Source organism: Erithacus rubecula (genome assembly GCF_903797595.1).
Source record: "Erithacus rubecula genome assembly, chromosome: 9".
NCBI lineage: Eukaryota > Metazoa > Chordata > Aves > Passeriformes > Muscicapidae > Erithacus > Erithacus rubecula.
The window spans coordinates 17,801,270-17,945,448 of NC_136660.1; the positions used below are offsets into that span (position 1 = coordinate 17,801,270).

Here is a 144,179-nt window from a genome sequence, read left to right on the forward strand (position 1 = left end):
GTATTTAAAATGTTATTTTAGATACTGAATTTGACATAATGCAATGTATTTCACAATATTATTTAGCAAATAAAACTGCCTTGATTATGCCAAAGAGCAGTGTAGCCTAATAATAATAACTTATTGGTTTTTTAATATCAATAGAAAAAAAAATACTCAAGCATCAAACAGGTAAGTGAGTAGGTTCCAGGATTTTTGTTCAGTGAAGAATGACATGCAGGAATATTAATATCTCCATTCTTTACTCTTCCCTCCTCCCTGAATCTGCATAAAAATGTATGCATGCCTTTTGAAAAGCTTTCATTTTGTTTGAAAGCCAAGTTTGGAATTCCCAGCCTTTATACTGGTGCCTTTATCCAGCCTCACTGTGAGCACATATTGTGGTGCAGTGTTTCCAATCTCCAACTTTTTTTTTTTTTTTAATAGTAAGGCAGGCAAAATGATGGAATAGGTGAGGAGAAAAATCTGACATGGCTGGTCAACATATTAATTCATTTTCCTTCTTTTCTGTCTTTTTTCTGACCTTGTCCTTATACTCTCTGGAAGTTCAGTATATTAGACATACTTCAGAATTTACCTCCACAATCTCCCTTTATGGTAAAAGTGAGTATTTGTATTAAATGAAGGCTGAGACTATACTGTAATAAATTCAAGTGCCATTTGTGTCCCTAGTGGGGATAGAAAAACTGTGAAAAATCAGCCTCTTTAACATTTTAGCATAATTGAAAGGAACTAAATTGATAACTCCCTCTCCCTTCTGCTCCTCCTTGACCTGGTAAAGAGATTGAATATCTTAACTCACATACAGAAGGGCTGAGCAGCCACACAGGCAGAGCAGCGTCCTGAACACAAATCCTGTGTCAGAGATGGGCCAGGAAGAACACAAAGCACATTGTGGGCATGAAGGCTCTTTTTTCCAAACCACCAAACACATCCTTGGGCAGACAGTTCCCTGATTTCCAGTGCACTGGGACTGGACAGCACTGCAGGAGTGCAGCCCCACGTGTGCTGCACATGGGGAGCTGCTGTATGCCAGAATCTTAGTGCTAGAGCTTGCTAGCATCATTAGGAAGAATCTGGAGTAGAACACAGGTTTGTACCAGTCTTCTTTTAATTATATGATCAACTTTTTTCTTCCCATAGGACATTGCTTAGTGAATTACTCTTCTTTTGAATTACGTTGCTGAGTGAGCAAATCTTCCTGTAGCAAACAGCCTCCTTCCCAATAGAGTGCTGAGACATGTCCCCACACAACCTCCTCATGGATCAGCCTGATCTCCATTGTGAGTGAGGTAATTGCCTGTGGAAAATGCAGTAATTAGATGTAAGCTCATGATGCAGGCATACAAGGAAGTCTGCATTATGTCTACACAAATGACCTGCCTGGTCTACCTTTCTGACCTCCAAGTGCAGGACTTGATGAGTCAAATACTAATATTTCTGTGCTCAGGGAAACATACACTGAAAACAGGCTTAGACACACCAATATTCAAATCAAAATATGGAGCAAAGGTGAACTGTGCCTATCTTTATTTTTCCTGAGGACTAGGGAAACGTTAATTGTCAACAAGAGTGACAATTCTTTCCTCTTCCCTCTGCACATTCCTTAGAAATCAGCTGTGATTTGGGTAAGTGGACAGCAAGACTTGGATTCCTGTCAACTGAAAATACAGCTTTGCTGAGCCATGGTAAAGGGGATTAAGAGCTATGAAAGAAGGTCATTACCTGTGTTTTCATTTACCTAGTAAGCATCTTGCGTAGCTTGGAAATTGCCTCCTCCTTCAGCCTTTTCATGCAGCCTGTCTGCCAAGAGCAGATGCTCCCTGTTCTGGCAGTGGCACTCACTGGGCAGCCTGGGCAGCTGCACTAATGCTCCAATACTCCAGACATCAGCCTGGCTGTGTTTGGTACAAGAAGAGGCCAGCTGTAGGCTGGCCATGCATGGATCTGACAGGCTCATCTCCCTGTGCCTAACATCAGTTCCCTTAAATCTTCAGCAGTTGCTTCAGCAACATCTGTTTTCAACCATAAAGAACAGGTCCAGAGTGTGCATGTGTGAATGGAAGTCAGCAGGTTAAGTGTTTTCCCAAGTCAAGCTTCTCCTCATCTTCAAGGAGCTGTAATTTGGGAGAATATAAAATGCAGATGAATAGAAGTGGGTTGCAATTTCATGCTGGTAAAAGTTCTCATTACGAATGATTTGCTGTACAACAATGCTTGGTTAAGAAAATTTTGGGTTCTTCTCTAGCTCCAGAGAATTTTTCCCACATGACAAAAATCATGGGAAGAAACACACACTGTGAGCACCAAAATCATGACCCAGACTGCAGAATTAAGGCACAAATGTCAGCATGCTGCAGTCATCAAATTTTCTAGGCCTGATACAGCCAGTGTGTGTGACAGGGGTACAGTGCTACCAGGTCATTTTTCTACAGGTAAGTCTCTGGGACAGGAAGGTTTTGCTCAAAATTTGTAATAAGTGGTTGAAGGATCCCCTGAAACCAGCATTCCTGCAATCACCTGTTTTAATATTTGTTTTGGTCTCCTGCATATCTGGTAAATTCTGAATGTCCATGAAAATGTCCAGGAAGTTCCATCAGCTCTGGGTGTGGAGGTGGCTTTGACTGATACATAGATAAGACTTGGTGCTAGGTCAGGGGCAGTAGTGGTGTGAATTGTGAGTATCCTGATGTGACACATGCTTGGGATGTTGGGGTAGCAGATCTAGAATATGCTTGAAAAATGAAGTAAAGCAATTCCACAGAAAATACTTTTAGCACAACTCCATTGTTTCTGTCAGTGGAACAGTGTGAACATCAACAGAGTGTTATAATTATCTTAGACCAAACTTTTGCACAGGGTAAGTAGCTCAGGATGAGAATTATCCTTAAAAGAAATCCAATGTCATTAGGATAAGAAATGCAGAAATAAGTTTTAACTCTGTCCTGTAGGGAAATGAAGAAAAGATATGCAGAACAACCAAACCTTTGCGACTTTAAAAACCAGTTTAATTTAATTGAGTACCATAAACCCTAAAATGCCTTAATTACACTTATTTGGTTATTACAAAGACTATCTTGCTTCCCTGTTCAGCAACAGAAGTCTTATAAAAGTATTGTACTGATCATAAAGTAGAGTCTGATCTTTAGCATTCTGCAAGCTAGTTAACACTCATGAAGCAATATTTGCCTTGCACTGCAAGGCCTTTCCATCCTCAAAAAGAGAATTTACTTGAACCTTTTTTGAGAAATCTATGCAAGGCAAGCTGTAAGTCCAACAGGATAATTTTCCCTGTGATTGTCACTATGTGCTAGTCTTCTCAACTCAGGGATCAGTTGTTGCATCATTGGTGTCATGTGTGCATGGTAATTATTGTCACTGAAGTCAGCCAGGCTGATGGGACCTGTGAGAGGGTACAGGATGGTGTAATTCCTGTGGAGGAATGCTAACCCTCTCTACACTTTTTTTGTGACAGTTTGTCATCAGAGCTTTTCCCAAGCGTCAGGAGGCTCATGAAAATTTGCCACATTAAATTTTTTAAAGGGCTCATGTGAAAGCTCTCACTCTTATTCCCTGCACTAGGGCTAAATGTCTTACAGAAATGTGGTCCCCAGAACCAGGCAGCCTTCAGCAGTACATTGGAATATCAGTGACCATGAGTAATATTTGCTGTAATGAGTACAGAGCAGATGTAGCCCTTTTGATGGGGACAGTGGTGCCTCTGTTCAGCAATCACTGGGTGTGTTTCATACTAAGGTGTTGTAACTCTATGCATGTGAAGACTTTGGTGCAGAGCAGCCATGGGGGCAGCAGCAGGATGGGAACGTTCCTTGCTTCAGGTCAGAAATGGTCTCCTTGTTCAGTTTGGACATGAGGCTCTGAGGACTTTGTTTTTCCCTTCCTCATGTGTTCTCTGGCCAAGAGAGACAACAAAACCTCATGTTCCATATCTACTCCAGTTTTGATGGGATGCTCTGCTCTCCTAGGGGAGCACATGAAGTAAGCCACAGGAGAGAATAGTGAGAATGCTCTTTGGCCTCTCCAGTGCTCAGTCCATTCCCTGCCATCTCCTGGCTGTGACATCTCCAGTGAACAAGTGGTGGTAAGGTAAGTTTCCTTGTCCAATGTCCATGTCTTTACACTCCTTATTTTACTGACACTGCTGGACTGACCAAAATCAAATGCAGTAAAGGTGCAGTCATTTAAATTCCCACCTTTGACTGACACAGCTGCAGAATACCAGATCTAGTAAAGGAAGGCATATCTTTGTGTGACAGTGGGACTGTAGATGTTGTAAACAAGAAATTCCAGTAGTTATGGAAATAACCAGAGCTGCTGCCTGACTGTGAGATTATTTGGTTGGGAAGGTGAAATCCTGATTTGCTCCAAAGCCTTTGTCTGCCTGGCAGGCTGGCTTCAGCCAGCATTTGTTGGCTTTGCTGTGTAAGGACTCATCTTCCACCTTGTTGTACAGCAGCCTGTGGTGTTCATGGGGGAAGCTCTTCAGAGCCTGGTTATCAGCTGAATATATACTCCATATCTGGGCTGCACATTACAGGCCCCTCTCTGTGCCATGCTGGGGCTGTGATAAGTGGGAGGAGGCCCACTAGAAATCTACTGAAGCAGCTCTAATTGAACCAAATAGACCAGCTCAGTAGAGTAGAAAATAGTCCTTATATATCTACCCGAAGAAGATAATGACCTTTTAAATAACAGAAGCAATTTTATTTCAATACCCCAATTACTCTGAACTCTCAAATGTCAAAGTGCCAAGCACTTTCAAAATAACTTAATTTAGACATTTATAGCACTTAGACACTGCTAGTTTCTTATCTAACCTAATTATGGGTTGTACAGGAAATTGCGAAGCATCCCAATTAGTGTTATTTTTTATAGTGATAAATAGAAGCGGCCTTTGCCATTTGCTGTAATCATGTGCAAGGTGATTTACTAATTTTGGCTTTTGTGTTAGTTCCTCTTCTATCCTCTGGTTGCTCTTTGAGAGCAGGAAGGAGGAAGTAGAGGTAGAAGCGAGCACAGCTATGTTTGCCTGAGGGATTTGAAGGGCATATTTTCCTCTGGAGCAGAGCACAGTTGCAAAGCCACTTCATTTAAGATGAAGAGGTGCTGTGTAGAAAGTAACAGCTGAATAGTAAAACTGTTGACCTTCCTATGACCTGAGTATTTAGGCCATGATTCCTTTCTTATGCAATGTCCACCTAGATTTAATAATGTCAGATCACATCACTGGAGAAAGAAAAACATAATCTTGTAATTAATTACACATCTATTAAGTATCAAAGCAACCCACTGAAAGACTAGAGAAGAAAATTTCACCGAGTATAAAATGCTTTAGTGTGAGAAATGCAGAACAAATGGATTTAGCTCCTTTTAAGATAAACTGCAAGGCCAAATTAATCCCTGGCCTAACTCTCTGGCTTCAGCCCCACAGGACTAGTTCAGGAGAAAGAGATATGTAAAGCTGCTTAACTGGTTGCCTGAAAAATCCTTTCACAGACAGTGCTGAGCAGTTTTCATTGTAGTTCCTGTGCACAGCAGGCAGAATCAGAGGTGGAGGAAATGCTGCAGGACCACTGAGCAGTACTCAGTGACTTTTATTTGATTTCATGGCAAGGGGAAAACATGCATCCAGTTACTGTTTAACAGTGACAGCTGTTGCCCATCCCCATGTGGTTTTTTGCCCTGTATATTTTATGTGATGTCTTCTGTGCTGTGCTCCTCCACCCTCCCCAGTGTCAGGAGAGAGTTTGTCTTAGCAGTTAGAGAACTTCCTGCAGGCATCTTCATTCCTCAGGATAATCTAAAATTACCAATGGCTAATTTCTCAAGGAAAGATGTGGGGTTATGGCTGGTTATGTACTGCTGTTAATTGTGCCCAAGATGATGCCACCTGGAACAGGAAGGCAAAAGCCCCAGAGGTGATATTGTCTTGTCACAGATCCATGTACAAAGCCCTAAAGCACTCTTGCAGGGAATTTAATTCACTTTCTTATGGCAAAATATCACTACAGACAAATAGACAGGATTTTAACAAAGCTTAACTCAAGTCCATGAGGGAAAGCTTGCATTTGACCAGACCAGTCCCTTTCCCCTGAGTTTTTCTCCAGCCAGGACCACAACCCAAGTGATTGGGATTATGTACTAAAATGAAAAGCTGAGCAGGTCTCAGCAGGAGGCTCACAAAGGGCTGCCAGAACATTTCTGACCATAGTGGTGGAAGACTGAAAAGCCTTTTGTGGGGTTTGGAAACAGCCAAGCAATGTTGGTAAGGAACAAGAGAGATGCAAGGTGCCAAGACAGGGAGGATTCCTGAAATACCTATTGCTATGCAGGAGTCTTCCACTGACATGCAGTCTTTTGATCTGCCCAACCAAGGCAGTAAAATTGAATCCAAACTGCTGGTGGAGCAAAGCACATGGAATGAGCACATTTCCATCAGTGCAGAAAACTCAGATGACCACTTAATATGCAGTAAAATTTAGGACTTTCATCTTTTATTCTGGCAGGTTAGACTGAAACCAAAAAGGAACTTTGTACCTGGATGCCACTCACCAGAGATATTTTGGAGAAGTCCTCTAAAAGCAGAACTTAACCTATATATTAAACATTAAATGCAATCTTTTCTGCCTTGAGTCCTTCTTTACCAGCAGCATCTGGCCAAACCCTGGCTAAGGACACAGGTTTATTGAACTTTTTAATGAAGAGAACCCCACAATTATGTTACAGTTATACTAAAACAAATAATTTGCTTGCAATTGCAGAGATAATGACATGCTGACCACACCTACCAATTAGAAAGTTGTAATAAAGAGTAATAAAATACCTTTTCCTTGGGCTGCAGATTCAACCCCCACACCTCCTGCAACACTAATATGATTTACTCCTATTTGCTGATGGAGGATTCCAGTAATAAAATTTAATGTGGAGGAACAAGGTGCATTTAACCAAAGCTGTAAACATATCTAATTCTATTTAAAGCTATAGGGTGCAGTACATTAACAATCTGATATTAAATTGATATGAACCTAATAGAGCTGTATTTGTTAAGATTTCAGCACAAAGCCATGTTTTACCAATGACAACAGAAGGAGTAACCAAAATAGTGTGACTCAGCAGATTCCAACTTGATAAGGTACTTATTGAGGTACTTATAAGAGTACCTTAATAAAGAGTACCAGCTTAATAAGGTACTAAGAGTCTTCATGGGAACTCCTGTCATAAAAGAACTATGGGCCACCTTCAGCTCTGCTGCTGTTCTGCTAAGCCAAAGAGAGTTAGGCCAGGAATTAATTTGGCCTTGCAATTCCTCTTAAAAGGAGCTAAATCTATTCTGCATTTCTCACACTAAAGCATATTACACTCAATGAATTTTTCTTCTCTATAGTCTTTAGGTGGGTTGCTTTGACACTTAGAGATGTGCAATTAATTACAACATGGTGTTTTCCTTTCCCCAGTAATATGATCTGATATTATTAAATCTAGATGGACATTGCATAAGATACAGGAAATGTCTGCTTGGGAAGATGGGTGCTCTCCCAGGTAGTATTTCTGGCCTTGTTCCACTCAGCTGGTCTGCTGCCTTTCAGGATTCTGCTGCCATTTGAAGTAAGTTCCAAATAGAAAACATCTGAAAAGCCTGGAAATTTCTGCAGAATGAAGAATTCAATTCCAAATACTGTGACTTTCTAAATGCTGTGTAAGAGATAAACACATGGCCTTCAATCTCGGAAGCAACAATCTTCTCTAGGAAGCAATAAATCCTACAAAGACAACAAGTCTTACAAAAAAGAGTAATTTATTCAGTTCAATTAACTATTATTTTGGGGAATTAGATATCAAACATAAACAAGAATATATAGGATATTAATACATAAAGAATGGTATTCATTAACATGCTGGGCATAAACATACAGTAGAGGATTCTTCTGAATAATGGGCACAATGGCCAGTTCTATGCAAAGAAATGTTTGTAACTAAACCTGAACATTTTCACAGCTAAGTGGTCAAATCATTAATGTGTTAGGATTTAAAATTCCAAAGTAGCAACTAATAAATTTTATATTTTTCTAAGGCCTTTTGAACAGCTGTCTGCATTACAGATGTCCTCTCTGAACAGTCAGTTAAACTGGCTGTTCCAAAATTGATCCCTGAATGTTGAGTCACTCATTAGCACCAGTTTGGTTTTAGTCAATGAGTGGATTGCTGTTGTCACTGAAAGTCCAATGCCTGATCAGAGAACAAGGAAAGATACCATGCCCTTTTGGTGGGTGATTAAATCCTGGGATAATGCAAAGGTGAAACAAACATCTTTTTTGACAGTTCACAAACAAAACATTAAAAATGCAAATAATTACCAGCAAATTATTGATGAAAGCTGGCCTTAGTTTGGAAAGTTTTCATGAAGGAATAGAATTGGAATTAGTACTGTACACAATGGTCAGCCTAGTAAGATTTTCTTAAATTCATTTTTATAGAAGTGATTTTTATCCAATGTGGAAGAAGATGACTGCATTTTGTATTTACAAATCCTGGCTAGACAGTAACAGATTATGTGTGCTGCCTAATCTCTACCACTGTTCAAAAAAGTTAAAAAACAATTTATATAGACTTGCTTATCTGGTGAACCCCTCCAAAATGCAGTGATGTGCTCTGCTGCCCTTGGATGTGTGTCCCCATCCTTGATTGTCCCCCCATCCTTCTCTCCTGCACTCCCATGCAGTAATAGGAACAAGGGCATGAGTGTTCCTGTGATGATTCCCAGCTCTGAGCCCTGGTGAGAAGTTGTTCTATCACCAAAAAAGTGTCACCTGTAAAGGAAGAACCAACTTGGACCATCTTAATTCTGACTCCAAAACCCAAAGAGTGCTACTCCAAAATCCCCATTAAATACTGCTGAATGAGCAGCCTGTCACAGACCTGGAGAAGACCTGGCACGTGCCAGGTATTGTCTCTCCATGACCTGATGGTGACCTGAAGAGCCCATACTTTTACATCTCCATCAACTGCACAGTTACTCAAGGGTTAAAGCCTCCCAAGACAGGAGAGATGCTGGGTACTGAACTCCCCCTGAGCTTTGGGGAAATTTAGACATTGCAGAGCTTAAGAACATCAGCCCAGCTCTTCTTCATAACTGAAATGCCTGGGATGGCACAGAATAGCTCATTTTCCATGAACGTGTATCAAAGGAAAAGGAAGAATGCCTTCTCAGTTATCAAGAGAAAGAGGAATGTGATTTTGTGTCCTCACATCAGGCTCATTTCCCTATCTCCTGAGCCCTGGTCTTTCCAAAGAAATAACTCCAAAATCAGCAGGGCTTTAGAGTCTGCTCCATACTGAAGGAGAAGCTGTGTAATTTTTTCCTCTAGATCAGCAGCTCATTAGTGCAGGCTACAGGAGGAAACTTTTGCAGGTTTGGAAACACCACACTAAACCAAGACCAAAAGCAGTGTCCTAGTTCTCTCAGTTTTTCACTCTCTATCAAGTTTTTCCTATTCCCAATCATAATTTTAAAAAGCAAATCCTGGGAGATGCTCCTATGCTATGAATACTCTTCCTTAAATCATGGGGGTTTAACTATAAATGTTTTTTCAGATTATTTTGAAATATTTTATTTCAAACACAGTAATAAAAGTAATTAAAGTTTTTAAAGACAATGTCATTTAAAAAGGGAATTTGAAAACATAGAGCACAAACTTTTTTAACTATTTCTGGAGAAGGGAGGGAAAAAGCAGAGAGAGTAATTTTAGCTTTTCCTTGGCTGTAGAAAAAAAGTTTCAGCTTTACTGGGTTAATATTTTTCTGATGGACCATTTTCCTGCTCAGTGGTCTTCTCCTTCAGTGGTAAGTTGATGGGCATGGATCCTGCTGTTAGTCCTCCTGAGGCTTGCTAAGATACTGATGTTTGCAGCTGGTCTCATCACATTAACATTAAAGAAGGAATAATGTTTAGTGGTAGAAATGCCCCTGGTGGACCTTGAGTCCATTTCCAACAGGAGTACAGAACACTACAAAGGATATCACTGGGATGTCACTTGTTGACCAGCTGCTGTTTCTATGATTACTTTCAACTACATCGTGTCTCATAGAAAGATATAAGTGCATGAATGGAAATAAAAAAATAAGGACATTTGTATGGTTTTTATAAATAAACAGCACAGCAAGAATTAAATAGAACACAGACAAAGGACATTTGTACAGGCATGAACTATTACAGCTTGTTCTCCTCAAAGAGTATCTGTGCATAGACTGTCATACTGGAAATGCCTTTGGCCTCCTGAATTGGCTTCATCAGTTCAAGCTCAGCATATGTTAAATTCTCCTCTGCAATTTTTGGCTGCAAAACAGAACAAACAAATTCATTATAATGTCATTACCACTAAATGTAGATATTTTATAACATTCATAGCAGTTCTTCTCCCACCCATTCTAATGTTGTTAATCACTTTACTCTGCATTAGAGCTAGTTCATAAAAGAGGAAATAAAAATAATATTAAAAATAGGAAACAAGGCTAAGTAGGATTTTCAGGTTTGCTTCTAATTTCACAAACACAGAACATTTTCACAATTCAAATATTACAGATTTGAAAGATGTATGTAAGCAAAATGTTCAGCCCCCTTAATACTAAATTCCCAATTTTATTTATTGCAGATTTCAAAATTTGAAAGATATATGCCAGATTTGCTTTCCAGCTGTAAACCTTGGACCAGTTACATCTCTAATCATGGCCACTCACAGAGCCTCTCAGTATATTTCTTAACAGAACCAAAAAATGTTAAAAATACACAGAAGGCAGAAAAAACTGGATAGAATTACTGCCATTCCAGTGGAATTTCACCACATTTGCCAAGCAATAGATGAGCTCAGAGTTTAGAATAAAGGCCATACCACCAAAGCTGTCTGCTGTATTACAGTGATTGAATTTGACAACTATAAAATTTAGCTAAGGGAGATGGTCAATAAAATTATTGAACAAATTTCTTGTGTGTGGCAGAAGCTGCCTAATGATACTGGCAGCTTCTTCCAGACTCAGGTGGCTTAGAGGAGGAAGATCTTGTATTGTGCTCCTGTGTGTGTTTTGCTCAAGGCTGGGAGTGGATTGTTCATGTTTAATTCACTTCAGAAAATGTAGGAACAAATAAGAGTTGCTGTGGAATTATGAGACCCCCAGAATTTGAAATGGATTTCAGTTCACCTGTAGAAGATTGAGGTCTGTGCTCCCTGAAAAATGGGTAAAGTTCTACAGACCTAGGCAAGTGAAGACCTGGAGAATTTGTTCTTTATCTTCTTGAGTACTCTGTTCTACCTGAATAACTGGTGTCCTCAAGTTGAAGTTCAGAAGACAATTTAAAAACCAAAACATTTCAGCCATGCAAATTTTTGCAGTCACAAGAAGTAACCATGAAAATGTTGCATCTCTCAGACTAGGAAATACTTTGGTAGTTGTAAACTTAAAACTGGCAAAAAGTTCATAAATCAAGGTTTTCCACACACTCCTTAAATGTTAGGAAGAAATTGTAAATATCTGCCAAGGCCAAAAGTTTCACATTTTATTTATTGCTTACTTATTTCTGATTCAACACAAATTATTCCTGTTTCCTTGAGATGTGTTTGAATAATTATTGTATTGTCTTCTGCCTAAAAAGATAAGCATCTCTGAAATCAGTCCCTGTGCTGCCCTGCTTCCTGCCCTTTGCACTGCTCTGGAATCCTCTCCTTTTGCCTTGGCAATTTCTCACACTCAGCATTTCAGGTTGTTTCCATCAGGGTGAAAATATTTACATTTTGCCAGAATTAGTTGGATCTTATTTCTTCCCTGCATATCAAATCCCTGAAAATTTGTGTAGCTGCAGGTGGTATCACTGAAGTCAGCTGAGGTGTGCAATGTGAGTACAAGCCCTTTGCAGGGCACTGCCTGCAGGACTGGCACCTCTGCATTTCACTGTTCTCACTGCCTTCCCTCCCTCCCCCACTTCCATGTGCTGCCCTATTTCATCTCAACTTCTGGCCCTCATTCACCATCAACTGCTCTGCTGTTGACAACACAGAAAATTTCCTGCTTTCCCTGAATTCTCTGGTGTAATGAAAAAAAGGAATTCCTGCGGATCCAGACTGTAAGAGAAATCAAACATTTATTTTCTTTGTTAATATATTAGGATGAACTGAACCTCAATGTTTAGAAAGACATCTCCTATCCTGGCCTTGGCTTAAAGACTTAGAAAAAACTCTTGGTCAACTGCTGTGATGCCTGGAAAAGTTTTATAGTGCCCTTTTCTTTCTATCCTGAAAATACTAACTTCAGTTCCTAGGTAGTTCAGTTGTTTTTTGCTTTTAAGTTACAGATTTCTTTTGAGACTTCAAATGACTTGTGCCTGTCTATTCAGTTATGTAGTACAGAAGCTAAATACAGGAGGGTGGACACCACAGGAACACCAACAAGTGCTGAAGATTTTATTTTAGTGTATGACAGTACATTCAGTCTGTTTGAAGTTATTGGGAATTTTGCTTCAAGCTTTAGTGTCACATCAGACATTCAATGCATAATGACACACTGCACATAAAAAGCCTCCTGAAAATAAATCTGATACAACTTTTGAAACAAAGCTGTTGGTCCCTGCCAGAGTAAAACTCTACATTTCCTAAGTCTGATGCAATACATCTTTGAGGTAGAAATATTCTCATTGTTGTGTAGGAACCAGTTGTTCAGGACAAGCTAAATCTGTATATGTTTTCCCCTTTATTGTTTAATCATATTTCTTGTTTTGTTTCCATTTAGAAAATGCCGCATGTCCTAAAATAGCCACCCTAATGCCCAGCTCATGTAAATTTTAGAAGTAAGATTTATGAAATCATATTGTCCAGGTGTTTTATTATATTATCTCAAAATTGCATTGTTTTCCAGTGTAGATTATCTCTTTATTCTTACCTTATTCTATTATGTTTGGATATGAAAAATAACACTAGATTCCCCAAAATAAGTCATTGGGCAGTAGTGGCTGATGTGTTGCTTTCATACATTTTTATGATGTTCCTATAGTAAACATAATTTAATAAAGCCAAAACACACTAAATAAATAATTGCATCTAGAAAAGCAATAAAACCAAATAAAATTAGTACTTTCATAAGTGGAAAAGGTACTTCAATTACTGCTACAAGCAACAGCACACCATAAAATGTGTAGAATAATTTCCCTTATGCATATTTTTAGTATGTAATAATTTGATTGAAAATATGAGGAAACACACAGGAGGTTCAAAATTGTGAAAGGTATACAGTTTTCAGCAAAAGATGTGTAATAACAGTGCATGGGAGCCAACAGTACTTTAAGTACCTGTGGTAGCCAGGTTTTTATTCCATACACTCTTCTGCACTTCATTTATCAACCACATGTTAAATTTAATTTTTCTGGTTTGTTTGTCCAAAACTAACTTTTTTGAGCAGACAGGGGAAAGAAAAAAAAAACCCTCTAATTCTACAATTTCATCTCTCATTAGGGTTGCATATTGTCTTGGCAGTGTCAACCTGGAACTCTGCCACCACCTCCTTTCTGGAACAATTGTGTGACTTTAAGAACTGATGTTATAGGTGGGATGGAGGGTAGGGCAGAAGAGGAAGAGACAATGAATGACTGGCCACTCACCCCTCTCTTTCTGTCCTGACTCTTCCTCTAGGAGGTCACTGGGCTCTCTAGGGTTACAATATCCTTTTCTAAAAAACTGCATCATTGTTCTAAAATAATATTGAAATTATTTCTTCAAGTAGGATTCTATTCCAATGTGGCATTCTTAGATACAGTATTTATCTTGTATGTCTGTTTTCTCATCTTGGGATCATTTACTTTGCCAAAATATAAATTAGAGAGAGTTACGATTTTCCAGTGTATCTTCTGGCAAATACAAGATGATTCCTCTTCCAGGTTTCTTCCAGTTTAATTTTAGTTTCTTCCAGTCACAGGACTTCCCACTGGCAACTATTCAAAAGAGTTCACTTATAGGAACATTTTTCTTATTAAGCAATCTGCAAGGTCTATCATGTGAACATGTAAAATAAATTAAAGTATGTGTATATAAAGCTGTGGTTTTATTTGGTTTGTCTAGTATATATAAATGTGTTAGAAATTAACTAGAAGGGTTGGGGTTTTAATCAAAATTATTCTGAATTTTATTTCATAATTACCAGGAATGTCCATTTTGCTCTTGCCAGGCTTAGCTAGTTTGTTTGATTCTTGGCAGCCTCAAGGATGTTTATTGTGAGCAATGTCAGAATTGAAAGTTTTTGAAGTTTTAACTAAAACTTCTCTTATCCAAATTTGTAATTAGGTATGAATGAAACAAGCAAATGATAATCTCGTAAATTTAAATACTCTGGAAAAACAATTGATGCCAACTTGCTCTTAGAGACTTCTGCAATCTCCTTGTTCCATGACCTCACATGTTATCATAAAGATGACAAACCCAATGTGAATTTTTAGTTTACTATCAAAAATGAGAAGAAAAGGCCTGACTTCCCAGTTCATTTCAGTCTTCAATATTTTAGGGACTATTGCTGCATTGCCCCTTTGAATTCAGTGTCTAGATAATCACGTGTAATGTAGTTTTTGTTTGAGATAGAATACAGAAATACTTTTACAGAGGAGAAAAAAACCTATAGATGAAATTGAATTTTCAGCTCTGAGTTTTCTGGATTTATCAAGTGTATGTGCACAGGGTAGTAGGGTTAGAACTAGATGATCTTTAAGGTCCCTTCTAAAGCCATTCTATGATTCTGAAATTATGAAATTCCAGTCAGAGCTTCACAATATTTTTGGTAACTGGTTTCCTGCAGGAACACTTGAAAATGAAACTCCACCCTGACTGGCATGCCCTGTACTCATGGGTGAATGGATCATGTCAGTGAGGATAGAACCCTGCCCATTCTGCAGATGTTTGCCGGTGTGACAAACTGCCACCTGTGCCCCAGCCCTGCCTGCTGTTGGGTGGACACGTGGTGCCCAGGGATGCTTCAGAAGGGCAGAAGGGAAAGGGACAGAGTCAAGAGTGCTGCTGATGTTTGTTTGATCCAGTCTCTAGGAACTTCTCATCAGGTCACTCCAGCAAGCAGCCTTACCCCACTGCCATGAAGGAGCTCTTTTTAGCAAGCACACTCTGGAACTACCACTTTTTATTCTCTCCTTTTCTCTTCCAAAAGCCAAACTTGACTCTTTGGCCTTTTCCTTCAATGTTTGAGAAACATCCTGTTTTGTAGTCACAGTCGGTAAAAAGCTCCACAGAAAAAATGCAGATAGTGTCCAGATGGCACAGCCCAGGAGCATCCAGTGTCACTGCTGAGCACACTCCATCAGAAAGTGTCCAGACAGGACTTCCCAGGCCAGCTGGTTGGGCTGTGCTACCACAGCAAGAGACTGTTGGCTGGCTCTGCATGCATGCCCAGAAGGGTGGAAACTGCACACTGAGTGCAGCCTAAGGGAAAGGGGGTAGCCCATCATCTCCTCTGCATATCTCCTTTTCAAAGCACCTGGTTTTTACAGCACTGAAGGCTCAGTGATGGAGGTGAAAGTGAGAATGGGCTGAAGCAAAGATCCAGCAGGTCTGGTGGAAGGGCTGCAACTCCCTCGTCTGAGCCACCAGGGACACTGGAGAAAGCACATGCTGGCAGTGGGGTCAGGCAGAAGAAAACTCACTGTAGCTTCAGAGAGAAAAGGATTAACCTTTGGCAGTCCTGTTTTTAAATCTACATTGGAAAATCCCTCCCTTTACAGTATGTGCTGAAATCAATAGTGTTCCTGATGGCCACAGATAAACTTAATGCTTAAACCCTATGAACTTCAGTGAGATGACTCCTTTATTAAGACAGTACCATAACTCAGAAGTCAGAAAAAAAGTTATTTTTTAAGACCTACAAGCGTTTATCAATGTCATTGTTTTGATTGCTAGCAGAAAGCCAGAGATTCTCCTGGAACAGAAGAGCTTCAGAAATTACTTCTGCAGAAGTTCTGAAGCAAGACTTGCAAAATTACTTATCCTCTAGAAATCCATCTACCGGGCAATAAGAGTGCTGAAGTATCAAGAGACAAATATTCAGTGCCAAAGCTAAGAAATATTATATTGAAAAATATTGAGAGTAGTAATTATGTATTTTAGGGGCATTATCAGTTAAAAATGGCAGGTATTTTCCCATTAAAATGCCTATTTTTTACTCCCTATAGCATAAAATGTTTCCTATACTCCCTGAGAACAATGTCTACAACAATTTGTGAGGACTCTTTCACCACTGCATCTAAATTTCGTTATTGAATCCCACAGAAGTTATAATTACAGAGTCAGGGATGAAGATGATTTGGTAAGTCCCACTGAATGAGTTTTGGGGAAAGAGCATCCTCAGCTTTGCTAATGCTCTATTGCTTTTACAATTGCAGTTATTCCTAGATTCTAAACCAGCATTGCTGGAAATCTGGCTGATTCCTTCTTATCACTCAAAAAAAGCCAACAAAATAATTAAAAGTTTTCAGTTCACTGGTGACATTTCTGTCACTCCAAATCTGTCATCACACAAAAAATTTCTTCTACTGTGGGATTTTGTAAATACACAAGTCTCAACCCAGATCCAAAAAATTTTATGTATTTATACAAATTATTCCTTCTAGGGGCAAAGACAGTAACTGCAATCTGAATGGGGAAGCAAGCATAACTCAGTAGCTTTGAGTATTTTGAATTCCAAGTGTCAACCTGAATGTGCAAGTGATATTCACGTCCTACGGAGAAAATGAAAATAAAAAGGATTATTCATCTTACAGAAAAAGGAATTATGAGGACTAAATGGAAATAATAAAGAATAACAGGGAGTCAAGGGAAAAACTCTTCACCACTCCTTTGTATATCATATGCATGGTCTTACTGGAAACCTGTGGAGATCAATGATGCCCATCAATAATTAAGAAATCAGGAGTTTAAATCATCGCTCATTGTTGCATGCTGTGGAGGAAACAACTCTTCTAACAGAGGGTGGCACAGCTTTTAATTTGTCATCCAACAGAAGGGAAGACCTGATTGCTCCCAGCTTCAGAATTCACAAATTACTGAGCAGATGTACTTCACTTCCTTTTTCTTTCTCAAGGAAAGGGCCAATGGTACCTACAGTTAAGACTACTGAGAAATTCTACCAGTTGTGCAAAATACTGACTGCTAGAAATTTCCTTCCACCTTAGATAACCATAATCCCCTCCTGTTTCTCAAGTAACTTTTACATCATCATCATCAAAAGCAGATCTCAGTAACCATGTTGTGCTGAGCCACTGGTGATCCAATCCATGCTGAAATAAACAAAGCTGTCTATGCTGTATGAGCTGAAGGCAGAAAGATTCTTCTCTTAATAGCTCAGTACCACGGTCCCTGAGAGGACTCTGCTTCAGAAATCCCACAGGAACAAGAGGAGCTAAATATACTTTATTCAATAGAGGTTATTCAAGAGGTTAGTCAGTGTTGGAACAGCAGAAGCCAGCTCTTGTGGACTGTGACAATTATGTGGGTGAGTTTGAAGAACTAAGCCCAAGGGGATAATTTTTAATACAGGAGATATTTACCTGATTTCAAAGTGTGATATATCTATGATACAGCAGAGTGCACATGCCAGTGGCAGAATCAGAAGGTTCTCTATAAGCCTGTATTATCTGGGCAGGTATTCCTCCCCTTAAAACTGAGTCTGAAAATGATGAAGTCAACAAAAATTTTGCATAAGTAAAGATTTGAAGATTTTTTCCAACCTGAAGTCACATCCTTTCCATTGGTTGTAGTGAATCAATAGGAGCTCCTAAGATTGATGGTTTAAACCTTCATGAAAAGACAGTAAAGCCTTTTCATTTAGATGATATTCTGCAACTGACACTCTTGGGCTATGACAGCTAATCTCTAGGAGGCAATGAAAGGCTTGGCAGAAAATTTGGTTGAGGAAGCAGAAGATTTATCTCTACCAACTCAAAGGGCTAAATACTTAAGGAAAGAACAGAACAGCCCATAGAGAGAAGAGTTTGTAGGCCCCCAGAATTTTCTTCTTCATAATGACTCTCTGTGCTTCTTGTATGCTATAAAAAACATCCCTTTCTGCATTTCAGCATCTCTATTTCCTTTGATCTGTACACATTTCTCATTGATACTAATAGAGAATGACACTGATGGGGAATATTTTTGCAACAGGGGGAGCATAGAATTGTTATTCTGGCTAAAGCAAAAGCAATATGACTTAAACAGAGTATTTAAAAGGCTTTACTCAAAACTGTGCAATTGAACTTGGTATTAGGCTTTCTCTCTCTCACTCTCTTTTTTTTTTTTAATTTTCATTGAGATTATGTCCATATTTTATCCAGGTTATTGTGTTCTTTTAAAATTATACTGCAACCCACTCTAGCACGTTAACAACAAAAGAAATTCTCTAGCTTATTATAAACATCTTTCAAGAAACCAAAAGCATATGTCCTCTGGAAATAATTTTGCTGGTATTTAGGCTATTACAAAAAAATTTCCCAAAACACTGGAATTATTTTGTAATGTTCCTTTACACTCTATCTTGTTAGCTTAGGTTTTCTAGAATATTCTCCTGGTGCCCCAGTATAATCCCTTCCTTGGGTTGCACAGGGAAACTGCAGAAGTAGCCCAGAAACTCAGCAATTTGTGTCTGTCTTTGCAGTAGTGATTACGTGGTTAAGTGTGTGCCATCAGTGAAAAAATACCTAGTACAGACACCAGCTGTGCAATCATTATAGCTGGAAAGAAAAGGTTATTTTAGCCTGCAGAGTTTTGGCAGGATGCTGATACTTTTTTTTGCCCCAAAGCAGATGAAAAATTTAAAATCTGAGAATTTTTTGAGAATTAAAATGGGGAGACAAGTTTGCTAAAATAATAAAAAAAGTTTCATTTAGATGTATTTGACATGTCTTTTTCTCTGTATTTTCTAAATTTTTCATCTTTCTTTTTCATTTAAAGAATCTTTCTTTAACTTACTTTTACTTCAATTAGTTTAATTTTCGTCACTGAAAAAAAAAAAAAAAGTAGTTTAAAAGCAAAATGTATGTTATATTTTTTCCTGAGAATACAAAAACATAGACAACTATGTTGTAAAAGGAGGCAAGAGGAATGGAATTGGGAAACTGCTCTGGGAAGTGCCCTACTCAGCTTCTGAATGTGCCTTATAGACTGACCTTGGTTTAGTTTACTTTGTCCCTTAATGCACTTTATTGCTAGGTGAGTCCATTTGTTGGATCACTTTTCAACTTAAAACCAACTCATGTCCATAGATTGTGTACTTTCTGTGGGCTGGTACATCTCTCCAGGTGCACTCTGAGGTGAAACATGAAAGGGAAGAGAACAACATATGGAAACAGCTGCCAGACTCAAATCCAACAGCAAGGCATCAAAACAGAGTTTGCAGTGTGCATGCAGCATGTGGATCCTCAGCTGTGCTAGGAGAGACAAAGCTGATTTTTTGTTTGCAAAGGCTTTATTCCTGCTCACCTCCAGTGTTTGGACCTTGACTGGTGTTGTGTAGCAGGAAGGAAAGAGTCAACAGCTATTTGAGGGCTAACCTTGGAATTATTCCAGAAAGAAGAAGTATCTGGAAACAGATTTCCTTCAAGTTCAGCATGAGTAGATGTGCTTTATTGACCTGCAGGAAGGGTCTGAGTGCTTTAACTGGTGAGAGCTTTTCCTAAGAGGGCTGCAGACTGCCTGATTACTGATGTGCCCAGTATTTACACTGTGCACAGCAAAGGGTGGCTGTCACCCGTGGTGCCAAATATTCTCATCTGGTCTTTGCCCTCTTTGCATAGCTCCAGCCTGCCACAATTACCTATGTCAACATAAGGCCTTTTACATGGAGTTTTAAAACTCTGCCTCTTCCTCTACCAAAGCCTGACCTGTATGAGCAGAGTCTGGCCAAGGGGAATCCCAGCAGGACCAGCAGAGGAATGATGAGCTCCATATCCAAGCAGTAAAATTGCCTAAGATTTTTGCTGAACTGTTCTCAAGTCACCTGGCATTATGCCCAGGTACTCAGGATGGTAAAAAGTAGGGGTTATTTACTGACAATTGATGGGAAGGTTCCCAATTCTAAGCCCCATCTGAAAGTGAAACCATCACACAGCACTTGAGTTATTCCAGTGGCATAATTTTAGGCACCCACCTTCACCCAATACAGCAAGTTGGTCTTTCTAGGATCTCTATTGCCAGAGAAGGAAGAAAGGATTCCCAAAAGGCAACTCAGAGCAGTAGTCTGAACTACCAGGAGCATCAGGGTCTGACTCTAACTCATCTCTTTTTCTATTGCCTAGACAGGGAGCATAGCAGACCACTGCAGCTACAGGCATCTGATGTGAGCTGGTATAAAACTCTGTCACTCTATTACCACTTTGTTACAAAAGCAGAGAAACATCTCCCCATCCGACTGATTTGTCTGACATCTTGTACTGTATCTTGTATCTGCAAGGAAATTTTTTCAAACAGAAACTCATTCCCTAGAGAAACTGTTATATGAAGGGTTTTTTCCTTAGTATGAACTATATATATATCCATCTTATTCCTGAAATTCAAGGCATTTCTGACTTACACCAGAGAAGTGCAGAATAAGGCTCCCCATTTCTCACTTGAAAAGTCCAAAAGAAGTGCGAACAGTACAGTTATGATTCAGTCAATAACTGGTATTTTTTTCCAAAATACCAGCTGCCAGGAGCACATGAGAATGAATACCAGGTTTCATTTAAGGACAGGCCAAGTTTGTAGACATGACAACTGTTAGAAAGTTGAAAAACATAATCCAGTGTAACATAATGCTCAAAATGAAAAGAACCAAGATAATTCATCATTTGAAAAATTATTATTTAAAAAAAAAAAAAAAAGAACCTGTATGATTTTTTTAGGCAATTTATAATATCTGAACCTAGAGTTCTGGCAACATAACAGCATTTGTATTGAGAGAGAAGAATATGCAGAAAATTATGTCATAGAAAATTACTCACCAGGATCAATTTTCTTTGAGGTTTCAAGAGCTTGGGCTTCGGGAAATTATTGGCAATTGGAGCTACAAAAATAAATATTAAGGGATCATTCCATATTATAATCATCCACTTTTAGTTTATGTATTAGCAATTTACAAATTATATATTAATAGCAAATTAGAAGCAAATGCATGTACTTATTTATCTGAATTTAACCATATTTCAGGTACTTTATGAGGAAACATAATGAACATTTTGAATTAGAAAAACTCGTAAAATTAAAGAATCAGATATGCAAGACATGCTGTTTGTATGCAAATGCTAGAGCAAGAATACCCCCTGAGAACTCTCCATTTGTCACCTAACCCACAGCAAATCTTCAGGTCCTTTCCCTCCTCTCTCTCACTGGCTCAGCACAAGCAGCATTGCTCAGAAGGTTCACCCAAGAGTTTGTGAGAGTGACCTGGAGCTGCACATCCTCCTGGAAAATGAAGTCCCCAAGAGGCTGGTCTTTATCTGCTCAGTTTGCTTGAATTCCCAAATGCAGCCGAAGTTTTAAAGGATGCAATGTGCTGGGTTCCCTCAGAATACCCCCAACAGGTAATTTTAATTTGCCTAACCTTAATCTTCTCTGTGAGCAGAGTGAATATTGCTGCAGAGGCTCCTCTCTCTCCTCAGTTAGTGGGAGCTGAGACCTCCTGCTTGGACTCACTGAGTAGCATCTCAGAATGTCTAAAGCTGCAGGGAGAGGACAGTCTGTCCCAGCAGCAAGTACAGGGCATTCCTTCCCTCCTAGATAGGAGCAAGAACAGGCCACCTCACAGGAGAAACAAAGTGCAGGATTCCTGACATCCCACACTCTGCTGTCCCTCCAGGGCTGTGCTCAGGATCTGAAATATCTCTGTGCCTCTGTTTTCATACCTTTTGCTGGGATGGCTGGTGGCTGCTCCAGTTTCTCCTTCTCTTTCTTTTTCTTTACCTTCTTAGGCTGTAGAGGAGACATGCTTGTCACACTGGTAACTGTCTCCCCAGAGCTGCAAAGCATAAGCCCAAAAATGAGGGAAAAATTAAGGCAATGGAGGGAAAAAAAGTTTGTCCCTGTCAGTTCATGAAAAGACATCACCTTCCACCTGTCTGTGCCCAACAACCTGCATTGTGATCTGGGTATACAATGAGAAACCTCTTAGGTTGAAAAAAAAACTAAAAGGGGTTATAAATGCTCTGGGATTTGCACCTCTTTCAGCCATATAGTATGGCTGAGAAACTCAGTCTCATTCATCCTGGCATAGAAAATGCAAACTGTCAGGTTTAAACAAGACCCATTTCATAGCACCTATTCCTTAAAAGCATGCATGACCCCACTGCTGCACCCAGGATGAACTTCTGCCCACCTGCCCTCGAGGGTCAGAGACTCAGACAGATTATAATAGTTGCATAAGCTTCCATGGGAAAAGCAAAATCTTTGATGCAGATTCTGGGCTAAGACTGGTTGAGAGACTAAGAGAGCATGCAGCATGTCTTCAGGCAGCTCACAAACCCACAGCTGCAAAATCTGGCTTCTTCAAGGGGGCCAGTGTGCCCAGAGAATACAAAAAGCTGTGCTCCACTGTACAACTCAGGCATTCTCCAGTACATCTGTGCTGAAAAGGTGCTCTTAGCTATGAGGGAAGAATACAAGTTATGCTGTAAACAGACTCCTGTCTGTTTGGATTATTAGAGTTTAATTTTAAGGCCAGTTCCCCTAAAGCTATTCCCCTTGCTGCTAAAGGGGAATAAAATTGTACTGGCTTAAGTGGGAATGAAAGGAATCTTAACTTACAGCTGGGCTGGGGGGAGAGTGCAAACCATTCAGTTAAGAGGCTGCAGTGGTGGAGGTGGCTTGGTAAGCAGGCACTGCTCAGCTGTGTCTGCCCTGGGCTCACCCTGAGGAAGGCTGGGGCAGGTGGTTGTGGTTTCTCTTCTGTGCTGTGAGCTCCACCACACCATGAACACAACCAGGGTCTCCACAGTCAACACTTATTTCACTGAATTTTAAATCATCTGTCCCAAGCTCCTGCTCCTCTCCAGATTCTTTTGCATAATGAAACATTCTCTTTGTATTAATAGAATAAAATATTCAGACTGGGCCAAAGACTTAATGAAAGTTAAGATGTCACAGCTATTGCCCACACAAGAACAACAAAATTGCAGACATTACCATTCTACACAGTTGTAAATCCAAATGAATGTCACTACCATTGGCAAAATCACTCTGGATTTACACTTGTGTGGATTGTGTACAAAAAGACTCTGGTTTGCTGGTTTTCCTGAGTTCTGTTTTGTGTACTCATTCAAAAACGTAGGTTTGCTGCCGAACTTTCTAAAAAGTGTTGAAAAAATAAAATATGTTCATGATTTACAAATTAATCACATCTTATGTAAACTGAGGGTTAGATTGAAACAATTTTTAAGTCTGCCTTCTCTACTATGAACCTATCCCAAAACAACCATTTGTCTCCATACTAAAATCAAGACGAACTGGTTTAAAACCAGCAGAAAATGAAATTTTCTGCCTGGCTTCTTTGTACAAACAGTACACTACCAAGAAGAAAGACTATCAAAAAGGAGATGAGAATGATTTTTTAAATTCTTTTTTGTTTTAATAATCCAAGGTCATAAAGGCAGATGTGCAGCTTAAAGATGCTGTTGTTCCAAGACAACTTCTTTAAGCACAATACATGAAAAGGCTTAGTGTCAATTCATTGCATTAGTTATTCCTGCTTTGCCAGGAAAAGTGAAGCTACAAAGAAATGCATTTGAGACTTGCAGGTTTCTTTTAAATGCCAGGGCCACACAGGGTTAACTAATTCTGGGAGATACAATAACTATACTTGCTGTCTTAGAACTGAGCTCCTCAAACCAAACAAGGAGGCTCAGAAAAGACTCCTTGGCTCTGAAACACTGCTTCTTTGTGAGCTTGTCTCGTTCTATGTCTAAAGGAAAGTTAGTTTTTTATCTCCATCCCCTTCTGCAGCCCCCTGGCTTCTATTTCAACGATGTCACACTGTGCATTTCTTGAAGGACCTAATGAGTTTTAGAGACTAAGAAAAATACAGGGGTTTGGGGAAGTCACCTGTGGAAGGTGTGCAATAATCATGGATCCAGGGCAGCAGTTTCCCTGGAGGTCATGGCTGTGCAAGACCTAGGAAATGACTAGAATTCTGGCTTTGCTATCCTTATTAGAGTCTAGGATGTGGAACTTTTCCTGTTGCCATCTAAGTCAGCTATTTTCTCTTGTCAAAGGTCTGCAGGGGTATGACAAAAATTCACCTGAGTGAAGTGGGAGTCAGTTGGGTATTTTCCAGATAGGAGAGCTGTGTGAAAAGGTGCCAGCCAGATTCTTGTTTCTGGTTCTGTATGGCAGAACCAAGGTGTCAAGATGGACACCTTTCTGAGGCAAACACTTTATTTACTTCCAATCACTTATCTCCAGAGGAACAGTCACTGAAGGACTAGAGAGTTCAGGCCAACACAAATACACAAGACAGAGAAAAATGTTCCTATTTTCAAAGCTTCACCTCCTGGGGGTTTCTGGATCTGAAAACTGGCAAAATGATCCAATAACAAAGAAAATAATATGAGGAAGCTTATTTAAAGAAAAGAAAACACCAGAAAATGGAATTAGGTGGTCTGGAAAACCAAAAATAACTGTACTATTTTATTTAGGTAGTTATTTTTAAAATGTGGTAAAGAAATGGGTTTTGGTCAACTCTTTTTTTTTTCCCCTTAATTTGTTATTGGTCAAGTAGCAAACCAAAACCTAAACATTTGCTTTGTTACACTCAGGAAATCTGGATTTAATTTTCTTTTCTACCACAGCCATTTTGTGAGACCTGGGGCAAATCACTTAGCCTGTTGTGTTTTAGATTCCAATTAAAAGTAAAAACATCATTCTGATGTCAAGACATAAAATATTTTAAGATGCTTAGGTATTATTGCAGTGGGAATACAGACATTTCTTAGACACCAGACTATTAATGTAATTTTGAAACTGGATTCTACTCTGTGTTTGAAATATCACTAAGGGAGCTGGAATTGAGCTTCTCCAATGAAGGCTGAATTTTGCACAGCAGTAATTTTAAATGGCAAGAATCTCATGCAAATTAGTTAATCACTTTGGCCTAATGGATATTTAGACAGTAGGTTTTGGGTCTAAATGTGTTAAATTAAGTTCCAAGACAAGGAATTTGCAGGTGAAGAGCAATCGGTTCACAGGAAGTGATGGTTTGTGCTTTGAGCAGAGGGTGGAAAATAAATGGTACCAAGTGTGAAACATAAAAATTATGATGCTGGTAACACTTTCATAGCTATTTAATTTTAAAGCCCTAAAGTCAATGCACTTTAAGCATGCATTTGTGTGATGGAGGATTTCATTAGCATTAGCATAACTTGTCACACTGAAATACATTAAACTGTGTTTTTATCCATACAGAGTCATGCATTTCTTGCACTTCTAGAGACTACTTTATGGTGCAGAAATCATATTTGCTTGTTTTCTCCCCTCTATTCAGCCTCCTAAGTTCAGTGTTTGCAGCAGTATCAGCATCATCTAGCAGTATGCTATCATCTATTCCCAGAGAGTCAGTGTGTGTAGTATGAGTTTTTATCTGACTGCCTTGCTCCATTATTTCTTCTCTTCTTATGTTCCCTACCAATATACTCTGATTTCCTCCCCATTCTTTTTTGTTTGTTTGTTTGTTTTTTGTAATTCCAACTTTGCCCCAGCAGTTAATAAAGAAGGGGGAAAGCGAAAACATCCAGAAAAAAATGGAAATTACTGAGCAGTCTCTGAATTTTTGGGTAGTGTGCTGGCTGGTCAAGGTCACAGAACAAAGATGAATAATCATGAATAACATGAAAGTTTTGGTTTGTATTGGTCTGTCCTGAACACTGTGCTGCTTTGTTTGGATTTCACTTCATCTGAGTGCCAGCTAGATTGAATACCATGATAATCCCATGAGAATGCACTAAAAATCACGCTGCTGGAGGATCTAGGGTGTGCTATACTTGGCATTGAGTCCCATAGTGCCTAAAGAGACTATGAGAAACAGTATGTGATACCAAGAGGTTGGATTTAAACTGCAAGGCTACAACCACATGGTTTCTGTCACTGAGAACTGGGTAACAGCTGTGCTCCTGTGTTGTTATGAGGCAACCCTCCTTCCTAATTTCTGTTTGTAAAATATTTGTCATTTATTTTTACTGCAGTTCCAGCCCAATACACATATCAGGAAAATCATACAATGGAAATCAGTTTTATAGCCACACCATCAAAAAACTTTTGGCAGACAGTGGTATTTAAAGGGACAGTGATTTACACTGCAGCAGCAGCAGAATTCTTCCCATCACTTGGAGTCTTCAGCTGGAAACAGACTGTGGGCCTCAAAAATCTGCTTTTGAGACCCACTCCATTCCTGGGTGTGGGAATCCCTGGGTAACATTATGATTTGTTCTATGTGTATGGACAGTTTAAGTCGTTCCTATCCCATGAGGTGTTGGAGAACCCTAGAAACCCACACAGAATGAAAGCAGGCTTCTTCAGAAAGCAATTCAGAGCATCAAGGAGAGGCTTGTCACTGGAACACCTGCAGGACCTACAGCCAGCCCAGGAAGATCTCCTTTTCCATGTACAGCAGGCACATTCATGAGTCAGGGATCTGATATTACTTATGTTCCCATAAGCATTTTGAAAACATTACTCCTATTCTTCAACATACATATAGCAAAAAAAAAAAAAAAAAAAAAAAAAAAATCCAGAACTGCTACCTTGGTTTAGAGTAAAGAGATGTGTAATCTCCTACCTGTTCTGTGGGCATTTCACCAGGTAATGCTTCACTGTTAAAGAAAAGAAACAAAGAAAATGTGGCTTCACACCAACACTTTATGAGTTTTAAATGAGCATTGAAGACAGACCTGTGTTGCTGAGATGGTGGAGCTGCCAGGTTGTTACACTGAGAGAGCTAATGATAGTCAGCATACATTGTGTATTATGCTATAAAATGCAGTCTGACTCAAAGACATAGCTAGTCTTGGGAAAGGAGAATGTGTTAAACAACACCAAAAATCTGCTGTGGAAATGCTAGGCAACACACATTCCAGTGGTCAGCCCAACCAAAAGATAGCTTGCTAAGGAAAAGCACAGCAGGCCAGTAATTTTACTTTGAAGACTTTTATTTCCCTTGTGGTGTCCGTATTTATTTCCAGAAGCTTGAAATAAACCATTCACCCACAGGAGCCACGGCTGGTCCTAATCTAAGTCAGATTGTGGCATAAAGGGATCCCTTCTGGGAGCAGATCAGAGGTCTAGTCCAGCCACCATCCTGTCTCTGACAGCTGTGTGTGTGAGCTGTGTAAATCCTTCTACTTTGTATTCCTCTGAGTCAGTAGTCCTGCAAGGGCAGCTGCCCCCACTGCAGCCTTTCAGGAGCCAGGGTTATTAAGATGCTCTTTTGTGGCTTTGTGGCTTCCATGCCTCTCTTAAAGGGCAGACACTGGCTCTTCTGGTCAACCTATTGCCAATTTATATTGCAGAAGGATGAGAGAGTGCATCCCTGGGTCTTGAGGTGAAGTTGAATGCAACACAGACATGCCCCTCCCTTCTCATTCTCTGTTCTTTAAATGACCATGAAAACCAAACAGGGCACTCACATGATTATTCCCCTCTCTATGGGAAAAGTTTTCATATTTGGACTTAGCAAATTTCTCCCATTCTAAGGGAGCTATACAGCTCCCAGGAGGTGCATTTTGGTCCTAAGGAAATGGGTGCTGAGAGAACCAGTGACACAGGGACAATGTTTAAGCCAGTCAAGGCAGTGCTTCCATCTACCTGTCAGGTCTTTCTTAAATAGGAGAACAGTAATCCTCTGGGAGTAAGGGGATGCTCATGTACACTGCTGGCACGTTTTTGAGCATGCAAATATTCAGATATTTGGGTAGTGAATAAAGGTTTTAGCAGCTCAGAAGAACCTACTTTTCCCCTTTTGTATATCTTTATTCTATATTGTATATTAGTTCGGTATTTTGCTGGTGCTGGTTCAATGTAAAAAGACATTTCCTTGAAGCTGCTTGTATGCTCACAGCAGTAAATTGACAAAACCAAGCAAATTCTAACTCAATGTCTGCTCAAGAAAAACTGAGAAACATCAATCTACTGCTTGTGGCTTCAGGGTAACTCATCATGACCAACATACTTAAGTGTGGGCACTCCCTTGGCACAAAACCTTTGTCATCACTTAACAGGCTAGGAAGAGTAACATCAATCTCACTCCTTCCTCTTGGCAAGCAGAGCTGTTGGGTTCAGTCAGAATCAGAGTTACTCTGCTAAGTGCACTACCAGGAAGACGGAACCACAGCCTGAAATGTGTTTGTGGTCAGGCAAGGGCTTCTCCATACATCTATCTCTGGCTTTACACATCTTCTCACTTGTGTATCTGAGTCACTCATTCCTTCGTGGGGTCTGTGTAGGCTGCAGAGGCAGCAAAGCCATGATTCTCTCCTGTCATTAACAAAGCAAGTCATTAACCAAACTCCTTCTGAAAGCTTCTGTTCAGAGGTGGTCCTTACACTCTCCCCTGACATGGTGGCTGCTAAGTGTGCTGGTATCTCATCCTTGCAGCTTGTGTGAGGTCCCCAAATAAACCACTCTTAAACTGAAATGGAAGCAGAGCCTGCACTGATTACTCCACAGATCTCAAATAGCACTTCTGTTTACAACACTGCTTTGATGCAGCCTCTTTGAGAAACCCTCTCTGAGGCAAAGAATGAAACAGTAACCCTTGATCTTGAAATATTATTATGAAATGATAGATTTGAATGTTGAAATAATGCTTTAGTTTCAGAAAATACTGCAAGTGAGAGACTGCTAATAAAATCTCTCCAATTCCCAAGAATACTGACAGCTACTCAAGAAAGGAGAATAAAATAGAACAGAGTAAAGATTGTTTTGAAACCCCTCTACATCTGGAGAAACATGACTCATGCAAAATTTTAGCTTCTGGTCAGAATGCCACTTAATGATTCAGCACTTGGTCTCCCCTGAAAGAAGCTCCAACTACCTTCAACTTATGTTTGTGCAAAGGCAAAAGATTTTTGAGAAGTCCAAAGCAAATTTAAAGCTTTATTTCCTCTCTACCTAAAAGAAAGAAAATGCCTTTGTTCAAATTTGGCTTTCAGAATTTTTTTCTTCCTACTAATTTTATTTAGAATTACAATCAAGGCAAGGAAATATTTATTTTTCCTGCTTTCTCTGCATTCTCTTCTCCCCATCCCCTGCCCCCTTTTTGGGAAGGGCTTTGCAGTTATCAAAAATGGCAAAAATGCTCACCTGTGGATCTCCTCCTGTTCAGAAGTGACTGACAGAGAATGACAAGTGTAAAAAGGAGGACACTGATGATTCCTATGGAACACACAAACACTGCGTACACGTACAGATCTGAAACCCAAGCAGATGATGGTCAGTGTTGCAGCTGATGCTCCATGATGACAGGACAGAAAAAAGTTACATTTACAAGATCTAAATAGACTCTGGCCCAGACAATTTAGGGTAACAGTTCAGAAGTAGTTTAACCCTCTTGAAACTTTCCTATAGTTTAAAATTTGGTTGAAGTCTGCATAAATGCAAACAGATATAACTGCACTTATGAGTTGTGACTTTCAGGAGCAAACAAAGGACTGGTTTGGGTTTTGGGGATTTTTTGAGCAGTAACTCAAAACCCAAAAGAACTTCAGTTGGGTTATTTTGCTACTCAAACAGCTGTACTTTTTTTTTGTAACAGAAGTAGAAAACAAACAAACAGACAAACAATGAAACAAGGAAAGTGGCAGTGGGGAGAGTGCTGAGTGGCTGGAGAAGAAGGACAAAAGTCTGCAATTGCTTCTTCTGCTGGCAGACTGGCTTGAAATTTTTGTATGATTATTTTTTCTTTTTCAAACTGCAGCCTTCGTGTACAGTCTCCCTTCATAGCTTTTATCCAGGTGTTGTAATTTACTTCCAGTGGTTATTCTCTTATTGGCCATAACAGATAAAAGAAAGTGAAGTGGACCCTTCCATTTTCTTTTATCTCCCCTTTTTGACTTCCATTCTCTTTGACCCCTTGTACTTTGTGGGATGATTTCTCAAGCAAGGCTGGGTTTGCACAAGAACTAGCACAAGAACAAGTGCCCCCTGATTTGGGGCACTTTAGTTGTCCTGTCCATTGGACTAAACTAACATCATGCATAAAAACAGCAGAAGTAAGATGTATCTTTACCTTCAAAGAATTTCCAAGCTTCATGGTTTCTCTTGAAAGTAGGATGATCAGAAGATTTTGATGAAATCACTGAAAAAAACCAAAGAAGATATGACAAAAATTTTAAAATGGCTGGCGTAAAAAGTTTGAATCTCTTGAAGTAAATGCATTCTGTCTTAGACTTCAGTGCCCCCAGATCTTGTTTTGTGTAATTGCCCTTTGATGGAACAGTTCAGCTGCACAGAATTGTCCTCTCTGTTTCAGAAGGATGGATGACTGTCAATATCACAACAGCTGTACAGCCTAGAACCAGAATCCAAATGCTGACTGCTGAAACATTATTCAAAACCCTCTCTGCTCTCCTCAGCCAGATTGTTTATGCATGCTGGTATTTTTTATGACATCACATTAGATAATGTCACTTATGCCAATTCCATGATTTTTCTTCCTCTAGCAATGACTGCAATGGGAATCTGGTAATGTCCTCCAGATTGCCAGTGAGGTCTGAACCTCCAAGAGAGCTTCATGTGGCAAATCATTAGAGAACAAGCATCTTACTGGCAAGGGAATTCATTAAGGAGTGCCCTGCAGGAATGTGAAGTGTGGGGCTAGATCAATGTATATACAACTTTCAGGACTTATGAAATGTCTCTTCAGTTGTGATGGGAAACTCATCCTGAATATTTTAACAAATTACTCATTTGTTACATGAAAGGATCAAATGTGTAGATTTTTGGCAAGTGTTTCAGGATAACTTCCCTGAAAAAAGGGGTTTTGTTCATTTTGGGAAAAAAATAATCTTGCATTCCTGTATCTTGCAACATTTTTACTGTTAGAAAATGCCACGTGCAACTAATTTAAGAATTCAGACTTTCTTCTATGGGAAATTCTGATAAATAAACTTCCCAACAAGACAGATTGTTGTGATCATCGACTTGTTTTTGTTGTCCATGCCAGCAGGATTATAGCTGGACTGCCTAATTTTCTACATTTGTCCTCCTACAAGAAGTCTCTTCTTTTGGACTGGAAACCATTTGGAATATGTATTGCTCTTCCTAAGAGATGTGCAGAATCATGAGGGATTGCCTGATTGCAAATAATGTTTTTGGGATAGTGAATACTGTTCTGAGAAGAATATTGATTCTTTTGAGCTTTCTTATAGGAAGGGAGTAGAACCATTTTTCATCTTAGACAGAAGACATTGCGTGGCTGGATGAGAATACACTTCTTGGCAACATTGGCATGTGGATTTCTCTTGGTTTTACTAACAAGATTTAACAGCAGCCTTCTTACAAATGCTATCTGATGTCTTGTATTCACAACACTGAAAGGGGCAAATTGCAACAGGTCAAATTTCAGGTGGACCTTCTGAAAACACTACAGAGTTGCTGCAGTTGACATGAGCACAGGAACAGAAATTGTAAAGACTCCATCTCCACAACAAGGCTTCTTTTCCAAAGAAATGTATTCTGCCCCTAAAGTAGAAGCTAGCTAAAATTTAACTGTCATCATTACTGAGTAAGGAATTGTAGCCTGTAACTCAACTGTTGTTTTTCTGTAAGTCCAATATGTGTATTTGTACAAACTTATGTGTTACAACAAAATGTATTTGCAACTTCTTAATGGTCTATGCAAATTTACACAAGCAAACTTGCTAGCAAATAATAAAATCTGAGTATAAATTAATAGATTAATCTGTAGATACAATCGATCCAGCTGTCAATTTGCTTCAAGAGCAAGTTACATTTTGAAGAAGCAGAATTATCCTTTTCTCCTTGGAAATCTGTGTCTTGTACAGTAACCTCTTCCTGTTTGAATGAATTAAAAAAAAAAAAAAAAAAAAAAAAGGGACTGTTCTATTTCTGGCTCTGCTTGATGGGCAAGGTTTTAAGAAATTAGCCTGATGCTTTAGCATAAAGATACTATTTTGAATTTGGGCATAACTGTAGATGCATTACTGGAACAAAATGTTAGGCAACACAGAAACTGTGATGTGGTGGAACACTGCTACCTTATTTAATAAAGCCCAAGCAGTACAACTTAAGTATCTAAATGCTTCAGGCAATTTGTATTGCTCCTTTTGCTGCATCCTGGGTCTAACTGTAATACAAGTAAATCCCTTTGCAATATAAAGTGTAACTGATCATAATATAAAATACAAAATGTGTTTGGAATAAAATCTCCTTGAAAAGCCCAAGTGTTACTGTTGGGAAAACTGGAAACTTTATCAGTACTTGGAAAAGAGTTACCTTCCCTCTCAAGTGCAGCAAGTACCATACACTCAGGATGCATTAGCCAAATGCTAGCAAAGGTGCTCCCTTGTTTCCAGGTAAGTGGTAAAACAGTTGCTATGACATTTAAAGATATGCAATATTTCAGGTAACTTCTGGTACCTTTTATCTGGATTTAGAGTTAGAATAAATTTGCTTTTAAGGGGACAGGGTGGTTGTGGTGTTTGCCTCAGATCCCCATGGGGTGTCCACAACTCTCTACAGGCTGGCCAGTCTTCCTCCCTCATCTCACGTTTTCTGTTCTGCTTTGGATCATTTGAAGTGGAGAGCAGCTGAGCAGATAGTGTGAAAATTATGAAGTCATGAGGTCTCAAATCCCTATTCTGATTACATATTCATGACTCATACTAAAAATCAGGGGGAAATATTACTCAAGGACTGGACTGAAAAATTACAGATTTTTTTCTTTCTTTTCAGTAACTTCATTGATCTGAATGCCATAGTTGAGCTATGAAAAGTAATGAGAGGTTTCAGTGTTATAATTAGCAATACCTGAGAAGCTATGAAAGATGTGGAGCATCTCTTTGTGAGGAGGGTATGACAGGTGGTGTGACAATATTTTCTATTGGTTTTTCTTCTGCTGCCACTCACTTGGAACATGCCATTCCCTCCCTGAGAACTCCTGACAAATCCATGTTTCACTACAGGCATTTGGGAACTTACATCACTCAGTGAATGAGAAAACACTCTACACTGCTTTCTGGCATTATTTTTAGAGTTGTCCCAATGAGAAATCAACTCATCTGTTTATGAAGACACAAACAGAGGGGTAGTTTGCAACCTAACACTGATGGCACGGATGCTAAGCAAAACAACCTCTTCAAAGGAGTCTGCTCTCAAAATCCAACTTCACCCATCTCTGAAAGTGTGGGTGTGGTGGCATAATATTTGAGCTAATCCATCCCAAAGAGATGGCTTGTTTTCAACTTGGTTTACATCTGCCACTGTTGCTGGTCGTTTTATCCAGAGTTCAATACCAGCAGGCTTGCCATTGCTTTTCTAGTTCTGCTGTCTGGCTGCAAGTGATATAGACAATAGCACTGAAGTGATGGCAAAAGTGCTACTTACCAACTGCTGCTAGACTAGAATGAAGAGCAAAGGAAACACCAAGAGACAGGCAAAATATAAGCTGAGTATTATTTTTTCTTATTCTATTCACAAATTACACTCAAAAATAATATAAGTTCAAATGTCTTATGGATGAAATTACAAGGAAAAAAAAAAGGAGATCACAGGACAAGAAGCAATTATAGACTTGATATCAGTAATCTCTCACCTCTTATTTCAGTAGCTGCTGTACCATTTGACCATGCTGTCCATTTATTTCTGTGTTTGCCAATTTCCTGTACTTTGCATATATAATGTCCTTGATCTGTTTGCTGGAGGCTTAAAATAAGAAATTTGTACATAGTTCCATGTTTCTCTTTAAGAAGATGAAGTCTTTGCTTGTGAAAACGATGAGTGTAATTTCCATAGTACTGGACAGACCCAAACTTTGTCATTTTGATCATCAGATGCTCCTGGGTAGGTGATGCAGCGAAGACCCACCGCACAGCCAGCAAATTGTCTGTCTTCCTCTTTTGAGAAATGTGGCAGTAAAGGGTAGCATTATCCCCCTCAGAGTATTGCACTGTTGGTCCAGGAGAGACTGTCACATTTAAAGCCTCACAAACATCTGTAAAGGGAAGAAAGGATGGTGAGAATCCTCCACACTGGCACAACAGCACCATAATCTGTCCCAGCATGCAAGCCCAGAGCAGGCAAACCGACGGTGTCTGCTCAGTGTGCAGCAATCTACGACCTTGGAGAACCTGACATCATCTGCCTCTCTGTCAACTGAAGGATGGCACAGGCCCTCCTTCAGTGAGTCTGCTTGAGCCTTTTTCTGTCATTAATCAATATCCTAGAGCTGACATGGAGACCTTGCTACTGTCACAGGACCAATCTTTCATCAGTCTGAAAAGTTTTGGAAAGCTGTTCTGTGACCAGCTCTTCTGACAGCTTTCATCCTACTTAGGATTTCCAGGCTAAATGGTTTCAATAGCCAGTTTATGCTCATTTGTTCCTGTCCCAGCTTTAAGCCTAAAATAGCATTTTCTTCTCTAGAGCTTACTTCCTGACTCCTTATACAAAGCAATTATCTGGCCTCAGCCTTTTCTTTGTTGAGCTAAAGAAGACAAGCTCCTTTAGTCTTCTCTAGTAAAGTAGTGTCTTCTCTATTCACCCTAACAGCCCTTCTCTGCATTGGTTAGTTTAGATTTTGGATTTGATTGCAATTAATTTTTTTAATGGAATTGACTGCAGTTATAGGCACTGTCTGGAAAGAAGTTCTCCAGTGATCTATGGAATACTCACAGTACTTCCCAAATCTGACTGTGATATACCTTGCCTGGTATATCCCTGAATTATCTTGTCCTTTTTCACGATACTTTCATGTGTGATTATATGTCAGGTTATAAATAAATAGCATACTTGGGTGTTTTCCCTTGTCATTTGCAGTTCAGTTATCAAGGTGCTGAAGAAATTCTTACTAATCCTCAAGTATGTGACTTTGCTGTACTAACTTCTCTCCACTTCTGTTACCCCATCCTCAGTTTTTCCCATGTCCTGTCCTCGTCTTCTGCTGATTTGACAAGGTCACAATTTCAATGTGCATGCTTCTGTCTAATTCTTTCAGACATCATTTGTGCAGACCTTACATCATACTGTTCCCTAGATTATCACAGGCAGACCACTGAATTCTCTATATCCTACAGTTTCCCATGTCCTCTGTTTAAGTAATGTTCTCCTTTTCATAATCAAATGGTCATCTCAAACCTGGGTTAAATTCATCAGACTATTTTTTCTGACTACAAATTCAAACAGATCTGACATTATTAGTATGAAAAATATGACATGAGATCAAATGATTATTCCATTGTTCCATTAATTTCTGATTGTCTTTAATGTTCTTCATCCTAAACCATCACTTAGACCAGCTCTTTGTCTCTCTGCTTTACTTCCAATAATAGCCAGTATAGGTGAAGGCTGAAAAAAGTGTCCACAGCTGTTCATTAGAGGAAGATTTCCCTTTCCTGACCTAACTGATTTATACCGGACTGATTTTCAGAGGCGTGGGAATCAACACTCATTTTATTTCCTTCCCAATGCACATTAAGAATGTCCTGATTAGTCACATCAGAGAGTGATCTATTTTTGACCAATGGTGTATTGTGGCAATGTGCTCCCTAAATGACTTGTGATGTGTAATCTACCGGTGTGAGGGCATCCACTGGAGAGAGAACCATATTCCAGCAGTGAGCAAGCACTCCCTGCAAAGCACTCTGCAAAGCATGAAATGTCCTCTAAACTGTGAACTTCCTGTTATGTGAGCACTGCACTGTACTCAAACACTAATGAGAATTGCAACTCTGGGAGAATGATTTTTTCATTTCTGGACACTTTTCTAGCACATCAGCAAGGAACATTTTAACAAAGGGGATGAGCGTTTTGGCAGAGACTATTGTCTGACATCAGCTCCTGAAACACAAACATATATTTATCTTCAAAACAAGCAAGTAAAGTATTTCCATTCTATTTCTGAAGGAGTTTTGGAGACAAAGACACTGGTTTTATGGTCCCAGTGAAGCAGTGAAATGAAGCAGTGAATTATATTACCTTACTTACAGTAAATCCACTAAATTAAAGAAGTTGCATTGCAAATAGTTGAGAAGAATTCAGAAAATTAATAGTATGATAATTATTTTGTGCCACTTCAGTCAAAATCTCTACTGAATGGTATGTTTATTCCAAGTAGGCATTTTTTTTGTCATAAAGAAAATATTTTGTATAAGGAACAGTTTGGCTTTTTCAGAAAAAATTTCTTGCAGAAACTGCAGCTAAACTTGGAAGAGGTTATTGATAAAATTATTAGTGCATTATGTTTGTGTCTGCATTCATGTAAATGCCAAAGAAAGAGGTTATTTTAGATTGTAGAAAGCACAGAAGTAGAACAGGACATTGAAATTCAAAATCAAGGCTATCCTACCAAAATCTTTCCAAATCCTACCAAAAAGCTTTCCAGGCATGAAACTTCAGTTATTACTCTGTGGACTTACAGGCCTTGGTGCCTAACCAGCAGAGGGGAAGCCAGTAAATGGCTGTCTCTGCCATCAAAATAAGATTAAATTTTGAAGGTTGTGCTGCTTAGTATATAAGAAATAATCTTGACATTTTCAACACTTTTTGGGATCCTCAAACACACTTAGGCAACAAATGTTTAATAGATCATTTAAAAAATTATGGTTTGGGTAAATGAAAAACACAGACATTTTTTCTACTGAGATTATGAACATGTCGTGAAAACTGTAAAGAAAAACAATTATGTCATTTTCCTGATATGTGAATTTCTTTTTTGAAAAAGCTGGCTAGGAGTAATTGTGAAACAGTCTCAAAATAAAAGGCAAAAGAGCTCATTGCTTAATTCCAAACGAGGCAAAACATAGTGCCAAGATGTACCCAAGAGAAAATACAGAGGAAGTCAGATATGGTGATGATGGAAACCTCTGTGAGAAGATAAAGCAGCATTGTACATAGAGACTCTGATCCCTTCCTAGCTGTTTACACTCATACAAACATTGGTATTTTATACCTAAGGCTTCTACTTTTCCTCTGGGGACATGCCCTTTTATAGGGGCATATCAAATTTTGCATCCTTCATCTTTCTGATCAGTGGAAACCTATCTCCTTATGTTCCCTCTGTGGCTCCCACTGGTGCAGCTGCACAAGTACAGCAATGGGGAGAGTTTTGGAAATCTCACATTGCTTTTACCATGGCATCAGCTCATGCTCAACAGGGTGGGGAGATCCTTTATATAAAGCAGAAAAACAGTATCCATTTGACTTTATCCTCCTACTGCCATTGGAGGAGGAACAGTGGATTCTGAAGGAGAGTTTATTTACCTCCTTTGTGGAAAGGAAAACCCTCATTCAAGGCTCCCAGACACTAGTGGACATGTTCCTCCTGTCTTTAGCAGGCACTGGTCAGCCCCAACATGAGGTTTACCCTTGTAATGGGCTCCTTGCCAAGAGCAGGAGACTTCACAACTTAAGAGCAGGCTTGTGTGCCAACACAGCACTGAATTTCTAGACTTCAGATTGCTGTTTCAAGCAAGGAATTACTGTTTTCTTCTTCTGCCTTCCCAGCACAGTACGATGTAGCCGTTCAGGTGGAGCTCACCACAAAAGTTTCAGTCTTGTTTCTGCTTGGAAAGGGAAATTATTTATAGAAAGGGGGAGGAGAAAGAGTCAGAGATGGTGATTTCTTTGCAGTGTGCTTAACCATCAAACTTCTCTCCTTTCTGTAATGAGCTTGCTTAGTTGCTCCCATCCCAACATTTCAGCTGTTTGCTTCTCTGGTATGTTTCACCAGCATTTCTCAGTAGCCTGTGGGGAGTCAGGAAAGGTGACTGTTGCCCAAGCTCTGTTATAAAAAATCCCACTTTGAAAACAGTCCACTTAAGCTTACACAAATAAGTCCAAGAATTAGCTAGATTTGGACTTTGCTGTCTGCCATGTTACATAGCAAAATACTTTAACATCACTGTCAGGAGTACCAAACTACACTTCTAGCACCCAGAAACTTGTTTATGCCAGGGCCTCTCCCTTGTGAGTACTGGAACAGTGCAAAAGGACTTACAGTGGCTATTGGGTCATTACATGTGGTGAGCAATTTCAGCATAGCTGTGGTTTTGGGGGAGAGCCCCAATTACTTCGGCTGAGATAAGAGTGGAGTTGTTCCTGTGCACAACTGCTCACAATCCAGGTTTAGTGTTGCACACTAACTCATAGTGTTGTATACTAATAGTCTTGTAAATGGCCTATCTTCCTTCCTCCATGGATAATCTACACCCCAGCCTCCAGGGCTGCAAGGACACATCTGGGGGACTAGAGGGGCAGGCGACCTTCTGATCTCAGCTTTGCACGACCAGAAGCTATGGGATGGCTTTTATGTGTGTTGTAGTTTGTTCAGTGAAGCTCTGCTACTGTCAAAGCCTGCTCTAGTTTGGTTTCTTTACAATTAAAAAGAGCAGATGAGCCAGGAAGAAGCAAAACTCTTTGTTTAAATGAAAATAATTAGGAGCTGGCAAGCAAGAGCACCAAAAATCAAGCAGCTGTTTTCAGTTGAACAGATCTGTCTGCAAGTTTCACAAGTCAGAGGCTCTCCCTCAGAGAAAGCTTCTGCATTGACTGAAGATGGACTTGAACCAAACCTCTGCCTCCACCACCTCCAGCCCTTCTGCAGCGGAGCTCAAACTCAGCTCTTTCATTAGCCTTGAAGGAGCCAGGCTTCCCCACGCCTGTAAGCTCGCTGCACCTGAAGTTCAGATCCAGACTGCGTCTGTTCTGCAGCTTCAGGACACACAATGCCGTCCAACACACCTGTGTTTTTGGAGCTGTAAAGATCTTAAAGAGAGGACGCTTTTTACAAGATACCTACAGGTTCCATTTCCACCTGATGCCAACGGCACCTGTGGGAAAAAAAATGCCAAATCTCCCTTTGCGCCAGCTTTGCCTGGCACACAAGACGGCCCCGGACCTATCTCCATGAAATCGCATGGAAAGGGGTTTCTTTTCTAAAGAGGATCCGATCGCTGCGAAGGAGCGCTGCTGCCGGGAGCCGGGGGGGAGCGGGGCAGGGCCGGCGGGCTGAGGGGAGCCCCGGGTGGGGACCCAGCTCCGGCCCCGACCCCGGCTCTGGCTACAGCCCGGTGCTGCCCCGACCCCGGCTCTGGCCCCAGCCCGGCTGTGGCTCCAGCCCGGCTGTGGCTCCAGCCCCGTGCTGCCCCGGCCCGGTGCAGGGTCCCGGGCCCGCTCCGCGGCGGCGGGCCGGGCTGCCTGAGGCGGGGCCGGGGTCCCGGCGGGCCGAGGGAGGGTCGGTGCCGCTTACCTGGGGCCGAGGCCGTGGCCAGGAGGGCGGCCAGCGCCGTAGCCAGGAGGCGCATGGCCCGCGGGGCGCCGGTCCCGTCCCGTCCCCTCTGCCGAGCTGCCTCCCTCCTCTCCTCCCCGGCCTCTCGCCTCCTCCCCGCCCGGTCCTCCCTTCTCCCCTTGCTTTTCATCTCCTCCCCTTTCTCCTCCTTTTTTTTTTTTTTTTTTTTTTTTTTTTTTTTTTTTTTTTTTACGCTTTCTTCCTTCCCTCCCTACTCCTTTGCGCTTCGCGGCGTCCTGCTGCCCTTCAACTCCTCCGCTTTTTGTCGCCCCCTTTCCCTGTCCGCACCATTGTGGGGTGGCATTAGGGATGCTCCATCTCTAGCCTCCGGGATCCTCTCTGCACATACACAGACACCTTGCCCAAAGGACACGGATCTGTGCCGATGGGAAATGAGAAACTCCCTCTCTCCCCGAGTACATAAAACCTCTGTAGCAGCAGGTGAGGCAGCCCGGCAGCTGGATGCTGTGGGATGGGGAAGGCATCCTCTCAGGTTTCCTGGACGTGTTGGTAATTCTGCAGGCCCTCCTGCCCATTCCACTCATCCCATTCATAAGTGGATCACGAGCATCATTCCCTGGCAGTTCTAGTTAAGATTATCTCCCATTCCGTGGGTTCAGGTGGTGGTTGCCTGGTGCAAGGTTTGGCAGGCAGGAGCAGCCCATCGGCAGGCATGGGGATGAACGCTGCAGGCATTTAGGATACCTGTGCCAGGACATTGCATACAGTGCTCTGGTGCTTGCCCTCTGCTGTGACAGCACCTACTGACCACTGACAATCAACCTCTAAAACCATCCTGAATTAATTGATGTAGTAGCTTAAGGTGCACCACCCCAAGGTTACTATCCTTGTCTTCACAAATGGTACTACAGCACTAGGTCAGAATGGGAAGTTGCACCCTTGCAGTCCGTTCCCATCTTTCCCCTGTGCTCCTTTTGAAATGTTTATCACTTGAAAGCCTACAAATCTCCCAGAAATGGATTTAATACTTCTGCCAGCAGGTATGATGGGTTATATATTCAGGTTGCATGAAGCATGGATGATACAAACACATTGGTATTCCCTGGATAGGGCAATTAGTACAGATTTAGCTACTCCACCCCCCTCCTAATAATCACTTCGACAGGATAATACATGTCTGCTTGTAAGCATTGCAGATAATTTAGTGGGTGCTAAATCTGGTCCATATGAGACTGAAAAGTGCCTTTAAAATCTTATAATTTGTTTCCTCCAGGGAGAGATTTTTGTGTCCATACAGCAAACACTTCTCACAAGAGAGTGGCAGGTCTGGATTATGCACAGAACAATCAGCAGACTTGAGGAAGCAGAAGCAATTTTTGAGATTTACACTGCCTGGGGAGGTGATTAAAATTTGTAGATTCAAATCTACTCCTTTAACACAGCAAAAGGAAATGCTATCAGAGATAAGCTAATTCAAAAACAAACAGACAAATTGACAAAAATATTCTACCATCAGCAATTATGTAGTTTGATTGTCCTAATGGAAACTCCATTTCAGGAAGTCCTTGGACTGCCAATAGAGAGGAAACCAAGGATGACTGATTTTGGATACCCTTCCAAAGCATCTACTCCTTGCCATTGCTTGAGAGATAATATTAGGCTCGATGGACATCTTAAACCTTCTTATATAGACCTGCTAGGCTCATTCATGCCTCACTCCATGTGTCTCATAAATTCCTTTAGCCCACTAATCTTTTAAAGTTGTGTACAAAATACTGGTGTAAAGACATCAGTAAGGGCTACCTAAGGTCTCACGTGAGTGCTTGGTCCTTTTAGAGCTGAAAGATGCACTGTGAGAATCAGTATCAGTGTTTGTTGTTTGCCAACAATCCCCATTCCTGTTTGCACCAACAGCTTTAATTGCATCAAGAGCCCTAACAAGCTTTGGGACAGAACTAGAGCATTTAACTGGGGAGAAGGCATTATATTTGCCTATGGTAGAAGACAGAAGAGTCAAAGGCACATCTGGACTTCTGAAATTTCTCGTGTCTGACAGTTTACTGAAAACATACTTTTTCTGGTTTGAGCTTGTGATCTCTGTACTTTTGACAATTCCCTCTGTGTTGTGGGTTCTGTCTGTTGTGTAAAATCACTTTTACTGCTCTGTCTTTAGACTTCTTCAACGACATAAAAACATGGGAAGTGATTCTTATTCTTAAAAGGATATATATTCTAAAGTTTCAAAGGTACTTCTAAAAGTGATCTAGGCTGACTTTTTACAAATCAGTTTCCACCTCTGGGCTGCAGGTGGGTGAAATGCAACCTTCCTTTGTTGCTCTGTTGGAAGGGTTGCTATTGGAACTGGGGCAAGCATGAAAGCTGACAAGTGTATGATTTGCTTTTCTTCACTGTAAAAATCTTATATCCCTTCCAACACTTGTTGCTGCTGAGATGTTTCTGCTTTTGTAAAATGTTTTTTCAAGATTTTTTATGTCTCTTACCTGATACCATCACAGTTTCCCCAAGCACCAAAAATCCCAAAGGCCGAGGGAAGATGCAGTCAATTCCCTGTTTCTCCCCCAGGCTGGGGGCACAGCTCTCTCTGTGAGACAGTGCAGGTCCCTGTGCTGCTCTGGCAGTGTGCTGACACACGCGAGCAGAGCCTCTGACCCGCAGGATACAGCTTTCTCAGCTCTGGCAGCACGTATGTGGCCTCGTTTCCTGCTGAACGGGTCTGCTCTGAGGAGAAAAGTGCCTACTCAGCACTCCAGTGCAGCTGACAGAGCGCAGACTGACTGTTTGCAGAGCCTGGAGCCCCTCTCTCCCTGGGGCACTGTTATTGAAATCATCAGCTTTAGTCGCTCGGGGTGAGACCTGCTGTGCAAATCCCCTTTGCCTCTCTGCAAAGTCACGTCTGTCAGGAGAGGTAACCACAAAAATCTCTTGGCTTTTGCTGTCCTGTTCTCCCTCTCTGGCTGCTCTTAACCTGCCTTCTTTCTTTGGAAGGTGTTACTTTTATTCCCAAATCTGTCTCCAGAATCTGCTGCCGGATTCCTGTGAGCAGGATTGTGGCTTGTCCTTACAGTACTGTTGCAGTGTGGCAGAGGGACAGTGGCATCCACTGCAATCACACTGGGTGCTTTGGCTGGGCTCTAGCTTGCAAAAACGGTTTTCTCAAGGCTGCAGCTCTCACCTTGTGTTGATGGGCTGGGGTGGGCTCCTGCTTTCATACCTGATATGCTGTTAAGGAGAGCTACGCTTGTTCTGAGTGATATATGGGAGTTTGCTCCCCACCTGCAGCAATAAATTGTCTCTCTGAACTTTTCATCTTTCACCTGGACATCATCTTTCAGGGCAATTAAAGCTTATCACCGTTTCACACCTCATGCAGAAGTGTGCAAAGATGCTCTCTGCCTGCCTGGAACCTCCCATCAGAGACATGGGCACATCTTTTTCAGAATCCATGGTAGCACCCATGGCCCAAGGAATCCTAATTAAAAATGAATGTTCAGTGATTAGTGATGGATAAAATCCAAACTGATTCAATGTTTCCAAGCATGGAGGGTGTCTGGATCTGCATCCAAACTTTCCTATACCTTTAATGGGCCAAGTTACCTTTGAACTGTAGCAATCCAGAACTGAGCAATGTAGTTCTGCCCCTGGTATTTTTCTGTGGCTATTTGGTGGACCAGCATGAGGAAAATACTGGTTTGTGAACCCAACTCCTTGTCAACAGAAAAAACACTATGTAAGAGTTTCCAAATTGCAAACATCATACATTTTAGGTCTCTGAACATCATGCAGTGTTTGATCATATTTTTCTTGTGGTCATTTATTTCTGACTGATTGGAAAATGTCTAGATAGATAGAGTGATGATGTTAACTGAAGATTTCCTTTCCCCCTTCTTCCATTCCCTTTTCCTTTTTTTCTTTCAGGGTTGTGAAGGAATGATACTGATGTATCTGGGTAGGGTCTGAGGTTTTGTGCAGCCATACTTTCATGGAGAAGTGAAATCCTTACTATTGAGGCCGTAATGTATTTTTCATTTTTTCTTTCTTCAAATAAAAGCACATTTTGTTTTGGTACAGGAAACTTGCTTTTGTTATTACTTTTATGATTATGTTTGGGACTGCACAAAAGCACAGGGGATTTAGTGTGTTTTTCTTAGCTTTTGCTTCAAGTTTGATCATTCCAATTTTCAGGGCACTGCTAATCCTGAGAAAATAAATGAGACCTGTGGGTGTTTTGCAAGAGTGTTTAGAGAGATTGTCAGGTGTACTTCCTGCATAGTTAGGTGTGTGCAAGAGTTGAACAGTCTTACTGTGATTGTTGTGTACAAAGACACAGTTCCAGCTTTGTGTAGTTGTATATAGCAGTGTCAGCTTCATAGAGGTAGGTGGCAGTGTCATTTGGGAACCACTAAAAAGTCCATTGCTGCTCTAGTTCTGTTCTCCAAAAATATTGAAATGTCACTTCTAGCTGGCCTTTTTTCTGACAGTAGATGGGCAAATGTCATGCTAAGGTGGATTTCAAAGGCTTTTCAGTGCATTGGTATGTTCTGTCTATGCATTCTCGTTAGGACCTGTTCCAGTTAAAACATTACTGACAGGACTTCAAGCTACCCCCTGTGAGCTTGCTGATCCCACTCTGCTCAGCTCAGAGAGGGCACAGGCCAGAACCACAGAGCCAGTGAGAGCTGTCCTGGCAATGCACTGTGCTATCACCTGTTCTGCTTGCCTTCCTCCCCAGATAAGTATTGCAGACAGGTTTGGGGAAGGACAAGTCTCTCTGAAAGGCTGCAGGATATGGTTTATCTGTGAAGTCTCATGTTTCATGAAATTCAGTCTGTGCTTTCCATACAACCTGTGTTAGCACCGTATTTTATATGGATTTTGTGTCCATAATTTTTCTCTGGACCTTTTTTCTGAGAGACTGACTGATACAAGGATGACTCTACTGAGACAAAGCAATGATCCTTCTGGCTCAGTGCCCTTTTTCTGACTGTGGCTGGAATAAACAAATACTTAAGGGCAGGGCAAACACACAGTACTGTGTTCCCAGGAGACTTTTCCAGCTCTGTATGGTTTGCAGCATGTGCTGTCTCAGCAAGATGTGTCTCAGAGCCTCACTGATCTCACCCAACCACTCAATGTGCTCCTTTGTCACTTAGTTCTGGGTGAGGAGACAGAAGTTTCCCAGTGCATCCCTTCTCTGACAGGGTGGCAGTGTGGCATCCATGGTGCCAGATGTGATTTCTGATGGAATAAAGCTTGGTGGGAGGGAGAACATTTTAAGGTGAAGCTGATCATTAAACAATCACTGTAGCCACACAGGGATGGTCAAACAGCTGCTACATGGCTCTTGGAAAGTCACACTACAAAAGCAGTGAGCTAAAGTCAGAAGGGGTAGTGTACTTGTCTCAGGTTTGTTGGGTTATGCTTGGATTTATTGTCCTAAGTTTTCAAACATCTCTTCAACAAATATTCCAAAGTAGCACAGTTAGCCTTGATGTATCTTAAGAATAAATGCTTCCACATAAATTCTTTTTACCTACCTGCTTCTCTTCAAAAACAAGAAATATTACATGAAATGCACCCCTTCCCCCTTCCTGATATTTCTGATCTGCCCTTACCCAGTCACCTGGCTTGAGAAAGATTTAAGTAGTGTCCAAGCAAAGAATTGAATGGCTGTGGAATGCAAGGTTTGGGTGAAGGTGAATTAAAGGGAAGAAAGTTGGCCTAAATGAGATCTAAAGAGCTCTTCTAGCCTTGGTGGTTTTGTTTGGTTTTTTTGTTTGTTTTTTGGGTTGTTTTTGTTTTTGTTTTTTTGGGGTTTTTTTTAGACTGCTTTATGCTTTCTGTATGTTTTCTCCTTTAGAAGAAATACTAAATCTTTGAACACACCACAGAACAAAAACATTTAAAGTCTTCATATCCCAAGGAATAACAACATTTTGTCTCTGACCTGCTTTGTCCTTCTTGGAGATAGATAGACTCTTGCCCTCTGATTTCCATTTTCTACCATTTTCCACCAAGAGTTTCTTCTGTTTCTTCTTTGCTTAAGGATAATAAATCCTTGATCAAATTTCTTATTTGGACAGTAAATGCTGTGACTCTGAGTTTTGAGTTTTTTAAAGCACTCCAGGCTGAAAACAAAATACCCACGCACATCCTCACAGTGCAGAGTTTGTTGTCAGAAAAGCAGGGAATCCTTCCCTAACCTCAGGAATGTCCCTGGAAGATGTGCTGCACTTTTGCTCTGTTGTCAGGAATGGTGTCGCTACGCTTTGGCAGCTGCTAATTTTAAACCAGATCCTTTAAACTTAAAAACAGAAGTAAAAGCCTGCTGTTTCTTAGGAATTCTTCCAGTAAATACCTTTGTAAGAGACAGTTTAATCAGAAACTCAGTCGAATTTTGTGTGCTATATGGGTTTGAGTAGTGTCGAACTTCGACCTATGAGCCTTAGGAGGAGTTATGGATGAGATAAGTGGTTATGTTTCCTGCTGAGCAAGGAAATAATGAAAAAGTATTTATCCAAATATCCACTTGTGTTTCTAAGATGATCTCTCTGAAGAATTTTTGACTCAGCTTTGAATAAACAAAATATTTGTTTTCTGTCCTTCAAATACTGGCTATTTTAGAGTAGATTGTCTTTCATGTTGTAGATGAGGACATATGTTTCTCAATGCTGCATCTAAGTGAAAAAGAGGGAGATGCTGTAGCACATTAAAGATATCTCTTTCATGTAGCTCTCAGGTACTGAATATTGTGTTCTTCCTTTTCTTTCATTTGAAGATAAAAATAAGGAACAAAAGAAAATGTTATCTGTTCTTTTTCAAAGTACAGAAGTTCAGGTGCCATTTGTTGAATGATTCTTTGCAGAGAAAGAAGCCACATCTCACATACTGCACATACCATAAGCTTGAATGCATCCCTTAACCAAAAATATATATTTTTCTTAGCATTGTTGGGGCCACGTGGAAAAGATGTAGGGATGTCATATCATCATATAAGCTTGTATTTCTTCTGTCTGCAAAGTTGTTTTGCACTACCTGTTAAAAAAAGAATCTGATTTTTTTCCTATGTTCCTCTCCTTACATGAGAAGGAAATAGACAAAATTTGTCTCCTAAAAGAGGAAGAAAATACCTGTTTCAACAGCAGGCTCCAAAAGGAGCCAAATTATTTCCATTGTTTGATGGAAGAGAAGAGGTCCTGACCCATTAAAAACTAGTGATTTTGATGTGGTGAAGTAGCAGCCAGATCCCTTTTGACTGTGTCTGGTCTGATTTGCTGGCTCCATGGCTATGTGGAACAATAGTCTGTGCAGGGCAGCTGGGACGTGGGCAGAATTACAAGTGAGCTTCCATCAAATTCCTCTGTACAACACTAAGAGGGCTTTTCCTCTGCACTTTCTAAGTGACAGAAAACCTGTGTGAATGATTCGCTATGGCTTGGGGTAGGCAGCTTTGAACTCTGGATTGTACCCTGGAAAAATGAAAAAATAATTTTTGTCGCCCACTAAGGTATTCAAAGTGTACTCTGTTGATGTTAAGTCAGATATTGGCAAAGCTCTGGTGCTGGGCTGGCTGGTTTGTTTGTTTTAATATTTTCACAGTTTGAAAAAACATAACTTCTCTTTGTGGAGAGCCTATGCATAGATTATTTTGATTCTGATGGTTAAAGTCTGTCAAAACTTATTATTAATGGCAATGGAAGTTTCTGATGGGGATTGTTGATGAGGAAAGCCAATAAGCAGTGCTGACTTGCTTTTCATGGGTTTATGAGATAATATCTACAAAAACAGAGCAGTTTCTTGGAGCTGCAATTTTATCAAAATGTATGTTGTCCACAGCAAACATTGAGCAAAGTCTTCCAGCTGGGGAGTTACAGCTGAAGGGTGTCCCACACCTGAGACTGACTTCACCAGCTGCCAGGTTTGTGTGTGTCTGAATGGCTGTGGAGAGACACAGATGGGAAAAAGGAGAACTCACCTCCTTCTCTGGGACTCACAACAGACATCATGCTGGTCTTTAATGGAAGTCTGTGTTTGAATCTAGGAAACCTCTAAAGTTAAATCAGATGGGTGAGTGAGAGCATCTAAATTCTGCTCGACTGGCACATAAGGTATGTTGTACCTTGTAGTATTGTGTTAAATGTCTGCTGGTGATTCTGCTCTTGAAGTCTGATTTCTTTATTTGTTTTTGTTATTCAGACTCCTCAGTGCAAAGGCAGTCAACACTCTGAAAAGCTAGTCAGAGAGTGAATGATCACAGTGCTAAATGACCATAATATGACCCACAGCAAAGGCAAGTAATTTTCCAAAATGAGTGTTTCGAACACTGCTCTGAAAAAAAAAAAAAAAAAAAAAAAAAAAAAAAAAAAAATTACAGGGAAAAAAAGGAAGCAGGATACTATCTTTTGAAAGTAATAGCACACAGTGCAGGCTCCAAAATGTTCCATAATTGTTTGTGGTATAGCCTCAGAGTAAGGAAGTATTATCATTAAAAAGAAGTAATTTGAGTGAAGCTGGAGATCATAACATTCCACTCACCAGTTGAAAATGCCTACTGTCAAAACACGGGTTTCTGATAATACCCAGAGACTTTCTCTGCTTCTTTTGATCTGTTAGCCTGGAACAAATATACTTTCCTTCTCTGACACTGAACTTAGGGAAGTAAACAAAATCAAAACCATATTTAAAGCACTGACTCACAGAAAATATTATGCTTACATATATATATATATATATATGTCACAGGCCTATGTTATATTAGTCATTGTAGAGTAATACTCACATCTGTTTTACACTGAAATGTGAGTAATGTGTCACTAATTATTAGCATCTGTAGTTCTTTCTAGCAATGATATTTCCATTTTTAAATGCTGCACAGTCTCTGGATTAATAAGATATGCAAAAGCAGATTTGAAGTTTAAATTTAAAAATTATAATGCCCTGAGTTTTACTTTGATTTTGCTCATATCAGTATTTGTCTTTAGGGATATTCTGGCTTTCCATGAACTGTCTGTTTTGCCCCTTTCAGCAACCAGAACAAATGTTCAAAAACTGGACTGTTATTTCTTCTCTGCCTTCCAGACAAATGTGCCTAAGCTTGCCCTCTCTTTACAAAAGTAACTTTCCTGGGAGCCTGTGTGTTAAAGCAATATTCTTTTCAGCACTGCTCAGCTCTCTTTGAGAGCATCCTGATTTTCCAAAAGTGTCACTAAGGCTTTTTTTAGTTGTTTTGGTCACTCCTTCTCCGATGAGTGTCTTGACCAGACTTAGAATGTTGAAACCTGCCATAAGATTTTCCTTCTTCACTAAATCTTAGAACACAGAATATTATTGAGCAGCCCACAGCTGCAGCCAAATCACGTTTTATAGCCATGCTGTCCAGATATCCCCAGAAGCAGCAGTGTTGATGTTGTCATCATTGGACTTGCCAGGCCTTCCTTGCCATCTCATCCAGAATTATGGCTCTAATCTAGTTTTAAGCTCTGGGCATGGTTTTGGCTTGTGTGCCTAGTCACTGTTGTTTTGGACTCTGAATGCCATGAGCAGGTCCTGTCTTTATTTCTTTACTTATGGTGTATTTGTCTGCTATCATGGCCACAGTATCATAGCAGCCTGCACTCTGGAAGCTTCAGTTAAGTCTGGGTGACTTCCTTTGCTTGTCAAATTCCAGATGCTTTGCCAGAGTTTATTTCTGGGTCTTTCATGATCCTCTCTCTGGCTTCTCTGTGTATGTATGTCTTCACATCAGTGGTGAACTCTGCTCTTATCAGGGTTAGTCAATTACCATGCTCCCTCAACCCCCTCCCTTCCCACTCCAGCAGAAAAAATGTTCATCTATCAAGTCTTAGATCTGTTACAAGCTCCCTTAATACTTTCCATTCCCCTTGCATTAAAAAAATCTTGCTCCATTTTTGCACAGAATGCAGTCCCTCCTTAAGGTTCTGCAATCCATTTTCATTGTGAGCCTCTTGGCTGTCTTAATTGAAAACTAATAAAAACTTCAAGTGACTGAGAACCAACTTTTATCAGAAATAAATTGACTTTCTGCCCAGTATCCTTCTGAGAGCATTCATTGTGGCTGTAGAAACTGTGCAGGTCTTCTCTGAGGGTTTTTTTTCACTAGTAGAGAGTTTCCCCCTTTCCATTATTCATTCCTGCAGAATAGTTTGATTCTCCCTGATACTGTACTTTGTCCTGAGCTAAGGCCAAGCCTGTGAGCCTGACAGGCTGTAAATGTGATCTCTGAATGTGTCAGCATTGTTCTGCATGGAGCACCACTGAACTGAGCATTTCCTTCTACACGTCTCATACCAGCAGCTTTTAAAGGCACAGCTGCACACATGCTGTGAGCACGTTTTCCCCAGGACTTTTACCTTTCCACCCCTCACTTTTATGCCCTGCAGTGGCAGTGTGGAGGAGGAAAATTAAGTGTTTAAGGCACCCTGCAGCCCAGGGCTGTGAATTCATCTCAGCTGCTTGCAGAGTGTTAATGGACACCGTGCAGGCCAAAAAGGCACAGAGGGAATCTGTCCCAATAGTTTTTAAAGCTTCACCTCTGTTAGTAATGTCACCTTTGAGAGCTAATGAAACAGTTCTCAGATGTGGGTCTGGTCTCTGCTAAAGCTTATGATTGTGAGCATACAAAGAGTATTGCATACTCCAATGGGAAGTTTACTTGGGCAAAATTCCCACTGAGGTCAGCTGGGCTTCAATTCTTGCCTAAGAAATCCCTTAACAGCAAGAAGAATTGAGTTTGGAACTGTAGTTAAATATAGGAATATTTTAAATTAAAAAATACATGGGCTGAAGTCTCCTCCTGTCTGTACTGCTCTTTCCTGCAGTAAATCCATCAAGTTACTCCCAGTCTTTGCTGGTGTACAACTGAGTGCAGAATCATGCCTCCTATTACCACATGAAATAACTCATGAAAAAGCTTCAGTTTTATACTATTTATTTCAAATATGAATTTAGGGCTTTAAACTAGTGAACAGCACGACATCTGGTGAGTCCTGCAGTATCTTAAATCTAAAATAAAATTGAGGAAAATTCTTATTTTTCTCTAAATGAAGGTGTGGTGGCAGAGTGGTTACAACATAAGGCATTTTGACCGAGCTATAAGCTCCCTTTTATGACAGTGGTGAGTGTTTTCAAGGCAGGTAGAGAATCAGATTGTGCTGCTTTAAGGCTTTTCTTGGACAACTTGGCTGTAAACAGGTACCAATTATTTCAGTTGAGAATCAGAAAGGTTGTGATAAAAAGGTCTGTGATAACCACCTTAGTGTTTTTATCAATGTGGTTTACCACAGAGTTGTCATGTGCCAGTCTGATGGGCTGGACTGCCTTGGTGTCACTTGTGGCCATTTTCTGACTACTTCTGCTGGGAGATGTGTGTTTTCAGTGTAAGCAGATTTGTCCTGTGAGGGAAAGAAACAGAACTAATGAAGTCAGCTTCCCAACAGGTTTGGTTATGTGCTTGGTTGATGTTTGCTAAAAAAGGCCATGGATCTTAGTAGGCATCAGGTAACCTGCAAAGAGAGATCTAGAGAGGGTCCCAGTCTGGGAAAAACCTTGAAACAGGGTTTTGCATCCTCTTTTTCTAGCTGCTTGCCTTCATGAAGCATGCTGGAATGTAAATGCTTTGGAGGCTTCTGATCTTTTATCAAGTTCTGATAGAAATTGGCAAATCTGTTTGCATGGTGGGAGGAGACTGCCTTGGCCTGAGCTCCAAAATTCTCTGAAAGAAGAGATTCTCCAAATCATAAGGCTTTTTGGTGGATCCAAACAGTCAAACATGAGCTCTGTAAGGACATGCCATGGGCAGGTTACTAGTCTATACTGGGAAATACCCTGAGCTCAGCTGTTCCAGTGAGCAGCCAGGAAGCTCTGGATCTATATGTGCAGCCAGCAGTGTGTGGGGATCAGCCTGCTTTAACCCTTCATTTCCAGCTCAGGCAAAGTCTGGCTGACCCTGCTGTGGTAGAGCAATTAACATTGCTTTAAAATCTGCTTCTCCATTATGTCTTTTAACATTCATACAGCTCAATTGCTTTGATTTTCTCTTGATTTTTTTCTCCAACATGAAAGACGCTGATTTTTACTCTCAGCGTGTAGTTGCATCGACTTCTTTAATGCCATTACATTAGTATCAATTGGCAATGTCCAAAAGGACTAAAAGGCCTGTTTCCAGAATGAAACAGAAGAAATTCTCATCAGACAGGCCACAGTTGGGTACTACAGTTAGATACTGGGATTTTCCCAGCAAATTGCAGGATGGGAAACAGGAACTTCGAGAACTGTGAAGAGGGTTAAATCCAAGTTAAATCCATACATTTCTGTTGTGTGTAGAAATTCTGCAAATAACTATGTGAATATTTATCTTTTACACTTCATTCTTGGAGTTCTTATCCAAGTCAGAGAAAGCCTCCTATTCTCCAGAGTCCTTAAGCATGTGCTTAACTAAAAGAAGGGATTTGAAGGAGAATTTCTGTGGAGCTCTATGCATTTCCTATCAGCTGCTTCCATGTGGGAATCAAGCCATTTATGTATACAGTTCCTGACTCTGGGGCAATTAAAATCTCAGCCATAATGTTATATTAACACAAAATTCAGTGTGCCTAATGACATATTAAATCTTCCTAAATTATAGCTAAATTACAAAAAGGACTAATTTACCAAAACCAGTTACTAAATGTTTAGAAAAGGAAGCTAATTGAATTATCCCTTGTTTGTCAGAGACAGATAATCTCCTTGTGAGAAATCTCATTTTTTCTGAAGCATGATTAATTGGCCTGACGAGTCAGAGATTATGACAAATTATGCAGGAGAAGATAATAGATAATAGTAGGAAGGCTTGGGAGCAGAGAACTACAGCTCTTACTTGTTTTGGGGCTAGGTACCACTTCTGGATTCTCCCTGATCCTTGTATGGTCTCTTTGCTGCTGGAGATGAGCCTTGCTGCTCTCACAGCTGCCCTGCACTCCTTTCCCCAACATGCTCAAAGCCTCAGCCTGATTCTGATCAATAACATCACCTCCCCAAGAAGGACGCTTGAAAAACCATGTGCTTTTAGGTCAATGAATGGTTTCTACTGAATAATCAACAACACGAGATGTAATTTTAATTTTCCTTGAGTCATGGTAGGAAGGCATTTATGACTCACACAGAAGGTCTAATCACAGCTTCATAATCTTGTTTGAAAAGCCTGGCAGCTGTTGGATCTGAATCAAAAATTTATTGGTTCTGTTAATGTTACATCACAGGGTTTGGGATTAACTTTCCATTTGCACCGTCTTGTATGTGTAGATCATGCTGTAATAGGAACTAGATTTGAGTTATTGTCTTGTTAACATTATTTGGAAAATGTTATTAATTAGATCTGCATTATAATGTGCTCAAAAGTAAGGTATATTTAAAATTATAGTGTGTGTTGCCACAGCCATATGATTTGAAGACTTAGCATCTCGCGTAGCAGATAGTGCAAAACTCCCAAATTAAATGACTGTTGGTACCACTCTGCTTTTTCTGCTGTTCTGACAGTTAAAACAGTGATTTGACACAAGTATAAGTTCACATGTTCTGCCTTTTCCTCTGCAATCACTTTTTAACCCTTACCAACATCAGTTAGTTCTCTCATATTTTATTCTTTTTATCATCAGTTTGCTTATAAGAAGAAGCAATTTCCCTAGCATCCCCAGCCAAGTCTCTGTGAACCCACCACTGTCCACAGTCCCATACCACACACATCCAGTCATCTCCTCACACCAGGACCCCTGAGGTACCTGAGAGCCATTCCAGCCCTTCTTTGGGCACTGCATCCCTTTGGCAGGAAGGAGCACACAGTGGCCTTTTCTTCTGAGTAGCTATTTTGTGTTTTGTATGCATGTCAAGGTAGCAGCTCCTTTGAAGAGGTTTCTTCAGGAGCCCTTGGGCACTCAGCACAGCTTTCTGTTGCTTCCCTGGTGTCACTCTAATGAGTTTAAATATGAAACAGCTTAAAACATGCAGGGGTTGTTCCCAAAACAGGTGAATAGTCAGTGGTTTATATTCATTGGAGCATTTCAGTCAGTTTTAATCAAAACAGAATATGTTTGCATCTGGTCTCAGCCCTCCGAGTCCTCCCTCAGTACTGTGGAGTAATTGAAGAATATGATTAAAGGTAATTATTTTAATTGCCCATTAACTGAAGAAGATTTCTGATAGTTCTGGATAGCATCTGATCTGTAAAGGAAAGGTCTTGTGGATTTTCTGCATCAGGACAGATTCCCATCAGCAGTGGTGTGGGGGGTGCAAGCAGCCTGTGGATTCTGGCATGGAGCAGGGAACATGAGACATACTTTTTGTCTGAATGCACAAGACAGAATGTATGCACTGTGCCACTTTGCTCATGATGCATTTGGGATTGTTATTAGCTCACACAGTATTCCAGCCCAGTGTAACTTTGCTGGAGCTACCTTTGGTGCAGAGATCAGTGAAAGCACAAGGTTTGTCCAGGGATTAAAGCCAAAAATAAGAGAATTGAAACCATATATATTCAATAAGGTGAAATACTTAACACCTAACCATTCCAAAAGCAGCATTTTTGTTGGAGGCAGTAGTAGAGAAGAATGATGGTCTACTATGTAGCTCACCCATGTTGAGCTTGGAAAACTTTTTATTCTTTGCTCTGCTGATCCTGCACTGGCCTTTGCTGCAACACTTAGGCTGCTCCATGTCTCATTTCCCCTCTCAGTTCAGAGTGAACATGCCTTCTTAGGACTATGTGAATTGCCTTCATGATGTGTTAGCATGAAAATTCATACAAATTCTCTGATGTAGTAATAGGGAGGGCAAAGACCTTTGTGATTTTTTTATGTGTAACTATGTAGTATCAATGGAATTAACCACTTCTGACAATGGAAGAAAAATACACCAGAAAACAATAAATTCAATACTTTTGGCTTAGTGACACTGAGCAGAAGTTTACTGTAGGGAAGTAGGGTCTTTTAGGAGAGCACTGGAACATGCTTGCAATGCCCTTAGGCTTCATCTAGATGTTTGCTGTGGTGAAGAGGCTATCACAGAAGATGGACTTCTGTCAGACCTAGGCTGGCTATTGTAATATTCCATGTGTAATGAGGGCAGTTTTCAGAAGTCTGAATTCTCTATAGATCCTATTTGTATGGTGCAAATATCTTTTCTGTATCAGGTCTGCTAGTTAGGCACTTTCTTTGTTTGTGTTTTACCATATTTGCTTGGTGAGTTAAAGAATTTTAATAATCTTTTTTATATGATTAAGTGCAGTTGTGGGAAACAGAAAAAATATTCTTGACAAAAATGATCTGAGTTTTCATTTACAAGCACGAGTGAAGCCAAGAAAAAATCATATTGCAAATGTTTTGACTATTGACATTTGCCATCCTTTCTGTTTGGGAGGAGTTGAATCAGACTCTCCTCTTTCTCATACTGTCAGAGTGGATTTATACCACTGGGGTCTGATTTCCAGGACTCCACCCACAGGCACATTTTTATTACCCATGCAGCTGTAATGAGTGGGTTTTTGCCTGATTTATTATCATGTGAACAAGGGCCACACCAAGCTGTGTGACTCCTGCAGCTAGTTTTGATCTGCACTGATGCATCTGACAGAAGGAATTGACTGGAATGATCTCACTATTGCTGTGGCACTTGCATTGTAATTAAAGGCAATGCTGTGTCGTTATCTCTTTAGAAATGCATGCTGTGCCTGCACCTCTTAGCTCACTTCTTGTGCCCACAACTGACTGCTCTTCTGAATAACTCTATTCACAGCATCATTTTGTTGCTGGGCATCTGCTATGAGGGGATGAGGTCCAGCATGACGTGCTGGGGCATGTGTCCAAACCCAAGGAGCTTCCCACTGTTCCCCATTCAGGGGAATGCCCATGAGCTCAGGGAGAGCGCGGGGTGCTTGGCATGGACAGCACAACCTGTGCTGGACAGCAAACAGGAGAGTGCACAGCTTCCAGCCTGTTGTGCTGGATGTGGACTGCCTGGGCTGAATCACTGAGCAAAAATTCGTGGAGCAACAATGTCTTTTGTTCAGTCTTTTGACTGAATGCCTCCCAGAAGTTCCTCTTTCATCTAGTTTTTCCTTCACTGATTATTTCCAAGCACTGCTGTGCAGCTTGGCCTGAGTTTAGGAGCTGCTGATGCTCCAAGTGGTGCTGGTAAAGCTGGTTGTAGGAATGGGCAAAAGAGCAACTCCCTGAGGTGGCAAAAGACTGCAGCCCCGTGTAAGTGTGTCCAAACCTCTCAGTGGCAGCAGAAGCAGTAGCTCTGAGGGTCTCTTGTGCCCAGCTATCTTCTCCCAGTATTACTCATCCTTCTCCCATTCCCAGACAGCCAAGGCACACATCAAAACAGAAAACATAATGTATTCACCACCCCAGCACATTTGCCTGATCAAGATTACCAACCTTAATTCTCCAGGCCTTTCTCCTCTACTGCTTGTAACTTAGCATTTCTTGTTTAATTTCATCTTTATTTCCCATAGTGTACTGGAATGATGCGTACTCAAGCATTTGTTCACACAAATAAGGGAAGGTGATAGCTTTCCTCCCTTACCACATGCTCTCTCTTCTGTTCCAAGTCTTAATTAAAATGATACTACAGGAAGCAAATCAATTAACAGATACCTTACAAGATGCTTTATTCACTTACTCATGTACACACAATTACTTACAAGTATCACATTACTGCTTTAGTTAATCTGTTAGCAAATGCTGCTAATGAACTGCAGTGTTACTGACATGGGTAACAGACACCTAGGAAACCAGGGAAAGTATTCCAATATACCACTCTTCTGTCAAAATAAATTTTACACTTTGTTGTTCAATATGTATGGAAAAATTACTATCCAGTTTCCTTTGAACATTTGACAAATGATGTACTTTGTGAAAGTCAAAGAATGCCCATATTGAAATCCCTTTAGTTACAGTTACAAGTATAACAGTAGCTTATTCTTTATAAAAACAAAATTGTGATATATCCGCTCTAATGCTCTAACAGCGTGTTTCCTCAAAGTCCCTGACCCAGCACATCAGCTCTGCCTGATCTGAAAGTTGATTAGTGGATAGGAAGCCCTGGTGTCCATGATTTTTCTGAGTGATATTTCTTAATAACACTCAGAATTTCTAGGTTGGACTTCAGTTTTACAATTGTTCGGTTTTTTTTTGAAGTTGGATTAAATGTCTTATATTAGTGGAGAGCTGGAAAGAACTTACTTTATTATGATCTGCCACACTGAGAGCAGAAACAGGTATAAAAGTGAACTTTAGGAATGTATGTAAGATGAGAGATTTAAAAAACCCATATGTCTATAGACATTTGGCTTAAGCTAAAAGATTATGAATATCCTACTTATTTACAGTTTGTGGTCTTTGGATCTGGACAATGGTAAATTACAATAAAATAGTGTAACATCCTGTTTGGTGTCATCCTGTAATGCTGCAACATAAAGCTCTGCCTGTGAAATATTGGGATATTACTTAATTAAGTTGGGCATGCCATCTACCTGAGGCCCACAAGCCTTGAAGTTCTGTTGGGTTTCCTGAGAGAAGCTTTAGGAATAGCAAAGGATGCTGGCCAAAAGTTCTCAAAGCTCCCACAGCTGACATTGGCTGCCCTCTCTTCACAAGATGAATGAAAAGCCTGGCTTGAAATAAAAAATCTTCATGTTTTCTTATACCTTATGATGACAATATATTATATACAGCATTCTTGAATGAAGAGGATTAAACAGAATAGTATCTATATCATTATTTTCTGAACTGAGACCAAAGCCATCAACTCAAAGCTTTGGTAAAAGTTGAGCTTAAATTATTTTAAATTATTTAAACTACTCTAAATGTTCTGAAACAAAACTCTATTTTTTCTTCTCATCACTCCCACTGTAAGAAGCTTGTAATTGGAGCCAGGCAAAGAAATTTTGCTGTAACCAAGTCCACCAGAACATATAAGGCTAGAACAAGAATGAAGGTGCTGGGAAACTGAAATTATTCATGAATTCTGATTGAACTTAGTGCATTGTTTTATATTTAAAAAAATAGGGATAGGAAAATTCTGGAAATAACAGATTAGTTCGTTTGTACAGTGTTGATATGAAGAGTCAACAAAACATGAAAAACATTATTTCAAAAAGGAATTTTTAATTTTAAATGGCTGTCATTAATTTTAAATGGTTGGAATTATCACTACCACCTACAGAAGATATCAGTTCTAGATGTAAAAAGATAAAACTTTAAGTTAATGAAATGTTTTATCAGTAACACAAAACATGTATTTCTTGAAATAAATAAGAAGCCTTGTTTTGTTTTGACCTCGAATGATTTTCCAAGTTGCTGAAAACATTATTTAGTTATCTTGAAATATTGGTGTGACCATGAATTCTGCTGCTGAATTATATTGCCACCTTTCTGATTACCTGGTATTTAACTAACTTTAGAAAAGTCATATACTTATCACAGAATAAAGAGGATCTATTTGTGAACAGAGCTCATCTATTTTATTCTCCTCATACATTTCCTTCACATAGATGCCGAGGGGGCTTGCAGGCCTTTTGGGTGGAGGTGATTGAAGTTAGCTGCACTATAAGCTCTTCCTGCAAACAATCAATCAGCCTTTCAACTAAAGAACAAAGAAAAGCATTGATATTGGTAAGATTCCTGCCAGTGTACAAGAGACATTTATTGATCCTCAGACCAGGTAACAGTTGATTGCAAAAGAGTTATTGATCTCTTGCACTTCGGTTTCTTACTGCATTGCTGTCATCTGTGAAAAGAAAGAAAAATCACAGCTTAACAATAACTCTCTGGCTTTGGTTTGACCTGGATTATCCCAGGTAAAACATCATTGTAAAAGCTGAGTGGGGAGATACTCAGATAAACATCACAGCAATTCTAGAAAATTATTAATGGAGATGCTGGAGTTGCATTCATGAAGTTCCTTTCACTTAACTTTTCTTTTAATCGATGTTTCTTTGTATGTTTGGAGGCATCTTGTTTTCTAAGTGAATCAACAGAACAAATGCATGCTTGTGGCTGTTGTGGTGACTTCCAGTTCTCCTTGTCACTGCCAGATAGGATTCCACTGGCAAGCCATGGATTTTCAGGTAGCATTCCAGTGCTCCCTGCATTGCAGACACTGGACTATTGTCATTTGGGCTTCCCAGTATTGCCTTGCCACAGTGTGGGGAGCAGATCAGCAGCTCCTGGATCCCTTTTGTGGATGCAGCTTCCCAGGGGTTTATTATTCGAGTGCCTGCTGCTGTGGGGAAGCTGCATAGGGCAGCCAGCTCTGCAAAGTGCCTGTGCCCTACACTGGGAATCCAGGCAAAGCCCTGGGCAGCTGTGGGACAGCACAGTTAAATTGCCTGCCTCAGCCCATGCAGAGTGCCCGGGCTGTCAGCAGGAGCTCAGGGTAACCCCACAGCCTGTATTGCTGTATGATCTTTCCCTTGGTGGATGTGTCTCTAACTTTGGATCTGTCACCACCTCCCTGTGCCACCAGCACCCCCCTTCCCCCAGAATATACCTGTTTTGGCTTGATCCCGTGTTTGACCTGCAAAGTGGAGAGAGAGAGCTATTAATTGTGAATTTCAGGGCCATAATCAAAGTTGAGAATTCAAATGAGTAGCACATTAGAGTTGCAGAAATGCAGGAACTTTTTTATCTTTTCTTCACTGCTCTAAATCTTTTATTCAGTTTTGCTCCATCTAGTGTCAGTGCTTGGGAACACGATCATGTCTTGCAGCCCTCGACTTGCTTATATTAAATCTCACGACTCCACAGGGAAATGAACTTCATCATAGTCCCATTCCTTCAATGCTACTCAAGCATTTTCTGGTGTCTTTGCTAAAGAAAGACGTCACAGGAGATTTGGTGGGTAGGAACAATCCTTCACATAATTTGCCTCAGTCTTTTTCCCTTCTCTGAGAGAAATTTTGTCACTTGTGTCTTTTCAGATGCTCTGCTAAAATTTTCATGTGAAACTCACTGCCCTGAGTCTGTAAGATTCTGATTGCCATCTTTCCAGTCTGACCTGGGCATACTAGTCTTTGGGATACCATATGGTGACACATAGATAGACTGGAATCAGAGACATTTCCTCTGTTTTGATCCTTTTCCTGATTTATTTCTTTCTCTGGTTTGGGGCTGGGTGAGTCAGCACAGCTCTGTAAGGTAGCAGTGCCTGCCCTGTCCTGAGTACAGTCACAGATGATTTCCCATTCTGCCTGCTTTGCCCAGCCCTTGGGAGCTTCCAGGGCAGCCAGGGAAGGTGTCTGCTGGAATGCAAGGACAAAGCCTCACCTGTTCCTGCCTGCAGACTCTGACCACTCTGAGGCACCAGGGGCTTGTCTCAGCCCTCCTCTGCCTGCACTGGTCTGGCACTTTGCTGACACAAGGACTTTCTTTTAGTGACACAGCTCTGACGTTAAACAAGAGGTAACAGTTATGCAATAATATTTTTCAGCTTTTTCCATTTGTGGCAGCTCTTTCCCAGAAAGGAGAGGCATCTCAAAAACAGGGACCTGATATAGGCTGTGTTTATGAACTTGTCAAAAATTTCAACACAAAATAACAGACTTTAGCCTGTGAAGTGCTACACAAATTTCTGTCTGGATCTGTAGCTCGTTAAAGAAAACAGTATTTTTCCCACTTCTAGCAACAGTTTAGTACAGAGCAGGCCAGTGCAAAGTGATATGAGCTAACTGAGGTGAATCAGTGATGGATTAGGTTCAGGGATGCTCTCCTACCTGTGTCACAGGAGAAGCTGGCAGGAAACTGCTATGAACAGCAGTTCCCAAGTGATTACTTAAGTGAGCTAATCCTAGTAACTCAATTCTCTGCATATAAAAAGAGAAAATAAGAGAGTGGTTGGGAGGCCAATGCTCTTCCCCATGTAGTCCAATGCAATCAATTAGTTACCCCAAGACAGTGGCTGTCTTGCTGATGCTCTCAGGCAATCTTCCTGTTGTCAATGCCAGTTCCTGCAAGACAGGGTAGTCCAGCCTTCCCTGGCACCTCAGTTGTGGTATTTTACCACTTCCCTTCTGCCAGACATCCTTGAACAATCTGATAACTCCAAAAATTATTTTTATGTTCTACCACATTGGTTTTTGGCAGGGCCAGGTCCCTGAGGCAGTGGCAAAGGATGACTGCCTGAGCGGAACATACAACTGTGCTGGGAAGGGGGGAAAGTGAAGCAGACCTGTCTCTAGAGATGGGACATCCTTTTCTCCCATGCTTTGCTCTCCTCCAGGGAGTTGTGGAAGCTCCTTCACAAACACTTTAAAAAGTCCATTTCTGCCTACAAGGTTAGTTATTCTTCTTTTCCCCAGCTTCTACTTCTCCTGTGCCAGCACAAGCATTTCCATGTCTATGTGGTAAATGAGACTTGGGAGGGGGCCAGGGCTTGTTTTAATGCACACACAGAAACACACACAAAAGCCTAATTACTTTTCAGGCAGTAGTTTTCTGTGTTTTTCCTTTAGAAGACCATACAAATTTTCCATTGATTCTGTGAGCCTCTTCAAAGTGTCTTAAAACACCATTTAAATCTGTATGGAAAGCCTTTAAGCCCATAAACTGTGAACTGCTGAGAGGTACACCCTAAGCATTGCAACCTAGAGGCAGAGGTCAGCATCACTTTGTGGTACTCATTGATTTTTTTCTGTTTGCTATTTGTTCTCTGACACCAGGCTGTAAAGTACACGTGGAATATGGAGAGTGGATGATTATAAGCAACAATCAGGAGAAAAACAGCTGTGCTGATACTTAGTACAGGGTGTTCAAGGCAGAACTCTTGGACAGTAAGAGATAAGGGAACTGAAATGAAATGATGCGATAGACTGTACACATGATCCTAAGAAAGGATCTGTAAATATTCTTATTTTCTGAGATGTCACTGACAAAAGCTCCTAGGATCTTTAAGTCAGTGATTCCTTTTTCCTAAGTTTATTATGAACTTGTGTGCAGAAATTAAATGTGATACACAAAAACCTGTGATTTATAATATGCAGGGGGTTTAACTCGATGCTGTTCTTGTCTGACTAACACCTGTGGCACTCGAGTTTCCTGCATCAAGAGGCCTTGGTTTGTGATGGGTTTAAGCTGTCCTTTAGCTATCATAGCAGCTTTCATTCCTAGCTAATCCCATGTTGTCACTCCTCTGACAAGCCCTAGGCAACACAAAGCTACTGAGTTTGTTTGGCAGAGCGGTGCTGCCAGGGAGCAGGAGGCTCTTTGCTCTGTGGCATCTAATATTTGGGTTACCCTGGGTGCCTGTTGACAGGGGTGAAGAGGGTACTCTTCCAGAAACACTTCTCTTTTTTTATATCCAGACTTGCAGCAGCTCTAGGGAAGGGTAGAATTACTCATTTAGTGCTGGAATCATTTGCACCAGTAAGTTTGCCAGCAGCGACCACGATGGCTGTGGAAGGAATTGCCTCTGACAGGTGTCTGAATATTACCAGGAAAGCATTCTCCTGACTCAGCAGGTTTGGCACCAACTCTTACAATCAAATTATCTAGAGCTATGCAAGACTAGCCTCAAACATTTGTGCAGAAGGGTAGGAAGGAGTAAGGATTCTTCCCTGTTTGGCAGCTGTGAAAAGGTCAACGACAAAGGCAGTCCCCATATCCAAGAGGAGAACAGGTGCCCTGGGCCAGGTGCCCTCCCAGGGAATGTGGAGAGTGGCCAGAGAGGAGCAAAAAATAGCCAGAAGTGTGGCTCTGCCCATCAGGCTGGTAGCTGGCATCAGTGAGGTATGCTGTATCCTGGAAACGGGTTTAATGAATTAATATCACCCTAGCAGTTTGTGCCATGTGTACGTGTGTAGCATATATATATATATATATATATATATATATATATATATAAAGACTATAGGGGCTATGTGTGTCTGCATTCCCTCAATCCAGGAATGGTGCTAAGGGAGCTGAGAGCCTACAGAGTATGTTTCTCCTGCTTTCTAAAGCCTGCTGTCCCCAGCATAGTGCAAAGCTTAATGTCCTTGATTTTGAAGTGTGTGATAAAAAGATTAATTTTATTTTATGGAAAGGGTAACCTGAGCCAGTGACTTGTCCAAGGTTGTTCAGAAGAGCAAGTTCAGCTAGAGAGGGTAATGACAGAAGTAAGAAGAAAAACCAGTTTACTACTCTAGTCACTGATGACTATTGTCTCAACACAGAATGCGTATTGGCATTTTGTTTATGCAAATATATATGTACAAGGAGTTGAGACAGCCATTTCTGCTGAGATTATCTGCCCATTTTATAACATTTGCACACACATGGAGTTGTTTAGGTCATCTCTACTCGTACTTAAATTTATTTGCAGTAGCATGCATTATTATTGCATTAGTGAAGCTTTAAATATTTTCCATTAAGCTCAGTTCCCAGGATGCATGCTGAGCAAACCTAAAGCAGTGAGTACAGCCTTCAGCCTGTCGACCACCCACTAATCTCTACAGTGCTGAGTGAGGAATTTGGCTGTTCTGGTGCACCAACAGGGCCAGACCCATCTTGTGCAGGTGGTATCTGCTCAGTGAAGTGCAAATGCATTTCTGCCTAAGAGGAATGGAGCCCTCCAAGTTTATCTTCCAGTCCCATTCTCAGAACAGTTCTTCACTACAGGTTTTAGGCCATGGTGGCAATGTGAAAAGAGATTCTGTAGTAAAAACAGACCTCACAGAAATAATTTGTGACTTTTGCAAGGCTTATTTGGATCATTGAAGAAGTTAAGTGTTGTTGCTCACTATGTTTTTCCTTATATGTAAACCATTAACAACTTCTGAAAACTTTGTTGACATGATGATTGAATTGTATGTAGAATATCCTATGTCAGAATGAAAGACCTTGTGAAGATCTGCTTGGGAAACCAAGAGTGGCAAGTGAAAGAACAGCTTGGGCATCACTGAGGGATGTTATGAGAATACATCCACACAGAGGTGTCAAGGATTCTGCTGTATCTACATCACTGGTCTGCTACAGAAGAAGATGAAACTGATTGCATAGTATAAAAGGAGAGGGAAAAAAATAGTCTTGTTTTAGAAGAGTAAAGATAGATGCAGGCAACTTGCTGGCAGGCTGTGGGCTGAACTTACAGTGTTACCTATGAATAACTGGCACAGTATTGAGGGGCTGCAATGCATTTCAGTGCCAGCATCCTGGGAAACCTGTGCTCTCCTTATTGACCCTTTTCCCTTGTGCACCACTCTTCCAGTGACACTCTCAGACAAGGCCAAAGTCTCTCTTATTTTCAATTTGCATTTGCTTATGGATTTTAGTTTATACATTTTGGGACCATTTTCCAAAGGACTGCCACATGTGGCTTTCTCAAGTACCCATCCTAGCATCAAAACAGGATCTCCAGTTAAGTTTATTTGTAAGCTCAGACTCCACTGACCAGACAGTGTCTCTCATTTGCAGGTAATGGGACTCATGTCTATTTTTTTTATTCCTGCTTTTTAAATGATGCATTCTGCAATTCACAGTACTATAGATCAAGTTGGACTACTTGGAACAGAAAGAACTCATCTCCAAAACAAGATATTTGTCTTTCTATCTTACTTTAAACCTATTTGAAGGATGCGATATTTTTGCATCAGAACCTATTCACTGTCCCTGCCTGTCAGGCTACAGACCTGAACATGACAAATTGCTGGGAAAAAGACTCTTGGTTCAGATGTTTAGGCTTCCACAGTTCTGATAGTTGGAAAAAAACTGCAGCTCAACATTGAAAACTGCAGACTATTTCCCAAACATAGTCTTTTCCATGCCATCCATCTGTGATATTTATATTTTCAAAGTAGATGATTTCACCTCCTATGCAATGTGTGGCACTGTTTTCAAAAATTTTTAGAGATTTTTAGAACATATTAGAGGCTTTCAAGGTCCTGTTACATTCCAAGACCTCCTCCATTCATGTAAAGAATGCTACAATTCTTAAAAATATCCTATGTTTCTCAAGCACAGTCTAGCAGAGGACAGAGAAGTTGGTCCCTTGGAAGTCAGGAAGGAAAAATATTAAAGAATATTTAGAGGAGCTTTGGGTAGGAAAAGAAAATCACCAATACACTTGGCAAGCACCTCCCAAGCTCCTTCTCTCTTCCATAAAACATCAGAAAAACTTGTGTATTGCATTCAAAACCTGATTTTCTACTGAATCATTTACATGGAGTCCTGTAGAACCCAGTGAGTGGCATGGGGAGTTTTGTGTCTGCTGTTGCCCAGGATTTGACAACAGATTCATTTGCAGCAGGTTTAAAATATGTACCTTTTCAGTTCTAGTAAATGTTCTCTGTCTCTCCACCCTTCTCCCTGTCTCTGTATGTCTCTTTCCTTGCTCCTGTCAAGATAAATCTGGCTGACATACACTGTAGTTAACTCAAAATATTGCCAGCATTAAATGTGCCCAGACATTTTTATGAATACATTAAACTTGCATGAAATTTTTAGGCATTATAATTTACCAAGCTTACACCAAGATGGCATTTGATACTGACATGAGCTATTAATTAAAAAAGAGGACGTTAAATAATTGTCAGTTGACATATAAATTGCTGTTTTGTTGGCTGACAGAATCTTGCCTCAAGCCTTTTTCTTCTCAAGTGTTAGTAAATATCCCACTGAGTTTAAGGGCAACCCATTGTGAATTGATTGTTTAAATCTTAATGTTATGTACCTGACTAAATAAAGTGGTAAATTCTGTTAATTATTTCACAACGAGCTGTCAGTGTCATGTGGGTATCAAAACACTTGTGTTTTAAGTATTTTGGAAATTATCAAGGGGGATGCACCCGAATACTTCCTGATTTTAGTGAAAACCTGTTCTTGGAAGGGGTCAGTCAGGTTCAGTCCAGCTAATTGGGGTTCTGACACAGAGGATGATTATCTGCATCAAGATCTTCAGCTGGTATGAGGCTGAGCAGCTCCACTGGCTGTGAAAGTAAAGTGCTGGGAGTATTTCCCAGCTAGAGAAATGTTGAGTGGCTGGTGGCATTTATTGCAAAATTTAAAACAAAATTTGGCTGAAGGTGAATTTGGTTGAGTGTTCTATCAGTTGGATTAAATATTTATTTTCCTGAATCCTAAAGGGATGGTGTCTCCTAACACTGAAGGTTTCAGGTTGCTTTTTCCTGAGGGATTCAGAATGGCTATATGGTTGGTTGGAATAAATCAGGTGACTTCAGATAGTAGACTTCACTTTATCAGAGGGTTTTCTAGGATTAGCCACTGGTCTAAAAATTCCATGAATCAGAATTCCCTAGGGAACTGAAGCAAGTAGGTAAAGTCAACTTAAATGTAATTATCCTATGTCTCTCTGGTGACCTGAATAAATCATACTAAGGATTAGTTTATTAGGGGCATTTTTAAATGCTTCTATGGCTCTGGTAGTTTTTTTACTGCCAGAGGTTTCCTCAAAAGTAGTAGAAGGCTATACTGTTTCCACAGATTATTACCAGCATTACAGAAGGCCTTAGTGATCTACAATACATAGATGCCCTGAAGTGAATGAGAACAAAGATTTGCTAGTAAACTACTGACTACCACAGCAGGATTGAAAAGTACTGATTAAAAAGTGACAGTGGATTTCTAGGTTTTTTCCTGCTTAGCCACAAAAGTGTGATCTTTAACATAAATAGTTTTGCCCCAAAACATTGTGGAATTAGAGTTTCTCTCACTGGTCAGTGTCAGTGGCTCTAAGGCAAAATGTTTGTGTATTGTGTCACAGTTCCAGCCTTAAGACCAGAATTTTATCATGAAACTGGAAATTTGACTCTACCTTTTAGCAAATGCCTGTAGACCAGAACAAGGAAACATCAAAGAGGTCAATGTAAGGTCACCACTAAAGGTGTTAAATTTTGCTGCCACCACAAAGCCAGTCACTTCCCCTAGAAAGATCAGAGGATGATGTAATAAATGTTCAGACTGTCTCTGAAGGAAAATATGACACATAATAAACAGCAAAGAGAGCTAGAGAAGTCCAGTGTGGAACAGTTCATAGATCATCCTGTCTGTATTGTGCCAGGCAGTAAATCTGCCACTGCCTTCTGTGTTTCTTCTTGTCTTTGTCCCTCTCATCCCTTTATTCTCTTGACTCTGGTCTCTGGCTTTTCTGTTTTGGTTTAGCTCTTTCTCATGACTTTCCCACTCATTGTTCTGTCTATACTGTCCTGAAAGTACCATGAAGTTTACCAGGTATTCTATGTTTGTTCTTTATTCTGACCTTATCATAGTCCTAATCCATTTAGATGAAGCCTTTTACCCAGAGTTGCTGTTACTATACATAGTACAAACAAACAAACAAAAAAATGAAGCTTCATCACAAGTGTTTGAAGGATTTTTCACTTCAAAAAGAATCTCAGGTGGATTTTCTTACGCATTTCTGAAATGTTAAAATGCTGTTAGAAGAAAATTCCTTTTTCTATGCAGATTCACTACATATCCCAGTCCTCTAGAGGCTTGCCATGTGTGTTATATGCAATCATTGAAACGTGGGGAAGCGTCATGCATAAGGAGAGAGAAATTGAAAGTTGTGCATAACAGAAAGCACAATGGCTCTTACCTTCTATCCATTTTGCCATCTGAATCTAAAATGAGAAGGGGAAAATGTGGTTAGTTGAGAAACAAGGAACAGAGTGGTGATAGGCCTCGACAGAATTTGTGGGGAGGCAACCAGGAGTGCCTAGTTACAGCTGGTAAAGATCCAGCCATCCTTTCTGAGGCAAAACTCTCTGATATTAATTGTGTCATGAAACTTTCCTAAGGCCCTTCTTGATTCTCCCAGCTGGAATATCTCATTCCAATTCACTCAGAGCTGTATCTTAGCTATTCTTTGTCTGGTTTCAGGTTGGTTGTAGCATATCCCCAGGATATCATGAGAAACAGCTTTGAGGCTAAAGATTAGACTTGGTTATAGTGAAATGTGAAACTGTAGTTCTAGGCAGTCCAGCAATTCCAACACTTTGAATACAGTTCTTCACAGGAAAACCAGAGCTGTTGTGCATACACTGTTACTAACACTGAAGCTCAGATCTGCTGTATCAGAAGATGAGGAGAGCTAGATCTATGGAAAAGGGATCAGGAGTATTTTTCCCTTACCTCCAAAGACACTGTCAATCATTTGGGCTTTGATCATGCAGATTATTACTGCTACAAAACCAATTGATAGAAGTGCTCCCAGAGTAACTCCTATAATAACATATGTGTAATCTGCAAATATTGAAAACAACTCAGTGAGTATACATCATTAAACAATAAATACATTATTTGAGTTTAAGATGTAACAAAGTTTAAATGCATTCCTAAAAAAATTGCTGAGCAAGAGTGGGTAACTGAGAAGATCCTGAGTCTGCTTTTTCAAACCCTTGCATATCATGAAGCCATATGAACATGAGGAGTTCAAGGGTGTTTTATGATAATGAACAACTTCAGATTTTGGTGTGTGCAGGTCTCAGCTGAGCTTCAGAGCCAGGGCTTTACTTTCATCCCAAAAGCAAAATCTCCCATCCACACTCCTTCAGCAATCTGCATCCTTCCAAGCTGTTATTGCTGCTTCAGATATGCACTGGCACATATCCACCTCCCAGTCCCTCCCCTCCTGCTTTGCCCAGCTGTTCTGCATCTGTAAGTCCTTGCTGGGAGGAAGGAGAATTTTAAAGTGTAAATTATGTGTTGTGGTTTGGCATCACTGTGTCAGTGGTTCAGATCCTGAACACAGGAGGGTGCCTGTGCTCAGGATCTCAGTCCCATGCTCTGTCTTCATACATGTAATTTAGTGTCAGTCACATGACAGGACTCTACAGCACTAGGCAACTACAAACTCACAATGCTTATCTTCTCCATGTAAGAGTATACAAGGTCTCCTAAGGACATTCAGTTTTGTTATTTGGCCTCTAACTTCCTCTGTGGAAGTGAAAATCCCACCATGAACTCACCTATTTCGTCCTCTGGGTTTCCAGAAGCATGTACCTTTGCTCTCCAAAAATCTGGAATGGAAATATTTTAGCCTGTTAGGACATAGAGCAGAATGCCATTTCTGACTTTTTTTATGGTTGATTCTAATAAACCTTAAGATAGAATCTGAGGCTTCCTGCAGTAGTGAAATGCTGTCAGTCAAGTTAATGAGGGCATCCTATAAATGTGGTCACACTGTGCTAGTTTTTGACCAGAAGAGAAACTACAATTCCAAAATTTTATGTTGCCTTAGCATGTTTCCATATCATGGTTTTGTCACTGCAAGCCAGAGAGCTTTATACAAAAGAAGCTGCTATAAATCAAAGAAAGGATTACAGATGCACTACAGCTAATAAAACATGCTAATAAGTGAGGATATGGCATAACTCAACACTCCTTTCAAGAAAACATGAATCCCAATCCTGCCTGTACTTCCAGTTCTCAGAATGTGATTTATTGCTGGCAGAGAAGAGTCTTTTCCTCTTGGAAACAAATTGTGTGGGCTGGAAGCAAACCTTTCCAGAGAATTCTATACCAAGTTCCCTGTTGATGAAAAGGACACCTCCTGGCTCTCCCCTTCTCCATAAATCCACTGAGCCATGGTGCCTGATGCTCAGAGTGTGCAGGCACTCAGCATGGAGTGCCTTTGAAAAAAACAATTCATTCCCACATACTTTATGAAGAAAACAGAATCAACATTTTTAAAAAACAAGAAAAAAGGAGAGGTCATGTTTTGTTTGATGTTGATTGGTTATTACGGGAAATTGTTAAAAATGTACACTCAAATGTTTTTTTCAGTGCAAGGATGTTTCCACCACAGCCTTTCCAAGTAGCTCCAAATGATGTAACTGGTGTGCACCTGCAGGAGGTGCTGGGCCATGAGGAGGCTTTAAGGGCTCCTGCATTCCAAACCTGTGTGCTGCTGAGCTGCTGTCTCCTGCTCACACTGCAGGCAGAGCACAAAGTCACTGCTCTTTGGCCGGGGTGACAGCACATGTGGCACCTGCTGGGAGCACAGCTGCCTTGCACACGTCATCATCTTTCACTGGCATTCCCACCACAGCAGGGAATTGGGAGCAACTATTGTCTGGCTGAAACCCAAGTAGAATGTCTTAAGTGCACTCAGTTTTCCTACTGCTAAACTGTCCAACTCCTCTCCTCCACTCTTCGTGGAGAAATAATTTTGTTTTCTTGATGTTTGGGGGGTCTATGCTTTCATTTGTTGTCCAGTAAAATGAATGCTAGAAATGTGACTGCTTTTAAACTTGAAGCATAGTCCTTACATTCCAAGACAAGACATTTTGGTATCTTTACAGAAATAATCTTGTGTCTGCTTTTCAGACTGCTAAAACCCTTGAGCTAAGTGTGGGCTCTGAGGCTTCCAGGGCTATGTAAAAAAAAATCTGATATATTGGGCGGCTTACAGCAGGTTTGTTTTTATTTCCGAGTCTTAATCACATTTCTATGCCCAAATTCTAATAAATTACAAATGAAGCTTCAAAAATCTGGAGAAGAGCTTAAAAAAAAATCTTGAGTTTTAAAGCAAAATATATTTTGAGAACTATAATTCAGAGCTGAAAGTCTATTTTTTTGCCAAACTTTTCTTCATAACGAAAATATCTGGAAACTTATTTTGCCTCCAAAACCTCCATGACACTCAAAAGAGGATTTGTAAGGGGTAGATAATCTGTGCTTATACACCTATACTAAATGACCAAAATCAAAGTTATAAAGATAAGAAAATTTAAAGAGAACAAAAAGCTCTAAGGCTACACAGTGGGCATAAAAAGCATAGCTTCTGTTTTTCCATATTAAAACCCAATCTCTTTGCTCTCGCCTGTGATTTTATTTCATTATAAATTTTAAAAAAACACCTTTCTTCCATCCCCTTAATTATTCTTTGTGCTCATATGAAGAATGTTTTAAATTCAAGCATAATAAAAGTGATATTGTATTACTTTTATTATCCTAATGATCATAATACATAGACCTTAATGTATGCTTTCTAATGGAATTAAACCAGTGACAGATTATGTGTTTTATGGCAGAAATAATATTTTACATGGAATATTTTATGTAGGTCAGTTTAATATATTGAGATTAAATTATTAGTTTCTTTTTTAAAAGGGAGGGGAATTCCTGAAAACCCACAAGACTAAAGAAAATATTTTTAATTCATACTTCCAATATGCTTTTAATTAAGGTTTAATATCATTTACTGGATGCTGCTTAAATACTGTTTGCTTTTGAAGACAGTGTTAGGTGGATTCTATTTGTTTCAGTTTTTTCTTGGGTGGAAATAGGTGGATTAGCTAGTTGAAATACATCTATTTTTCTGCTTGATCTTGATCTTACCTGCAATTTAGATCTTTTGGGGATGTACAAAAAGCTCCCATTTGGGAGAGTTAGAAATGATGCCTTAAACTCTGCAGTGTTTTAGTCGCAGTGCTGGATATCTGACTCTGCAGGGAGTTTAGTCTAACACTCGCATCTGGAATAAACCCTCTGGACTTGCAGATATTTGCTCCTGTGTGGGTGAATTCGACACCCACGCTTGGGTGGCTGGCGGATCGCTTTTCAGAGGCTGGCGGGCAGTCTGCGCTCTGTGCCCTGTGCGTGCCCGGCCGGGGATGTGCAGCTGGCAGTGATGGGATGTCCCCGCAGCTGCCGGGTACCAGCGGGGGAGCTGCGCCTCCAGCCGCTGCGGCAGGTCCCGGTGAGTTGCACATGGGGCTGCCGGGGGCTGCCTTACCCTGGGCCGGTGCAGGCAGGGCCGGAGCCGCGGGGGGAGCTGTGCTGGAGCCGGGCGGGGGAAGGAAGCTCTTACTGCAGGCACAGCCCTCTCTCTCCCCTGTGGTTACCTGCTGCCTCTGCGTGTTTTCTTTAAAGAGATGAGCAGATGATAGTTGCTATAAAGTTGTTTATTGCAAAGGCACATCAGTCTCGAAAAGCAAAGCGACATTAAAGTCCATGCTGAAGTTTTGGTGTAGAGTCCCAAATAGAAGCAGAAGCTGCTCACGAGGGTCCCGGCAGGGCCGGTGTTGCTGGGCAGCTCCTGTATTCTTAGGGCAATGGTGATGGCAGAGAGAGAGCAGGAATGAAAGGAAAAGGCAAAAAGGAAATCTCTCACAAAGCAAAGATTCTTACATACAAGTTACCCAACGAGCTAAAGACAGGAACTCGAACCATTTCTTCTTAACCTACCAGAATTCTAGTTTCTTAGCATGCCAGGTTACATAATAAACTACGTGTATGGTTTATCTTGTTCCATCTAAAAAATGCAAGCAATGTTCTTACTATAGTTTTACTATGTCTAAAACTATGTTCTTGGAGCCTCTACTAGATACACTACTATCTAGGACTATGTTTTTCAACCTTCAATAGAACTGATTCTTCTACACTGGTATCTGAGACCTTTATTCTCTAAAGCACTTAAAACTTGTCCTTACTTACTTACTTCCTTGCTTATTCTAAAACTTAAACTTACACCTCTACTTTATGTGTGAGTGGCTTAACATACTTCAGTCCATCCAAAGGTTTTTAATCAATCCCTGTACTCTGATTCCTCTCTGAATTGACTTACACACTCCAACAGTTACCCACTGCAAGGTAGAGCCACTGAGCCAGCGATGGAGCCCAGATAAACTCACTGGGCTGGGAGCACTAGTCCGTGATCTTGGTGTAACTGGGCAGGCTTAGCCCTGCCCAGACCTGCTGCACTCAGAGCTGAGCCAGGCAGAGAGCAGGTTCCATGTCATGGTGTGGTTTGTGCCAGTCTGCTCACAGCATGAGCATGCCCACAGGTCAGCTCAGCCAGGAAAATGGTGCAGATGCAATTTGGGCATAAAATCACGGGGCAGAAAGAGCTCAATTTCCCTACCAGATTAGGTGTTGTAACCCATTCCCATCCAGAACCTTCAGTGATAAACAGCAATGTGTGCCTTGTCTTTTTAAGTACGCAGAACTTCCCTTAGTCCCTTTGCTTGTTACCTCCTGCTTCCATGAGACTTTTTTCCCTTCCTCCAAAAATTCATATTTCTCCTCATTGCAACAGATAGTGGCTGATCCTGTGACATTGCAGCAGCCAGTGCCATTTATAATCGAGGCAGCAAATAGGAAAGGAAGCATAAATAGGGGGACCCCAGAGGCAGGGTAGAGCACGGCTGCAGATGTGTGGACAGCTGTGCAGGTGAGGCAGGAGCAGATACCCAGTGGAGGTAAGCTGGAATAGCTCTGCATGGCTCAGGTGGGGCAAACTGCCCCTGTGGGATTCCCCAAGTGTAGATGGTGATTTTCTGTGAATGTCTGCATGAAGCAGGGTAGTATGGAAGGAGCTCATTAGGTAAAAGCTGAGGTTTTGCCACCAGAGGGTGGTGCCTGCCCCCTTACAAAGCGCCGAGGGACAGCAGTAGCCTGTGGAAGTGCTGCCAGCTCCCCGTTAGACCATGCTGTCCCAGGGTTCATATGTCCCTGCTGAGGCTTCCTAGCCATGAGCCCCTTCTTCCCTGCAGAGTGGAGATGAGCAAGAACAGAGTGAGAAGCAGGTTGTGAGAAAGCCCCGCTTTGGGAGCAGGGAGCATTAGAGGCAGGACTGTGACAGTCCGGGTGGGGAGAGCCCAAAAGCAGCTTGCAGTCAGCATGCACACAGACCAATTTACCCTCAAACCCTATTGAACTACTGCTTCCTGTACAGGGAGAAGGAAACAAAGTGCTAAACAAACACGGTGCTCAGCAGGTGCACATCTCATCTGCAAAACCACAGGCATTTAACTTCAAGGTGCCTTCTGGATTGTGCACAGCTGAGCCCTTTCCACCCAGAATAGGAAATGTGAGCTAGAAAACTCAGCAAAATACCCCCCTGGCTCAACAAATGCTTTTCCCCCAAGAAACAATGTTTTACACAGGATATATACAGCTGGTGACTAAATAAGCCCATCAAACTCAAGAATAAAAGCTCTCAAAAAGAATGGAGAACAAATAATTTAGATCACTTACGCAAGAGAAGAAATGCTGTTGGGGCTGATATCCAGTTTGTTAGTAAGGTCATTATGAAGTTGTGACAACAGAGTGGTTTCATCCAAGTTTTTGCAAATTTTGCTCTTCTTCAGTGTCAGGGGGAAAAAAAGCTGAAGTAGGTCACATGATTATTGAGAAACTAGTCACATCCTGGGTAGTTACATTTGCAAGCACGAGTTCCCTTTTTTGGGTTTAAGTTCGATATATAAACAAACGAAAATGTTTTGTGGAGAAGGTGGACAGCCAACAGTCACAGCCTGGTGCAGCCAGTGAATTTGTTTCTGCTGAAATCTTCTAAATCCGTGGATAAGCAAGTGGATTTTCAGTCTTAGAAGAATTTTCTGAGGCATTCTCTTTCAGTATTGCTAGCTTTTTTATGAACCCAACTTGAATGCTATCATAATGTTTTCAGCAGAGCACTTATTTGAATATTTCCCTTTCACAATCAGCTTTTTCAGGAGTAGAGAAGCAGCTCACTCTGGCTGCTAAACCATTGCAAGCCAGTTCCCAGACAGTAACTTCTACCTAAGAAAAATGTCCTGATGTCCCTGGCCTATCTAGCTGTGTGAAGCATTGGTACAACTGACTGAGTGTGGCTGGTGTCATAGAAAATATTTGTTACTGTTTTGACCTGTAGTGTTGGTGTGTATGATATGTGTAGCTCCTTTTTGCTCTTTCTCTGCTCCTGGTTCTCTATGGGATCAGAGTTAGAAACATCAAAACCAAGCAAACAAAAATCTCTGCACCAGCTGGATGGGAAAGATCAGGATACTTGTAAGAAACCTCCAGTGTTTTTGTACCTTATGTTTCATCTGCAAAGGTTCCTCAAAATTACTTCTTGTAGAAGTAATAACAGGAATGTCACCACTTGTTTTGGGGTTTGGTGGTTGGTGCTTTTTTATTTTGGGGTGGTTTTGTTTTATTTTGCTTTGGTTGATTTTTGTCGTTTCTGCTGGTCCAAATCAGCAGTTTCAGGTAGTTTCAGTATTTCAGAGAGGGAACTAAATATCTGAATATTTGGGGGAAATCTCTAAAACTATTAGCTTTATTTCATTGCTGCTTTTCCATGAATGCTTCAAAGAGCTTGGCTAGGTGACTGCACACAGCTGACTGTGTAAGCTTCACTGTTCTAGTTCACAGCATACCTCCAGCCAGGAAAAGCACTGACCAGAAAAAGACAGACTTAATGGAATCCTGCTTTGTAATATCTTTATTCTGATTCTTCACCAAACTGGGAAATGTGCTTTCAAGCACTGTCATCATTATCAGCCTTCCCTCTATTCTTCACCATCCAGCCACTGGGCAGGATATATATGTTTAATTAATTCTGCTTTTACCTTCGACCTGTAAATAGTGGGAGTAATGTCAGATTTATATGTTATATGAATAACAAGGATTTCTCTGGAGACCCTGTCTTGGTGAAAGAGGCTAACTGTAATTTTCAGCTGTGAGTAATTGTATATAATATAATCCTAAATGATTTTTCTTCTGTAATTTCATTAGAGTTTAGAAATTTAATTAGATTTTGAATCACTCTGAAATAAAGTAGCAAAACACCCAGAGACTAAGTGCAGTGGTTATTTTGTCCTCTGAGGCCAGAATTCTTGGTCTCAAATTGGCATGTGTTCATTAGGAGGAAGTTTGCAGAAGTTCTTGATATATTATTGTCTTTCAGAATGGACTCTGAATAGGTCTTTGGAGAGCATTAGAGGAGCACACAATTATTATACAGACTCTTTTTGAGGTTTAAGATCATCTGCCTTTCATATACTTAATAAAAATACGCCTCTAAAGTTGTTTAAGAAACTGTGGAGATAGGAAAGATGCTACTCCAGTGCCTCAGTGCTCTTCCTGGTTTATTAGCAACTCCAGTACCTGTGTATGATGATACAGAGAGGAGTTGTTTGCTTTACTTTAATGATTAGGTAGGTTTATGGGTTTTTTTATTGCTACACATATGAACTGTCATGGTGACTGTAATTAGAGACACACTAAAATGCTGTTCCTTCTACTCCATCTGAGGTTCAAAAGAAATCTGTCCTGACCAACTTTCATTCTTTGTGGAATTCATTCTATAGGCATAACATGGACTCAGATGGCAGTGAGCAGCATGAAGCAAAGACCAGTGCAGCAGCTGATGATAGCATGAGGTGCCAAGATAGTTGTGGGTTCAAAAAGGAGATTCTCTTAAAAAATTAAAAAAACAAATGTTGTGAAATGAAGAATTTCAGCAGGACAAATCAGACAGACAAATATAAAAAAAGCTTTCTCAATAATGGCAAGCCAACCCTTTTTGAAAAGGAAGTAGTAACTCCAATGCAATGGGATGTATGTCAGTCCCAAAGAGAAAAATCAAAAATAAACACCCCAGGTGAGCAGAATATTCTGTTACAGACTGACCCATGCAAACATTGCTGGCTGACTCATGTCAAAATCCTCTTGACAGGATTCCAGCATCCTCTGCATTGGCCACTTGAGCCAGACATGGAGTGAAACAATTCCTTGGTCTGATCCAAGGGGTCATTTCCTTTGTTTCATTAACAGCTCTTGATGAGAGCTCATCATCACACAAATCCAGTCCTCAGGCTCAAGTATATACTTTCAGAGTGTGGCCAAGTAAATCTTGGGTCCAATTGAAAAAGATTCTTGGAAAAAGGTTGAAAGACTTTGTGCTCTTTGCTTGTGGATACCAAGGGACATTATACACCCTCCATCAGCCTGGTGTGTGTGGCTGTTCCATTCCATTAACATGTCACATCACATCACGGAACAAATTGAAGGAAACATGTTCAGGCTGGCTACTGCCAAAAAATCAAGTTGGCTTTGCTGTGGGCATCCAGAACAAATGGAAACTATGCTTGAAAACTCACAGCTGCTCTTCCTTTGCTATTTTCTCCATCATCCCCTCTGTCAGGACTCTGAGCTGCTGGGACAACTGTAGGGGATTGCACATTGCAGCAAGCAGCAGAATCACAGATGTTGGGTGTGTTAACAAAGGGAAGCATGCCTGCACCAGTTATTTAATGCTTTTCTCCCTTGGCATTCAGGAATACTGTGGGAAACCATTTGTCACTCCAGTCTTGCTCCTTTTTTATTCCTCTTTCCTTTTCTGTGTAAAGGAATGTGTTATGCTACAGAGATGCTGGTACATTTTTAAAACGCATTTTCTGGATTTTACTTGAGGGACACTATAGCTTGGCCCTGTTACCAACTCAGAGAGGTGCAAGGAGGCAAAGACAAAAGCCTTGGGACAGGTACTCAGGTCTCCTGTGTACGTCAGGAAAGGAGTCTGCATCATTTGTCTCATTGCTGAAATATGAGTGAGCAACTGGAGGAGGAGATTCATCCATAGGTTTTATATTCTCTGAAGCACTACAAGTCCCTGTGGAGATACTGTAGCATTTGTAAAAGTGCCAGAGGAACCAGGATGCTACAGGAGGAAGAAACAATCCTGCAAAGCTCATGAAAAATCATTGTGGGAGAGTTTGGCTCTCTGAGCAGTGAGTTTTGGACTGGGTGACCCTAAATGAAGGGTTCCAGTATTCACTGGATGGTACTGTCTGGTCTCCTGATTATCTCAGTCACTGGAGGGGTGTTTGTTGATAAAATTCCTTTACTGAGGCAGCACTGCTGGAATTTTTCCTATGTAGGTTTTCATAGGGCATGAGCAAAACATGCCAGGCAGCCTGGCTTTGTCATTGTTGCATATTCTGATGCACTCAGCTGTGTCTTAAAATACCTTTGACGTGTATGATAACTTAGAAAGTTCCTAAGCAACCTCTGAAAATGGCTAGGTGCCTGCTCTCTGAAGGTGGTGTGTGTGGTGGAACAGCAAAATGCAGTGGCTGGGAAATTCCAGAGCAAGAGAAAAAGGTAATGTCCAATTTCCATCCAATATTCTTGCATCTCCTGTCTGTCTGTATTCTGTATAAGCATGTTGGACTTTATTAAAGGGAAACCATGGTGAGTTTCTACTAAAGAACATAGATATTGGAGTAGAAGAAACTTTTTTTGTCTCTCCCCTTTGAGGTGTAAAATAGGATTTTGAACATAATAAATCTTCCAAGAAAATAGGCTGTAGATGTGGAAAGGCTGAGCATCTTTATGAGGAATGAATTCCTGAAAAACACCAGCTGTTCCCTTGTGAGAATGTAGGTTCAGTGCTCCATAGGAGCTGTAATTCAGGTAGTTCATGTCCCTGTTATCCCCTCTTGGCTGGGTCACCCGCTGAATTGCATTCTCATGATGTGCTGTAACCAGAGAACAGAATGATCCATTGCACTGGCACAGCAAAAATTGTGTGCATCCAGGGATTTTTTTTTTTTTCTTTTGCTAGTCAATTCAACCATCAAAAGAGGGAACATGAAATGTGAGGTATGTAACTTCCACAAAAAAAGCCTGGTAAATTTCTGGGTAGAAATGTTCAGTTTGTGGTTTTGGGTGTGGGTGTGTGCATTTGTTTTAGTGATAAGGAAGTTTTTGCCAGACCAGGGCAGCTTTGACTAGTGAATAGTGGACAACTGGGCTCCTACAGCTCATTTCTATTATTCCTTGCATGTACAAACATGTTGCACTTTACTTTTGAAATCGTGTTGTCAGAAGCCATTTTTGAATGTACATAGAGCAGAGTTACTTGAACAAACCATGCAGTTCCTATCCAAATTAATTGCCACTTTCTTTATAATATGAGCAATACTAGTGACATGACATTAACTGTACATGACATAACTTCATCCCATTTCAGTGCCAACTAATATTTGTACTTACACAAGGCATTAAAGAAGCTGGGACTTCTATTGATGTAAAGCAAACATTGCATCTTTATAATAGGCGTCAGCAAGCTAATTCCCTTCTTTGGGGTAAGAATTGTGTTTTTTCTTCTTTTACATCTAACACCAAAAAGCTCTAACAGTCATTAGACATCTTCATAAACACCAGGTTAAAGTAAAACAACCATTCAACATTCATTTCCATGCAGATTTCCCCCAATACATGACATTATCTGCCTGTGAAAACAGTCCTTTTGCTGTGTGTACAGTTCTGTGGAAGGCTGAAAGCTTTCAGCCTCTGACAGAGGCTTTCAGAAATCTCATCTCTGTGTGATAGGGCTGTGCCTGCCAAAGTGAATGGAAAGATGTTTATGGACAAAGGATGAAGGGCAGTAAAATTCAAATTTAGACAGCTGAAGTAAGAGAGTTAATTATGTTACATCCCTGCTTTCTTTAAGCCCTTATATATAGATACAGGGATGTAAAAACGTGTTTTAACTCCTTCAACAGGAATTTAAGTACCTACATTAAGATAGTTAGAACCTTAGAATCTTATAGGATCTAACCTGTGTTCTGTTTCTGATGGATGTGGCCCGAAGTCTTTCCTGTGGAGGTACTGTTAATGATAGGCAATTAGCAGAAACAGCATCTCACTGCAGAGGCACTTTGCTAGTAAAATCATCACTATGCCTGATCAAGTGACAGCCAAGGCATTCAGCTTTTACTATGTACTAACGTCTGCCTACATCACAGCCCAAATTAATCTTCTGGGTGGGGTCTGAAACAAGACTGCTTTTCTCACTGAATCCTTGCAGCACCACAAGTTCTGGTCAATGCCATTCCCCTCCTTTGTCCATCTCCATGGAGCTTGCAGATTCCTACACCCCTGGTTACCCTCATATAGAGCATTTAGTGTATTAGATCAATTTGAAGACATCCTTTATAAGCTTTAGATGGTGGGCAACAAATGTGAGGTGATCACTGATGTAAATTTGGTTTTCATTTCTCTTTAGAAATCAAGACCTCGGCCATAACGTTTCTTGATTTTCTTCCCTTCTGTTTGTCACTGTCCTTGTTTATCAGTCTAAAGCATATCAGATGAACCAGATCAGGGGCAACATGGGGTTGCTTAAAGGTGTTGATGCCATAGGGGGAAGCAGCAGAACCAGCATGTGAAGTATTCAAGAGCTGACTTCGAACTATGTGAATTTGTGATATGCAAGCTGCACCAGGAAAGGGAATGTGAGGTTACTGCAGTCACTCAAGCCTGTGGAGATGTTTGTCATTCCAAAACTATGCTGTTGAGGGCTTTGGTTGAGGGGGAACATCAGGGAGGGTAAAATAGAAAGTGGAATGTAGGTTCTCAGGATTGCTATAAAGAGGCACAAGTGACATCATGACAAACTCATCTATTTCTTCCCCAGGGAAAAGGTGGAAACAGTACATATAAAATTACTCCTGATCTCTTGGTGTGAATTTTGCAGGATTTGAATAAATCTTGTCAGTGTACATGGATATAATCTTAGGTTGGGACTCCTGTGTTCAAGGGAAATCTGAAGTGCATTTCTTGGGCTCTTCTGTGGGCTTGCTGGCACCTGAGCCTGGCCCATGTCCACCAAGTCCCTTCACAGGTTCAGCTAAGCAAGGGTTTGCAGAATGAGGAGTGAGGAAGAGATCACATCTACATGTCCATGTTTTGGCTGCAGAAAATCAAAACCATCCCCTTTATGTGATGAGTATCCTTAAATGACACCATCCTGTCCTGGGATGCCAGGGAGAGAGGTCTTTGCAGAGGTGCCACCCCTGCAGCCTGTGGGGCCATTTCTGCCTACAGCTCACAGCTCTAGGTCCTGCCTAGACATTTCCAATGCCAAGACATGTCCAATGCCTCTGGACATTTTTCATGTCCGGTGATTAATTTTCACTTTTGCAGCATTTTTCCATAATTTTCTTCTCTTTGGCTGTCTAAGGAAGTCAAACCTTGATAATACCTGCCTGGAAATGCAGGCTGGGCTGGAACTGATGTCCTCTTGACTTGCTTAGATCCATTCTCATCTCTTTGGATCTTCAGTATTAATTGTCTGTTTTCTCCTTTTTTGAGCTTTGCTTTTTCCAGTCCAGTCCCTTGGATGTACTATCACCTAGCAGTGAATGCAGATGTAGGTTTTGTTCAAAATTTATTTCCCTGATGCTCAAAGATAGACAAAACTAATGAAAACTTAGTGGTGGGAAATTTCTGACTTGAAAAAGAAGATTTTTCAGTGATCCACATGTTCACATGTTCTGACACTGATAAAGGGAGGCAAGGTTCATTTGGTAGAATCATAGAATGGTTTGGCTTGAAAAGAATCTTAGAAATAATTTAATTTCAACCTTCCTGTCGTGGGCAGGGGCACCTTTCACTGGACCATGTTCCTCAGAGCCCCATCCAGCCTGACCTTGAGCACTTGCAGGGGTGGGGTATCCCCAGCTCCTCTGGGCAACTTCTTCCAGTACCTCATCAGCTCCAGTGCCTCACCTATCATGTTCCTTTGGCATTCAATTGTCTAAATCATGTAGGAAAAATTATAGTCCGAGTTGTACATGTACAGTTTAGTGTGTCACTGCTTTTGTATATAACTGTGTTTTCTCTATGACTGAAGGATTTCTAAATTTCTCAAGTCACCAGTAGGACCCTGATCCAGCATTTAGACAAGATTAGTAAAATTACAAAGTATCTTTTGTATTTCAGGACTCTCCCCCATGAAAGCCTTTGTGATCAGCATTAAGAGGGCATTCCTTCACCCTGGCAGCCTCTGCTGGAGTGAAATACAAGCCCTCTTACCAGCACTCACCATGGATAATTCACAGCTCAGTTGGGGCTTCAGCATTTACTTGAAGTTGCAAGGATGCAAGGCTTAGGGAAGTCCAGTCTGATCATTATTTCCTTCTCAGATAAATCTCCCTGGAAGGACAGTTAGGTTAGTATAGTCCCTGGCTTCTGTGTGAAGCTAGTAGAAGGGTTTGAGGGGTGGGGATGTTGGGAGGCTATGGGATGGGAATGACAGTATCAGAAGTGTGAAGATTTAAATAGCTGTAGGAGGATGCTGGTGACCACAGAATAGGAGCAGGGACAATTTTGGCTACAGCAAAAATGACATGACCAGTTAAAGGAGAAAGGAAATGCAAAACTGAGGGTCTCACTTAAATTACAGACCATAAAGTGGCATGCCCAGGGATGGGCATGCAGGGACTGATGCTAAACAAGCAGGTATATTTTGTGAAGCATATTTGAGGGCTCTTAGGCTAAGAAAATTTTAGATGAAGTTTCAAATGTCAGGTCAGACAAGGGGACAGAGTTGTAGCATAGCAGCAATGTTAGTCTGAGCAGAGCCAGTAAAAGGGCTCAGCTCATTCTACAGGGCTACAAAGCTCAGGCAGCATTTCCCAAAGAAGCCCTGTAGCAATCAGGTGCCTCTTGCAGTTGCATCCCATGGACTGTGTGTCCATATCTCCTTGGGTCTACAGACTATCCTCTTCTCTTCAGTGAATTCTTGCTATCCCACTCGGTGTGATAAAAGAAACTGCTAAAACTGGAGGCTGCTGAGTGCTATGCTGCCTCTATTCAAATCTCTAATGAGCTCCTCCTTGTAGCTCTAGGTTTAATTAGTTTTCATTGCAATATTAATGATCCAAACAAACCATTTTAACTTTCCTGTTGCACAGCTGGAATCTTCTTATTTAGTATTGTACTCTGTAAGGGAATCACACCAACTTCCTTTCCCCTCCCCCATTTCTGCCATTAATATGCATTAAAATCACAATCTCACTGCCACAGAATTTCAGACCTGCTATAAAACTCTAATAATTTCTAAAAATGGCAAAGCTGAGCTAATGACAGAGCCTTATCCAAATAATACAAAGATAGATTTCTCCTAGATTCTGATGAAAGTCATGATTAATACTTCATTTATTTATTTACAGTCTATCAGCATTTACAAAGATTTGTTCATTCCTTTGAGTATACGTAAAATTTCTCTTGAATCCCACAGTATTAGAGCAGAAATGTCTAATCTGTCAATCTTCAGCAAAAATTTTCCTCTCAGTAGAAGGGTCTGCTCTGCCCTTCCCAGTCTAGGTCTGAAGACTGCACACCTCAAAGTCTTCTTCTATCACAATGGACTAGGTGCATCTCACATTTCCCTCTGAAATCCCTCTTAGTGAAGATTTAGAGGAGAGTCCTTTTCTTACTCTCTGGTGTGTTTCACCTCCTGCACTCACTGTGACTTGTGGAGGCTGAAATAAATTGGACTGTAGATAATCTGTGTATCTTCCTGTTGAAGGATGCTAGATAAGACTAGACTCTCTGAAGGACTGATGTGGAATTTTGCAGGTACCTGCTTCTTTCTAAGCCATAGAAATAATGGAAAAGTTAGTAGCAAGAGAGTTCCAGAGTTTCTTGCTTAAACTCCTCCTCAGAGCTAGTCTGTTGCTGTCACCAGGTGTGGTCAGTTTTGGCTTTGTCCTGTTTAGAAATGGATGTTTTCTAGAGCCTGAAGAGCTGTGCTGTGCAGAGAGGCTGTCAGCAGCTGGATAAAAGGATTTGCCAGCCATACTGCACAAGAGAGGTCCAGATACAACTGTGAAAGTGCAAAAGGGATTCAGTACCACTTGCAAAAAGTGATTTTCATTGGGATTTACTCTCCTAAGTGTTCACATTGAAAATAGGACCTTGGAGTGTGCCCATGAAGATAAAGAAATGCTGTGTGATTGCTTGCTTTGTCATTGCCTGCAGGGTCCAAGTTCAAGACAAGTGATTGTTGATTGCAGAGCAGCATCCCCATGACCCATGGAGTGGAGAGCTGGAGGTGCCTCCCCTGAGCCCCCCAGCTCTGGGGGCTGATGGAGGCAGGGTTTCCTCCTCATGACCCCAACCTGCCCCTTCCCCAAGAGGGCTGTCCTCACAGAGCACTTTTCTTTAGGAAAGTCATGGGAGCTTAATTCACAATCCTAGCATTAAATCAAGCATTTGTGGTACTGAAGATTTGTTTGAAAACTAAAGCAATTCAGTGAATGCAGGAAAGTAGCTGGATCATCAAGGTCCCTGGCTGCTGCTGGTGTTGGGAGAATCATCCAGGAGAGAGGTTGGGTACTGAGGTTCAAGACTTCACTCAGGGGCCCCAAGGTTTCTCCAGCTGTATAGTAGTGTAAAAATAAAAATCTCCAGTTCCATCTATCTGTGTAAAATACCATTTCTTTTTCTGCCTGCCTAGCTTCCTGAATAGAGACTTTTAGTGTGTGGGTATCCTGACTCATTGACTTCATGGCCCCTTTCTTAAATTCTGTGATCTCACAGGGGAAAGACTTTTCTCTGTAGCATCAGTTTTTTGAAGATTCGTATCAGTGAGCTGATTGCACTGATGCTCTAGTGCTTACATTCATTTGTTGAATGCAAGGGTGAATGGTGATGACAAAAGCACATTGTTAACAGCTGACAGGTATTTGTCCAGACTGCTCCTGCAGAAAAGTTGTAACCTTGTGGGAGAAAACAGGAGGATGTGTTATCCCTTCAGGAATCGTGAGAGTGGATGGGGTAGAGGAGCACCAGGGAAATGAAGGATGCTATCTCCTTGCTCATCTGCAGGAAGTGGAGATTAGCTTCAGATGCACTGAAAGCATTGTCAGCCATATCCTGACAGTGTGACAGGGTTACACAGCCTGCAGCCACAGGAATGTGTGGCACCATGGAGGATACAGGGAGCACAGCTCCTGGCTGGGCTGTGCCCAGCTTGGGCAGCACACCATCAAGAAAGAAATATAACAGCAACAGGGAGATAACTTCCCTGAGGTTTCATGTCACCAGAATTGTCTTTAGAGTTCTGTTGCAGTTAACAATACCAAAGCATAAATAATGAGCAGTTTAAATGCACTTCTTACTCTAAATGCAACTGTTATTTAAGATTAAAATTGGTAAGATCTCTTATCACTGTCAGCTAACCACAGCTCACCACACAAATATCTCCCTTGCTTGGTTTCCAGGGACTCACTGTCTTCCCTTGGCTGCCAACATGACTAGGTGTGGTTTCTTCCTAACTCAGTTCCTCCAGATAGATGAAGTTTAGTTTAAGTTCTTATCAGGACTTTCAGTCTGTTCTGCTTCTTCAGAGTCACACCTGGGGCATCCAAAGAGGCAGCAAGATCCACAGAGGGGAGATGGGGCATTAATGTTAAGCCAGAAAACTGCTGGGCAGTAACAGCCTCAGTGGCTTGGCAGCAATCAGCACAGCACGTGTAATTGCAGCTTCAGTGACCTGCTCTGCTCTTTCTTCAGCCTGTAGCCCTTAGTCAAAACACTGCTGTAAAGCTAAAATCAAAGTGATTATACCACTTAATCACAGTGGTTATACCTGCTTTAATGGAATCGTTTTCTAAATTAAATTAAATTGCTGTTCAAAGTGTACTTCTTTCAGTGATAGAAATGTGATTTTATCTCTTTCTATTCCTCGAATCTCTGTAAAACTGAAACACCTAAGATGAGACAGCTTCATGTGTCTCCATATCTGGCCATTTCCACTAAAACTAAGCCAACTTTTGATAGCAAAATGTAGGTTTTTCAGTGATATTTAAATTCAGAGCCTTATTTAATTTATTGCTTCCAAACTAAATCACATGGCACTTAGAGAAACATTATTTTATCTCATACCTGAGCACATCTTTCATTGCTGGTGGGGCTGGCAGCATCTCTTGAAGACAGACTTCAGGAGAGCAGATGCTTTATGGTATTTCTGTTTGCTTGGAACTTTGAATCTTTGCAACACCAGCCAGCTTCAGAATTTTCTTCAGCATCTGTGAATGTGACTCATGGCTTTGGGGGGACTGAGGTCTGACAGCCTTATGTAGAAAGCATTTAATGGCACTTTTCTCCCTTTAAATGAAAGAATAATTTCTTGTACTGAAACAATTGTAAAAATTGATATGTTTTGGGCATAAGTTGGTGTTGCTGCATTAAATGCTGAATCTTTTGTCTCCCCATAGAAGCATGAGGTCCAGCAACTTTGCCTTAGGTACAGGCACACTGAAAGAGAAAATTGCAGAAAGTCACCTGCAATTTCAGCAAGGGCATTTCTGAAGACTAACAGTGCTGCAGGAACTAGGTGCATTTATGGTTGGTCATGAATAAATAACAATTATATTAAAGGTGTAGGGTTGACTGGGCAGGCTTCCTATTCTAGAATTGGAATCTCCCCTTAAAATCTTCAGCCATTTGTCTTGTGATCGAAAGCTGCATGATGTTTCCACATTGGAGCTCATTGCAGGGAAAAGCTTAAAGCTGTCAGTTGTTCCAAAAGCTAATGGAGACATTAAAAATATAGCAGCTTACTGGGGAGAAAACAGGGTGTGTGGGGAACACGTGTTACTAGCATATGCTGTAACTGGACTGTAAGTGGTCTCCACATATTCATGAATGATGGCTGACCTCTACTCTGCTAGGGCACATGTGTGCACGTCCATCACGACAACACACTCTGAACTTACTCCATCCCAGGCTCTTGGGAACATAATCCCCATATCTGTCTCCAAATATAGCTCTGGTCTGCAGTATAAGGCAGTGGGGAGAGCTGCTGCACCGAGGAGCCATTTGGGAGCTGCTGCAGTGATATCCACAGAGATCTCTGTGCCTGCTTGATGACCTTCTTCACTAAGAGGCAAATGTCTGCAGCTTGTAAAAGAAAAAGATGCCTCTGAATGCCTTTCCACTTTTAAAAGCTCCTCAGTGCGGGCTCAGCAGAGCAAGTGGAACCCACAAGTGGCAGTGCTTACTGTGCCTGTACTGTATGAATGCTTGCAGCCATACATCTGCAAGGGAGGCTTGTCCCAAGCAGGGGACAGGGAATAATTCCTGGAGCTGCCTCCAACCTAGAGCTAGAGCTTTGACCTGAGCCAAACCACTAACTAGAACCTGTTTCAAAGTGTCAGATCCTCTGGAAATAAGACCAGTAACACCTCTCTGCCTCAGTGTCTTCCTTTTCAATCTGTTTGTAAAGCAAGACCACAGAGCAGGTCCCAAGGGATTGGGAAAGACTCATTCATTTGTATTTAAAAAACATCAGGATCCTTGGAGAAAAGTTCCTTATTAGAGCAATAATGAATACAAAAGATTATAACAATTCTGTTATCACTGGGAAATTGCAGGGATTTGGTCAGCATCACTTGACTATAGCTTTATTTGTCCTGTGGATTGCAACAAAAGAACAAATCATCGTCTCTAAGTATTTTTGAATATGGAGGATGAAAATTATATATTGCAGTCTTTTAGAAGAAAATTAAAACTTTAACTCTGAGGTGTGTGTAATAAAATGGCACTTTAATTCTCTAGTGAGCCATGCAGGCTTCTTCTGTTAATTTATTCACTTCTTTTCTTTTTGTGCTTCATGTAATATTTTGAAGTTATTAATGTGGCAATATATTTGACCACAAAAACCTGCCTTCTAGTGTTGTTGAGATCATGAATTAACTCCACAATGGAAGGCATTTCTGACTTCAAGGCAAAGAGATCGTGCTTGGGATAAAATTATTACTAACATGACAGATATGCAAGATCTTCTAGCAGAAGGTTTTCCCATGTCTTGCCATGATATTTATGTAGGCTTATGTCTGTCAAGCCTGTGGGACTCCAGCTGTCAGGATTGTGTCTCTGTAGTGCAGACACCTCACCTGAGCTGCTGGGACACAGCACAATTCCCCCTGAATCTCTGATGTGCTTGGGAGACCTTCCAGTGCCCAGGGAGGGTGCAAGGTGCCAGGTTGAGTCTCTGCATCACAGTACAGCACACACTGCAAAATCCACTAGGTAGGGAGGCACCTCAGCCCTTAAATGACTCGTATGTCATCTGTCTCAGCTGGGTAACCCAAAACCCAGCAGCAGCCAGCAGAAAGAAAATTGGTGGGATGAGTTCAGTTCAGTGCAATCTAAACCACATCTTCATAATTCTACAAATACTTCCAGAACTAAGATGTGGTCCTAGAAATACCCCATCTATTTCATTTGTACCTCTGATCTGCATCATCAAAGGCTGACACTGCCCCTTGTAGTGGTTGAAGCATGAAGTCCTGACTTACCAGTGCCAGACTAGGTTGTAGGTACCTTTTCTGATCATTCTGTTATCCCCATGTTTAGGAACTCCTCGGACTCATCCTGCATCAGTGGTACATTTACACTGAATGTGCAGTGCAATTAATGGGTACAAGTTCAGCACTCCCTCTCTGTAGGGTTTTGGCAATAACAGAAAAAAATTGGAAAGAAAACAGGGTTTTATTAGGGGTAGTTGCTAGGATTAATATCAGGCACGAGGAATGGGAGTAGTTAAGGAGAAGCTAAGCTGAACTGTGTATTCTACACACAGCATCAGGAATTACTGATCCCTTGGCTCTGCTATGGATGTAGCACACACTCCTGGGGCAGCCTGGAGAGGCTGTCTGGGCAGAGCTGTATGGAGCAGGATTCTCCAAAAGGCTTTTCTCAAGCACAGCATTGCTGTGTTGGCTCTGGAATGTGACTCCTTGCTGGTGGGCTGCACTCATGCCTCCAAAATGTCTGCTTCATGCTCAGTGGTTAGAAAGGCACACAGAACACTGGAAAAGGGGCCAAGAATAGTATTGTGTCCCCACATAAATCTGTTCTGACTAGTCTATGGTGATTGCTGTCACCTCAAAGCAGTTGTAGGTGTAGTTTAAAGAAGGTCCAGAGAGTAGAAGTGTACAGAAATGCAGAATATTTTCTTCCATCAGAAAGACCATGAGCTCCAGTGCTGTTGTGTGAGTCTTCACTTGATACCTGAGCTGGCTGACTCTTGGCACAAGCAAAAGAGTGTTTGGTTGGTGCTGTCTTTGCCAGAGGATGGGCAGGGGCAGGTTTCATCACCCTAACCCTTTGCTGGACTTCTTCTGGAGAAGATTGAGATAAAGTTAAGGTGAATTTTTTACTCAGTGAAGAAGAGTTGAACTATAACTCCTCACTCCCCCCACTGCTTGCAGGGAGAGAGCTGCTGAAGTGGGGTTAAGCCATGGCCACCCTCCCCTCTGGCCTCCAATCCTTGTGCTCAGCACACTGAGAGCTGAGCACATGCACTTTTTACAGAGCTGTCAAATAAACAGTGAAAGGAAACAGACTTCAAGACTCATTTAACTGGAAAAGATCACTGTCTTTTTTGTTAAAGGCAGTGCTTGCTTGTCACTGCTGCCAGCAGCAGGGCTCTGCCCAGAAGGCCCTTTAGGAGCTGGCTGTGTTGGGGGGAGCTGAGAGGTTGTGATGCAGCACCTGAGTGCTGGCAGCCTGGGCCAGGGGGGTCAGCCCTGGGTATCTGCCAGCAGCACTGAGCCTGGCTCACTGCAGGCACCATGGCCCAGCCATCTCACACTGTGCTGGGGCAAGGGGCTGTTGGTACAGGCAGATTTCCTCTATGCAGACCACTGGGTATCTCCTTGGTTCTACTGGCTGGGGGAAATGCTGTTTCCTGACTCATTATGAAATGAAACACAACCTGCTCTGCATGTGTGAGCTCATTACTGGTGAGGGCTGGCACCCTGCTCAAATGTGCCAGCAGTTTCAGTGTCCACCACCTCTCTCCCTCTTTGCAGCCTGGCTCTGAAGTTCTGGTGGGTTGCAGAGGTCAGGAATGACACTCATGTCTCAGGGCAAAAGTTTAGGGCAAAGGCTGGTTGGGGTGTGGTGCATGCCCAGCACCAGGGGCAGGACAGGGCTGTGCTCAGGGCTTCTCCAGCAGGGTGACAGCTCAGCATGGTTTGCTTTGGAAGGCTGGAAGGAAGTCACTTAGAGGAGAATACTTTATTTGTTTAGGTGCCTTTGACTGGATCCTCTGCAATCTCAATCTGCTCGTATTTTCTTCTGGAAAATTCACAACGCATATACAGATATAGAACCAGACCTGCAAATTTTAGAGGGAAAGCAATGACTTTTCTTGTACTGCTGCTCCTAGTTTTGCCTTAATTATTTTCTTAATTTTTTAGGATTTCCTCACTATTCCTACTCCCTTTAAATCTCCTCTGGTATGTACTTCATTTGTATTTCCTTGATCAAGGCATCTCAGTGATTGCTGAGTTTCTGTCCCCATTCTAGGGTCAAAGTCCTGCCCCCTGTCCTCAGCTCCCTCAGAGCTTGGTGCCTGGGCTAAGCCACTCCACTCAGGAAGGCTTCCTCTCTTGTTTGCCAGCTCTCCTGAGATTGTGATTCTTCCTTTCAGGCATTTCAGACATCCCAGAGGTGTCTGCTGATCTCCAGGGACGAGGAGGAAAGGAGCTCCAGGAAAGGAGCCAAGATCAGTTTAAACTTGCAAAAGGCGAGCAGTGAGTGTGATGGATCCACTGGATCTCACCTTCTTGCTCCTACAGGATATTTGGCACTAGAGCTTTTCTCTACCTCACTTTGTGAACTATTCCTGCATCCAATACTGAAGCAAGTGTTCTTAAGTGTCTCTGTCCCCTGAGGGTGAATTGTTGCTTTCGTGTGCCCTCCCAATAATAATAAATAATATCTTCTATTTATAGAGCTTCAAAGTTTCCCAAAGAGCCACCTTGGGGATGGAACATACCAACAGTTAGTGCATAGCAACCCTAGACAACAGCTTAAGACATATGAATGTATCTAGTTGAAGCTGAAGCTGAGATTTCTTTTGGCAGGAGATAATTGCAAACGTTATTAATTATTATTGTTGTTGTTTATGCAGCTCTGGACTCAAGAGCAATAGGCACTTTTAAAATACTACCAGCAGGTAGAAAAAAGCACAGAAATATTACAATCATACCACAGTAATTTGCAGAAGGCAGAATGTGCTAGTAAATGTCGTCCCTTGGAGGCTTTTCCATCTAGGACTCAGCATAAGCAATTGAATAGACCATGATGGCAGAAGAGGAAAAAGATGGTTTTTTCATAAGTTCCAGTGTAAACTTGAGCATATAGTTTAGTTGCTCTGAAGCTAAGAACACACCTACAAAGCATGTTGTAGGTGTTTAAAGCTGAGATCTGGAAGGAATTCCAATTGTGAGTATTTGATATGAATCTCTATGTATTTTGCAGGGTGATTTTATTTGAATTGACAGTGGATTTTTTGTCTTAAGCAACAGGACCATGTGTACATAAGCCTGGATTTATAAATCATCTCTAATTGCAAGGTTAGGTGTCTGCTCACTCTTGTACCAGTCACATGGAAACCACTGATATACTGGATGATATTATTTCAATGTTATGGACTTCACAAACTAATGTAGCTCAAATAGTAACTAGAAGATCTGTGTGAGTATATTGGAAGTATTTTGTAGAAGCAATGAGTCTGCAAATGATTTTTGAAGGAAATATGAAATTTCATTGCTATAATTTTTTTACATTGATGCCCAAATAAATGGTGAAGCTGTGAAACGTACACAGGAAAATATGAAACAACACAGTGGAATTAACCATTCAAAGGCATCTAATTCAGAACTATATTAAAATACTCTTTTTAAACAGTATTTCATTCTTATGTATTTTAATACACAGCACCCATTCCTTGCTTTTTGTGTTTTCTGATCTTGCATTACTGGCATGGAAGTTTTGTAATTTTTTTCTTCCATTTTTTTCCTGAAAATCAGCAGCCTTTCAGAAAGGGTGGAAATTTATTTTTCAATGGAGATGTTCCATGCTTGTCGTGCTCAACTGTTGGAAAAAGACTAGTCCAAGGTGTCATTAGCATCCCTGCTGCAAGGACAGCACGAGCTCTGTCTGAAGCAGTAGGCAAGCAGAGCATGTTCCAGCTCCCACTCATGTCTGTGGAAGGTTTCTGTTGATTAGAGCTGGCTCAGCTGCATATGCCAGGCTTAAATACTTCAGTCTGTGCTCTATACTGGGTGCAAACACTTCTGAAATCAAGGACAATACCTATATGAGTGTCATTCTGGATCAGCTAAAAGCCTTGCTTTTGTGAACATGTTTTGTTTTGTTCCTAAGACAAGAGCCCTTAATCTCTGAAGGAAGATAATTAATGATGTACCTGTTTGCCACATTAGAATTTTAACCAGTAATAATTTCATTATTGTTTTATGTTTACCTTTTTTTGTCTAAAACACTTTTGTAAAGTGCAAATGAAACTAGTTGTGACTTTTTTTGAAAAGAAAGTATTTATCTCTTTATTCCCATTATATTTTTATTCAAATATTTGACAGCATGAATTTTCTAACGAGTTTAGCAGACTAGAAACATTCAAAAAATGCCCGAAGGCAGTGGTTTATATGATCATAATTCAAACCACATGCCTTTTCCTTAATGGAATGAGATTAAAGAATTATTTTGTTTGCATTTGTCAGTTTATTGATACCAGCCACTTTAGTATGTTTCGTACAGTGACTTTCAGTCCCAGGAATCATTTTACTGCTAGGAATAGTCTCTGATTACCTGGGACTCATCTAATTAATTGTCATTAAGGGGTTGTGATGTAATTTTTAGGCCTGGGGGAATTCTTAGGGTGTTCTCTGATGGCATCTTCCTTTCTACTCCACAAATATCACTGACTCCATTTCCCAGCTTATCTGCAGGGAAAGTGTGAAGATGCACCCCAGCTGCCCAGTTCACCCAGTTCCCTGGGAGGTTTTGCCCTGGTGTTTCAGTGGCTGCTGGGCTGTGTGGGCCAGCCAGGTGAGCTGCACACAGAGGAGCTGGGATGGGTTCCTGCAGGGCAGAGTTCTGTCTCTGGCTGCCCTGCTGCCGTTTCCTCACTTTTCTGCAGAGGTTGCTTTTCTGCTCCTCATTTGGTTCTTTCCTTCTCAGCCATTATTCAGCACTGTTCTGCAGAGAAGCACATTTGCTATCTTTCAGGCCAGGTTTTTAGCTGTTCTTGGCCTTGCTGTGTTTGTGTGAATTCCTCCTGCTAACACTGATAATCTCACTGCTTGTTAATCTTCCATTCCTGACATTCAGCAAATCTTGAACAATTACACATTGGCTTTTTCTAAAAGGATGGACATGAACTTCTCGTGTCTCTCTAGTGCTTTCTGGTTTACTGAATGCCCATTTTAGATTGCTTACTTTTCTTAAATGTGATTTAAAATCATATCATTTTGGAGAGACAGAATTATAATTACTCAGATTACTGGAATGAGAAATGCAAACAGCTGTGTTGCTTCTTGCAGTTCAGGGGTGCTCTGATCTGCTGATGGACTGGAAGCAGGTTAGGCAAGTATGTTTGCTGTGTCTTGCATACTCCTGGTACATATTTTTCTGCCAAGACATGCAAAAATTAAATATTTTTCAAAACCCTTGTGGTTTCCAACTAGCCTTTCCTGAGAAGGATTCTGAACTAGGAAGAAAGTTGGTTTGAGAAGGGGGAAGTGCAAATTTAAATTCCTTCCCAGTCTGATTAATATCTGGGCTGAAACCTTTCTCCTAAACCACTGCCCTTCACTGGTGCTCCAGTACACAACCATGCAAGAAGATATTTTGCAGGACTCTTGAGTTTTTGAGATAATGCAGACATGTTTTGATACTTCATTGTCTTCTGAAGAATACAGTTGTATTACAAAAGTATTTTCCTCTACTGTGCTTCATCCTTCTTCTTGGCCCACAGAAAGTGTTTCTACAAATCAGAAAATGAAAATCCATGTAATTCAGGCAACTCATTAGACTATAACAAGTTTTAATGTTGTTGGGTTTTTTTCTGTCTTCACCTCTCTTTACTCAGAGATAAACACACATTTTTACCACAGTACCTCTGCAGTTCCAGCTGAACTGCAGCATAACACAACTTCCTCTGGCAGTGCAGTGTACCACAACTTCCTCTTGTCATTTCCCAGCTTCTGGGGGGACTCAACCCTGCTCACACTGCCAAACCCCATCTCTCAGCTGTGAAGGAATCTGAGGCAGGATGGGGACAGTGATTCTCTGGAAACTTCCACAGGAATTCATCCAGTGTGCTGTGTAAAATGCAAAATACTTCATGAAATCACTTTGGAGGTGTGTGGGGCTGAAACAAATATCCTACTGTCTGGTTCACCTTGTCTGTGGTAGGGTGAGAGAGTGCAAAGGACTGAGAGCAGCCATGTGACACCTCTGGATTGACTAGACTCCTGGCTGCCTGGGCTCTCATACAATCCCCTAAAAATAGCCCCTTATGGTTCCCATCATTGTTTGTCCTGCTATTTTAATTAGCCTGTGGTCTCTGGTTTTTGCTTTGCAATTTGTAAATGGGAAATATTTACACTAGGCCACTAACCCCACATTCTTCCAACCTTTGCTTAAGTTAGGTGGGTTATAGCTATGTTTATAAATTACCTAATGCATTTAGCCTAGTATCTCTAAATATCGTTGGCTTCTGCATGATGTTTTTAATGAAAACTAATTTTAGGTCACTCAGACTATTTACAGGTATATTTTCCCACATCTGATATATCACAAGTGTGCTTATTTCTTAAACTTTAGTTGAAAGACTGGTTTGTTGCATGTCCTGGCACAGGCTGAACTCTCCTGCAGATTGCAATGTGCTTTTGCTGACATATCCTGATGGAAAGGGAAATATTTCCAAGGAAAATCAATGCCCAGAAGTCAGATAGGTACTTAGCATGTTTTTTGGCTATTTTAGGTAATGCAAACCTTTAGAAAAATGGGCCCAGGTAGAAGAGTGCTTTGTAGGTTTAATCTTTATTTGCAGATTAATTTAGCCCTCTTCTGCTGTTTAAAATCCTTTGTAGTTAGTTTCTTTATCTCCCACTCTTGGCACAGTGTTTAGTAGGGAAGCAGTTATTCAAAAAGCATCTTTCTGGGGTTCTTCAGGTGTGGTCACTGTACATGAGGTGTCTGTGTTACTGGGGAAATGTGACTGCTCCTGACTGAAATGCCAGGAAATGGCAGGATGAGGTTATGACTGACATCCTTGCCAAAAGTGTCCCTGAGGCTGTGATTTTAGAGTCTTTCTAGTCTACATTCTGTCCCCAAAAGCCAAAAGAGAGATGCTGAGCCCCAGACTGGTGCCATGGTCGGGCACTTCACAGAGTTTTAGGATGAGTGTTCCAGGCTGGAATCCAGACAAGTTGTTTCTGAGTCAGCTGAGTCTGGGTGCTATTGATGGCACAGCAGCAGGGAGAGGAGATCAGAAGATCAGAAATTCTTTTAAAAATACATTTAAGGTCTTAATCACCAATGGACAAAAATATGGTGGAACCAATGTCTGCCAGTGATCATAAATGCAAAGTCAAAATGTAGCAAAGTTTCTTGGTTTCATAAAAAATCTGATTTCAAAGAAGACATTTTTATTTTTAGGATATTATATCTTTTACTTCTTCTCAGGACAGGATGAAAATAATTTTGGCATTTTATTTTATAAACACCATATTATAAAGTTAAGAAAGATGAAATAAGGAAATAATTATTTCTCCTTTTGCAGAGACTTTTTACTTTGCTAGGCTTCATTCAAAGCTTCAGTAAGGACAAATAGGAAAAAAAATGCAATGGCTTTTTTCCACTCACTGTGGTAATAGTCAACAAATCATTCAATCTGTCAGGTAAGAACTGAACCTGTGCTGCTCTGCTGGACCAAAAGCTCTGTAAGCAAACAGCTGAAAACTCAATATAGTCTTATTTCTCTCACGGGTTCCTAAATAGACCCCTTGCTTGTTATTGCCTTGAGAATTATAAAACATTCAATTTCTACAACCAAAACAGTTTGATGCTTGAGTTTTCCTAGTCCAGGGTGATGTTTTCAGTTCTGTTTATAATCAGTTCCACTTTTTGGTTTCCATGTACCAGGGACTTTTTGCATGTGGTTGGTGCATTGACCCCTTGGGGTCTGCATACTGCCTCTCTGGGATTTGCAGCTAAGGTAACAAAGGGAAAAAAGTGTTTCTGTCAGTAGGGCAGAACTCCATCTACTTCCCTGGAGAAAGTGTTGGGATGGGATACAAATCAGAAAAGGCTGAAAGCTACTGCTCTTGCAAAAGTCTCTCTTGTCAGAATTCTGAGCATTGCCAAGCATACAAGGTTTCAAGTGTGTGTGTGAAAGATGAAGTTGATTATGCATACAAACATGCATACGTTTTCATTGGCATATTTGCGCAAATTGCTTGCTGTTTTCATACAGCAAGTTTAAAATTTCAGTCCAAATTGCTGTCTAGAAAAACTCAGTGTGATCTGTTATTGCTCGACACTCACTGAAACAAAGCAGCAGGCATTTTTGCTTTTTAAATTTCCTGGGAGTGGGATAACAACATCTAAGTGCCACTGGGTTGTGTTTCCTGTGTGTTATTCAGTAATTTTCCCCAGAAGTGGTTTTATTTTAATGACAGGCCATCTGATCCCAGAGTCTCATCTGAACACTGAATTAGCAAATATTTATTATCACAGTATTTGAATCAGCTTAATGTCTGTCCCAAGATCTGAGTCTTTTCAAAGCTGGAGTCTGTGAACCGTATTTATCCTGATGAATAGTGTTAACCCCAGTTGCTTTCATGTGAGAAGCCTGTTTTGGATTTTCCAAGCAATCAGCCAACCTCCCTGCATTAGCAGTTACCATTTCCATTGGGATCTTTCTAGCTGTGATTCAGCCTCTCAGCAGTTCACAAGTTCAGGGCTTACAGAAAGCAGGGCTATACCTGCCTCTCTTCATAGACAGCAGAGATGGGTTTATTTTTAGCATAAGTATTCCAGAAATACATTCCTCCCCTCTTTAGAAATCTGTGAGAGAGACAGACACACAGACATTTGCCTACATTAGTGGCAGTGGGTGCCTGAAAACAACTTTTCCACTGTCTCTAGTAATCCCAAACATTTTTTTCAGTGTGCATCAGTTTTCTCCTCTGTCTCAGTCCACAGGTGCCATGACTCATGGTACACCAGTCTTTTTTGGATAAGTGCTCTTACAGGTGCAGAGCATGGGGAGCTCTTGGAACTCTGTAGCTCCAAGTCAGAACTTAGCACTTAGAAGTGCCCTGATGTTTGCCAAGACCAGCATTCAGTTTGGGATGAGTTAGGAGAAATGCTTGAGCACCAAAAACCCAGAGCAGGACTTCAGGAGAATCATCTTTGCAAAATCTTCCTGCTGGAATCTAAGGTGAAAAATACAGCTCCCTCAGGTTGGGAATTCAAAGCTGAAGGTTGCTTTGGAGAAGGCAATTGTCCCTCCAAGGAAGGGTAAGCCTGGGCAGCTCTTGGATCTCAGGGACAATTAGTTCATCACAAGGGTCCTGGTGCTTGGAGATTCTCAGGCAGCAGGATCTTGCTCATGCTATAGCAATGTAATTAGCAGCTCTTTTTAGCATGCAAATGACCACTGAGTCATGTGGAGTCCTGCTCAGCCATGGAAGAGGGAGTTGAGCTGTAACCACAGGAGATCCTGCTCTTCATTTTGCTGTAGGCTTTGTGTTAAAGTCCAACCTGAAGCTGAACCCCATGAGAGCCCTATGACTCTCTTTCCAGTAAGATGTTGTGTGCACTCAGAATGGCACAGGGTGCCATCCATTGTTCAGATCTGCAGTACAAAAGTGGCTTGTTGACTCCATGGCATATTTCCCCCATTATCCAGCATCCTATTGCAGTGTGCCAGATGAAACCCCATGCTGGCATGTGTCTTCCAGCAGCATGGCTGATCTTGTTTGCTTTGGAAGGACAGTGGAAGAGGTCCTTACTCCAAGAACTCCAAGAACACTGGCTACATGTGTCCAGCCTTGATGATGAAATGAGCTATTTATGCAAAAGCACCCACAGGACAGCAATGTGTTACTCGTGTGCATATGTACGCAGTATTTTTAGTGGTGACCCTAATAAACTCTTTGCCTCCCACCTGTAGGTACAAAACTGCATTGCTCTAAGGTTTGATTCACTGGCAGCAGCCAGCCCATAGCACAGCCCTGCTGTCTGTATTAGTTATCTCTGAAGAATTACCAATGGCCAATCTGAATGTAAAAATAGCTGATGACTGTTTGTTTCATCTGTCTGTTACTCGACACCGCGTGGTTATTCCAATACGTATGTTTGCCTCTTCCCCACCATGATCTCCCTTTGGCTTCCCCTTGCCTTATAACTATTTAAATACATTTTACTAACTTGGGATTCCTTGCTCATTTCACTTCACCTGGCTGGGCAGGTCTGCAAGGGCTCGAGGGTTAGCTCCTCCAGTTTTATTGTTTTGTTTATTTTCAGTCATCGTTTTTATTAAAATAACCATGTTCAGAGGAAGAGTCCGACACACATAAATATGGGAACTGCTAATACTAAGCAGGCTGCTCTAAAATGTGCTGGGGCTTTGACTTAAGGGAAGAAAGCACAGCCCTGCATTGTCCCTGTCAGGAAGCTGGAGCACAGAAGGTAAGAGGGAAGCATATGGGTGTTTTTAAAACAGGGCAATTGTGGAGAATGGTGGTTTCTGAGTGTGTGAATGTGTGTGCACTCAAGAGTCAGTAATGTGATTGTTCAGGTAAGAGAAATCCAACAGCATTTAAATCTTTTCTTCAGTGATTAGAGGTGGAATGTCCTCTCATTTTGTCCAGGTTTTGTTTTTTTTTTTCTCAGAGAAATGCAGGATTGTCTCTGAAAATCTGTATGTGGAAAGAGACATAGATATAGATTTGTTTGCAGTAAATACTCTTTATGACATGTAATTATTTTGCAAAGGGGCATGTTCTTTTTAAAAGAGCACTAAATTGATATGAAGCTTCATTTAATTCTTGCACATTGTGCTGTAAACAACTTTAAGGGAATATACATTGGTTTTACTTTCCAGGTGATTACTGCCTACAGATAAGTTACTCTTTATAACTTTAGTGATATGTATAGGGTTTGGAAGGCTGTTGGATATTTCTCTTTTTTAACAAATAGGAATAGAATAATTTAAATATTTTATTAAAAGTAATTACCATGCTACAGAGCCTGAAAAAGTAAGATAGTTCAAATCCCTATGCAGTGCTAAGAGGCCACTATAAATGACTGTGACTATGACTTGTATCCAATTTTAATTGTTGGAAGATTTCTTAAATGGCATAGGCTTTTCTTTCTTCAGTTGTTGCAGAACTTCTTAGTCTGCTATCCCAAGGAACTTCATTTTATTAGTGTAGCTGCAGAACTCAGTATCAAAAAAAAGAACAGAAATAATTAAAATTGACCTTGGGAAGCCAAACTGCTTGTGCTTTCTTAAAATGGCTTCTGAACTGGTAAATCTGATTAAATCTGAATAGGGAAAAGTTTTGCAGCAGCAGACAGCAGAGAGACTGGTTCACACTGAATTTGTTCAGTACCAGCTAGAGGGTTCCTCTCTAGTCCTCTGCCATTTCTGGCAGGGAGGCAGGGGAGAAGGAAAAGAGACAAGAGATAAAAAGGACAAATAAGCTCTCTGGACAGGATCAAAGTCTGTGGCTTTCTTCCTTCATTTTTTCAAGGAACTGACCAATTTAAAAGCAAATGTCCTCAACAAAGTGCTTGAAGGATGAGTATTTGTGACAAATACTAAGATGTAGAAAACTCCCCAGCTTCATTTCTCTATCCTTCCATGCTTGTCACTAGGAAGGTATTTATATACACATTCTCGGCTTAGTTACCAAAACAGCTGGAATTTGAAGGCCACAGCTGGGTGGAGCTTTGCAGGTGTAATTGCATCCCTGAACTACAAGCCAAAAGCACACAGAAATTTTGCTCTGTAGCCTCTTATTCCAACCCACTTCTCTGAAATGCTTGTCTCACCTGAACTTGCATTACCAGAGCTGCGGGAAAGGTCCACAAAACTGTTAATCCCTCCAAGACCAGAAACAAAGTCAACTAACCCTATGAGCTATGCTGGGAGAAAATTCCACTCATCTGTATCAGTCTTTCATTAGTCCAGCTGAGTTACACACAGGGAAAGTTGCTGGCAGAGGCAAATTCTGCAAGTGGCTTTTAGCTGCAGGCTGGGCTGCAGCTGGGGTGCCAGGTCACATAGAGCTTTGGCTACTCTGAGTGAGAGGGTGAGTTCACTGCTTTGGAGTAACTGGGCATTGCTTGAGGTTGTGTTGCATTTTGGGATCAGCTGTCTGTGAGCCAGCTGACAGGTGTGTGGGGAAAGGACCACAGTGAGAGCTGCATGTCTTCACTCACAGGGGACCTTTACCCTTGAGATAAGGCTGTTCCTCTTCAATCAAGCCTGCATATACTTTGGGATGGACCAGTCTGAAATTGTGTGTGTGTATATATATGTGTATATATGTATATATTATATATGTATATCTGTGGGTGTGCTGAGCTTGGTGTGTCATGACTCTCTTGCTGCTTGCCAGGATTTTATGGCTTTCAGGTGTGTGTGGTGGAAGAGACTGCCACCAAGACCCCTGTCCTTTAGCAGTCTCAGAGAAATTAAGGCAGCATTGAAGCTGGAAGAGGGTAACCCTCACCTAGAAGTAAGGTCTCCCTTGGGTTTCCCTGACAAATGATCCCCTTTGCACAGGAATAGAAAGCAGAATTTAATTATAGTGCTAGGTTTCTTTATCATCCATCACCTGTGTTTGCAAATAATGATATACAAGAAGGCAGTAGCCAGTAATGATTAATCTAAATGATCTGGTAACAGTCAGACCCATCTTTTTATGAACCAAGAAGGTCAAATAGGGATGCATCTTTATTTTCAGCCTCTCACATAGCCACATCCCATTAGTTCTAAGGATGCTTTCCCTATTACCTACACATTGTGCAAAAGGCTGTTTTGGGAACTGTGATAAGGTTGTGACTCAGGTACACAAAAGCCACCTAATTCATACTTTCCACTTGTGAAAGACAGATATGAAAACCTCTGTAATTTTTTGGAAGAGTCTCTCAAAGAGATGCATGTTGTTAACATTTGGGTACACCTTAACATGCAAAGTCAGCAAACAGCAGTCTCTGGAGTTTGCAGCTGCTGCAGATCCTCAGATGTGCCTCTGTCTATCAACTTTACCTGGGTCAGACATTAGCTGTCACCTCAAGGCCACCTTGGCTTGCCTGTCTGCTTCATTATGGACCCATGTACACTTTTGCACTCCTCTGATGTCTGTTGTTCTGTTGGGGTGTATTTCATGTGTTGCTGCCTCTACCCTTTGCACATTTCAAAGCACAGGACTTCACTGTGCAGAAATTGGGAAAAGTGCCCAGGATGCTGGTGCAGAAACTACATCATACTCAGAGGGAATTGATCCCTGCAAGCTGGGTCAGGGTTTGTGCTGGGGCAGTGGGGCAGCACTCCTTATCATTACATTGTTTACTGAGACTTTTTGTTTTGACTGATCTGTTTTGAAGTAGTGATATTAGGACTTGGTCTGTCTCTATAAAACTGAGAAATTAGTCTTTCATCAGGCTTGTGAATTGAATGGAGCCATAGACAAGCATCTAGAACTGCCACCTCTGTGGTGTCTGGGAGAATTGAGGAGAAGGAATGGATAGAAAGGAGAGTAGCTGGTGACAGTAGGCTGACAGGGATGCTGTTGTTTGTCTTCAGGCTTCTTGAGAGGGTCTGTCAATGTGCTGACAGCATCATTGAAGTTCTGCAGCAACAGTCTATCTCTTGAGGAACAAGTGTGGATTCTGCTTCAAACTCTTGATGTTTCCTTTTCTGTCTTATTGCATATATCCTTTACAGAATAATCACAAGAAACATCATAGCAAGTGCATTAACTGTGAAAGAGTGAGGAATTGCCTTCGGGATACACCATTAAATCATAACAATTAATCAATCTCTGAACAGGGAGTCTGCATTTCCTGGGCAAAACCAAAACAACTCCTGTGTACAATGCAGAAAGAGGGAACTGGAAGGAACTGTCATCTTGTTCAGGGTGAGATTTTTCTCCTGTCTTTTGCTTCTCTAAAGGAGGAAAGTAGTATGGTCTCCAGAGATACCTGGGGCAAGGATGGGCTCTCCCCTGCCCTCTGAGATTCCTCCCATAGATGTGTGGCTGTCCCATGGCCATGCTCCATAGCAGGCAGAAGACAAGCCACAGCTTTTGTCCTTCAACTGGAATGGCTCTGTTATAATCACAAATGGTTGAGGAGCAGTTTGTCATCGGAGGAGAGATGTTATGTGAAAGGATGGTGATGTGCTTGAGTCATGTGCTCTGGCATGCACTGAGCATTACCCTCCCTGCCACACTGGTGCTCAGGAGCAGAGCTATTTGGGCTGCATTTGACAGCTATAGCAAGGTATAAGTAAGAAATAGCTCTGCTCCTGCAACCTAAGCCAGAATATTTTGAAAACCAGAGCCCCCACCTTCTCCCCCACCTCTCATACCTACACCTTTTTGCCTTTGGTAGCATAAAACAGGTATTTTGGTATATTGCCTGTCCCTAAATCCTATGGAATTCAGTGGGTGAGAAAACTTCTTAGAAGTTGGAATAATTTTGAACCTAGAATGTACAAGTATTCTGATTTCTTTTCTTAATAGAAAACAGATTCAGCAAAGTCTTTGACCAAATCTTGAAAATATCCAAAAGTTATAAAGAAAAATAGTAGAGACTACCAGTAAAAGAGACTACCAGTAAAATAATAATCCCTTTTTTCTGCAAGCCTGTTATTTCCTGAGACTGTATCCTGTGTGGTGGGTGTGGGCCAGACTCCTTGTCAAGAAGCTGAGATGGTTCGAGTGTAAACTTGACAATGCTGATGGTATCAGTGCGCTGGGGCTGATGAGCAGAGGGCGGTGTAAGTGGGGGATGGTTTCAGATTCCCCAGCCTGGAAAGAGAAGTGAGGCATGGCTGGTTGCAGATTTCCTTGTGTAGGTCACAGAGGAGAATACACCTGCCTCCCATTTGTGTCTAACATAGTTGCTGATGCCATTATAATTTTCCCATGACAGGGACTGGGACTGTCTGCTGTGCTCCTGATTACAAGGCATCCAAAACATTATGTTTGTTTTCATGACAATATATTTTATTTCCTTTTCCCCTTTGTCATCTCCCACCTCTAGCCATTACAATGCTGTGATGTTCCTCTGCTATGGGAAAATCTCCTTTCTGCCATTCAGGAAGTGAAAACTCAGAATCTTTCATCATCTAAGTCTTGCTTGAGTCTGAATGGAAGGAAATTGAATACCTGTCTCATCAGCCAAAATCCTTCCAGTGCTCAGTGAGGGCACTGTACCATTGTCATGTCAGCTGTCACCATCAGCTAGTGGGGAAGGCTTGAGTTTTAACAATCTTAGCATTTATTTAAGTATCAAGCACCTGAGATGAAGCAGAGATCTTTGCAGTCAGTCACCTCCAAATCTGATTGGATTTCGCTATACAATGTAATACCAATCTACAGCACCATACTCAGCTTAAAGAGGGTGGGAGGGGATCACAGATATTAAAGTACCATGAGTTAGGAAGGCATATTTTTGCCTTACCTGGGAAAGGTTAAGCTCTTCCCATGCAATTCAGAAAATGCACATTTTGAAGAAAATACAGATTTGGTTCCCTGCCCTGCCACAAGTGCCCTCTTTGATCTTGGGCTAACCAGCCAGCTGAAGCTGGTCCTTAGCTGCTGATCTGTAAATGACACAGATCCTGCTTGCAGTGGGAGACTTTGCAAAGATAAATAGCCACGAGGTGTTCGTGTACCATATTGCTGGGGAGCTGTATAAATATCTTGGTGTATAGTGACTGACCTACTTACAGACAGTGGCCTTTCCCAGGCAGACATTTAATGCCAAGAAACACACTGTTTGGGTTCAGTTGCTTAAATGTCACTTGTCTGTGCTGGCTTCAGGTCACAGGAGGAGCACCATCCCTTTTGCCCTGTGTTTCTCATGGGCTCGTGCTGTTGTCAGGTGATGCACCTGCCCCTGGCCTGTGTCAGTCATGTGCTCTTGCATTTGACTCCCCTGCCATGTGTCTGCAGGATACTGGCTCTTCAAGGACACTGGATCTGGAGATGCAAAGGATGAACAGGAGTTGCAAGAAAGCCTCAGTTCAGATACACCCCTTTCTGAGAGACATCTCCTTCTTGCAGACTTAACAGGCCTGTGGGCAGGATGGGGCATTTGGAGCACATTGGGAGAGGCAGCCCGGAGACCAACTGGAAATAAATAACTGCTGGGTCTTTGCCCCTGAACCAGACAGGGAAAGGTAGAGACACTTGCTGTCTCTGTTCCTCCCATTTCTCTTCATGTGAGGTCTTCACCTTCCAGAGTTTGAAGCTTTGTGGTCTGAGCTGGAAAGGTAAGAGTTTCAGCTGGGGCTGGAAGAGGTTCCCCTCCTTTGAGGAAAGGACATAGCAGGACACAGAACACACAGTCATTAGCAAGGTACATTTCTTCCTTGTGTTCATACTTCCACCAGCCTACACTGACCTTCCTGGAGCTGATGAGTTCCCAGCTCCAGGAACAAATTCCAGCTCCCATTGGAACAAGTGAAGTAGCTTCAGTAGAGCTCACTGGAAGAAACAGACTCCAGTTCTTTTTTTCAGGGAAAAAAAAAAGAGGTTTGATTAAACAAATAAAATCACAATCATATTCATTTTAATGACATTTCCCCTAGAAAGATAATTGGAAATTTATGGGCTTTATAATTTGAAATATTTACTTAGGGAAATTTCAGAACAAGATCACACTCTCTGTTGCAGTACCATCAGAGTATTGTTTGGCATAGAAAATAAAATGAAAGGCTTCAGTTAATTTAAATAGCATACACCCTCTTTGATTTAAGGACAGTAATAACATACTACTATAACTATTATATACATGTATATGTATATATATATATATGTGTGTGTTATTTCTCACAGCCTTTTTTCACTAAAAATGGTAAAATAATCTAAAATTTAAAAAACACTTTTTTAATTCTAGATGAAATTTTGAAATTCCCAATTTAATTTCTCTTCAGAATCTTTATTCCATGTGAAATTTCAAAATCTGTCTAAATGAGAACAACGTCCCCTAAAACATACACAAACATATTTCCAAAAGTTGCTATTGTCCACATGATGGCAATTTGGTTTGGCAGCCAGCTCTGCTGGTGCAGTCTGGAACTATACCATGCCTACCCCAGCACTCTTAAGTCTATGTATTCTAGTGAATATTGCAGAAAATAACAAAATGACATTATCCCAAATGCAGTGCTATTTTCAGTGATGAGCAATACAAGTTAGAAAATCAGAATTGCCCAGAGGGCACGATTTGGTGGCACAGCAATGGGGTACTGGTTCCAACGCCTTTCCTTTGCATGTAGGTTTGAATACCTCATGGGGATGAGGTTTGGCTATTTGCAGATGTTGGATTTCACTTTACTGTGGTTGCAGTTGCATATGTAGCTTCTGGAGAGTGCACCAGTGTTGGCTGAGGAAGTTGATGTATTCAGTCACCAATTCTGTTCTCAGTTGTTCTACTGACGTCTGTAAAATGACTCTAGATTTATACCAGTGTAACTGAGAACAGAAGTTGGCCCAAAGTCAAGAACAGTCTCTCCTCTTCTCTGGCCCAGAACAAGACGTTCGAGACATAATTGCCAGGCCAAACCCTCCAGGGGAATGGACCCAGTTCCCTACACTGGTGTGGTTCAGACACATGGTTTCTTTGCCTTGCTTTCCAGTGCAATGATCAAAGATCTGGTGCTGGAATAGCTGAGGTCACCTTGTTCTATGCTAGTCATTCCTGCCAGTGTTTGGGATTTTCACCCTAAGCTGGAGAGATCCTCTTCTCCATCCTCCATCTGCTGTGGTAGATACTTGTATTTGAGTAAAGTGGTTCCTCTTTCCCCCAAGCAGGAGAATTCCCTTTGGTTTCCCTTTATGACTACAAAGAATTGGTGAAAGTGATCTTGTTGGATGAGGGAAACAGAGGCTTGTGCTAGTAGAATTATTAATTTTATGGCCTCCTCAATCTAGAAACTGCCTTTCTTAACAGTTTGGGAAAATGCAGCTTGAGCACTACTGCTTCTCTTGGAGGCAGCTCCCTGCTTGTTGGGGGTGTTGTGATCCTCCCCCAGGTCCACATGTTAATTCCCTGACACCTTTTTGTTTGTTTTCCTAAATGTGCAATGAAGACATCAGTGCTGTGCTCGTTGAGCAGCAGCAGCACACTGTAGTCATTTGTGTGCTGAGCACTGCTGCCATGCAGGGTTTTCTGCCAATATCCAGGGGACCTTGCTGAGCCAGCCCCACTCGGGCTGGGAGCTCTGTGTCAGCTTCATGGCACAAAGCTGAAGAGACCCTTTTCCATCCAGAGCTCTCTTCTGGCTATGAAGTCCTGTGTGTGCCATGAACAAACATGAACCTGTGCAAAAAAAGTCATCAGTTTGTTAGGGATTCTCCTATTTCCCATGGTAAGGAACATTAACTATTCATTGTCATTACAGGCCCATGGAAACTTAAAGAAGCAGTGTGTGTGTAAGTAGAGCATGCTGCTGAATAAACCAGCAGTCACCACAGGGCTCTGTTTTGGGCTGGAGCCATGGTGGATGCCACAGACAGAGTGCCACATGCAGAAACCAGCTCACAAAAATTGAGAAAAAAAAAAAATCTTTCTTTTCCTTCTCATTCTCATGGCTAATGCAGTGCTGACTTCAGGCTGCTGTGCAACTCCCAAGGGCACTGCCAAAATGCCACTGTGATGTCTCATGGCATAACCCTTCAGCCAAATACCAGCCCAAGGGGGTGGGGGAACCAACTGGTCCTTTATATATTGCAGCAGCAGTGATGTCATACACCCCAGCCAAGTTTGCTGGTTTACCCAGCTCCTGTCTAGTGAAAAAAAAGGCTGACATTCAGTCTGTGCCAGGCCAGGAATAGTATCTGTAATTTAACCTCCTCATCACAACTTGCTGGGAACTTAAGAGAGACACTGAAAAAAGCCTCCTGTTTAAAAGAGAGGGGAGGTTAGTTTCTGATTAAACTGCTTTAAATCCGTGTTCATGCAAACTTTTTCGGTAGCTCATATCAGATGATGCCTACCACTAACACCTCACACATTTCTCAGCATTTCCAAGCATTTATAGATGTCCAGCATTGCTTTCCTCTTTCTTTAGCTTAGACTTAATTCAGACATCCTTAAATGTTTGAACCATCTGAACCCTGACCTGAGCTCAAATACTGCACCTTGCTTCTTAGTTACCATGTTTGTCCAAAAAGGTAAAGAAATTACCAGGTTATTAAACCAGTCAGGAACAGCTTCTTTGCCTAAGAAGTTGTTTATACTGTTGTTATATTGTTGTTATAGCTATAGTTGTTTTATTTATAGTTGTTATAGTTGTTATATTCATACAAGGAATAGCTGCATCAGTACAGTGCTGCTGCTTCCATCCAATCCCAGTAATAGTCTGCACCTTGGCCACTTGGTGCAGATACAGCTTTTCCAGCTTGAAACATTACACTTCACAAGCACTTGTATTGTGTCCAGGCAAGACAAGGATTGTCACAAGGGTTTCAGAGACAGTGGCAGTCACTATTCTTTCCTTCGTCAGTGGCGCCGAGTTGTTTTTGTGACCGTGACTCCATCTAGGAAAATAATTGCTGAGATTACATCACCATGCCCATGTTTATAGTTACTCTACTCACTTTGCAGCAAAAGTTCTCAGTTTACAAGGGACAATATATTTTTCCAGACCTCCGTCCACGAGATCTGAAAGCCAAGATTCCTCCTAGTTCAGACACCACCACCACTAAGTACTGATAAACATTGTGCAACTGGAATGCAGTCACCAGCCCCATTAATGAGTGAGACAGAACTTAATCAGCATCTCCCATGTCTGTGTTGGCTTTGCACTGTTAAGAGTACCACAGAAGCAGTAAAATGGTAATTTAACCTCTGAGCAAAGAGGGAACTGAGTGCATGTCTCTGGAGTGAGGATTTCTACCCTTTTACATCTGGCTGCAACCAGATAGAGCACTGTTTGTTGTTTGTTGCTTTTTTTTTTTCAGTTTTACTTTTTTTGCCTACACATCTTAGACAACAAAAAGCTGTGATTGGTACAGGCTTATCCTTAAACACACTGACAGCTGCCATTCCTCAGGAGAGGTGCAGGACAGTCACAGTAGGTGAGCCCTTGTTGCCACTTTTGCCAGTAAGTTTTGAATATCAAGCTGACCCAAAAGTTTCCTTAGAGAAGACTGCGCTATCTACATTACCTCAGGGCAGACAGTTCTCCTTGTAAGAAATTGATATATTCTTGCAAAGATTAGAGAAACTGGCCTGAGCCTTGGGGGTTTCCAAAGCAGAAGAATGGCAGCAATACATGTTCCCTATGCTGAGCTTTCCTGTAGCATCTCCTGCCTCTGGTTCATGCATGGAAGCAAAAAGATGTTTTATTTACTGCTCCTTAGCATGCCAGCTGCCTACCTTTCATCTCCTTTACCACAGGGACAGTGAAAACCATGGACTTTCTAACCTCAGCTGTGTTAGTTCCAAGTCCACCAGATTGATGTCTGTATTTGTTGACAGGAGAAAGCCATATACAAGTGGAGTGGAAGCACATATTTTCCTCTGAGTCCCTCTGAAAGGGTAGCACAGCAGGGAAGAATTCTTCTTTTTAGCCTGGAGTCATCACCCAGCCTTTGCAAAGGGCAGAGTGCCAGGAAATCATTGCTCACTCAGCTGCCAGTCCCTGCTGGGGCTACCAGGGTGTGCTGGAGGTTGTGACTGTGGTTTGCTGGGAGCCTGACTGCCCTCCACCAGCTATCAAACCCAACAGGTGTTTGGTTATGGTCACTCTGGGATGGACAGCTGTCTCTTTTTGTAAGAAATCCTGCAAATTAGTCCTAAAATGGTTGTCAAATGGGAGCAAACAAATGAAAAAAAAAAAGAAACAATCCTCAGATTGTGCAAACAAATATCTTTGTTTTCAAATTGCAGAGTTCACTTAGGAACAAAAAAATGCTGAAGGTCAGAAACATCCTGGGACACTACTTCTGCCGAATCTACATCACTGGACTATTTCTACCTCCTCACTAAAGATGGTCAGAAAAGAAGCCAAAGACAAGTATGAGAGTGAGTTCTAAAAACAAGAAGCAAAATTATAAGGCAGGTATGTACTTGTATTTCTCATTTATGTAGCAGCTAAGAATCAAAACCAGGAGTAGGATGGCCTTTCATTTGTCTTCTTTTTTTTTTTTTTTTTTTTTTTTCTGCATTATACACAAAGATGCATGTCTGTGAGAGGAGTGAAACTCAGGTTTGAGAAATATTTGTACAAAGTAAGATGAAAAAGATCTGTTTGCCTCATTTTATTTCTGGTGTAAATCTATTGTAGTTATGCATAAGTCATTGGAATTGCATGGCTGGTAGGACAGGATCTAAATTCACTATGATACTTGGAATCTAAAAATAGGTTAGCTGAGATTATTTAAAATAGAAAAGGAAGGTGAGGAGTGTTTTCATTTGGAGAAACAACTCAGCCAACAAAAACTGAGTAATTCAGCTGATTAAGCTCAGCTCCTCTTACTTTTCATACTTTGACCAGTGCTGGATCACTTCAGAGAAAAACAGGTGGATCAGGGTGGAATCAGGATTTGGACACCTGGAGAGGCTGGGATCTAGATCTGAATTTCATTTCTCAGTTCTATGGGCTGAATCAGTGGATCCAAGCTGAAATGTAGATATCTTCCACTTGCATAGAAGTTGTTGTAGATGTGAACTGTGGTGTTTCAGCTCATCACAAGTTCATCATGCCATTGTAAGGAGGAAATGGAGACACGGACCAGACTTTGGTTAAAGAGTTTTAGCCAGTTCTGGACTGTGCTTTTAAACTGAGTCTCCCTGCAGTTTAGTCAAAGCTCTGTTTAAGTCCTCAAATGTGAGAAAAGTCATCTAAAGAGTTTACAGAGAAACTGTGAAGAGTTTTAGAATAGAGATTTCAAGTACAGTTGAAGGTCTGTTTTGCTTTTACTTGTTCAATGAAATGATTCTCCCATCCTGTGTTCAGACAGAAGATACACAAAAACCTTAGTACTGTGGGCCCTAACTGTGTATCATAATCAATCTGTGGTATCTTACAGTTGTGTTGAACGGGTTACCTTTAGCTCTCAGGGGTTCTGGAACTGAAACCAAATGTTCCCTGTGCTGCTTTAGTGGGTGTGCTACAGTCCCCGAGGCACTCCTGCCTTCTGCTGGCTAAGCTGATGTTAGCACCTCTTCAGCTCCAACAGAGCAACCAGCCCAACTGCACCCTGCTGTGGGTGGCACCACCATTTCTCTGGTACATGAACAGCAACCCTTTTTACCTGTAGTGCCATTCTGTTTTCTCAAACAAGGGTTGTGTTCATGGCAATTATCGTGACAAAGCTGTGACAATTAAGTTTTACCAACTTTTCTTTCATTTTGGACTTAGTGTGCAATGATTTACTCAGTGACACCTTTTCTAAGTAAGTTTTGTTACTAGTTCTTTCTGGCCAGAAATGGTTAGCATTCTTTTCTAAATGGATGCACAGCACTTGGAAGGGTTTATGGTTGGATGTATGGAAAGGGAAGTTCTTGAAACTTCTTTATGTCCTTGTTTAAGAGCCTAAGTAAAGAATATGAAGTGAAAATACTTTTTTTAATGGCTCTTTCCAGAAATTTAACTATCTACCATAAGTACTTGAATTGACCAAAATAACAGTGGTTTTTAATGTTGTTCATTGTGTTGCTAGCATGACAAAATTAGTCGGTGACTGATATATCTAGAAAATGCTCTCTGGTCTAGTAGTGTTAATATAGAAAAATAGTAATTTATAATTTTTGGCTTTGCAGAGAAGAACATTTCTTTCAGCTATTCTGCAAGATGAGTCAGAGTACAGCTGCACCATCTGGAAGAATGACTTTGTGCTTGTGAATTGCAAACAGCTGGATCTGCCTCACAAAGTCAGCTGCCTATTCAACACCTGAAACTAATCCTTTGGATACTTCACCCATGAATCTCATGAACAATGCAGGGGAATAAGAAGCATACAGAAGGACACAGTGATTCCTCAAGTATTGGGAGTCTCCTGGATGATGCAGACAGAGAGGTGAGCAGCCTCACAGCTCGGGCTTTCAAAAGTTTGTGTGTAGCAGAACTCGAAGACCCTTACAATGAACCAGAGCTTTCCATTTCACCTGACTTTGCCCTCCAGCTGTCTGCTAAAATTCACTCAGGGACGTTAAACCATGACATCAAGAAAAGCAATGTCTGTGACAAGCTAACAGCAAGAAACAATGAACATACAATATGGGCTTCCACATTCCAGCAGTTACCTAAGTGTGCTTCGGAGGAGAAAAGGATTGCTAAAAACACCTTTGCTATGGAAAATAAATTGAATTTGCCAGTCCCTGGTCCAAAGAATAATAAGCACGTTTCAAAAGTGTCCTCATTGATCAAGACATTTGATAAGACTGCAGACCAAGGGTCAGGAAGTTCTCTGATAGCAAATAAGCAGCCCATTAAGAATAGCTTTCAAAAATACAAAATAAATCATGGCAATGATATTGCTTCCTGGGATGACACAGACATTTTAAGCATCCACAAGGAACTTTCTGAATTTTCTGAGGCTGGTCAAGGTAGCCACTATCTCAGTGGCAAACATGAGCCACAGAGAAGACCTAATAAAATAGACCTGAGTTATGGGGACTCTGATGGTTATTATCCTGTGCTGATTGAGATGTCAAAAGTAGCCAAGTCAAATTTTTCCCATTCTTCTAAGAAGGCTTTAAAAAATAGAAACTTGAAAATTAGTGAGCCAGCAAAAAAAGGTAGTTTTCTTCACAGTGAGAACAGTGCTTTTGAATCATGGAATGTTCACCATAAAAAAATGACAGAAAAGGAGGAATTTGTTGACATAAAACTGAAAAAGGAAGAATCACCATTTGTTAAAGGATCCCACACACAGGAACATAAATTGTCAGCTGTCATGACCACTGCTGCTAAGAAGACAGACAAAGATTTTCAGCCAACTCTACAAGAAGCTTCTTTCTGTCTCCGAGTTGTACCTCAGGGTCCCCTCCCTGCAGAAACCAACTTTCCTGCTGCTTTCCCTCCCACCCCTCCCCCTAGGAACCATGTACCCCAGGGTCCCCCTCGGCCACCCCCTGCCCCACCTGCCCTTCCTCTGCCACCCCCCTCCCTGCCCGGCCATCCCTCAGCACCCCCCAGCCCCGAAGCCCCTCCTGTGCCCCCACCCCCTGTGCCAGCTCGACTGTCCCCCACTGCCCTGTCCCAGGCCTCTGTGTCCCCCCAGTCTGTGTCCTACAGGATGGTTTCACCCTCACTCAGGTTTGAGACCCCCAGCCCACCTGCCCCAAAAGCCCAGGGCACCTCAGCCGAGCAGGAATCCCTCAGCCCCCAGCTGGGCAGTGCCTGTCCCCCCTGGAGGAGGCAGAGGGCTGCAGAAAGGGCAGCAGGGAAGAGACAGCCCGCAAAGGAGAGGGTCACAGACAGCCACAAGACCTCTCTGTCTGAAAAGGTGACTGCTGCTGACCCCGGCCTGCATGTGGCTCCTCTGGCTAAACATCCAAGCTCCCCTGCATCCAGCAGTCCCTCCTTCAACATCACCCAACTCCTGACTCCTGTCATACCCCCAAAACAGGAGGTGGGCACTGCTGAACAGGAGGTGATCCCACTGACACCTCCTCCCACAGAGAGCACGGCCTCAAGAAACCCTGAGGAGAGCACCTTGGATGATTACAGGTCTTGGGATGGTTACAGGTTGACAGCATCGAGTCTGTTATTTAATTTAAAGGATGTGCGCAAACGTGTTAAAAGCATTTATACCCCTGCCCCCCTGCTAAGGGCCTTGGAGGAGAAAAATAGAACAAGGGAAAATATTCAGGAGAGTACAAAAGCAAATACCTCATTCTCAACTTTGCCTGACAAAAATGAGAAAAATATTACAGAGAAAGATGAATTGAGCGATATAGCTTATGTATTGCCTAGCAGTGTTCATGAAAAGGACAGTAAAACTGATTTAACTGGACACTTCACAGGTAACTACCTGACTTTGAGTTCACCCCAGACAGCAGAAGACCTTCCATTTTACCAAACTGGAGACAGCATGCAGCAAGACAATTCAAAACACCAAGATCTGGTTAAAACCACAGGGGATAATGAACATTTCTCCTCATTCAGACATGAATCAAATGAATCTGATTTAGGGAAACATCAGCAGTATCCAGCAGAGAGACCTTTCAATAGAGACAATGTAGATACAAAAGCTGGGCAGCCTGTGCAAAATCACAGTGTGCAGGGGAAGGAAAATGAAAGACAAGCTGCTATTCAGAATGAAAATTTTGCTTTCAAAACACTCCTAAACCAACTCTCACCAGAAGAAGATGAGCCTTACAGTGGCACCCAAACCAACATTGTGGTAGCTGGCCATGAAGCACGTGGCAAAAGAAGCACTAGTTCTTCAGAGCAATCCTTTGTCTCCACAGTGGAGCAGCCACTTCAGGAAGAGCCATTTCTGCCAGTGCCCCTGATGGAGCAGATATGCCTCCAAGAAAGCCAGAGGACTGACAGTGAAATGGGATCAGGAAGTAAGAAAAGACACAAGGAGAGAGGGAAAGAGGTTGGGGAAGATGAACTGCAGTACTATGCTTGTATCAGCCCTGGTACTGGTGCAGCAGAGAAGAGGGAGGGAAGTGTTACTGGGAATGAACAGAGGAGCTTGGCAAAAGAGAAACTAGGGAGAGAGAAAAGGGAAGAGACCAACAGCACAAATCCTGCATCTGACAGTATAAGAGACATGTCCATCCCCAGGTCTGAGGAACCACAAACACCATCATCTTCAAGCTCAACCAAGCCCAGCCTGTTTATGATCAAAGATAACAAATTCAGGTCTCCTCAGGTAATAAGGGCTGTCAAGCTGCCCCTGCTCCGCTCCTTTTCCCTGGACGATACAGTGAGCAGCAGCTACAAGGAAATGGAACGTAGGTTTATGTCCCCAGCAGTTTACAACAAGCAGCACCAGAACATGCTGCATGCCCAGGAGGCTGCCTGGTGGGCATCAAGACACAGAAGGCAGCAGAATGTGAGAGATGGAGCAGCTGACAGAGAAAAAGAAGCCAGTGAGACTGGATCTACCTCACTGGATCCTAGTCTTCTAGAAGATACAGAGAGCTTTTCATTTGGAAAACTGACAGAAGAAGATGAAAAGACTTGTATGTTGTTAAATAAATTTGGGAAAATGAATGAGGAAAATGTAAGTAGAAGTAAAAAGAAGCCTACAAAGGCAAGACACAGCTTAGCACAGCCAGTTATAGGTGTGGAAAATGACCAAGCCCAAAGCAAGGCCAGCTATCCTGCAGAAAGAAAGACAAATTACTTTAAGAATCATCATTTATCTAACCGCAAAGGAGGTGCTTGTACAAAAAAAATAATCTCTAGGGAGACAATTTCCCCTGTGACTGGCTCCATGCTAGAGGACCACACATGTTCTTCTGTATCTAATGACACTTTAGAGGACATCCTGCACACAGAAGGTGCACCAGGTTTGTTAGACAGTCTTTCCTGCTCTGCTGTTACAAGCCCCAGGTCAGGAAGCACGATGCACTCTCTTGCTGCCAGTTCATTGTCAGACAAAGCAACTATTTCTGGCCTTAGAGAGACAGAGGATGTTACAAATCCTGCCTTGTTGAACATGGGACTGGAGAGGCAAACTTACGTGCCTGCAGAAAAGATGATGGATTCAGCACAGAGGAATCGGTTTTCTGGTGTTGTAGGGGAAGATGGGAGGCTGGAGCCCAGGGGATTTGGTGGCAGACCAGCTGGCAAGCCACCTACTGTGCCACCCAAAACAGAAAAGGCTCTGCGCCGGGCTAAAAAGCTGGCAAACAAGAGGAAAAAAGTGCAGGAGCAGCAGAAAAACCAACAGACTGAGCATACAGAGGCTGTAGGGAGAAAGCCTGCTCATTCTGGAGAGACAGCACTATCTGCTTCTCCCTTAGGATATTCTCCTCTTCATCCTCCCCTTCCCTCAACTTTTACTCCCACGGAAACCACAACTGTTAAATCTAGGCTTGCACCAGCAGCAAAATCGTCACCCTCTTCAACCCAGAGGAAACTGCTCCAAGACCCTGACTCTGGTCAATATTATGTAGTTGATTTACCAGCTGAAGTTAATTTAAAGACATTTTATGACCCAGAAACTGGTAAATATGTTCAAGTCTCAGTCCCTTCCTTGGAACAGAACTTACACCAGCCCACCTCTTCAGAAATTAATAATTCTCCCTATGCCTCCTACCCTAGAGTGCAGCCTTTACCAGCCTCATCGGTGGCAGTGCTGAAATCACCTTCCCAACTCTCTGAACCTGCCTGGTCAGTGCCTGCTGGACCAGAACCACCTGAACTGCCTGAAGATGGCCAGCAGGACTACAGATACACTGAGTCTGTGGATTCTCAGCCCTACACTGAACCAGCCTCCTACTCCTACTATCAAGATGCTGGAGAAACTCAAGTTCAGTTAGGAAAGGATGTGAGCCCAACCCAAAATACTGGCATTGTCACCCTCACCAATTTAGATGATTTTGCTGCTGAAGGAGTATCTTGAAAACCAAAGTAACAAAACATGGCAGCCAGTGTTTTTAAGAACTGTTTGGACAGACACACGCACACAAAAGCACATGCAGAGTTGATATTTGTACAACACTTTGTCTGAATCTCATTGTGGTTTGGGGGGAAAAGGAAACAAAAGCTGTTCATGTTGAAAGATGCAAGGTAATGACCACTCTGAAGAAAAGAGAAATTGAGTAGGCACCAAATTATCAGTGAGATGAAGGAGCAATGCCAGCTAGACAAATACATTTGACAATGTGAAGCCACTGCTTGCTGCTGCTGCTGCTTTTAAGAAGGCTGGGAAAGCCAAAGCAAGTGTCCTATTGCCCAGATGTGTTGCATGATACATGACACAAAATAAAACCTGTGAGACCATCCTATGAGACCTAGAACTGATGCTGCATCTGCTGAACTTTCCTCACTCACTGCCTTTGAACTATATTGACAGGTAGAAAGTATGTGGCTATAAATATGCCATATATGCAAGATCCATTTTTTTGCACACGTTGATTGCCCTGATGTCATTGACAAGGAGATTGTATACTGGATGCACAATACAACAGCCATGTCAAAAAAAAAACCCTTTTAAACAACCAGAATACAGTTGCAGCTGCTCTAGACTTCTCATATAATTTTGCAGTGTCCACTAACATGCTGCTGAATTCTTTATATTTCTTGATAACATCCAAATAGGTTCCCCCAGAGTCAGGGTTTATTTATAATGCAAATTAAACTTCAGGTTATCTTAATACTTGGCCTGAAATATTTTGGTGAGGAGCAAGGCTGAATGAAATCCCACAAGAGTATTTAATTGTTTGTTAGGACAGGAAGTCCTTTGCTATTGTAACTGAAATGTGTTTTGTTTTGTTTCCAGACTCCCACTGAAACATGAAACTAACTTTTAAAACCTGAAAAATGTACTTAAGTTTGATCTGTGAATTCTGTGATTTAATACAAACAAACAAACAAACAAGCAAACAAAATATTCAGAATGTCCAAGGTATTAATTTCTAGAAAAGTACTTCTTTCAATTATCATTTTTCTTTGAAACATTTGTATGAAAATATCACTCATCCTTGCATAAGCTCTTTTTTATCATCCATAGTTAATGAGGAAACCTAGGTGAAAAGATGGGAAAATTGAATGTAAATATCTATATTTGGAATATTGGTGTAGTTTTTTCTGTCTCATTTCCATACTATTTTCCCCAATAACAGCTGAAGTGCAGAAGCTCTAAGGAAGAATTATGCCAGTGACTTTCAGCCTGATTCACATCTTAGGCAATTTTTACGGGACTTTTTCCAGTGAATCAGCTCTTGACTTCCAAAAAGAAAGGGATGAATCAGGCCTTTTATTAGTGAATAAGATGTGGAGACAGGACACAGGCACTGCTGCACTCTCCCAGTGTCAGTATTTATGACAGAGTTTATCTTCAGTAGAGCTCCCAGGACCGAAGCCTCTCTTGGGACACTTTGTGGTTTTTCTCTTTCCTTAACCTGCATTCAGCTCTCAGCCTCCCTCCATCCCTGGCAAGAGCCATGTGTTCACAACCTGTCCTGGTCCCACCAGACAGGTCCTTTCAGCACTGCCACCTGCTGAAACATTTCTCTTATACAAACACTAAGGGCATCACTTCATTGATTACTGTGGAGTTTGGATTTAGCCTTTAATGGTTTTCTAAGGCTTGTTTCACCTGCTACACATTTTGGATTTGGTAGGTTTGACTTCAGCAGAGGTGTGGGTTGGAAATGAAGAAGTATGTACTGGTATGGTTTGGGTTTTAAGCACATTCAGCCAAATATTTGAATAAATATTTATTGTTCGGTTTTCCACCCTGGAAAGTTTTTAGCACTTGACTAAATAAAACCCTGGGCTGTCCTCAGAGCTGGCCCTTCTTGAGCAGGAGGTTCACCCAGAGATCTCCTGAGATTCTTTGCAGCCTGAATTATCCTGTGATCCTGTTCTGAAAACATTAAAATTTAAACAAACTTGGACTTGGAACTCAGCAAATAGTCTTCACTGAGAAAGGGTTCATTTTGAAATAATTTCTTTTTAAAAAACAAAATCAGGAGTGTTTCAGGAACAAGAATTCATTTTCAAATTAAGGGAAGTGGCTCTAACTATGAATATTTTTTTTAGTCACAAATATTTTGTAAACTGATGGTGCTATTCATGTTGCACTTCTCTGTTACTGTCACTCTATACAGCATGACATCTATGCAGTATAGAGCAGCATCTCATCCACATGTTAAAATATAGATAAACAGATCCATTAGAGTTTTCCATGGTGCATTTAGACAAAATCTATGAAATCTTAAAGCCTATCAGAATGCACAAGTCTTTTGTGTGTGTGTGTGTGTGTCTGTGTGTGGTATTGCATATTTTAATGCCCTTAACAGTCACAAGTCAAGAAGTAGGCTCTCAGAGGACAGGATAAAAGCTTCCTTTCCAAGGGAAGATTATGGATACGAGGGATCTGTAAACAGGTTAAAAAATGAATGGTAATTTGATGGAAAACAAAAGTATATGTGTATTTATTACTTCTTTAGCTGTCATTTGTAGACATACACACTTCTGCATCCATTTATCAAAACTCATTGTGGAGAATGGGATGCTCCATTTTACTGCTTCCAGGTGTGTGAGGAAAGCAGGGGGCTTTTCTCCCTCTGCTGTTAAGGTGAACTGAAATATGGGCATCTAAACAGGAGCCAGTTCTACCTTGGATACCAAATACATTTCAAGTAGGATTTCTTCATTTCCGTCAGCCCCTTTTGCTAGCTTCAGGGAACTGCATTCACAGTGGACTGTGTCTCTCAACAGCTCCCAGAGGGGATTTTGACCTGGAGAGTGTGTAGCTGGATTGTTGTAGCAAGGTGAGGGTCTTCTCCAAGGTTAAAAGTGACAGCACCTGAGGAAATTACCTGAAGTTGCTCCATGGAGGTTTAGATTAGACATTAGGAAACATTTCTTCACTATAGGGGTGCTCAGCCATTGGAATAAGCTACCCAGGGAAGTATTGGAATTACCATCCTTGGTGTGGTGAACACTTGGTGCTAAGTTAACTGTTGGTCTCAATGATTTTAGAGATCTTTTCCAGCCTTAAAGATCCTGTGATTCTGTGAAATTAAATAAACTGGGGAGTTTTGAGAATAGATAAGCAAGTGGTTCTTGTCTCATATCCAAAACTTTCCACACTTTGCCACAGGGCATGAGTGATATTGGAGAAGTATTGCTCCAGTCACAGCCTGGTACTGGGCAGGAGCCCATCAGCAAACCTGTCTCTGGCTGAGACCATGCTGCTGGCCAGCTTCTTGCTAGGCTATGGCAATGTGTGTGTACAACCCCAAACATATATAAATATACCTGTAAAACTACCATTTGCATGCCAGTATAAGAAATCAGTAATGGCTGTGATGGTGAACACAAAGTGTTTGTGTGTTAAAAGGATAACAAATTGCACCTTTTCAAATAACAAATGTTGTTCTTTGCCCTGTTCTGTTTGTGTTTGTTGGGGAGATGTTTTGCATTGCTGCTGTGGGAAACATGGCTGGAAGAGGTCAGTATTAGGCAGAATGAGAGCTGTAAATTGACCCTTTTCTTTGGGAGGGGGTGCTATGGGAAACGTGCAATAGTCATGAAAGCAGTTGTAGGAAAGCACTATTTTGTGGCAGTGACATTAAGTTGTAGGTTTAAGAGGTGTTGAGGCAAACCAAGACAAATTCTGCCTTGCCAGCAGGCTGTGGCTAGGACTAAAGAGCACAGCAGGTTCTTGGCATGCACAGCAGCCTGAAGGGAATAGAGCCATTGTTTTCACTGTTTCCTTCTCCTGCAGGTAGTCTTTTGCATGTTGCATTTCTTGGTGCCCTGAGGCTCCTTTACAGTGGTGATTCTTCCTTGGCAGGTGTGACTGAGGCTAAATCTGACTTAGCCAGTCTTTGATTCCAGGGCCAGAACTGCCTCCCTCTGAATCTCTTTCTCCTTGTGGGGTGACTGCAGTGCCAACAGTCCAGCTGTCACAGATTTGTCAGGCTTGGACTGCCATTCCACAGCCATGGCTCTGTCCCAAGGGCTTGAATTTCCTTGTGGAAAATGCTGGATTTTCTCTAGAGAGTTTAGTTTAATTGAAATGGCCTACATGCATGGATTTTTGTCAACTCCTCCTTGGGTGTTCAGTGCCTTCCTAAGTCATCTGTCCAAGAAGATATATGTCATCAGCACGTTCCATCAATGCAACTGTATTTGCAAATAAGTGATTATTTATTAATTAATAAACTAAATAAATGGGACTTGTTTTATAATACTGGAATGACTTCTAGCCAGCTTTTTCATTGTAATTATGTATCATTGTGATTTTTATCTCCAGTTATGCTGGCAGAGAAATTTGAGAACAAGGAAGTGTATGAGTGTGTGTGTGTGTGTGTGTGGTATAAAATTAAAAGATCTAGGAGATGACTGGATGCAGGGCTTCATCCCCTTTCCTCCCCTTCTTAAAGAGAGGGAGCAGGAGACTGGGCAGAAACACCTCTGGCCCACAACTCCTGCCATCACTCCCACCCTCCCTGCCAAGCAAGGGCAGTGCTCTGTCCATGGGGACATGGTGCTAGCACCCAGTCCAAAAGCACTGGGAGATGATCACCTTCTTGCCACCACCCAAAGGACATCAGGGCTTTTGTATTCCCTGTGTCACATCCACCTGGGAGAAGTTACCAGGTGTGTAATCTGTCTTTTTTAGCATTTCTCCTCATTTTCTCTTATTGTAGGCTGTGTTATGAAACACAGTGGAGACTCTTCTCACAGTGATTTTGGCTCAGTCCTTGTCCAGACTGGCAATTTTATTTAGGTTTGCTCTGCTTTCATCCCTGAGTGGCCAAGAAGTCCTTGCTGACAGTGAAAGTGCTACTGTGATATGAATATAACAGACCATAAAGAGAATAGTTATCTGGTTATGTTTTTACCAGAAATACACTGACAAGTTTGCATATCTGTATTTGGGGGATATACTCTGTTTCATTTCTGAGTAAATAAAAAACTGTGAGTTTGATCCCCTCTCTCACTGAAAAGCAGCATCAGAGGCTGGTGATATTACACATGATGGGTTACATGGGCTCTAGTGAATACATATAAATGTGCAATTTGGAGCAACTGGTGTACATCAGTCATTTTTATTAAAGAAACTCTGCTTCGGAGTCTTATAGGAGATAAAGAACATGGAACACTTGAGTAAATTGAACTTCAATGTGTTTGGGGTTTTTTTGTGAAATCCTCATTATAAAACAGAGGTCAGTGATTAATTTATTTTGTCTTTAAGAAGATTATTCTGGTCTTTTGATGATCTCACATTTAACACTGTCCCCTGGTACTAAATATAATATTGTAATTATGGGGTTTAAATGGATAGGGAATGGCTGAAAATGACCTGTGGTCTTCCCTTGCTTCTTTTTGATATTCTCAAAGTTTTCATGATGTTGATTTCTCACATTAGATAGTCAGGTCTTTGGTACTATATGGCCAATTAGAGACTTGCTTCTAATATGCTATTGAACATACTTAGAAAGCAGCATTCCAATAGAGCAGAAGAGAAATAATTTATGTCCCAATTGACTAAAGCTCTGTGTTTTTATTAAAGCAGATTTAACACAAGCCTTGGGGGAAGCAGCTTGCAGTGGTAAAAGATAAGCACTTTCCTGTGTCCAAGTCCATATTGAATAAATTGAGGCTTGGGGTGCTTTGAAAGAAGGAGAGAGGGAAGACTCTGAGAAGCAGGGACAATTTTTGAAATCCTTCTAGCACTGGAAAGAAGTGGAACTTCAGGAATATGTGAAGAATGTTGAAAGCTGGGTCTGCACTTTGTAAAGCCAGGCCTTGTCAAAGGCAAGCTGCCTGCCAGGCTGGCTCTGCCCTGTATTGGCTCCCATGTCATGGAGCTCCCTGGTGTATTCACACTCCTGCCACGGGCATTCAGAGCCACATCTTATCACAGCTGTCCTTTTGCTTCCCTAGAGCTAGCACAGGGAATGGCAGCATCCAGAGCAGCCAGAAATGGCATTATTGCTGTCCAGCATTGTCAGTGTTGTCACCAACATGAAGCATTTCAGGTGAGCTAAGGGGCCTTCTTCAGGATCATTCTTATACCAACAGGGCAGAGAAGACAGACTCTGAGATGAACATTGATCCTTCTTTCTATTCCTAGCACTGATAAGCTGCAGGGGATGAGAACTGGATCTGGTCCAAGAGAAACTCTCTTTATTTGCCCTGAGATTCCTGAAAGTCTGTTAGCAGAATCAGTTTCTGCTGGGGAGCACTGACTGCCTGGAACAGGTGCCCTGAGACTGCATCCCTTCCCAAGGAATGTGGGTGAAAACATCCCAGCATTATTCCATGCCAAAAACTGTCCGTGCTACTTGAAATTTCCAAAAGGAAAAGTTAGGAAAAAAATAAAAACAGAATTTGCTATCACTTTATAATAAGAGAATGTTATTTTCCATAGTGCACCCATACCTGTGTAGAGATGTATCTAGGTATGTCTACATGTCAATATAAACTTCTGGATATAGTGTTCCTGTTCTTCTGAAGTGTCTGGACATGCTCTAAACAGTGCCCTCAATGTCCACTCCAGTTCCCTGTGCACATGTCTTATTACTTGCAGCTCCCACAAGGGAGCTCCATTTCCCCCAGGATTCCCATGTTCCACTACCCCAAGAAGATGAATGTTTGCTTCTTCCCACATTTTTGCCAGGACTGCATCTGGGTTGCCCCCACACCTCCACCTCTCATCTCACCCACACATTGTCCTTTCTTGCTGAAGGTGGTGCAGTTGGTGAGTTTGGGGCCGGGTGGAGCTGGAAAGGGGGATGGAGATGCCCTTTTGCTCACTGTGCTCCCTTCCTGAACCCCCTGCATATCAGCCCGAGACACAAGCACTCCTGCTGGCAACGGGATCAGCCCCAGCAGTCCAACCCCACAGCACTGATCCTGCTGCCATGAGCTCCTTTCCTTAGCAACCAGATGAGCCCTAACACAAACCAAGCAGGATCAAATACCAGCTGGAATACTGGACCAAAAACCTACTGACACAGCCAAGCCACATGACTGCACCTTAGCAGGAATTTTCCAGTGAAACAGCTTCTTTGCTGAAAAAGACCCTGCTTTGACAACACTGAAATTGCTGGTAAAAAAAAAAAAAAAAAAAAAAAAAAAAAAAAAAAAAAAACAAAAAAAAAAACGTATTTTGAGCATAAATTTATTTTTTATCTGTTGTTTTCTCAGATGGGAAATTTGCTCAAAAATTATTGTGAAGTCCTCGTTTGCTTACATGGATGTCTAAGTAAACAGTCCTGGACCTTTTCTTTTGGACTGAAAGTACTTTTTAAAGAAATAATTATTTTTGAAGATAGAGAAAAGGGTTTAAAATACTGCCTTTTTAAAAAATTTATTTATTTGCAGTTTGTCGAGCTGAATATTGTTCTGACCTTTTTCCCCCCAGTGTTCGGGGGCTTTGGTTTGTTTGTTTTGCTGCCGGTAATTGCGGTTGAGGGGTTTTCTGCCCGTTTTGGAATGAAGAAGAGATGTCAGTGTCACTAAAATGGTTATGCAGTTTGTGATGCAGTCACAGACAAGCTCCCAGCAGCAGCTGTCACGATGAGCCACAGCGGAGCTCCCTCTTGTGCTGGTCTGTGGCTGGCTCTGGATGCAGCTGCCGTGAGCAATCTCCTCTGAGCACTGCAGGGGCTATTCCTGCTCTGACCCGCTGGGTTTTCCAGAGTGGGGGAACCTGGTGCAGATTTATATCCTTCTGGGCATCCCAGACATGTTTAATGGTGTGCAATATCTGCATCCCTGGGGTGCACTGGGAGGTTATCTGATCAGGCTCAGCAGGACTCCAGACACGTGGTGTGCACTTGTCAATTTTTACGCTTCTCATCTGAAAATCCCAAACAACAGCCTGGCCCTTGGAAAGCTTCCAGTGGCTGTGAGAGTGGCAGCAATGTAAGGGCAGTGGTACATCCACACAGCATTTGAAGCACTCCTTCAGCAGGTAAATGCCCTTCATCCTGTAAATAAAGCTGAGCTGGGGGTAAAATGAAGGTTTTATACATGTGACTGCATCTGTACCATGGGCATTTGCTGGAACAGCATTGTCAGCCATGGTCAGCCTGAGCAGGAGGAATCCTGTGATGCTCAGAGGCCACAGATAAAACCACACCTTCCCAATTTGTGTGGTTTTTATTCTGGCTAATCCTAAATCCAGTCTGAATCAAACTAAACGCTCACTCACATTCCTAATTCCCCCAAATTAATGCTCACATTGTTGAGTACATGCTGTTAGCTAACAGAGCACACAGCAGACATCACCCTCCACAACATGCTGGGCTGTTTAGAAGACTTTTTGCTCCTTGCTGCTTATTGCCAGCTCTGCCAGCACAAGTATTTCCCAGTCTGCCTGTAGCAGGACCAAAATGTTCCCTCCTGCTGATAGAAATGTGAGGAGCTGAGCTCAGGAAGAGAGAGGGTCCCTGACAGAGGGCAGGGAGAAGGCATGAAATGAAAACAATGTGTTTAAAAGGTGCCATCATTTACAAAGGTAGCATCTGGCAATGCAATTCTACCTTGTGGCAAGTGCTAAGGGCCTTTTTAAATTGTGGGCCAGATATATCCACCTTTACATGCAGTGGCTATTTTGGTTGGGCACATGTAAGTCCCAGAGAGAGAGAGTATGGAATCAAGGTTAAATTGCCTTCCCATGCAGTGGCAGCAGGAATAAGGTGTTTCCAGCACCTTGGCTCCTACTTTTCTGGCTCATTAATGTAGTTCTAGGATTCAATTAATAACAAAGACTCATTTCTTCCCTCCTCTCCTGTTTTCACACTGTCTGGCAAACTGTGTATTGAAGAGCAGAACAGTACCAGTGTCACTAAATTTTATTATATATGTAATTCATCAAGCTGGTGAAAAAACACAGCTCTTTACTCAGTTAATTGTTTTCTTAAAAGTTGGATTTCATCTGAACTGGCTAGGAATTTGTAGATTTTCAGAGTTTCCTATTGACAGGAGGATTCCCAGCCTCAACAGCTCTGTAGATGCTTGGTATTTGTACAGAGCAGCAGACCTATGACAAAAAAAAAAAAAAAAAAAAAAAAAATTGAATCACACCAACCAGCTCCTTAAAAAGAGAATTTCAGCCAAGATCTAGTGACCTTTTTTCATGGGACAAACAGGAGCACTTGCATCTTTGGCTGTACTGCCACTCATCTGATGATGTGATGCAGACCACCCAGTGTGGCATTGGGAAGCAGGGTGACACTGAGGGGTCCCAGATGTCTTGTGAGCTTCAGTGAAGGGACAAGTCACCTCTCAGGCTATGAACACTCATTCAATTGCTAAAGAGAGTACCCCTTTTAAGAAATATCTCCCTTCAGAATGTATGCACTGAGAAAAACAGAATAACATAGGGCTCAGATTGGTCTGTCACAGTTCATAGTGATTACTAGTAAATAACTGAGTAACTCAGTAAATACTGAGCAAGAAACTCTCTCTCTTCCTTTCCTTCCAGCTTGGAGCCAGGTTGTGAGCTCCACCCAGAGTCTCACAGTGAGGTAGAGATGAAACCTGGGCTGCACTGGCACAGAAAGGGCTCTGCAGAGTGCACAGAGCTCACTCACCTAAAGCTGCTCCTGAGCTGGGTGGAGAGGAGCTCCACCAAAAGAGAGGAAGCTGCTGTTTAAATGTGCATGCTCACACACACACATGATGTCTGGCTGCTTGTTGTCTGTTATTTATCTGGACAAGCAGCAGCATCAATCTGGATTGCTCCCAGGTTCAGACCCACAGGAGAAGTATTCAAGTATTTGGCTTTCTGAGAGTGATTTTGAAACTTCCTTTCTGACCCTTTTTGGATGGTGACTGTCAAATTCTCCCCAGAGAACCTCTGGCTCAATCCCAGCTGGGTTTAGCTCTAAAGTAATGGTTCAGGGGAGAAATAGGATCAGCTCTTTTCTCCTGTATATCTTCCTTCCCTGCCAGCAGCCAATTTCTTGTGCACTGCTACAGAAATATTTCTAATAAAAAGTAACAACTCCCAGGGATGCTCCTATCCCTTGCTATGCCAAGGCTGGTGATCACATCAGCATCTTGGTTCTCAAGCATCTGCCAAAACCTGATGGCTTCAGCCAGCACGACAGTGAGGGTGAGCCAGCTGTGATATAACAGGCAGAGTTTGGGTTCCTGGGGAGTCTTCTTTGCAGAGATGGGCTTCTTCATTTAATGGGATTTGGATCTTATTTAACACATTGCCTCATGTACAGTGAGGGTGTAAAGAAGCTGTGTGCACACAATAAAAACCTTGGCCTATTTGTACCTAGGGGAGCCCTAATAAATTTGCCACTATAGCAAGTGTTAGTCTCTAGGGCCAGTACTGGATGCTGGAGTTTAATAAAAAGGAATTCTGAAACAGAAGAACTGAAAGGTAAACCAGTTCAGCTGACAAAGCAAACACAGCTTAATTAAAAATGAGAAGTTTTCTCCTGGCCTTGACCAGTCCCAAGGAGCAGTGTCTCAGGCTGGCTGTGTCTGGCCTGCCTTCTGATGGCTGCTCTCAGGGAGCATTTTCCCAGCACACTGTCAGAGGCCTCCCAGAATGGGCTGGAGGCACTTCCCAGAGTGTGTCCAGACCATTGGTAGGGCAGAAGATGGGTAAGTAAGTCATGAAGGATGACATGTTCCAGGTGTCCGCCTGTATACAGCATTAATGTCACAGTCCTCTGGCTGGTGCTGGGACTCAGAAAGCAGGTCAGTAACAACCACCTTGCCATTAGACCAGCCCAGAGAAGTGGATATTTTCTCTGTACAAATAGCTATCACAATCTCAGATGCTCCAGGACACTGTAGAGTTATTTAGCTGTACTGTCTGAGACCTGAAGCAGTTTCAGCAACTCCCAGGCCTATCAGAACAGAATTCTAGAAGCTGCCTTTTGCTGTTCTGCATGTGAGAACCCTTCTTGGTAAAATGACACAAGTGGTGGTGGGTTTTGCCTCCTCTGTTTGATATTATGGATGTTATATTGAAAAAAACACAGACTACAGAAGAAGCTGTGGAGATTAAGCACTATAAGAATCATGCAAGACAATATTTTAAATCTCAGTGAGATTTAACTATTACTAGCTTACCACAAGAAACATTTCATAACTTCAAAATATGATGCTCACACTTCTGAAACAGCAGATCAGCACCTACTTGTGGCAGACAACTTAGAGCAGACAACAAGCCCACTGTGGTTGGATTATTAAAATATTGTCAACATATCACTTTCAACTAAGGCTGGATGTGCTACAGGCCAATGAAATCCACATATTCACAAGCCAGGTCTGTGCAAATGCTGCTTTGGTAGTTATCAGGAAAAGATCTTGTTTTGTGGTAATATGGCCACCTAAAGTCAATATTTTGTTACATTGCAAAGGAAGCTTTTAAGTGGGAAGGATAAAGCATTGTTTATTGTACTCTATTACTCTTTTATTTATGGCATTGTGGTGGATCACCCCCGCCCTCGGGCTGCACTGTGATCTCAGAGAGGGGTGTCAAACTCTTCAGTGCAGAGGTCTGAGTTATGTGTGAGGATTCAGGGCATCTCATTCCTGCCTCACACACTGCTTCCACCGCAGCCCCAGCCAAGCACAGCAGCATCCTTATCGAGCAGAGCCCTTTTAGAGGCAGAATGTGCCACAGCAGCACACCACAAGCATTTCATCTCCATCCCCTGCTCCCCTGTGGTCCCCCCGGCTGCAAATGACTTCCTCCCACACTGTGCTGGCTCCTTTCTGCTGCAGAGAAGCAGAAAAGCTTGAGTGCACAGCTGAAGAGCAACTTCCAGAGGCACAGCCCTGCCAGCAAGCTTTTATCCCTGGCCATGACCTGGGAGGAGAGACTCCTCTGGGAAGTGGAGAGGTCATCCCAAATTCACCAAGGGCAACAATCTGTGGGGAATAGAGGGGAGGACACCACTGCAAGAGGGAAGAATTTAATGGTAAACCTAGATCTGCATGCAATGCTTTCAGCATTGTTGTAAATAATACTCCTAATAAAGAGCCAATTAGACCAACAATCTCATTACTGTCCAGCATGCAGTGTAGGAAGGACTAGCCTAAAGCATAACTGAGCAGAAGTGAAAACACAGCTCCACATTTCCTGTTATCATGTACATAGGCATAAGGAGATTTAAATAGACGTGTAAGAGGTAACAAGCACAGAGAGCTGAGAGAATGACAGGCAGCCTCATAAAGAATCCCCATGGGGTGGCACTTTGCAGCACCCCCATCAACAAAACCAGCCCAACACCATGGTCACCCCACATGTGCTAACCATGGGCTCCTGTCAAAGCCTCCCCAGTGCCAGGCTCAGCCTTGGGGCTGAGCATGGTGATGGCACAAGCAGAGAGTCAGACTGGGCCTGGAGGAGGGTGAGCTTTCCACAGAGCCGTGAAAGAGGATGTGGGGAATGTGGAGGATGAGGGGGAGCTGGGCATTGTGGATGTCTGTGATTTCTTGGGAAAGGAGCCCAGAACTGGAGACACTTTGCCAAACCTAAGCAAGCAACACAGGCACTGTGACCATCTATGCTATGCATGGCTCATGCTAGTGCAGAAATTCAGAGAAAATTACTGCATAGGATGCAGTGAAAATGCAGTGAGCTGTCAAACAGAACATATTTGTCTTAAATCCATCCCTTAAACCTTGGGCTTCCAATTTTCTTTCACATAACAAAAAAAAAAATACCATGCAAGCTAATTTTGGAACAGCTCTCATGTAAATCATCCCCTTGGGCTTGGGCCTCTCAAGCTGGGGTTCAGCCTGAGTGACTTTTTATAGCTGAGTTATAAACTTTTAAATGCCAGACTTAATCAGAGCTACTGAAATGGCCATTAGAGTGGTTTAAGTGGCATAGCCCTGATATATGACAGCACAGAAAGTAGGCAGGTGGCTCATCTGCAGTGGGCAGCCCATCTGGAAGGGAGCAGGGTCTGGTGGCTAGAAACAAGCAGGACTGACACACAGATCTCTGGAGTTTTGCTCTTGCCCTTGTGCTACTGCTGAGTGACTTCAAGCAAGCTCTCTTGGGATGCATTGCCCTGAGCAGATCTCAGATCAAAGGCTTAGAGGAAGAGATGGCTCACCATGCCTTGGTTGCTCCAATGTGCCGACAAGAGCACGAATATATATCAATCTACCCTCAGCAAACTGCAAAAATTGTCAGAGAATTGGCCTAGAGTTTAACATGGCATTGTGTACACTCAAAACACACAGATCAGCCTGATTTTTGGCTGACTTAGAGCAATCACCCACAAAATCTTACTGAATAATTATAATTACAGACACATCAGACACTGAAGAGTTCAGGCTAAAGAGGGATTAATGCTGCTTTGCTCCTTACCAGAAGGTTTTGTAAAGCTTTGAGTCCCCTAATTTTGCAAGTTCTGAGACACTCTGCAGGTTCCAGCTGTGCATGGGAGAGCCTCCCTCACTCTGCAACATCACTGTGCTCTAAGCAGAACTGGACAGTCATCAATGTGAAAGCAGGTGCTTGCACAGAGAAATTGATCCAAATGAAAACACTACAGGAGCTTTTCAGGGTCTTCTTTCTAAATTTATTCAAGTATTAAACAAACAGAAACTACAGCATGCATCAGATACTTTCCTTTATTGTACAACAAAACTGTGGACTTGTTTGTATTTGCAGCATTTCCAGCAACATCAGGCAGACTTGTCGATGTTATCCAGTTTTGCACAGTCACTAGAGTGTCGCATCATGAATTATTAAATCAGTGCTTCGTGGTAATACATAATTTCTTATCAATTATTCATGCTAATGTGCGTGTAGTTTACTTAATTGTGTTATTGACGATCAAAAGTAATTTCCTGAAAATCCTCAAGGACAGAAAATTTAATCAGCGTAACTACTTTTCAGATGCAATGCTGTTAAGTATTCTTAATTTGCTCAACAATTCACTTATTTATGTACCTTTCTGGAGGAAATACGAGTTTAATCAAACAATTAGATTGAAGAGTTAGTGTACAGAAGGGCTGAAGTTCAAGTGAATGCAAAGTAATTATGTTGAAACAAAGTTGGGCCTGCCTCTTTGGACTGGAATATTTTTTAGTCTTTTTTTAGGAGGAAGAAAAAAAATTGTGATTGGGAATATCACTAATAAAACAGTGATTCTCTCTCCTCCAACCACACCCCACAACAAAGCACACAGCAATCTCTTTTACATTGGTGGAAGAAAAGGGTTGCTGTTGTTAAACTAAGCCATAACTTGCAGCCAGAGAAGCCACCTCCACCCACAGTTCAGCAGAGCAGCTCCTGAAGCTGGAGCACAAAAGCAGATCACAGACTGCTGTATGTTCCTCTCTTTACAGCTAAGAATCCCCAGAAAAAACACACTATGCAGCAGAGGTAGAGCAAAATTACCCCATTTGCCAGGTTTTTCTTTGTTCTCTGACCAAAGGACAGAGCCAGCAATGCCCTCTCTGCTGGCTTGTGCCCAGAAGACACAAACTCCACTCTGGGGGTGCCTGGTACCCTTGGCTGCTCCGAGTGATGGTGCTTGGGGCTGCCAAGTGACCCCATGAGGGCTCCCACCCTTGGAGGGGGTGCTGCCATCAAACCCTGCCTCATGAAAAGGAAGGTGTGCACCAGGGGTGTGAAAGCTACAGTGAGCCCCAGAGAAGTCCCAGGTTCTGTGAAATTCATGGGCTGAAATCACTTACATGGAGGAGGCAAATTTTTGCTACCAGCCTTACTCAGGACTGCCTATCCAAGCACATTCCCAAACCTGGATCCTGTGAACAGCAAACTAACCCTGTGTAGAGGCATGTGCTCAGCACATTTCAGGGGGTCCTCAGCACAATGTGCAGGGTCAGAAGTGACAAGAATCTTTCCACTAGTCTCCATGTTAATTGATCAAAATCTCAGAAAAGAGCTTTTAATCAGTTCTCCAGGGGCACTTGTGGACACACCAAAGGAATCTGCAAATGGCACCTGGAAAATTCAAGTCCATGTCACTAAGTTTAAATTCACATGAGCAGTTCCCATGGAGGAAAATGTGAGGCACCCCAGACTAAAATGACTGCTCTTCAGATCTCAGTCTGCTTTGATTTGGGGAGGTTTGGGTGAGAGATTAGACTGAATTAACTAAGGCATCAATATCTCTTTTGCACTGTTCCCAATCTATAATAATTAATATCTTTTCATATCTAGATTCACTACTACAAGCTTTCAGTAAATGGAAGTCTAAATTTGGATGGCATAAAGGAATATCCTTCCAAGCTTTATTTCCTCTTTATTAAACACAAAACATGGAAAAACGTATTTGCAGACTTGCAATGAAAGATTATTTTTGTCTTCCAGTCTCTTTTTCCAAGACAGTGATGTCAAAATACCCCCAGCTTTGTGCAGATCTAGAGATAATTCACTCTCCATTAAATACCAGCATTACTGTTTGAAGCTGTGAACGCCACTCTGAAGTCATGTGTCTTTCATGTCTAGCCCAGGGAATGGCAAGAGTAACACACTAATGTTCACACAGAAGCTAGTGCGAGGATTTTAGTCACAAGTAAATTTATCCAGCAGTTTCCCAGTAATCTACTCCACGGGAAGCTTCACTTTCAGAGAAAAGGAAAAAGAAAGAAAAGAAAAAAATTATGAAGAGTTTTGTTCTATTTTTTGCTTCTCTGACACCTGGATTGCCTGGGATAGGTTTGGTCGAAGTCAAATGCTTTCAGAAAACAGCAGGCCGAATTGGGATATACCTGGATATTCCTTCCCCTCCGTTGTGAGTGGTGGAGTAACTGGCGCCCGGCTGGGTCTCTTGCCCCAGAACTCACACCTGGAGGTGACGTGCTGCTCCCAGCCATCCGTTCCACGCGGGATGGGCAGTGCCGATGCGCAGGAGCAAGCCAGGATCCCAGGCCTCTCAGTGTCCCTGGGATGTACGGGGCAGGGAGGGGATAAAAACAGTTTCACCAACGTTTCCAAACACAGACAGCGCTGATAACTCGGGGCAATGGACCTACAGCGACACAAGAAAAGCGAGGGTGCGGGAAGGAGCCGGGGAGGCCGCTGGCGCCCCGCCAGGCCGCAGGCAGTCCTGGCTCCGCCGGGCTCATACGCTCTTCTCGCCCTCCGTGTGCTCCTGGGCCGGCGAGGGCGGCGGGTCCTTGGCGGGCGGGGGGCTGCCGGCGGCGGGCAGCAGGTTGGCGGACTGCAGCACGGCCTCCGAGTGCTCGCGCGCCTTCATGCGCAGCGCGGCCACGCTGGCCGTGCGCGTGCTCTGGCAGCCGTAGGGCGGCAGGAAGGACAGGCCCATGGCGTCGGGGACGCAGCACGAGCACAGAGGGCTCCCTGCGGAGGAAGCAGACAAGGCACCGTCACTGCTGGGGAGGCCTGCACACCGGCTGCTCCCGCCGCGGTCAGCCCGAGGAGGAGACATGGCGCGACCTTCAGTGCGGGCATTGACCTCTAGGGAGTACACAGGTGTCCTCTGCATCGCTAGGGCTAGAAAACCCATCTCCTGCTCTGCTGATCCTGTAAGAAAGGTCTTACACTGTCAAGTCATCCAGGGTGACAGACAGTGCAAGAGGGAAGTAGAGACACAAGTGGGAAGTGAAGTTCAGATCACACATGAGATTTCCTCATAAGCAAGGCTCAGCTCATTCTCTCCGCTTATATCAAGCTGCTGTTGTGTGGCTGCCATGAGTTCCATGCTGGAGATATCCCCTGCCCTCCACCTCTACACTGAGCTTGACCATCTGGTGAATGAGTGTAGGGGACCTGTCACTTATCTTTTCACTTATCCTGAAAGATTATAGCAGAGAGAAGGGTGAAAACATTCCACTTGTTATGATGACCTTCTCCTATCACACTGTAAAATGAGATACTTCTTGGCCCCTGCCAACCACTGTCACCATGTCTACAAGGCAAGAGTCTGTTCTACCTTTACCCATCAATATCTGTGCTGCATAAGGGTGACACCTCAAAGAGAACAGCCTCCAGAAGTGAGCCAAGGCAACCTAAAATTGCTGCTGTGATACAGATTAAGAGTCCCATCAGAACAGATGGGCCAGAGCATCTCCACTCTGTCATTTGAGATACATGGGTGTTCCGAGCAGCCAAGAAAACACTGGAGAGCTGATGAAGTGATTCCTCTCTCTTGAAGCCAAAATCTTCCCTGCAACCCACTGACAGAGGCAGTCCTCATTCCACCAGCTGCCTTCCAGGGTCTTCCTCTGGTTTCTCTTTGATAATGCTGGAGCTTGGGACAGTTCCCTAACAAGCACATCTGGAAGTGTAGGTTGATCACTGGGCAGGACATGGAATTCATCCCAAAAAGCCACACTGGTACCCAGCTTAGAGGCATCTATTGAATAGTGGAAAATGAGTCAGAGGAGTAAGATGGGGAGGCAGGATGGGATGGCTGAGCTCCTTCTTGAATCTACTCTCTGGTTAAAAAAACAGACACTATTAGCTACCATTTTTCCAGGGGTCTTGGAGGCCACACCAACTCCACATTCTCATGTACACCCCTGGCTAAAGCCTGCCTTTTGCTGATATACTACCTTTCAACAAGAAACAGCCCAGCCATACACATCCTGACACAATGCACTATCTTCCCCTGATCTTTCCAAGCCAAGGACTTGCTTTAATTTCTGCAGTTAATATTTGAGTTAAATGGCTCATGACTAAGTGATGGAACTAATAACCTACAGAGTTTTACACTTCTGTTCTTGGTAGCAACGGGTCAGCACCCATCTGCTAGGAATGAAGGCAGCCAGTTGTTTGTTTTCAAGATGTTGGCAAGACTTCTCCACAGCAATTGTCAGAGATTTGTTGTTGCCAGTAACATTCATGAAAAAGTATTCTTTGTACTTCAAAAAACAGTGTCTACTAAGGACAGCTTATTTATATAAATGGAAAGAACCCTTTTCTCTTGTAATGCTTCTCTGAAAAAGCATATGATCAGCACACCAACATTTTCATGGGTCCAGGCATTTAAGCACAAGCAAGTTTCAGCACTTGACTAAAATCTCTGCTTCTTTTGCTTTTATCTCTAGGAAGCTCAGTCTTCAATTCTGCAGCTGTTTTGAGCAGTTCAGAAGGAGGGTTTATAATAATATCTACTCAGTAACACAACTTACAGTTTTTGCCACCACCAGCCAGGCTCACAAAGTTATTTTTTGCCCTGTAGAATCACAGCTACTGTTTTAATGAGAGGGAGGACAAGCCCTTCAGAGTCCCTGCAGTTTGCAGCAGGTCTTTTGCACCAAGTCCCACATCTTCAGGTTCTGCTCAGAGACAGGAGGCCTGCAGGAGCATCAGCTGCCTTTGCACTGCTGCTTTCTAGCACAGACTGGATGAGGCTTTCAGACACAGCTGCTCAGTTCCCAGGCTGAGGGGAGAGTTGGTCTGCAGTGCCTAATGCAGGACTGGGCACAGACACTGCTCAGTGGGAGGTGGGGAGGAGTGGAAAGCAGTCTGCCCCTTTTCAAAAAAGCAGGAATTGACTCCATCCCCTAAGAATAATCTTCGTTCCGTTGTTAGAGGAATAAAATATTTATCAGTATTCAGTACCAGCCTAAGCTCTTTGCTTAATAATTAGCCCTGATATTACCTAGTGGCTCTGCAACCTGAGGGTGCAGTTACCTGTGGTGGAAACCAAGCTATCTCTAGCAATAATTCACCCATAAACCATTCCTTTCATTTCCACTGAGGTTAAAATACTTGCAAACAGATCACACACGTAAAAAAATAAAGCAAAAAGCAGCCAGGGTCCAGCTAGAATAGAGGAGAATAGGATTTAGCCCCATTCCTTTTTAATGTATGCTGTAAAGAAGGTGGAATCTACCTTACAACCATCTGAATCTGCAGCTAATGAGTCCAATGAAATGTACTGGACTTTGCCAGCACAAAGCCAAGAGCAACAATGGGACACTCAGGAGTCCAAGGCCTCCACCTGCCCCTCACTCAGCCCACAATCTCCAGAAAAATGATGCTGACCAGGAAAAAGGCATCCATACATAGCAGGCAGCAGTGGCTTTTAACATCTTATTGCAGTAGTCCTGAGCCCACAGTGGGGAAGGAAGGAATTGTTCCTACTTATTTTGAATCTTCAGAGCACTTCAGGCATGCAGCTTCCATCAAAATCAGTGAGGGTTCAGCAGTTAACCCTAAATCTTGATCCAGCTCCCACCAACATTTCTGTGATTAGTTTAACAGGATCTGTATCAAGTTGCTGCAGTACAGACAGGGTGCTGTTTGCTTTCTTTCAGGAACTTACTGCCTCCTATACACAAAATTAAAATACACAATTAGATTTCCATTAACTTACAGCAAATTCTGCTGGATTGATCTGAACCTCCTTCTATTCCTATATGAGATCATACTTTAAATGCCCAGCCTGAACATAAATACTTAATGTAATAAATACAGTCTGAAATATTTGATCCACTTGGCAGTTTAATTGATCTACTACAGAGACTGACAGGAAAAATTAAATTAGTTTTGTCTTGTCTCTGCCAACATCACATTTAAATTGTAACAATATTTGATCTACATTTTTCGTTGTGGACTCTTTTGTGCAGTTCCATGGTTCAGTTTCAGGTGGGAAGAGAGAGATAGGAGTGGTGATACATAAACATCAATATAAATTTTTAAACATGTATTTTGTATTTCAAGTCAAGGGCTTAAAAAATTTAATAGGTAGTCTTTCCAATAGGGAAACCCCACATTCCCTTCCTATTTTATTATTTGTGCATATCAACATTTTATATGGACAGCTGAATGACAACCTGACATGGAGGGAAGGAGAGAAAAAAATCCCATTTAAAATCCTCATATATCAAAGCATGCTGTTTAATTTTCAGAGAAAATATTATATTTGATTTAATTATTGTTAACTTCTCATAGCAGTCACATTAGTTTTCTTCAGCTCTATTCCCTCTCACAAGGATTGGAAGGTCAACAGCAACCTCAAGTTCATAGTGTTGATTACCAGTGGGAGCTGATTCAAAGGGAGCTCCCTCTTGAACTTCGCAGATGACACCAATATTCTATTAAAGCCTAAGTCACAAGCAGGAAACACAAAAGTGGCTTTATCCAAATCTTCTTGAGCTCTGAATCAGGAAGTTCAGAACAAGGAGAGCATTAACTCAATGCCTGAAATGGAAAAGCATCAGATGGTCCCAGTTTATTTTGGGCTAGCCTCAAGGCTGTTGGAATTATACTAGAATGGTTTCTCTTTCTACTGAGAAACTAGTTAAGGTACCCTGTGCTGCCCAGAGGATGGAAAAGCACTTCAGAGGTGACAGCAGAGTCCAAATGTTACAGTTTCATGTCTCCTTGGCTATGACCCCTATATGTCCAGTGGAAACAGCAAAGAGCTGATGATGTGGTTCAGTTGCTCTATCATCAGAAGCCCTTTTGTCTAAATAACTCAACACTGGAACTGGAGGATTTCATCCTCCTTTATTTGTGCCAATAGTACTCTCCAAAAAGAAACAAACTGAAAAAAATCAGAAGCCATGACTTGCCTGTTAGGGCAGGAAGGCTGGCAACAACACCCACAAAAAAGCTGAGAGAACAGAATCAGCCCTTTGAATACTGTCAGCTTGGCAATCTCATCAACAGGGACCCCTGCCCAGCTGAGGTCCACTAACCTAATCAAGATTTGTTCCAGAGGAACAAGACAGCACCCATTTCCTATCTTAGGGCTCCAAGTACTTGTGTATTTCCTAGTATTTGTAAAAAAAAACCAAAAATCTCTGCCTGTGAGGTAGGGCAGTGCTAGAACTGGGGACTTTTGATATGGGAATCAAAATAATTTTTTCAAGGTGCGTGCATCTGCAGCATACTAAAGAAATGGTTTAGATTCTCTGAAGTCAGTGTGGCAGGTAAACTAGGAAAAATGCCAAACAAACCCACTTAATATATTGGCTATGTTACATGAGAAAAGTCAGCAAATCCATAACCAAGAATGACCCTGAAAATAAAGGAGTTCTATTCCCATTCCCCTGTCTTACAGTAAACACTGAAGCTTCAATTCAATAAACACCAGTTCAAGGGTGAGTTAGGTCCTTGAACACTTCTTTGGTAGTGTTGGCAAGGGAAAGTGCCCAATGGAACTGGGCAGATTCCCTTCATCTTTCCATAACAGAAATTGAAATGTAATGGACAGGTAGGTCTAGTTGTTTTAGTTTTTTTTCCTGGATACTGCAATTAAGCCTCCCTAACATGAACAGCAACCACAGTAGCAGCAAACCATAAAGGAGCCTAATCAAGAGTGCCCTGCAGTACCCATTTGGATGGCGTAATGCAATCGTGCTTCCCCATCAGTGCTGTGGAGGTGCCGTGAAAACCAACTGAGCTGGAACTTGCACAGAGCAGAGCTGTGGGTGAATTATGAAAGTAATTCCCTGGCAAGTGTAATTATTTCTCTCCTCATACACTTCACTCATCATGGGGTCTGGGGAAATTTCAGTGGAACGTAACAGACACACTCTTGGCCTCAGCCACCAGAATGGCAGAACACATCCGCTGGAAAACGGAGATTCTTGTTTACACCCATTAATAACATCTTCTGCATTAATGAATTGCATTCATGCTGTCATCCATTAAGGAGGTACTTTGAGGTCTCTCTCTGCACAGAACACTAGCTTCTCCAGATGACTCTATAGTTATACAGCCCATAAATAAAACAAGTATTTTCCCTTCATCTTTGAGGTCTGCAATTAAATCTACTAAATGGACTGCAGATGCCTGGCTTACAGTAAGTGTTTCATCTTGGAAGATCATGGAACTGTCGAAGTCACCACAATGAAGTAGCATAGTTGTCAAATCAGGGCAATTTCAGAGAGTAATGAACATCAGAAATTTCATTTCTGTGACTAAACCTTTTCCTGAGTATGGCCAGTGGTGAAGCACTAAATCCCTGAAGTAGGAAACACTGTACACCCCAGAAATTATGACCTTGTGCTAATTTTTCAAATGAAGAATTGTATTTTCTGACAGAATAATACATAGGGAGATGATACAGTAGTAACAGATGCTTGCTGCTGAGTACAGCCCCCAGTGTGCTAAACTTCAGAGGGAGGAGGCAGGAAAAGGTCTGTTGTATTACTGAACAGAGAATATTTGATAGAAACAGAGAAAAACTGTGCAGTGATAATACACTCTTCTCTGGAAAAGTTTATATTCTGAATAACAGTTTCTTTGCATAGCATAGCCAGCCCATTTTATTAACAGAACATTCTGTGGTATCCTCACTTTGATGGAAAAAAAATCTCAGTCTCAGAGACAGCACAGTTCATGGGGCATAGTGCCTAGGGAAAATAACTTTCTTATTCATCAGAGCAGACCTGGTCTCATGCTCCAACAATATCCCCTCATTCTGGAAGTGACACAGGTAGGGTCCAGAGCCACATGAGTCAAGCCCAATGAGCACTTCACAGTCTTTCTAAAAGCAAATTTGCAGGTTTAGTCCCTACCCCAGACAAGGCTGTCTTGAGATTTCCTGTCTCATGTAGACCAACTTCACCCTCAGCTATTACATCTTTATATTAAAAATTAGACCCCAGAACCTTGTAGTCTAAGCACTTAATGTAGCTTTGGAAACCTGGGTTTGGAGCCAAGCAGAGTCAGAGAAAGAGAAGTATTAGGTTTTTTCACTAAAGATTGAGAACTCTCAGATGACAGAATGAAAATGATCCCTGAGAGCATAAAATAATTGTTAATTACTTATATCACCATCATCACTTGTTATTCACTGTATTGATTTTAATTGTCTCCTAAAGCATCAGTCAGATATTCACTGACACCAGCGAAGTGTTGACTCACAAGTCCAACAAAGCACATCTCATCTCCTCAAAAGATTAAGAAAACAACCTACACTTCCTAGCAGAACCTGATGTGCTGAGAGTGCTCATAGTTTTGCAGGCAGCTCTTACGACTGCACTGAAGAATGTGATTCCCTTTACAGGCCAGAATCATTCTCCCAGTGGTGGGAATACATATCTGTTTGCAAGATCCACCTAGAGGAGCTGCTTTTGGTTTGACACTTTCATAGAAGAAAGCAGGGTCATGCATTATTTTGTAGTGAAATAATGCCTTGATTCTGGAATAACTGTCTTGCTTTCAAAAGCACAGAGTAATTTCAAAGCATGGCTCACACAAGACAAATACTGGGAAGACCTCTCAGTCATTTCACTCTTCAATAAAACTTTAAAAATTTTGGAAAACCTTTCTACTTGTTGGATTTTCCCTTATCCAAGCAATCCAAAAAACAAGCAGCTCCTAACTTTATGCCCTGTGTGAGTTTTTTGGGATTTATGTAACAGAAAGCCCTATGCCTCCAGACTGACTGTGGCAGGGTTCTGGCATAATTTCTGCAGCAAAATGCAACTAGATTTTCAAGGCAGAAGCTCAGGTCCCTTAATTAAGATGCATAAGGACATATACTATTTCCCACATGCACACAGCTCCTGTCTCAAACAGAAATGAAGAGTCAAACAAACTGAACTGAGCATATGACAAAGACAGTCATATTAAGGTTTTGTGAACCCTGTGTCTGTCCTTTCCTTCTTTCCCATAACCATTAATTATCTCTTCCTCCAGACTGACACATGAGCTTGATTGTGCTCTCAAATATGCTGGTTTAAATGAACCTGGAGTTCACCTGGAGTTCCCATAGCAAACAAAAACAAACTGTGCATTAGGCCTGTGATACCTTTGGGCCACTTTAGAAGCTCTACAGATTACCCTGGTCACCAGTTAACAGGACCATAGCTCAGTGGCTGCTGTGCACAGCCCTACTTCAGCCCAAGTGACTTTATCTTGGAGAAATGGAGAAAGAGGAACTTGTGGAGATGAGCCAAGGAAGGAGGACACAATGCTCCATATATTAATACCACAAGAAAGATGTTACAATTATTCTCTGCTTGTATATATCAGACCTGGTCTCTCATATAGCAGTAAGTTCTTCCCCTGTAACCCCAAAGCCAAAATTTGACATTACTAAAACCTAGCAGCAGAGCTGGCAGCAGAAGAAAAAGAGCTCCTCTCAAAGCAGCAGCTCAGACCACCAGCTCCTTGCAAGGGTAGAATACACTGACAGACACAGAGAGCTCCTGCTAGATGGAAAGGCAGATGCACAAATATGTAACTGGATTTCATAAAATCAAAATAAACCACTTTATCCCAGTCCTCTTGCATGTACCTGGAGATTTCTAGTATTAGGCAGGAAATACAAAATTGACATTTCAGGAATGAACTGCATGTATAACTGACATTATTCACCAAGACAATATGCAGGCATGTGATAGCTGACCATTCCTATACAAACTGTATAAATAAATAATTCCTATTTACATTTTTTACCAGTTTTTCAGGGACACCATCTCTTAATCTGGGCAACTGACTATTTAATATCTATAAAAGATTCAGGAACAGAACTTTTTCTGCCCCTAGGTTGTAAAGCTTCAATCAAGCAAAAAAGAGCCAATTATTAGTTTCTTAGTTTATTAGGCTAAGCTTTAAAATCAAAGAAAAGAGTGTCAGGAACTCTTCCAAATAAATAAAAATAAAAACAAACAAGCAAAACAAAACAAAACAAAAAAAAAACCAAAAAACCCACAAAAACAACAACAACAAGAAAACCCAACCCAAAACAAACAAAACCCAACCAACTAAAAACACTGACCCCTCATGACAATTTTTAAATCATATTTTAATTTTATTTTGCTTGGCTTTTGTTTATTTGGGTAATTTTTTATTAAAATGTAGCAACATGTAAACATGAAGCAACTGAGAACACATATTGATGCATTTAGTTTTGAAAATGCTTGAACATAAATTTTAAGGACGAACCCCCCCCCCTTACTTCCATTTAAATTATTCACTGAACACAACCCTTTTTCCACACTTTTCAACCTGTCTGGGAGTACATTTATCAATGAACAATTTTCTTGCCTGAAAGGTTTCAGCTGTATTTACTCCAGAGAGGCTGTTCCTGCCTAATGGAAAAAGTGAAAATTCACCAGCCCCAACTCTTCACAAGGCAGAGACCAAGAGAAGTCAGGCACTCCAAACAGCTGCTGCCCACTTACAGGTGACAATGAGCCTTTAAGGGTTCAGGTCACACCTGTGTGTCCTTTCTTGATTCAAAATTTCAGGTCCCACACCTACCAAAAGAGCAGTAACTGTGTGGAGTGTCTGGCTTCAGGTTTTTTTAAATACAAGAGGGAAGGGAGTCATGGGGCAGGACACAACTCAGGAATTCCAAACATTTGCTTCAAGAATATACCTTGGCAGTGCTGATTTAACTGGGAATACAGGGAGCATGAGGCATGCCACAGAATATAATAAGATGTATTAGAGGACATTTTTCTTTATAGTGGGGGGTCTTTAACTGAGAAACTTCCTCCTAAGTTATTGCAGCACATTGGGACACTGAGTAAATGTATGTGCCTTTTTGTGCTTGGCACTGCTATGAGGCTTTGCATCCTGTAAATCTATAAATTGAATTCATCTTGCTTACACCCTTAGTCTTATAAATTGTAAGACTAAGAACAGCTAATGGATGAGTAGATAATTTATTTTTAAAAGATGCATACTGCTGCTTTTTGGAAACTGGAAGTATATAGGCACGGGATGTACCCTTCCTGAAGCCTGGATCCCAGGTCATGAGGAATTACTTTGTATCCCTACCTGTCCCCAGGAACATGCTTTATTCAAGTTCTCAAAGGGGACCTACTGTCCAAGAAGAGAAAGGTCTGGATTGTGCAGAGATGCAAAAGAAACCACATGCAAAGAGTGGATGAGGCATCAGTAATGGTGCCAGGTACTACATAATGCAAAAGGATGTATATAACTAATTTATTAGAATAAATTTAACTCTTAAAAAAAAGCATATACAACAAAATCTCCCAAGGAGCAAACCCTACCTGTCTTACTCGTTCAGAGAAACCCTGACCTCACAAAAAGTAGCTGTCAGAGTAAAATGAAGGAGTTTTGCCACAATTGATGCAACAGGAGACTCACTGTGGTACATGCAGCATCAGTCAGTGCAAATGCTGCCAGTCAAACAGAAAGAGGAATTGACATTTCCCAAAGGTTTCCTCACAGAGGGCAGTGGGACCATGCCACCCAGCTTGAAAGGGATGCTCTTTGAGCTTACCCCTAAGTCAAGTAAAGTAATTTACCTTTTAGAGAGGCGACGTGGGATAAAGCTTGTGCATAGGTGGCTGTGTTGAGAAGAGTCCCAGGCAGGCAGGAAGGGAAGAAAGGTCCTGTAGGACCCACTGCTCGACTCAGGCTGGTGGAGAAAAAGAAAACAACTTCCTTACAAAGCCAGAACCAGCAGGTTCCATTTCTGCATGCACACAAACACATTACTGTCTCAGCACACAAGATGTGACCCAGGAGGGACAACATCAGCTCCCTCAGCCAACAGCTCCTCAGCACCTCCACAGGGAACAGTGGATTGCACAAGAAACACCTCATTTTCCAAAGATGATGCCTGTAGTCATGGCATAGCAGCAAATCTGTATGCTCATACACACATATGAGGCATTCTTGCCCCACAGACAGGCAGGCAGCTGATATCATGTATTACTCTTACCTCTGCTGGATCTCCAGACCCTCTTTTTTATTCCTGGTTTGATCTGCTGGAGAAGGGGAATTTAAATTCCTTGCAGGAGGTGCCACCTCAGCCATGGTTTCCTTAGAGCCCTCTTGGTCTGAAGCACCCCTCTCTGTTTTTCTCCATTTGGCCCTCCGATTTTGGAACCACACCTGAAGCAGGAGAGCAATCCTAGGTGAAAATCATGCTTAGCCAAGTGTGAAGCAAGGAGATTGTAAATTGTTACTCTGGCATTTAGTACCTTGACTAAATCTTCCTCTTATTTTCTATTCCCATTGATATTCTAGTTGAGTTTTAGGATTACATTTGTATCTGTAATATTTCTGCCTCTGGAAAACAAGCCAGAAATGTCTAAAGACATTCCAAAGGAATGTCACAACAAAAATTTTAAAAGTGATAGTTTTGATACTACTGAGCTAGTTAGCAAAGCATCTCATCACATGCCTTTACAGATACATTTAATTCTCACTGATTTCTATGCTTTAACACATCTAAAAGCTTTTTTACAGGGATGGTGTTAAACACATATCTAAGCATTCTGATGAAAACATATGTAAGTCTTTACATCAGCTGCTGCTAGAATCAGAGAGGTTAGGAATGAAAAGGTGTGTATCTGGCCATCTTATCCAGCCCGTTTTCTGACTGGCTCTTCATCCTCTCATGTCCAGTCTGCTTTCAGAGGACTCAAAAGCTGATAGGTACTAATTTTGGAACATCATTCTGCAGTTCAATAATGTGGTTGTGCAACTGCCCCCACCTCAGGCCACACTGTCACCTCAGAATAGAGCACCAGTTTCCCAAACCGTATTTTTTTCCCCATATGCAAAACAAATATTCATATTCTTAATTTTATCGCCTGACTATTAGTCAAAAAACTTTTTTTTTTTCAACCTTGGAGCTGATATGCTGAAAGCACCATGTTTGATTTGGAAAATGCCAAGCATTTTTTGAGGTCAGGAAATCCACATTTTATTATATGAATTCAAGTATAGGCGAGATTGTTATTATTATTCTTCTCCTTCTCCAATTCCATTTTAGTTAGCTGCCTTTTAATTGCATGTATCAGCAAACATTGAATAATGATTTTATCTATATTCTAAATTTAGAGCAGTTAAATGCAAAGCAAAATGCAGACACTTTCTTGTGTCTTAATTGAATGAAGGTCACAGCTATAACAATATTTAATTGAGCTATTTTTCATTATCATATTTTAATGACTTTGCACTGACAGTTCGCCTGCTTCTGAGGAAAGAGCATGATGAAGTCGTTTATTTCCCTATTTAGTTATTGTTTGACAACATCATCTTCGATTAAGACTCTGCTTTATAGCACATTAATCATATTTGAATGAGCAAGGGGTATAAATGTAAACATATCTCCCATCCTCTGTGTTTCCCCATGTCCCTGCATGAAAGCAGGCTAAACAAATGCTTGCATCTATTGTCTGTTTGCATAATAGCCAACAACAAGGCTAAACACCAGTCCTCAGCAATCTAATTGTCACCACCCCTATCTCACCCTTGCACCTTTCAGGAAGAAGTTATGATCTTCCACTTCTGAATGCTGGATAATTGTCCCATTTATCTCAATTTGCAGTTCAGTCTTTAGGCACCAATAGCCAAAATGGCATTTTTTATTATTTTTTTAAGCCAGTACCTACAACGCAGTGGTAAAAGGAGATTTTCATTTCCAAATAATAATCAGTTTAATTTGTCCGCATATGACCAATGATTCATGTTCAGATTTAATAATCAGGATCACATAATCTGATTATAGGAGAAATAATTTGTTTACAATCCCCAATTTACTGTGGTGAATTCCATTATCTCTCTTCAGCCATTGGGTTTTAAGAGATACTAACATGACCCTAGGGAACAAAAGGCAAGCTATTATATTTCCTACAATTAGATCTTTGCATAGTCTTAACCCCAAGCACCTAAATAAAATAAAAAAATAGAAGAACAGCGTGCAGAAAAGCCCCATAAATAAAAATGAATGCATAATCGTGTTCAAAAAACGATTTGCAACTCTGTGGTGGATGCCTGAAGAGTTACAGGGATCCATCTCTGACAACTGCAGGAGTGCTTCTCTTAGCAGAGCATGTACACATATATATGGACTGGATAACAAAAACAAACATATGGGAAGAAAAGGAAAAAAAAAGTAAAAAGTGAGGAGAAGGAAGAAAGGAAGGGCTGGAAAAGCGTGGCTGTGGAAAGAATAATCATGGCCAGTGGTATTTTTTGGATCATAATAATGGTGTGGGAATTGCTCTGCAGCCCTTTAGCTGCCTGAATGAAGTGTTTAGATAGAAGGCAAAAGGGAGAGAAGTTGAGAGGTGCAGAAGCTTTGTTCCTGGCTCCCTGCAGCTGACTAACCCCACTGCTCGACATGGCCATAGCTGCTTTGGAGAATCACATCTCAGCTCTTTTCTCTGCACCACGCCCCCCCTCCAAAAGCAAGGAAATGGATGTGCATTGATGTAATTTAGTACCTTGGAGACGCGGACAAATTAGTGTAGAACATTATCACTAGTTAATTATGAATGACCGATTAATCAACCTAATCTAATATTCCACATTATGTTGATGTTATTAAAGTGCATCATGAAAATGACAGATCGTCTTCATTTGCGTTCTTTGGCCAAATGTGCACTCTGCAGTCATGATGTCAAATAAGAAAAAAAAAATTAAAAAGTTTGCCAGTTTGAGTATCCGAGTTAAGTAATTCCCCAGGATGTTTACCTGCACCCTGGCCTCTGTGAGGTTGATTTTCAGAGCCAGCTCTTCACGAGTGAACACATCTGGGTAGTGGGTTTGAGCA

The 144,179-nt window shown here is 41.6% G+C and overlaps 4 protein-coding genes across 6 annotated transcripts in view; 1 reads left to right on the top strand and 3 right to left on the bottom strand.

The window, feature by feature from the left end:
- Positions 1-7,799: 7,799 nt before the first annotated feature.
- VSTM4 (V-set and transmembrane domain containing 4) lies at positions 7,800-39,605 on the bottom strand. The gene is made up of 8 exons (XM_079312022.1): positions 39,487-39,605; positions 33,835-34,233; positions 30,289-30,357; positions 29,364-29,471; positions 26,842-26,875; positions 21,923-22,035; positions 21,023-21,084; positions 7,800-10,354 (listed from the first exon to the last, which is right to left on the bottom strand). Exons 1-8 carry the CDS (start codon positions 39,539-39,541, stop codon positions 10,229-10,231), a joined length of 966 nt encoding a protein of 321 aa, XP_079168148.1. The 5' UTR covers positions 39,542-39,605; the 3' UTR covers positions 7,800-10,228.
- A 16,539-nt stretch (positions 39,606-56,144) lies between these two features.
- Positions 56,145-73,589, bottom strand: TMEM273 (transmembrane protein 273). Its single transcript, XM_079312380.1, has 6 exons — positions 73,473-73,589; positions 68,459-68,509; positions 67,623-67,733; positions 67,087-67,111; positions 59,050-59,076; positions 56,145-58,287 (listed from the first exon to the last, which is right to left on the bottom strand). Exons 1-6 carry the CDS (start codon positions 73,552-73,554, stop codon positions 58,284-58,286), a joined length of 300 nt encoding a protein of 99 aa, XP_079168506.1. The 5' UTR covers positions 73,555-73,589; the 3' UTR covers positions 56,145-58,283.
- A 3,684-nt stretch (positions 73,590-77,273) lies between these two features.
- On the top strand, positions 77,274-117,200 carry LOC306805258 (cardiac-enriched FHL2-interacting protein). Of its 3 annotated transcripts, none has more exons than XM_079312869.1 (3): positions 77,274-77,366; positions 108,030-108,201; positions 109,905-117,200. In XM_079312869.1, the coding sequence occupies exon 3, from the start codon at positions 110,081-110,083 to the stop codon at positions 114,671-114,673; it is 4,593 nt and encodes a 1,530-aa protein (XP_079168995.1). In that variant the 5' UTR covers positions 77,274-77,366; positions 108,030-108,201; positions 109,905-110,080; the 3' UTR covers positions 114,674-117,200. The 3 variants fall into 3 exon arrangements, with proteins under 3 accessions (XP_079168995.1, XP_079168996.1, XP_079168994.1); XM_079312870.1 differs by lacking the exon at positions 77,274-77,366 and adding an exon at positions 77,875-77,894; XM_079312868.1 differs by lacking the exon at positions 77,274-77,366 and adding an exon at positions 97,241-97,580.
- A 13,629-nt stretch (positions 117,201-130,829) lies between these two features.
- DRGX (dorsal root ganglia homeobox) overlaps positions 130,830-144,179 on the bottom strand; it is a gene marked incomplete at both ends in the record, with an annotated part of 16,541 nt that continues 3,191 nt past the window's right edge. The window contains 4 exons of the mRNA XM_079312480.1: positions 130,830-131,068; positions 140,917-141,029; positions 141,336-141,508; positions 144,101-144,179. The exon at positions 144,101-144,179 is cut by the window's right edge and continues 23 nt beyond it. Coding sequence (XP_079168606.1) covers positions 130,830-131,068; positions 140,917-141,029; positions 141,336-141,508; positions 144,101-144,179 — 604 coding nt within the window. The remainder of the gene's footprint in view (positions 131,069-140,916; positions 141,030-141,335; positions 141,509-144,100) is intronic.

Excerpts from the sequence above, each read along its gene's own strand:
- VSTM4 (XM_079312022.1), bottom strand. The coding sequence starts at position 39,541 with ATGCGCCTCCTGGCTACGGCGCTGGCCGCCCTCCTGGCCACGGCCTCG. Across the intron at positions 34,234-39,486 it reads GGCCACGGCCTCGGCCCCAG|ATGTTTGTGAGGCTTTAAAT; the intron begins GTAAGCGGCACC and ends TTCCCTTTACAG. Across the intron at positions 26,876-29,363 it reads GAACAGGAGGAGATCCACAG|TGAAGCATTACCTGGTGAAA; the intron begins GTGAGCATTTTT and ends TTTCTTTAACAG.
- TMEM273 (XM_079312380.1), bottom strand. The coding sequence starts at position 73,554 with ATGAAACCACTCTGTTGTCACAACTTCATAATGACCTTACTAACAAAC. Across the intron at positions 68,510-73,472 it reads AACAGCATTTCTTCTCTTGC|ATTTTTGGAGAGCAAAGGTA; the intron begins GTAAGTGATCTA and ends TTTCCATTCCAG. Across the intron at positions 67,734-68,458 it reads AAACCCAGAGGACGAAATAG|ATTACACATATGTTATTATA; the intron begins GTGAGTTCATGG and ends CAATATTTGCAG.
- LOC306805258 (XM_079312869.1), top strand. The coding sequence starts at position 110,081 with ATGCAGGGGAATAAGAAGCATACAGAAGGACACAGTGATTCCTCAAGT.